The sequence below is a fragment of the Trachurus japonicus genome, chromosome 10 (assembly GCF_045865225.1).
Source record: "Trachurus japonicus isolate A0001 chromosome 10, Traja_1.0".
In the NCBI taxonomy this organism is placed as follows: Eukaryota; Metazoa; Chordata; class Actinopteri; order Carangiformes; family Carangidae; genus Trachurus; species Trachurus japonicus.
In genome coordinates this window covers 24,713,917-24,844,182 of record NC_140916.1, presented here as the reverse complement: position 1 = coordinate 24,844,182, position 130,266 = coordinate 24,713,917, and the positions used below count along the sequence as shown (strand labels likewise).

General features: G+C 41.3%; 1 protein-coding gene across 5 annotated transcripts; it reads right to left on the bottom strand.

Annotated features, from left to right (window-relative positions):
• Window positions 1-10,859: 10,859 nt before the first annotated feature.
• On the bottom strand, window positions 10,860-75,600 carry gria1a (glutamate receptor, ionotropic, AMPA 1a). 5 transcript variants are annotated; one of them, XM_085788348.1, is made up of 16 exons: window positions 75,313-75,600; window positions 75,023-75,157; window positions 59,111-59,350; window positions 55,303-55,487; window positions 51,652-51,705; window positions 48,869-49,027; window positions 48,184-48,351; window positions 47,151-47,255; window positions 46,152-46,262; window positions 41,765-41,971; window positions 40,777-41,222; window positions 24,625-24,823; window positions 23,515-23,762; window positions 20,144-20,258; window positions 14,514-14,803; window positions 10,860-12,729 (listed from the first exon to the last, which is right to left on the bottom strand). In XM_085788348.1, exons 1-15 carry the CDS (start codon window positions 75,398-75,400, stop codon window positions 14,534-14,536), a joined length of 2,730 nt encoding a protein of 909 aa, XP_085644474.1. In that variant the 5' UTR covers window positions 75,401-75,600; the 3' UTR covers window positions 10,860-12,729; window positions 14,514-14,533. The 5 variants fall into 5 exon arrangements, 4 of the variants coding, with proteins under 4 accessions (XP_085644474.1, XP_085644472.1, XP_085644473.1 ...); XM_085788346.1 differs by having other exon boundaries at window positions 10,918-12,729; window positions 14,669-14,803; XM_085788347.1 differs by lacking the exon at window positions 20,144-20,258 and adding an exon at window positions 19,275-19,389 and having other exon boundaries at window positions 10,918-12,729; window positions 14,669-14,803.
• Between the last annotated feature and the right edge of the window lie 54,666 nt (window positions 75,601-130,266).

Below are 130,266 nucleotides of genomic sequence, written 5' to 3'. Positions count from 1 at the left end.
TAACATCATTGTCCTCCGTTAGCTCAGCGTCAGTCATTAACATCTGAGCTGAAACCCTGAGGGTAATTTCAAGGTGTCAGTTATCAACAAGTTGTGATTTCACAGTCCAAAGGTGTTTAACATTGATAGAAGCCACACAAACATTCACGGTTGCACAGCCTGAAACGCAAAAAGATGCCACGGCGGCCGCTGTGCAACTTTCATTCCAATTATCAAACAGAGAGAACCTGTTTGTGATAAGGTCACAAAACCCTGCAGGGGACGGCGGATATGTGAACTCTGTTCAACTGGAACTCTCCTTTATTTACTGCTCTTTAAATGCTGTTTAAATCAGGCCAGCTAATCTGAAAGGCTTTACCACTGCTGATGTGTGTGTGTATACAGTCTGTGACAGTGCGAGAGGCGAGAGGAGGGAGAGGGATAGAAAGAGAGAGGGAGAGTTCGTTTGTGGCCTCTCTCTACAGGGAGAGGGGGATTATGTTTCTCTGCTGTCATGTGTTCTGACATTCAGAATGTTATTAAACTTCAACAGGCTGAGCTCAGGGTTCACTGATTACTCTTACTGGGGCTGAATCCATTATTCAGGGTTTACTTCACGCTGTGTGTTTGCCAAAGTCGCAATCACACCTGCATGCTTTACCCGCTGATGCATGTTCACCTGCACATGTACGTCTAAATACAGCACATGCATATAGGCATCCTCTTCCAAATGCTGACAGACGTATACACACACAGAATTGTACACACATTCACATCAGTGCATTAGACTAAATGTGCCATTACTAGAGTAATGCATTTTAGGTAATGTGACTGTCTTGAAAAATTTGATTTGTGTGCCTACTAAATATGCATTGGGCCCGCGGGAAGGATAAGGCTGAAATTTCAAGTTGAGGGTGTCTCTACAGTGATGTGAGTGTCTTTGACACTCATAAGGACAGAAAAACTACTGAAACTGGAGAGATTGCCCACTCAAAGCTTCCAGCAGCCAAACCACCGCACACGGACTGGAAGAATGAAAGTCGGCCAGTGTCAAAAACCTGTTCCGTTTCAACAAATGGCAGTGACAATGGAAATGTTGCTTTGCAGAGAAGAGCTTTAAGGTGGGAATTTTTGGCCCACACTGAGACAAATATTACATTTAAATAGAGGGTATTTCCTCTTCCTTGGTTTTTGACCCTGTACACCAGAGAGATTGGCCTCGAGTCCACCTAAGTTGTGCAGGGAGGCTCCCTAACTTTGATCGCTGTGGAAAGTAGCCCTGCTCCATAATCCCCTCATCTGTCATTCTGTCTGATGCGATGTGGACCGCCATACATCTCACTCCCTCTCCCTCTCCTGCTTTCCAGCTCTTTCTGTCTCCAGTGCACCGTTCCCTACCTCCATCCATCTTGTCCTCAAAGCCGCCGTCTGCCTGCGTCCACCGAGATGGACAGATGGGAAACAGAGGGAAGAGAAGCAGGGTTCAAGGCGCACGCTTTCCCTTAACTTCAGGAGGGCTGGCAGCAGAGCAACTTTTCTGTCCCCCCCCCAACAATGGGCAGGCACATATCTCAAACAGGGACAGTTAATCTTGAGCATCGAACTAACAGGCTCTGTCTCATGATTGACTGTCCCTTTCAGTCGGTCCCTGGGTGACCCTCAATGCCACAGAGACGTGGGAGGCCCAATAAAGCTGCAACTGGATAATAACTCACCATAACCTCATACGTTTTCATTTACAGAGCTATATAATCACATTACCAGTTATAAATCAACAGCTAATGGGATAAGTGAGGCCTCCAACTGTGAGCCGTGATGTGTGTACTGACCACTGAGGTGCTGGAGCAATATTTAAGTCTCTCCTGCCTCGGGCCAAGTCTGCCTCTGTACAGTGTGGTCAGAAGGTAACACTTTTCCTATTTGGTTTGTTTTTTCTGTGCTGCATCACTTTGAAAGGAAACAATGACTTATAGCTTTAATTTAAACTGTTTAAATCCACATGAGATTAGACTGTTATCACTGTGCCTCTCTTTTATCCACACCTGAAGATGGTAGAATTGATTTTTACAAATTAGCACAAATTGCCACTACATAAGAAGCATTTAACCAGTGCTGAAAATAACTACATTTCTCAAAAATATATATATTTTTAAATCAGATGTAAGAAAGGTTGTTACCATTGACAGTTGACAGTGTTTGGAAGTGAACAACATCAAAATAAACTAGTAGTTTAACTACTGTACATTTTGCAAACTGAATCAAGTCGTTAAAGCAGAAGTAAGCGATCCAGTCGTTTTGGCTAACTTCTTGTCAGCCGATGGAATTAGCAGTTCCCGCCCTCGTCATGGATCTATTGGTCCTCGTCCCTACGCACACACACACAGAGGACTGCCCCTTTATGCCGTTCTCTCTCCTCATTGGATAAAGGTTGTAGGATACAAGGAAAGTTTTCTCCTTGGTTTACAGCAGAGCAGAGTGACTGACAGACCCGTGTTTCAGACCAAACACTCTATGTAAGTGATTGCCGTCGGAAGATATAACTATTTAAAGCAGAAGTAAGTGATATATTTGTGTTAATATAAGTCTTAAATAGTTATATCTTCCGACAGCAATCACTTACATAGAGTGTTTGGACTGAAACACGGGTCTCTCATTCCCTCTGCTCTGCTCTGAGCCGAAGAGAAAACATTTATCGTATCCTACAGTTTTTATCCAATGAGGAGAGAGAACGGCATGCAGGGCTGTGTGTGCAGCCAAGGAACGCCGTGAATGTGGTGACGTAGCGACGAGGACTGTTATGGTGCGTTCAAGGAAACTCGTATTTTTCCGACCGTGAAGAGGTACCAGTTCGATCTGGTACGAGTTCACCGGTCGGAAGTTACGAGTGGCCGTTATAGTGACTTTCACCGGTAAAACAGGTCGGAAAAACACGAGTGGGTTGCCTGGAACGCTACAAAGTCGTAAGTTGTGACTTGAAGCTGTAATTTACGATTTCAAAAGCCTGCCTGGAACGCAGCATTAGCGTAAACGACCGGACCACTTACTTCTGCTTTAAGACTTATATTAACACAAATATCTTCTTCTGCTACTTCTGCTTTAATACGTCTTCAAACTTTGTTTTTTTGAATGAAGGGAATGAATTTGTCAGGCAGTCCACACCTGTGCAAAGGCCAAGAGCAGGTGTTGTTCAATGGTTACATAGCTAATATGTGGATAAAGCATACGAATTAAACCGAAGTTATGGAGAGGGAGGTAACACACGCCAATTGTTCTTTTGGGAGTTGCGAAACACTGAAAGTGTAAACTGAAAAGTAATATGTGACACTCTAGAGTGTGCTACACTTATTTATTTTACAAAAAACAAAGTTAACAATGGTTGCATTTTCCCACATATTCTGACAATATGTATGCACACTGGAAAAAGCTGAAATTAGTGTCTTTTTTTTCTCCTTTGCTGTCATGACACTTTTTTTGTATTTATGTACTACAGTCACTTTGGATCACATCTTTACTGACAATGTGATAATTTTCTCTATAGTTTAAACTCTGTTTTTTAAGCAGTGTTAGATAGATTTATCACAAGAGAAACCGGGAGTTCTTCAAGCCAGTATAAAGTAATTGGTATCTTGAAGAGCAATGTGCATTGAAATATAAGCAGTATGTGTTAGTCATGTTAGAACAAATGCTAACAGCTTACTTTGTTTGTATATAAATCCCCTGTGCATCTATATTTCACACCTATATCATGTTGATTTAATTAGAGCTCTTCTCTGACCTTGTTACCACTGTTTCTGGTACATAGTGTTTGCAGACATTGCATAATTGGCAGCACAGCTCCAACCAACTCACACCTGACTAAAGGTATCAGTCATGAAGAGAGGTAGTCTAACTTTATTGCAGCGTCTCTTTCCAAATTTCCAAATAGAGGAGGGTATCAGTAAAGGAAATAATAATAATAATAATAATAAATTATGTGTGTGTGTTTGCAGGGCTTTGTTACAGTTCACACTGTATTTGTGCCTAAAATATTTGTTTTCCTAACACTGAACATCAATGTGTAAATGAGGCAACAAAGTCTTGGCAGTCAGCAGTTGACCTGCACAGTGTGGGTCTGTGGATGGTAAAAGACATACATGTGAACTGTATATACTGGTCTATGTGTTTGGAAATCAAACAAGCAGTGTAAGACTGTCCTGCGGCGATGTCTGTGTATTGTCAGTGTGCTGTTAGATGCTGTCTTCAGATCTCATCCTGCAGCGAGTGCCAGTCACTCAAACAGAGCGAAACGGCCCGAGGGCTGGATGAATGAGAGGCGAGAGGTGCTACATGCTATTGAACAGGGCCTCTGTCTTGCAGCATCTCTGTGGGCGGAGAGTGTGTGTGCTTATATGCACCCATGTCCATGTGTGTATATGGCTTTGCTTGTGTATATGTGTGGAAAAAAACTCCCACTCAGTAATATGTACAGCCACTGCCTGCCTGCAGCTGCTGGTGGGTGTATGCAACACACAAGAAGGAGCAAAGAGAAGGCACAAGAGAGGACAACAGAGGGGGAGACAGGTGAATTGCAAGTGACTTAAAAAGATAAGAGTCAACATTCATGAAGCTGTGTGTGACTCTGCCCTTTTGCAACAGACTGAGGCGGTTTACTGAAACTATTGGAATGAAGAGCGAGCATTTCCTTCCTGTCGGCTGCGAGACTTTTACTCCATTCCTCCAACACAAGCTGGCAGCAGCGTGCTCACCACTATTGATTTCCCTTTCTCCTCTATTTGGAAATACATGGCTCACATGCTAGGAGGAGACACTGCAACAAAGTTAGACTACCTCACTTCATAACACAACATTATTGAAATGCAAAGAAAGAGAAAGAGAGAGTTTGGGAACACACCTGATTTAGAAAAACAAAAACGCCCATGGCGAAAATCAATAAGCACCGCCTTGACACGCACACACACACAAACAAGTGAAACCAACCACATTTATGACTTCAAGCAGATATTCTCACAGCTCATGCACACAGGACAACAGGTCACATCTAAAAGTTCAATGGTCATGGATCAATGATGTAAATGTTGACCCTTGGCCACAGAAACTGGAGCTTGCAGCAGCATCTGAGTCAGTGAAGTTTATTGGAGTATATCAAAACATCCTTTATGATTCACCTCAATAAATCCTGGTCCCAGGTGTCCACACGCGGCCTGACTGCCTCCCAAAAATGAATACAAATGTGTTTCAGCTGATATTTTATCATAAGGATAAATACCTATTGTACCTATTGTACAATCTCTGGTTTATGTAAGTTATTAAGTTAAGCATGTGCGGCTCACAACAGTAAGTCTAGTTTTACTTCTGAGGCCTAGGATTTCATACAACATAATCTTGTGGGATTTCAGGTTATCTTAAAAAAAAGCCCTTTACAATTATACCTCCACTATATAGTTGTATTTTTTTTTATCAGATGTGGGCAAAGTGGACCCACATGTACAAGTCAAGACGCAGAGCAGCAAGATGGAAAACATTTCTGCCTTTCAGTTCCGAATTTAAGAACACAGGTAATCAATCTAAAAATCAAAAACAACTGTTAGTAGCCTACACACACCAGAGGCTGCACAAGGTCACAAGAAAGGAAACTGCAGACAAGTTGGCTCAGGCCATATATAGCTAGCTATACAGTTGATAAAATGGGATAGTTATTTCAGAAGTTAGACAGGAGTTTGGGCTTTAATCTTCCACATTACCAATTTAAACTGCATATGTGGATTATTATGAGGATGGGAAGCCATAGCATAATTAAAAAAAAATACATATTTGGCTCTTGTTATTTTACGTGATGACTTCAACCACTATTCAGTCTCAATGACTCCATGTTAGAAAGAGGTACTCTTCCATGTATTCCTCTTTTCTTTCTCCCTGTCTCTTTTATTTTGCTGGCTTTCCATTTTTGTCATCAAAAGTTTTTTTCTTCACCCACACATCAGTGTCTGCTGCCTTCACCACCATCACTACACCTGTAGGAGTCGTAGAGAATCTTCATTACTACCCTGTCGAACATTTTTTTTTATTACTCCTACTCCTGAAGACATTATAGTTTCAAAGGACATCATAATTTTGGGATATGATTTACTGGTCCTCAAAGATCCAGGACAGGTGATGTATCCAGATTTAATTTTAGATAAAGACTAATTACCTGCACTTTTAAAACCTGGGGACATGATTTTATTCTCATAATATTTCATCAGAGGTGTGAGCTCAGAGTTAGAGTATGGTGTCTGCTAAAGGCCAGCAGGCAGCCCAGGACAGTCACCATGCAGACTTATAGCGTCAACAGGACATTTGTGCAGAGCTATGTCTGGTGAATAAATGACTGGAAACCACATTAAAGTTGTCTGACAAGTCTATTCTAACACCCTGTTTCAAACTCATAAATGAGAATCATGGGATTTGCACAGTGAGATGAAGCAGTAAACAAAAATGCAAAAATCCTGCAATTCTTTAAACACCTACTGTATCTTGGAAAGAGAGGAAGAGAAAGGAGCGATATTAATTATACAATAGGCCTGTAGCTGTCAGAGTTAGAGAGAAAGTGGGGCCTCTCTGGCTGTTGATGTCACTAATCATAGGGTGTGACACAGCATGACACCCTGCTATCTCAATGTAACACACAAGCAACCATGTACACAATGAGCACGGCAGCACACAATGACACATTCTATATTTGTAGCTTCATCATAGCGATAATTCCTTCCTCGAGGCCGAACAATAATATGAGAGACGGCTGCTGCGTAAAATGTTTGGGGGGGTAATGAAAGTTATTTTTTTCGCTTTCACCCCTTATGCACACAGATGGAATTGCAATGAATTTAAATGATGCCGGCAAGGGAATGGATAGATAACGCACAAACAAATAAATGGATCATCAGGCAGAGTGCGCACATAGGTACACTGAGGATTTGTCTACCATCAGCAGCTTCAATAACACGTCAGTCAGTTCATGTGTGGAGTAATAACATTCTTGTGATTGATCGATATAAAGAAAACGCTGTGCCACAGATGTTCCATAATGAAAAGGGCTGAAGAGGGGAGAGGAACTGCTTTGACGAGGTTCAAAATGGTTGTCAATATAACCGTCTCAAATTGAAAGCTGCAGTACTTTGGGTGGTCGTCATCTGTGCACTAAATGTGCACAAGGGGATTTCAGAAGTTGTAGTACAATTTTGAAAATTGCTGAGCCCAAAAAAAAAAGAAAAAAAAGCTAATTTCCTGTTGCAGCATCAGTGCAGAAAAAGCCTGCAGGCTGGTTCAGGGCGTCAGAATGGCAAACTCTTTTTCACTGTCACTTATTGGCACCCAGGAGGCCTCTCATCGTGAATATGCTGACAATTATCACACAACTCTCCACTTTCTATGGTCAGAGCCAGAGATGTTATGAAGGCTGATGGAATAAACTGCAGATTTAAAGCAACAGCTCACATTGTTACTGTGTGTCTAAGGCTGATGTGTATTGCAAAGGATCTGTGTGATCAGATTTTCAGTTTGGGAAGAGGTGACAGCTGATAAAGCAGCAGACTGAGGGAAAACATGTGGCATGGTTATGCTTACCATTGTTAAACTGGGCAAGATTTAACAGGTGTGGGGAGAGTTCCTGTGAGGCCCATCAATAATATTGATTGAATCCTGTATAGACAGTCTGCGTGGCTCTGCCTGCTGCAGTCTGCATGCTTCTTTAATATGAGTATTATGCATTAATGTAGCACATCAGGCATGCATCCAGTGTCCAGTATGTTGTCTGAGTAGATATTTTGATGCTAATGTAATGAAGATTATTTCTAAATAAAATTATATCCGTATGTAAGCTATGTGTGACATTGTGGAAGACATAAAACTTGTATTTATTCATTCAATACTGATGATACAATTCAATATGGCCTTTACAAAACATAGAATAATATGTTGAGCAGACTCTGCAGCTATTAATTGTAAGCCTTGGTTGGGCTTTAAACGTAAAATGTATTTAAAATAATCAGTTTTCATCATCTAAAGCTACACGATACTGTGTTCTAGTACCCTTGTGTTGTTTCCATATCCTCAAAACCTATTTGTGTTGTGCTCACAGCCCCTTACACTGCCCCCAAGTGGCCAGGAAATAAATCATTGCAGGTTTAACAGCAACTATATATTTTGGATGATGGTGACACTGGAGGTATTATGGGAGAAAAAGTAAAATCTGATGGTTGAATGAAACAGCAGGAATGGACCAGAATGCAGACACTGGACTCAAAGGTCATCGAGTGAAGAAGGAGAAGAACTGAAGTCAAAGAGAAAGACTAAGTATAGGAGGTAATCGGAACACCAGAGTGATAGCTCTATTGTCTCAAAATGGTGCCAAACGTGCCAATTTAAAACTGCCTGTCGGTGGTGTCACAAGCTGCACGTTCCCATATTGAGGATCTTGCATATTGCATGCAATAAACCCCCTCTCTCTCTCCTGTCCCTTCCTGTTTGTATCTCTTCATTATAAAGGCAAAATACCAAGGACATGTATTCTTCTCTCTGTTCTTCATTTCTGTCTCACTGTCTGTGCAGGTCCATCTACCTGTGTTCATACAAGCAAGAGTATACATGCAGACGCAAATTAGTTTGAGGGACATGCATGTGAACATACTGCATAATTATATATTGTTTGCACTCATTAATCTGAAGTCAGCAAAAATGGGTTCTTATTAATTGTTTTACAGCATGTGTAACAACGGCTTCTTCCTCTGTCAACATAGGACAGACTGGCTAAGATAATTTGTTGGATCACTGCTCCTCCTTTACTTTTATTCCTATCTCCTTGTCATATCTACAGTAAGGTCTGTAAGTCATATCCCATTTGCCCAAAGCACGGAGGGAGAGACACGACTCTCATGGAAATAAAACTGAACCAATAGACATAGTTGATTCCTTTATTCGGTTACAAAAGCATGATGACTTCCTTCCAGGACACTTTGGTTAGAAAAAAAAAGGTTTATTTCTCCAAAAGTTTGACTCCTAATAGCTGTATTCTTTTTTTTTCTTTTTTTAAAAACTTTTTTAAACTGAGAATCCATTTATTGACCATCGTTTTCATTTTAAAACTCAGCAACACCTTTTTCATAGTTAAAAAAACAAAACAAAACAAAAAAAAACAACAATAATGAAGTTTCTGGTGAACAAACTATGATTAGATTCCAATAGTAAAATACTGTGAAAAAGGAAAACAACAAAGAAATATTCCAATGGTGTTAAATTTCAAGCACTTAAAGAACACCAACAAATTAAAATGAAACTAACTCAAAACTGGCTTTAAACAACATTAGCGTCTACAGATTTATTCAACATCAGTGTGAGTGTGTTTTTTTGTTTTTGTTTTTTTTTACACCCCTCCAAGTGTATAACACTTTCCTGGCACCCCAGCTCTCCTTTATAATACAAACATTGAGCGTCTTATTTTTTTTAATTTTATTTTTTACAAATCTTGTTATGGCATATAAAACATCTGTCTGAAGGTAAAGCCTCCACTGAAGAGTGCTGTGCTGTGTCCTAATTAATACAACAACAGCAAAAGAAGACGCATAGATGAAGAAAGTAAAAGTACTCACGCAGTAGGTAACTAATCCATGTACACTGAGGCATGATCTGTAGGAGAACAAACATTTTCACTGGGGGAAGAGAAAAGCCTTTTATATACATAAGAGGTGGCGATATGTATGATTTCAGTAAACTCTGACTGCCCACTTTTGTTGCTCATATGAGGATGTAAGGAAAGAGAAACATCATACATTAGATTTGGTACTATTTCTTTCTTTTTTTTTCTTTTAAAGCAGAAACTCAGAGGAGAAGAAACAATAATAGATGGCCAGTTGTGGAAGCAGAGGATGAGCGGTGCTGCCTTTATACAGACACTCGGCCTCTGCTGTGAAATGAGAGGTCAGCTAGAGTGCGCGGTACATAATATAAAGTGACCTCTGGCATCTTACAGCAGTGAAAATCCCATTTGCAGCAACAACCTTATGGTCACCTTGAAGTAAAACCACACCTTTGAACACTGTTAAAACTCTAGATATCAACCATGTGTGATGATGATGATGATGATGATGATGATGATGTTCAGTGCATTTCAGGACACATTATTCTGAATTACTATAATTTGGCATTTTGATGTACCTGCTGTCTGCTCCACCTGTGCCATATACTGAGGGTTTCCCATATTTCAGTACAATCTTTGTGACAATCCAGGGACCTGAAATTACTGTTTTTAACTGTGGAATATTTGCGAGGGTGGAGAGAGCAAACGGTAGACGGGCAAGAAAGAAGGAGGGAGATTTTGCAGGTTTTTGAGAAGGCACATGATGTAACCTTTACATAGCTTCTGACAGTGATGTGATGCTATTGGTTTATGTCGCACTTTAACAATTTTCACTTGTTGAGTTTAACCAAACTTGTCCAGGGTGCACCCCGCACTCACCCTGTGCTGTCACCCTGGGAATGGCTCCTGCCAGTCATAAATCAGTACAGCTCATGTTTGGATGAAGTTTAAGGGAGAAGGTTACCAGTATTTTGTTTTTCTTATTGTCAATAAATACGTACTATGGGAAGACCAAAATAAATCTAAGATAAGTATTTCTTGTGTAGTTGAATGCTGATAAACTGTAATTTATTCCTCTGTTACTACTAACAAATTGTAAAAGTGAATCAGTGTGGGAAGTTTACAGTTACAGTTTGTTTTTTTTGGAATAAATCCCACACACCACCAGGCTGCTGTACACGGTGCAGAAAATGTGTGTTAAAATAGTTCCCAATAAACTTAATATTTACTCTCATATTAGTAAAGCTGGCTTTAGTGTTAAGGACAATTGGAAAAACATGACACCAGCCTTATTCGATATGAATGTAAACCACAACATTAGCTGAAGCTTTCTACTGACGGCCCGTAACTCGTGGTAATAATTCAACAGAACGGACCAAGAAATGCAAAGTACATCATCAAAGTCCTTTTGTTTACAGTGCAGAGACATTTGGGATTACATTTTCTTTGTCAATCCCAGGCTGTCTACCCACTGTCATCTCTGCCCTCTCCTGTCCAGGGCCTGCCACTCTGGTTTCTGTTTATGTGACATGATCTGAGAGGGAGAGCTCCACAGCAGGGCCGTGCAGTGACCTCCGTAACCTTGACTTCCAATAAATAACACATAATGGCGACTGTGAAACCTCCTTTTTATGCTAGCTAGCAACAGTGAGAGGAGGCCAACTTTCCTTTTATAGGCCATGCACAATCTGCAGAGGATATGCCACTCTCAATAAATTGAGAGTGAATAGCTGCACTGCCCATTTCATTAAAACTGAATATGGCTGAAAATACATCACAAGGGTGAGTGAATTATGCAGCAACCGCTCTAACAATAGTTTGAGGAATATTTTCTCCAGATTATGTCTGGATATGTCAATTTTTGTTTGTGAACGTGCTGCAAATAGACCCCGCCCCACCACCCGGTATATCAATGGATATGCTATGAATGTCACAACAGTAGAATACAGTGTAAGGTCACTCAGTACTGTACATAGCCACAGAGTAATGTGTTAGTGTGTTGTCTGACACGGGTCAAAGTGAGCCGGCCTGACTCTGCGCTCTGAGCTCTGTGGTTATTAAATACTAAAACTCTCTATCTATATATGCTGGCCGAAACAAATGACCCAGCAGCAACAAGTGTGTAATGTATTTGTGTTCATTTGTGATAATGGTCATATGGCACAAAGACAAGGCATGATGTGTTAAATGAGGTGTAGCAGCAATGCATGTTTTGTTGTAGCCTGGTTAAACTGCTGATTTACCCAGCACTGACCTTTTAGTTGAGGATAAGTCAAATCAAACTACTTCTGACAAAGCTCTTTATGCTATTACAACAGTGTAAACCATATACCATATCGTAAAAACTGGCTATGCTACACAGAGCACTTTATCCTTCCAAAATGGCGTGTAAATGTGAGAGTGAGGGAGAGCGGGAATGTCCCAAAACAATATCGACTCATCGTAGCAGTCACAAGTGTTCGTCCTCCTCCTCTGCCACATCTGTGCAAAGACACATTCCGTCAGCCATCACAAAGCATCTAGGTAGTACAAGGTCAGCAGTGGAGGTGAAGATATTGCACACGCAGACTAACGTCAACAGCTCCATCGCAATGGCACAGCGCAGGTGTCACACTGAAGAATAAAGTGTTTTTTTTCCCCCCACATAAATGAACACTGTAAAAAATTCAAAAACACGCCCCGTTTACGGCTTCTTTATTGCAGCACATTTCCCTTCTTCTTTCCCGTATCTCTTTTCCGAACATCCACTTATTTAAAAAAAATGTTGCGAGTCTCTGTTCGTAGTTTGTAAGGAGCGGTTTGAGAGTGCATTTTGGCAGTAAGTAAAGTCTTGAAGGATTTTGGGCGCGTTGACAGCCAGGAGAACAGATGGGTCAAACTGGACAGCCATGATTTTTGAGGTCCTTAGAGTCTTGTGCTCTTCTTTTGCCCCACCCTGCCTATTCCTCGCCGCCAGCACAGTCATGTGATGATCACATGCCGGAGGCACCCAGTCCCATGCTGGCGGTGTGGCTCATACAGGGTAGCGTCTGAACGGTCTTGGGGAAGTCGTGTGTGAGGATTCGTCCGTTCTCTCCGCCGCTCCCGTTGCCGCTCATCCTGGTCAGGGTGGAGCAGCGCATGGCGTCGTTGATGGATTGCTGCAGAAACAAAGACACCACAGTTAGTCTGCACACATGATATCTGTATATCTCGCTCTATGTATTGTATATCCTAATGACAACAGAGAAAGCTTATGCAACACTTAGAGCTAGCAGCGCACAGTTATGCTCTTTAAAAGGTCTTTCAGCTATAGAGGGATAATCTGCAGGATGCAATTTCTCTGGTCTTTATTATACAAATATATGCGCATAAGCATCTGTTGATGTCACTATCTGAATGTGGTGCTGGCACACCAAGAATTTCGGGAGCAGAATGGGCTGTTAGGAGTCATAGGGTGCTAGTTTTCGCCCTCTTTATCTGGGCCTGAGTGCTGTTCGCGGGTGGTAAACCGTGGCACTGGCCGATGTGCATCGACGTCCTAATTTGCAACAGGAGGAGCAAAGCAGAGTGTGGGCAGTAAGAGCAGAGCTGCGGCTTCACTCATTGGTTTAATAGCTCCATTCTCCAGCCTGGCACAATAAAAGCCACTGGGCTCGAAAGCCGACCTAATGATGTGTGATGCACTCGTGTGTGCGTGTGTGAGAGCGCACATGTGCCTCTTTGGTGTCTGCCTGCCTACCCTATTCTATAGCTGATTAAATTGGGCAAAGCGAGTGCAACCTGGAGCAACCGGTGAGTGCTGCATGGAGACTGGAGAATTACACCACCCTCTAATTGGAACGGCGTTGTTGTTTCTTTCAAGCCAAACAGCATAAAGGCACCGCTGGACTAATAGGCTCCTCGCCAGTCTCATCAGCATACTGATCAGGTGCCTCTTCGTGGGCTGATTAAAACATAAGAGATCTGTATTGAAGATCAGTCCTTGTCTTGGCCCTGCCTCGTTGTTTTTTGCTGTTTACACGAAGAGTATATCACTGGGCCACAAGGGGCTTTGATGTTGGAAGAATGAATCAAAGACTGCTTGTTGTAAATTGATCCATGAGGCAGATGACTAACAGCTTCCACATCACAGCTGTTGGAGGTCAGACCTCACATCTCCAAATAAAGTATCGAGCAACAAGTCCTGACGCTCAGACCTCTGAACATACAACAGTTTGAGTTAGACCTTTCGGGGGTTAAAGCAGTGATGAAAAAACATGTGAGCCGCACCGGGCCTGCCTTATGGTATACATATAAAGGATGTTCACCACAATGGGCCCTGCATTTGCGAGACAGTCAGCAAAAAGAGAGGAAGGAGCAGGGGAGAGATTTGCTCAGAGCGACAGAGGTAGATAGATGTACCACTGTGATTCAAATTGCCTTTACACCTGTGTTGCAAAGTGAAATTTCTCCTCTTGTGAAGCGATTATTGTAATGAGTGAAGAAATTTGATTTAAATAGAGGCCTGTGATTAACATTTCTTTAAACTGAAATAAAAAAGTTGAATGTGTATTAGAAATTTGTCCAACAGAAAAAGTGACTGTGTATTTAGATAAGGGGGTTATAATGCAGAGTGAGGGGTAGTGTCCTCTAACGTGATGAACACAGGAGAAATATTTATAAATTCAGGTGTATATACTGTACAATATATATAGAGAGAGGCATAAGGGCAATTTTAAATCAAGTGATTCGACAACACTGCAGATCAGTGACGTAAAGACTGAGCAAGGGAGCGGCAGAGGGAGAGAGAGGTACAGGAGAGCGGTTGCACTGCGGTGGAAGCCTTGAGAGGCCCTACTGTGATCACGGTTAGATGGGCGGAGAGGTGTGAGGAGGCGGATGTCATCATCATCATCATCATCATCATCATCATCATCATCATCTGGATCACAGCGTTTCCTACCCCGTGGCTGTGCTCTGCCCTTATATCTTAACAGTGTTGTTGGCGTACAAGCCGTAGCTCTGCAGCTCTGTGTAGGGGGCGCTAGCACCACTGTCTAAGGCTGAGCAGTGAAAGGCCTGAGCGGCTGAGGCGGCAGCGGCTCGCGCGGTGGACACCTTCATTCGGCGCGACTCGGTCCTGGACTTGTAGCAGAACTCCACCAGCGCCACCAGCATGGCCAGGCCCAGGCCGCCGATCAGGATGTAGAAGACTCCTGCAACGTTGCTGAGGCTCAGAGCGCTCGTCTTGTCCTGGAGGGAGGAGGGGGAAGAGAAGGGGGCAGAGCCAAGTGTTGAGTATGTACGGGTATACAGATATGCACACATATGACACACACACATAGAGACAAACATTAGTCTGACAAACAGGAAGCACAAGTGCAAGGACTTCAACTCATCAAGGACCTCAACAAACTGACAAATGTACTCACACAGACCCACGTATACTGAAAGTTTCCGCACACACACACATACACACACGCTGCAATCATACATGTAAAGACACAGTCATATAACCACACAAAACATGAATTGTAAAAAGACATTTCAGAGGCCTGTCTTGCAAAGTTGGATTAAACTGAATAACTCTGGATTTAACTCTGGCTGTTTGATCTTGATAAATTAGGTAGAATTGTCAACGGTCATGACAATGCAGGGAGACGTTTTTGTCGGCAGGCAACTTTGAGAGGAACAATAATAATGTAAAATAAGTTTGAATAAAGTTGCTTTATTAATCCTAAAATACATTTTATTTCAGGAATAGATTAAAGATTTGTGAAATTGTTAGGTTTGTCTTTATGTACAAAACAGGGATTAGAGCTAAACATTATTGCAGGAGGCAGCTGACCACTACGTTAGGGTTAGAGGATGTCGTCACCTGTCAGAGAGCTCAGTACATTTATGATACCCACTGAAAAGGATAATGACAGGTCAAACTACCATTTCACACAAATAATGCAAATTCTCACTCAATCTTTGGCACATTTTACAATATATATTGATAAAAAAATGACCATAAAAAAATTTGTAGTGCAGCTTCCTCTGTGGGAATAAACCCGAGCTTCACATAGAACAGCAAGAGCAGTAGCTGTGTCCTGAGGTTCTTGCAGTGACTGACCAAGTGTAGACAGTTGGACCCATATCTCATCACTGCAGAAACAGAACTTCATGATGACACTATCACATAAATAAGATGTATTGTGACTGCGCCCTAATGACGAGAAGTAATCAGACTTTTTAATTTAAAAAAAGAAGAATGTCTGCACAGTGAAAATTAGCTCCCAGTGATTTATTCAAGCCACATTTTGGTCACAGGCCTTCATCAAGTCATTTTTAATTTAACAAAGCATGCTCCTGCAGTGCTCCTCTCTACATCAACAGAGGCTTCATTAATGAAACATTTAAACTTTCTGTTTGTTTCTCATATTAAGTCTTGTGATTTTTCTTGTTTTTTATAAGAGAGGAGGACAAAGTTGTTTATGTTTCTTTGAAGTCCCTCCTGTTGCAAATACACAGCCTCATAGCTGTTTTGAAGACCAGATGTCCAGACTCACCGGTGGATTAGATTAGCAGGACCAGATAGTAATTGAAAGATATTCTCACTGTGTTGAATGTGCTTTGTGAGACAGGCCCCAGATATTAAGAACAGATACTGATCTAAAAATGTTTGACTACTTCATATACATTTCTTTACATGTAAACACACACAGCAGTTTTCTATAAATAACATCTCATGGGGGAATGGTGGGTACAGGTCAAGTGCATTAACCCCTAACAACACATGCATTCATGCAGCAACAGCACAAACAAGTCTTCTGACAAGTTTGACATTGCTTAAAATTATAGGTCATTATTCTCTACTGCAATGGCGATTCCTTACTTCCCAACTTACATTTACACCTATTAGTAGTTCCTAATTAAATGAAATCGTTAAAATTAAAACTTAAATCAGTCGATCCAATTTAATTCGTGGAACAATCAGGGCTAACTGAGGATGTTATTTCATGTAAATCCACTTGGGGAATACCTTTGAGATCAATGCCACATGGAAACCTATTCTGTTACATGTTGTGATGCTTTGATGTGAAATGATCTTAAAAATAGCAGAGGTTATTAGCCACCACAGATTTTCTGGCTTTTAATTGTCCGTTAATTTAGATAAATAGAATTTAACTCCAAGGATACATTTGCATTTTAACTTATTTAGTCCGTCTAAAGGCCAAGCATTATTTAGAATAAACCCTATCATATAAAGTTGTAATTACGTATGTGGTGTGAATAAAGTTTTAATACTCTGGCAAGGGTGTCAAAGTATGAGCTATGAAGGACTGAAAGTCTGTAGATTTCAGGTTGAAATTATGTTCATCACCTGGAGCTGTGTTGGTCCAAGCTGCCAAATCCTAGGATAGTGTGTATGTGAATGTGTGTGCATTCAAACTTTCTACTTAGAAATACAAAAGATACTAATTAAGTGTCTTATCACTTCACACTACTAATAAATGTTTAATGTATGAAGTTAGAGAGACCGTGGGAGTTCTTTAAACATAGGAGAAAGTTGTTGCAAAATAAAAAAAAAGCAGCTCATCATTGAAAGAAAGGCATCTTCGTCAGGCAAGAAGATTGAAACTTCTTATCCCTTTAAGGTGAACATTGAACTAAAGCAGCCAGTTAGCCAGTTCCAGATGTTTCTTGGCTACTTTTGTTTTTTTGTATGAAATAAATACCACAGACAAAACAAATAACATAAAAAAAAATGTTGTTGTTGCCAAATTAATTTTGTTACATTTGGATGGAGTCAAGCTAGCAGCTACCCTGTTTCTACTCTTTATGCTAAACTAATCAAACTAGCTGTAGCTGCATCGCTAGTGCACATGAGAGTGGTATCAATCTTATCATCAAACTCTCCTGAAGAAGAGGATCAAGCATATTTTCAAAAATTTCAAATTATTTCTTTCAAGTGATGTCATATCGCCAGACACTCATAAAGTTCCTGTAGAAAGTTAAGTACAGAGATATTTAAATTGGCATAATAAATTGCTCTGTTGTGACTTCTGTCAGCAAACATATTTATTGAGCTGTTAGCTATGAGTTATAATATTTTTCATATCATCTGTAGTAGTTTAGCAGAGACAGGGCCCATCATAGTACATAGTTTGACACCCTAGCATTAAACTATGAAAATATTGGAGGAGAAAAAGCTCTTGTGCTGACAGATCAGAAGGCCAGCTGACATCTCTACTGCATTCAGAGGTAGCTAAGCTCAAGAGCAAAGACTTTTCTGTCGGGGAGAGCCGCTTGGTGAGACAGTGGATAACATAAACCACAGATGCAGGCAAGCACAGTAGCAGACATGGCGCGACTTGGGGGTTCGATCTGGCGGACTGACAGGGTTTGCATCCATACGTGCACATTCTGCAGTGAGAGTTGAGGCAGAGTTAACATAAGGGCCAAAATGCAAAGGTTAAAGCTCATCTTATTTGAAAGGTTCAGTAAACTCCAATAGCTTAATGTCATCATCTGTCTCCATCATGTTCTGCTTCTTTTTCTTATTTCTTTTTTTCCTCCTTGGGAAGAAGATCTATTCCAGCAAATTGCTTTCAGAGTAATTTATATTTAATCTAGCACAAACTCAAGGTTATCAAAGGACTTGATCTGTGTGTATGTGTGTGTGTGTTTAGGAGAGGGGTTGGACAATCTATTTTAAGAGGATTTATCTCACCTATATGGTAACTGTAGTCCCTTTGTGTATAACAGTATAAATAACAATCATAACTAATCCACCACACAATATTTATTTACACGCTGGTAATGAACATTAAATCTCTGACAACACAAGCTCATCAGTGGGAAGGAACAGACACAAGAGCGCCACCAGAATACCGGCCTGAATATAAGACAATGCTTTGTTTAGGAAGAAGCATTTACAAAATTGGGGGTCGCCAAAGAACTGCTAATTTTAAAAAAAGAGCTCTGTTAAGCTTGTGTTAGTGTTGCTAAGCATACTACACACTAATACTTGCTAGCGCTGATCTATTTCCTCCATGGATTTCCATGTTAATGCTACAGCAGAAATGTGTAACAAGTATTTTTTGAAAATGGGTAGACCAGTGAGAGTTAAAAATGTCAGAGGAAAATTGTGCATTGTGCGTTTCATCATTTAAAGTTTTAAAAGCAGCAGCATTACACATTGTGGTATTGTAGTAGCTGTATAGCTATAAAATATAATATTACTGACAGAGCAGTGATATTGATAGTGATAGTAATAGTAACAGTAGAAGTGACAATAGCAAGTGGAGGTTTGTATTGATTCCATTATTGGAATTCAAAATGTTTCTTTATGAAGCCAAAGTGTTCAATCAATTTTTTTGTTCTCATATTATTCATTATTTTGTATCCTGGACTGCACTGTTTTTCGCCAATGCATCATTTACTTTGAAAATGTAACTGTTTAAGTTGATTACTTTGTTTTTAATAATGTACCGATCCTCTATTTAAATGTAATGTCACAATGTCTGCATTTAGTGTTTCTCATCTTAACAAAAGTCAGTATCCAAAATGCAGGTTTATCTTATGTTCAGGCCAATATGGTGACACTGCCAGAGCCACATGGGCAGGATTGCTCAGTGTAATAGAGGCTGAGGGCTGGACGTGGGGCTGGTCTAGGATCAGGGCAGGGTTGTGCTGGAAGGTGCTGTGAGGTGACAGGTTTGGGTTGGAGACTGACCTTTCTTCCGGAGTCCTTGCTGCCACACTCCCCTTTATCGTACCACCATTTGTTTTTCAGTTTGTCTAAGACGGCTTGCTCATTGAGTTTCAACACCGCTAGGTTTACTGGGATTCTTCCAACCATAAGGAAATAACATAAATAACATATTATACCATGTTATTTTATGTTATTAATTCAGAAACACACAGCAGCAAATACATACACACGTTAATGCTTGAGCTGGCTTATCGGTCAAAAAACAAAAAAAACAACTTATCACTTATCACACTCCACACACACGCGCACACACATACACATATATAAAGCATAAAAATCATTAGTGCCAAAGTGATATGCATTAATACTCCATCTAGCTTTGTTGGCTTGCTCCCTAAGGCAGTAGATGTGTATTACTATATCACTTTGGGTAACCGGCACACTGCTTACCCTCATTTATGCAACACAAATGTCTCAATTGTATCTTTAGTCAAAAGAAAAGATCTTAATGGCCACATTTGATAACTAAACATGAAAATAATCCACATCCACTAAAATGGATGCATGTGGCTTAAAAGTGCCATTGAGCATGAGGTACCCAGCTGGTTTAATTATTACACATTGATCGGTTTTCATTTTGTTTAAGCAACGGAGATGATACCAAATTGCCCCCCCCCCCTCTGTGGTTTACAGATTCAGTCCCTGTGAGCTACATAACATAACCCCTCCCTTTGGCACTGTCCCATCACTCGTCCCCACACCACAGAGAGATCAAATGTTGCCTGAGTGGAAATGCAGTGAGGGCCTGCCGGTTACCCACTTCCCCACAACTCCCCCTCCACTCCCAGTGGTGGTGGGTTACCCGTAGGGTTTTTCAAACTGGCTCTGACCTTGGAGTCCCCGCCCCCGCTGCCGCACTCTCCCTTGTCGTACCACCACTTGTTTTTCAATTTGTCCAAGAGGCCCTGCTCGTTCAGTTTTAACACTGCCAGGTTTACTGGGTTTCTTGAAAATAATATGAAACGATAGCCATTAGGAGACACTCTATGGGACAGATATAAGAAGATTGGTCGCATGGTGGTGGTGATTATGGCAACATTGACTTTCTATTTGAGACCCTCCTGCTGATGACTACTGATATGAAGCAGGAGTACTGGCTTTAGATGCACATGTTCAGTATATGTTAGTTGGGGCTACAGTGCTGAGCACCCATACTGTAGTAAAGTCAGGTTTTACCAAGCAGGGGCCTCAGAGCGAGGCAGAGCAGACACTATAAATGGAGATGACTTGGAAACAGAGGACTGTCTACAGATGGTAATTTCCTTTCAGTGGCTCCAGCATACAGATTGCTATGGTAACTAACCTATCAATATTCAGCCCATAACTGCATCCTGGTGGATAGAAGCTTGTGTTGATTCATTTATAACTATCAGCGGATACAGGCTGGGGCTTTGAATGTCTTAACTGTCAGGTTCACTTTGATAAAAAAACTTTTCTGTCTTTAACAGGCTGAAAGGAAACTGTTGGACCAACTATAGGTGGAGTCCTGAGACCACGTGATCTCATCCAAAGCATCTCCTCAAAGGTTGCTCGCTCTCTCTGGTGAGTGTGTGTGTGTATTTCCTAGAGCTGACTGGCCAAGAACAAAGACTCTCTCCATCCGCAAATCACAGAAAGGCAGAATCTGACAGTATAATTTGGATAAAAGAAGTAGAGATCACAGTCTCTGGCAGATTGTCTTCTCTCTCGAATCAGTGCCACTCTGTGCAGCGGCAACAGTTTAGCTCGGTTTTATTCTACCGTTCTCTTCAGCGGACGCAGAAGAGTCTTTATCCCCAACCTTGAGTTCACAGCACAGCTGTAGGGAACACAGAGCTGGTAAAACCTCTGAATTCTTTCTCAGCCCAGTGGACTCAGACAGAAAGAAAGAAGTCAAAGTGTGTGGACATGAATGATCTGGAGACCTGCAGGTCATTAGGTTAGTTTGGTCAGTTGGATCGAGGTGAGCAGATGTCAGGAAGGCGACTGTATGTTAGGTGGGATGGGGTCAACAGTCAGGCAGGAATGGGGGTGGGCTGGACACTGTATGAAAGAAATGGAGCAGGAAACACAGTATATTTACAAAACATTAACCAAACTTATCAGGAAGTATTCTTTGATGACAGCCCTGTAATTTGAAGAGTCATTTGAGTATCTTTGTTTTCAAAGAGCTATGCTCAATTAGACCTGCACTGCAACAACATACATACAGTACTGTATATTGATGAAATGTTTTTTTTTGCTGATGGAATCAACTGCTGCTATTGAATCTTTGTGATAAAATCGTATAAGAAAAGTAACTAGTCACTGCATGTGTCAGATAAGTTGAGTAAAAAGTGCAGATTAAAAAAAAAAAAGACTTAGAAGTATAAAGTAGCGTGGAAATACTATAATTAAGTACACATACCTCAAACTTCAGTACAGTAACTGAGTAAATGCACTTGTGAAGCACAATAAGGCAGTGAAACTGCAACTGTTGTTGTTACTGTTTGTAGCTAGTTAATGCAACCAAAAACTAATGTAATCTATTGAGTTTTTCCACATTCGTGAAGTAAAGTTTATCATTATCCCAATAAGTTCCAGGTATCTGATTGGTACGAACAGATACTCTGAGTTTAGGTGTGTGCCTCAGTATCTAGATCGAGAGAATGAGATATGTGCATCCTATTGAGGAAAGTTGGAAATTCAGAAATACAAATTACTGTATTAACAATGCATTGCAAGTGTAACTGAACTGAACTCTTTGAACTGACAGGACATTCACACATGTCTGATTCCAGGTGAGCAGTTTAGTCCCTCAACTTCTCCCCGAACAACATCTGAATCATTCCTGTTTTCCAACAGTTAGTACAAAACGTCTACGGTAATTCTGAACATTTCTAATCTGTTAATGAGACTCAGTATCAGACATCTGTGAATGGACAGGAGTGGCAACCTGAGAATAATGCACATTGCTTGGCTAATAATTAACACAAAGAGAGTGGAGATAAAGGGGGCCATCCTCGGCTGTTCAACACTGCATCCTATTGCTCCGCCCAAGGTTTAGACCTATCTGACGACAAGACTTGGAAGCAGATTCAATTCACCACTTGTCTTACTACTAATACAGCACTTACTGGCAGTATGAAATCCAATTTGTCTGAATTTTATAAGAAGCCACTGAGTAAGGCTTGTCAGCGTGTTCTGACCTTTGGCTGTCTACCAAGGTGGAAGCCGAATGAATCCTCAGAGAGTTTGAATGAAATCTCCCCCATATGGCTCCTTTCATTAAAATGAATGGGGCCTATTAGCAATAGATTAAAAGCTTCAGATGCCACCAGCTCCTGTACTCTCTCTCTGTATTTGCAGGAGAAATTTGAATGGGAAGTTGGTTAATATGTTAATGTAATGTGAAAAGACAGCTGCTGCTCTTGGACATCGATGGCAGAAGTGCATCAAGTATGAATTAACATTCATTACATCAATTATCACATCGAATATGGCAAATATAAATTCAACTCTGCTGACTTTACATTCAAGGTGTGAGCCCTGGCGTAAGTGGGAAAGTAGCCATATGGGATGTGCTGCTTGTAGCTGTGATCCAGCTTCAAGAGCCCTGCTGGTTTGTGAGAGAGAGAGAGGTGCATTTACATTTTCTGTGTGTGTGTTTGAGGGGATGCTTGAGCTCAAAGCGCACCGCGAGAAAACCAAACACTCATGAAAAAGAATGTAATTAGGGGGCTGCAGGAAAACAAGTGCGGGATATATTTCGTAATCCTACTTTCCACTTCGGCTAGAGCTCACAAGTCAGCTCGGAACAGCTGCATACATACATATGCAGACACAAATAAAAATGAAGACTGGCATGATGAAGTTGTAAATGTTGTGTATGTGAAAACTTTGAACAAGTTTGATGCAGTTTTGTAGAAGTAAAATATGTAAAAAGAGCATGCCTTCTACACGTGATCAGAATTAAGTAAGTAATGAAAGTATGAAGAACAAAATGTTAATACTGATGACTTATATTTCTATGACATAAAAAAAAATGTAAATCAAAAAATTAAATCAAAATGGATGAAACCAAGCAATCTAAGGTCATGTAGATGTGTGCATGCACGAGCACACGCTGCAAGAACTGAGCTCAATGGACAAATGAAAAGGTGACATATGACGCTCATGCATGAGCTCCAGTAAAAGCCCTTGAAAGCTTTTACCGGGCCACTCCGAAGTGGCAGGGGTTTACCTGAGGGGGGAGCCCTTGGGCGTGGCGATGCCATAACCTTTAGAGTCCAGGTTCCCTCCCACCTTCATGGTGTCGCAGGGTTTCCTCTGCTCTATGTACTCATTCATAGTGGACTCCAGCAGGTAGGCATACTTCCCCTTGGACTTCCTGACTCTCATCACACCCTCATCTGTGGTCTTGACAAACACGGACGGGTCAGCCGCCTTCATGTAGGACCACATCTTCTCAAACACAGCGATCTTAGACCTCTGTGGAAATGAGAAACAGAGGAAGAGACATCATGTATAACACCTCCTACAGTAATGCTCCTGCTGGATAAAGTAGACAGCTGTAGTGTACATCTTCTGCCTTAAATCTATTCGACAACAAGTCAAAGTTGTCCAGAATATTTTTTAATTGATTTAAAAGTGATTTAAAAATTATCTGTATTCAAAAGGACTTTTTTTTTTTATCTTGTCTTGTTCTAATGACTGGGAAACAACCTACTGAACAAACTGACTTTAGTAGAACCTGCTGAATAAAAAACTTGTAGAACAGGAGTCTGCAGACATAACCATAAAAACACAACTGAATTAACAGTCATTCTCATATTTCCTTTTTTTTTTTTTTAGGTTTGGTTGTGGTAAACACAGTAAACATTTAAATCAAAATAAATCTTTATATAGATATGGGCATGGTCTTGGGTGAAAAATCCTGACACTGACGGGTTCAGCCTGAGCTGTTCAAATATGGATGACAGTGTAGGAGTTTGGTGTGTGTGTGTGTGTGTGTGTGTGTTTTATACCACGCACAGTGTATGATCTATCGTATCTTCAAAGTAAAAGAAAATTCACTCACTGACTAAAATCTCTGCTCCAGAAATAATGAGTACTGCATAGCAATGTAGTGGGGTCAAAAATACAATATTTCTTTCAATATTTTTTTTCTTTTGTGTAGCAAAAGTCATACGTTCTCAAGTATAGTACATGTCCAAAAATAAAACTACTCAAATAAAAGTACTTTGCTTCTGATTTAATTGCCGAACTGGCAAAATACAGGATGGCTTTTAATGTGAAGCAGTCTCCAGAAATGTTGTGTATTTGTCCCACACTTGAACAATTGTTTCCTCACCCTGAAGAACTCTTTGGTAGAACCTGCATCCAACGTTCCATAGGCGATTTCCGTCTGCTTGGCCAAATCCTCAGCGCTCTCTATAGGAGACACCATCCTCTCCACCGTCAGGAAGGCAGCCAAGTTGGCAGTATAGGAGGAGATGATGATGAGGGTGAAGAACCACCACACGCCTCCAACGATACGGCCAGACAGCGAGCTAAAAACAGGAGGACAGGATGTGTGGTTGGTTCAAAAATAGACACATTAAAGACGCTGTATTACAAGATCATGTTCAAATATCCCAATGTTGTGTTTTTCATCATATCAAACGGAATAAATTACATATTAATGCGCTGACTTGGAAAATAAATAGTATTAGTCTTTTTCATCCAGGCCAAATTTTTCCCACAACAATCAAGGAAATCAATCAAAAACCTTGTGATATTCACTCCATCCAAATGACCTACATTGCATCACGCTCCCTCTGCACTCACACACTCTTCATTCCACCAGGCTTGGAGAGCTTAGTCCAATGTGCTAAGGAAAGATAACCAGTTCAACAAAGGCCCACTCAGCTTCCTGCCTGCCAAATTAATCTCACTTTAAGAAAGTTGCCAATATGTTTCATGCAACCACACGCATTAATTGTTGGGGATTAATAAACAGAGAAGAACACTTCTCACTGCTCTAATTGCACTTTCCAAAAAAAAGAAAAAAAGAAAAAAAAAGAAAAGAAACAGAAAAAGAAACAGGATGATTTTGGAGCAAAATCCCCTGAGTCAAATCCCTGTCTTTCTCCTGTGCATGTCTCCTCACCTCGAGAGAAGCCAGCTAGAACAGCAACAGCAGAAATCATGTTGCGTTACGTATCAGGTCTCCGACAAGCGCGGAGGCACAGAGTGGCGGGGGCTTACGCAATGAAAATGACACAAATCTGAAACAAAAAAGGCTTTCATGATTCACCTTTGTGGCGTCAAGCCAAATGGAGCATGAACATGAAGGCAAGATTAAGTATGGGGGGCGGAGGGGGTGGTAAAAAAAAAAAGGAGAGGGGGTAAAAAAAAAAAAAAGGAGAAGCTAAAACATAATCATTTAAGATGCTTTTCAGATGACGGGTGGATGATGAAAGAGCAGCCGGGGAGCGTGTGGAGAGAAAACACAGAATGGATGCAGAGCCTTTGAAAATCAGGCGGGAGAATGCAGAGCTGTCTGCAGGGTGTGTGTACGAGTGTGTGTGTGTGTGTGTGTGTGTGTTTGTTTTTTGACTCGTTCACTGATCACTGTTCAAACGGGTGTGGATAAGGTTAAGCTTTTGACTGTGAAGTAAGAGATGCAACATGTCTATTCAAACACCTCTGTGAATATTTATTACTGCAGCAAAACTCACCAACAATATGTTGAATTTCCTGCGTCAGGCATGAACATGTTTACCAGTAGCTGAACAAAATCACTTTATAAACACCTTTCGGTCCTTGGACTGAGAGGCAAACAGCACTGGTCTTACACATATTTATGGCATTGCCCAAAAAGCACACCTCCCAGCATAAATTCAGATTTATTATTCTTTTTTTGTTGGCTTCCCTTTACTTCCCCTATCGGCACTCCTCTGGTCTGGTTACTCCTTGTCTTTAATCCTTCCTTTAGTCCCTCTTACACAGTTTCCTCTGCTTCTATCTGAAACTACAGGCATCCACTCACATGCTAACTTCACACATCCACACAGTTGTTCTTGTGGACCCATATCAACGACCAAGTCACAGAAATGTTTGTGAAATACAGTATTTGAGGGGCAAAAAATGTAGAGCAACAAGTCACCTTCTAACACTGTCATCCTTCATGTTGTAATAAAAACACTTTTCTTATCTTGAAAAGGATGAACGCTTAGCCACAGCCTAACCGCCCCAATGTCACCCTTCTACAGTATAACGCTCAGTACAAGGTGCAGACAAAAAATGCTATTCATATGTCTGATATTTGCTCTGTGATGAAGCAGAATTGATATCATTTCCACTTAAGCGTGTGCAGCTTCTGTAGCTGCAGCACAGAACAAAATGTGGCGGAAATAGCCAAACAAAAAGGAGGGACGGCTGGATTAATGAACGTGACACAATATGAAAGACCTGCACACTTTGAGAACAGTAGAATCTCTCAGAAAGGGAAGTAAAACTAGTGCCTATTTTAAAGATGGTACCACCTCCACCACACAATTCAACTAAAAGGAAGGACACAAGTGGATTTCAGATGAGAGAAAATCTAACGTATTACTGATTTTCAAGAACATTTTATCACTCACACACAAAAGGAAATCAAAAGAAGCTAAAACATTAACCATTAGAGACAGGTTAAGGTCCTTCACGGTGACATACTCAAACAGATTTATTTTGCCCACCACAGCCAGTATATACTGTATATGTAGGACAAAGAGCAATAGCAAATTGTCAACATGTTTTAGCTGCTACATCCGGGACTGAAATCATTATTTGATTATCAAAACAGTGGCCAATTAACTTTCTGTCAAAACAAAGAATCAACTTCTCAGACAGACGAGGAGACGAGGGGCCGTCACCCACAACAACATAAGAAGAGACAATTATTCATCCTGGATGACAGATCAGATATCGGCCCATAATGCCTCTTGTCTGCAGGAGCAGATGAAATATGAATTTTACCTGGGGAGGTTTTGAGGACAGAAACGTTAATACAGGGGGAGTCCAAATCTACAGTCTGCAGGTTTCTTTGGTTCTTTCACAATAAAGATTACAAAATTCTGCGCACTACATTGTTGTTTGAGATGCGTCCAATTACTCGCCATTTGTGTGAAAAAGAGAAAACAGAGAGCCAACCTAAGAATGCGGGAAATGAGGGGAAGTGTGTTCTGTGAGGCTGAAACAGCGATACGACAGAGAGAGAGAGAGAGAGAAAGGGGGAAATGGCAGAGATGAAAAGTAAACTGGATAGTACCACCAGAGGCTGACAAACTTCTTAGCTTTGACTGCTGCTGGCCTCCAGAGATGGCAGTAAACAGCTGTCTAATCCTTCTCCTTCAGTCGCCCTTTTTTCTTTCTTTCTTTCTTTCTCTCTCTCTCTCTCCCTCCCCTTTCTTTTTACTTTCCCCTCCATCCACCCCGCATCTCCGCTGCGCTCTCAGCCTGTCTCTTCGTGTGCTTGAGGGCTGACAGGGGTTTGTTTTTCCAGCCAAGACAACAATGGCCTACACCTTGGCACTGACACCGATGCATTCAAGTATGCACGCACGCACGCACGCTAACACGCACACATATACAAACATGCCTACACTTCTTTCTTTAGGACAAAGAAAGTCTGTGTGTGTCTGTGTGTAACAACCGGGTCACCATTTGCTGTGTGACTGGGATGAGGAGGAATAAAGGGGACGTGTGTGTGTGTGTGTGTGTGTCTATGTGTGTGGGCGTGTGTGTGTTGGTTCTTCTGCAGCAGTCTTCCTCCCCAGTTGAGAAGAGCGACTGGCAAACACAGACCTGTTTGTCTCTGTTTGTTTCCTTTTGAACTCACTTCCTTTGAGCCTCCTTTCCGCTCCTCATACATTATTGCGCAGCAGCCAACCTTGGTGCTGTGGTAAAACATTAACTAAGCTGTCTTATTACAGTAAGGGAAATCGTCCAAGTAGCACTGTAATTTCATAGTCTTGTTAAGGCAATGATTAATCAATTATTCACTCTGCCTCTTTTATTGCATTACTATGAAATGGAACGTAAGGGAGGCAGAGCAAGCACCAGCTCGACAGCACCGATGTGTACAGGAATATAGTACAACTGCATGTGCATATCATTAGTGCTGAAATGATCGGGCTGCTGAAATCATCTAAGAAGCAGCTACATCGAAGAAAGACGTCTAAATCAGATTACAAATGATCCGTCAGCCGGGCTCTGGGTTGAAATAAAGGTTTTGATAATACTGTATAAATATAAAGTAATGTTTGAGTGTCTGCTGGGATTGATGAGATAAGAGATATAGCCAATGGATGGATGGAGGGTTTGAGTACTATCTTTAATTTCATCCAGGACAAAATCTGACGCCATTCAAATCAAGTTAAATTAAGTAAACTTAAGTTAGCAGTCAACAATATTTCACACAAATAAACTATTAAAAAAATATGCACACTGTCCAACAGTTTATTTGCAATTATTTGGTGCTATACGGTTTTTAACAATAAAAAGCCATTGTAATAGGAGTGGCTATAAGCCGACCAACTGCATCAGCCCATGAGCAACAGAAAGTGACTACATAACAGTTTCTGATATCTACGTCTCTGGTGCGAAAAGCTGCACACTCAGATCCACTCCTAACTGTTAGAGGTGCATTGCATATAACACACCTTATGAAAAACACCATCAATACATTTGCAAACATAATAAATAATCAAACCTTTTGAAATTGGGAAAATCAACTCAAATTCTGTCTAACCCTAAAGTAGGTGCTCATAAAAGGAACCTCCTGGTAAGATAGACACAACTAAATACTTATGTAGAATGAAAGAGTCCCAAATTATGTTTGAAAAGAGAAAGATGGTCAAAATATTCAGAAAACACCATAAGACTCTTAACACCTCAGAGGAGCTTGGCAGCAGGTCTCACAGTTTTGGAAATCCCCTCTCCCCACATCTTTCCAACACTGGATTAGTGGTGTTTCAGGCCAGTTTCTGTAATTTTTTTTTTTTAATCAATGATTTGGCGTTGATTTTGAACTCAAATGTTCACTACGTTACAACAACATCACATCATAGCCACTCCCTACACAGCTACTGTAGTTTTTTTTTAGTGCACAGCCCAGTGTGGCCATTTGGAACAACAACTACAAACACTTTGGATTTCCACAGTGGCTGAGCAGCACGTCATATGATACAGTTTTGATAGACGAGTATAATCCCACCCTAAAAGCTTGAACCTCTGCATCACCTAAAGCTGATAAGGCAAGAGTGTTAGCAAACAGTTGCTTAGTTACACATCCAGCGCACGAAGCCACAGAGCCAACTGTGTATGTGTCCACTGTTCACTCTCCTTTAAGGTCTGGTCTCCACTAATCCCTAAGGGAGATATCTGTCTCTCTGGCTGCTAAAAGCTCCACTACATTCAACAGCTAGTCTCTAAATCTTTGTTGGTCTCTGTTTCTCGCCGCTGGCCTGCATGCACCGAGGCCAGAGGCCACCCTGTGCAGCATGAGCAACATGTCTCACTGTGTGGGGTGTATCCTGTTGTGAGTCATCTCTATGAGAGCTATGAAAGCAAACAGCTGCTGTTGAATTTGGAAACAGAGGTGGGTGAGCGAGACTGACCCGAAAACAATGAGCTAAAAGACTCTGAAACACCACGGAGAGCTGAGTGAAATGTTGCAGTCAGGTGATAATTATCTGCATGATTGACAATGGTGAGGGAGTGCTTTCATAGGAGAGGTTCTGCATATATTAATTACAGCAGCTTTAAAGAATCCAGGTGTTTTTCAAACTTGCAAATCCTCCCCTGAGACAGAATGTGATTGTATTGATCTATAACCTATACAACATATCAGTGTCAGTAGTGCATACTTGTGTAGTCACACATAACAGGAGTCAGGGACCAACACTTTTCCAGGTGTGTGTTTTGTAATGATGGTGAACCAAATTAATTGCGCATCGTCTGTCTGTCAGATCCAGATCTTTATCCTTTGTTATATGATCTCCACCCACAGTTCCCCGAGATTCAGCTGTAGCACTAAACTCTCATTAGAATTCCCCTGGCTGGCCTCCTCTATTCGATATGGTAATTAGCAATGACTAATGACTTTAGCAAGTGTAAAAAATGAGCCAGTAATGGCCACATTACAATGGATTAGGAATTACAGAGGTTTAAATGAGAAAGAAAATGGTCTCTAATTATGGTGTGATTCTAAGACAAATCAGGGATGGAAAAGGAGTTTTCTGCTACACTGCTATTTTTTGCTTCTCGAAAATCAGCAGGATGGATGTGTTTTAATGACTTGGCGCAACCACTCCTGATAGATCTGCTTGGACAAGATTGATTCCGTGCCAATCTATCGAGAAGACAAAGTGAGAGTGACAGAGGCTGGAAAAGTGGAGCTGGCAAGGGGGAAAAAAACATGAAACACAAGAGGCAGGAAAAAACCCCAGAGACAGCAGAGGTATATACACAAATACACATATACGTCAGTCTCAAGTGTGAATGAGTATGTACTGAGTAATTGGCCACTGCTGCGGTGAATTGCAAGAAATGTCCTTAGCAACCACGGCTCGCTGGAGGTGAAAATTATGACAGAGTTATGAAAAAAAAAAAACACACTAGGAAATTATTTATATCAACACCACATCAGGCAGCATCTACTTGTCATCACAAGACCACAGAGGAGAGAAAGTGACATAAATACCTATATAGGTTTAGCCGTGCAAACACGAGGAGGAGTGAATGAAGACATCAAGTCCCATTGGGTATTTCTCCAAAATAAAAGCCTTCTTCTTAAATACGATGACAACCACGTACTGTAAAGCTCTACTCCATTAGTTACCTGTGGTTGTTTTTGTGTGTACAAAGTGTCTGTATTTGCTGACATACATATATCACAGGGCTTTTGTTACTTAGTGTTGCCTTAGCTGCTTGTAAATGTTATGAATTGATAAAAGTTTCATTAAGCCCCTCGATTCCCTATAGCCTCCTCAGTGAAAAACAGCCTGTTAAACACATGCATAATAATGCAGGCACATCAGGGTAATTAACCAGAATAAAGTATTTATAAATGTGATTAGTTTTTTATGTAACTCTTGCCTCCATATAGGTCACTGTGGTTCTTGAAAGCACACGCAAAAGGGCAATTTTGGTCCTCCTCTGTGGCTCCAAAACTGAGCTCAGCAGACACGCCAAATTGGTTGGATGTGCAACACACAATGCTTTTAGTGCACGCCAGGCCACAGAAAACAACAGACAGTTTGTCAAAACGCACTTATCTGACGCTGACAGTGTGTTTTGTAGCTTTCCACCACTTCATTGTCTCGACATTGCTAAATGAGGCTCTGAGGGATGAGAATATGTTGTGGCCAGTATTGTTCCAAAGTGGTGGCTTTACTTCTGGTTTGAAGTGCTTGTGCTTTTGTTTTGTTGCTCTCACGATTGTTAGATTGCATGTTTTTCACTTTCATCCTTCAAGGCCAAACTGCAATGTAAGCTTTAAGCAAAGAGCAGAAAATTATTTATTAAAGCACCACCGCCTCCCTCACCCCCCTCTCTCCATCTAAAGGTCAATATTACCATGCCATTGAGTTGAAAAGAGAATATTATGATAATGTTGTTACCAGCCTGCAGCGACCACACCAAAAGCTGGTAATTACACTCATTCAAGTACGCTATGGAAAATCAGACAAAAGCGTTACAATCCAAAATGCTATGTGATTGTTTATTGCATGTTGTTTCGTTTCGTTAAGAAGCAGCTGGGTTAAGTGGCTGTTTTGCAGAGAACGATGGAAAGGTTGGAGCATAAACAGAAAACAATGAAGCTCCCAGCTATTCAGAAATCAATATGTTTGAGATACGACAGCAATCGTCCGATCTGTGTGCACACGCTGGCCGAATGATATCATGGATGCCGTCTCTTACCCTCATGTAACCTGAGATAAGTCCGTGCTGGCGAGCTGTGAGAATGCTCGCTTCACGCCCACACACATACGCGCAGCCTCTTAGTCACTCAGGCAAGAAAACAGGAATCCAAACATCACAACTGTTCACACTGAAAATCAATAAGCACACACACATAGCTGCCGGAATTACGGCACATTTAATGTAGCTGCATAATAAGACTGACATGACATCCGTGTGCAGTCTCAAGTGCAGTCTCACAGAGACCGGGGTCACTTCATGAGAAGCTGCGCTGCTCTGAAAGAAAAATCTGTCTCTTTACGGTTGCCATGGCAGCACACTCTGCACTCCAAACAGTACAGCTGAGCTGAGAGAGACTTTAGTCATCTCTCTCCACCTCCTCTGCCTCTCTTTCTCTCTGTGTTTCTCTCTATAAGGGCAACCATCCCTATAGTAGGATAGGATTGCCATTACCGAGGGAAAGCTCTCATTTGGTCTCCTTTCAACTTAGAGGCTGGCAGACACAAAGAGGCTATCTCTCCAGTCAAACTAACGGCAGTGTTTCCTCTTGGTCCAGGTAGATTTCCCATGTGGCTCACGATCTGGTGTATAATTCATGGCGGCATGAAAGACATTCATATACTGTCACAGCTTGATTACAGCAAAAGCCCCTCGCCGCTGCTGGAATCATGTGTGCCTCTGTGTGACTGTGTTTTAGATGCAGATTTGACAGAATAAGCCTCTGAGGGGATGGTGTCTTTGTCTGTGTACAAAGTGTGATGCCCCAGTGAAATCCTGAGGGGAGAGTGTGTATGTGTGTGTTTATTTGTGCAAGTGCCTCTCTGTTTCTGTTAGTGAACGTGCATGCATGTATGATCAAAAGTCGCCTTCATGCAATTCCCGGATAAATAAAACATAAATGATGCCGTGAACTAGACTGAACTGTCTCTTATGAATAAATCATTCTTTCCTACCAAGTCTTCCCCAACTGCTTTGACAGAAACTTACTAACTACACAATTACGTAACCCAGTGGTGTGTAACACGATCTAATTTCTCGTTGTTTAGATAAAAACAAGAATAACGAAGTCTTATACCTAATTGAACCCTGTGCAAGGTTAATAATTCCTTGATCACAAGGATCCACTTAGTTCATCCCAGCGGGCTTTATTAGCAACCAAACAGCCACTTGCATCTACAGCATACTGTACCACCAGCATTACATTTATGACTTCATCAACATTGTGATGCAGCGTTGGGCTGCATGGAGAAGAGCAGTTTCCAGAGATATGTACTGTAGTATGTATACAGTATAGTGTTATGTAAAATATGGGTAGAAGGAATTAAGAATTAACTGTGCAACAAGGTGAGGACAACAATAACACACAAATATGTACAGTACACAGTGACAAGAAGGGGAAACCACAAAAAATAAATTAGGAATGACAAAATTATGAGTTGATTTTGATTAATTAATTATGGAAAGAGTGGAAAAACAAATTTTAAAGCTCTCTGATGCCTCGTGACACATGTTGATCAAATGAAATGATCAAGGCTGCAAAACGAATCAATATATTATCAAAGTGCTATATCCAAATCAAAGGAGCTGCATTTTTTTCTATAGGTAAGACATGCTGCTTAGATGTAAAGCAACATATCTTGTACAAAGCCCATCACATCATCATCACTTTTAATGTGTGATATCCAAAAGCAATCACCATTTTATGATTTATTTTCTTTCTTTCTTTCTTTCTTTCTTTCTTTCTTTCTTTCTTTCTTTCTTTCTTTCTTTCTTTCTTTCTTTCTTTCTTTCTTTCTTTCTTTCTTTCTTTCTTTCTTTCTTTCATATGGTACAGTCCTAGAAAAGATCATTCAGATCTGTCTGTGCCACTGTGGCCCAAAGTTTCCAATGAGGACGATTCAAGTGACAAATCTTGTGTTGGAAGGCTCCATCACTGAAAAAGCAGCAGCACAAAGCAAAAGAAAAAACTGCAGGGACAGATGCACTGATGGAACAGCACCATGTTTACATTTGTAAGTTCATTATTTGGTTACTTTTTAACTTGCTTCTCATGACAAACACTGATACATGCGACTAATTAATCACACAACGTGTAATTAATTATATATTTTGTTTTAATTGCATGAAAACCCCAATTAAAACAGTGGCAGCAATTGCAGTGCCAAGTTCAGTCTTTCAGGACAAGATGCAGGATTTTGCACATCAGCCCATTAACTACTACATGTCATTTTGTGCATTTAACTTTCATAAGTCCCTGTCTCAGACCTGACAGCAAGCAGCCAGTGGTTTCCATTCCCTCCGAGTAGCGAACATCAAATTGTAAATAGCTGAAAACTTCACTGAGATTAATTCTTTCCCACAGTGAACATTTTGTTGTCTTTATTTGTCCAAATTCCATTATCACCCAGCCATAATAGAGCTGCATGTGGGGACCATTTTGAAAGCTCTCTGTGCTGGGTTGTGTTCAAGGACACTCTGACATTAAAAATATTTCACAGTTTTTAAATGAGCCACTGTGCTGAATAATATTAACACAAGCCAATATTGTAACTTTGACCAAGATGATAAAGTATGCATCGTTGGGAAATATTCAGGAGTAATATAGTATGTAAAATTATATGAAATATAGTTAATTGCCAAGCACATGAAGATCCACTTTCACACTGTGTCTTTGTTTTTCACACTTATTACTGTTGCTGTGTCTGGGTCGAAGTCTTAGGAGAAAGGAACTGTTCATTTTCTTGAGTAGATCTATGTATATTGAGGCTGCTGTGTTTCTGCTCCCTTCCTGTTTAGTGTTTCAGAGAGGAAAACAAGCATTACTGCATGACAAAAAACTCAGTTTGAGAAATACTGAACCTATAATACACCACATACACAATCCATTATTGAATGATTCTGACCGCCAGACTGAGAAATTGCTGCTGTGGCAGGCCAGGTGTGAGTGACAGAGCTGATTTATTTCAGTCTACAATCATGTAACAGGAGCAACACAGGCACTGAGGAGAGGAGACAACTCCACGGGGCCCTGCAGTTCAGACACACACAGTCACACCTTGGTACACACACAGACATCAGACACAGACACAAACATCTCAAAACACACTCAATGGAGGAACATCATGAACTGATGGCCTTTTACTCAAGTTGTCTTCCATACCAAGAGCTCCCACTGGACGATGAGAGCCAAGTCAAGTCAAGTTCACGTTTGATATTCATTTTTTAAAATAAATTATTAATTCTACCCTCTTTAGCTTTCAACAGACTGCTGTCAGCTTCCTAAACTTAATCCCCTTTGCTCTATTTTGTTGGTGCTATAACAACAACAATATAAAGGCAGCTCGCCCACCATGATGTTTAGAAGCAAAGAGCTGAGACACATTCAAATCTACAACAAAACACCACATTTTGTCCTGCGGCTACCTCACAGTAATAATGCATCCATTTATGTATCCATTCAGATTCTAACAAAGGATATTGCTTTTAACATTATTGCGCTTAAGTCTCCTGTGTATGTGTTTGTGTGTTAGGCACATGTTGAGGAAGCATCACTGAAACCATGACATGAGAGGGAACTGTCACACGTGATCATTTCTTGAGCAAACACAACCACTGCAGTAGAAATCTGTAAAGGATGGATGGATGGATGGATGGATGGATGGATGGATGGATGATGGATGGATGGATGGATGGATGGATGGACGGATGGATGGATGGATGGATGGATGGATGGATGGATGGATGGATGGATGGACGGATGATGGATGGATGGATGGATGGACGGATGGTGGTCGTCACTCTCAGAGTCCACCTGTCTGCAGAGATAAACACAGGGAGGGTACAACAGCACGGACTGGGGCTTATGGGAGGGCCTGACTGACAGTGCTGACATTTAGAAAGAGCACAGTAAACAAGGTCTCACAGAGAATAAATAGCAGGGGGACAGGAGACGCACACACACACACGTACTGTACTTCGCATCAATGTATGAATGCATGCCTATATTGTGGAAAGTACTAATATCAGTACATTTCTACCACACCTACAAGCATGTAACACACACACACAGCGGCATGCATAGCATATAGCTTTAGACCACTATCAAACACTGTTATGCAGTAGATAGAGAAAATGGCAATAAGTGCTTGCTTTTAATAGAAACACACACACACACACACACACACACACACACACACATGCACTGATACACGCAGATGGGGATATTAAACACGCCCACTGATTAATCCAGGACAGAGTAGATCGTCAGTGTTGTTCCTTGGCCTTTTGTCTCTTATTAAATGGAGAAGCATAAAGCGTGAAGTGCTGCAGGCTGCCTACCTCGGAGATGACTGCACCTAGAACATTCTGTTTTCACATATTAGTGGTAAAGGCACAATGATGAGTGGTTTTTAAGAAGCTGCTCAGAAATCCCAGCAACTTCACACATTGAATGCCCTTGCATTTTTCATTTCTGCAACAATAAGACAATAAATTACCAATCACTGTGCGCACTGTAGCCACAAAGTGTTCAATATTACGATTAAATTAATGAATAAACCAATATTTTATTGGTTTATTCATTAATTATTAGTTTGTCCATAATAATAATTATGTTATTAGTATGTCCATAATAATTATTGGAGCTCATTTTTATTCTGCCATTGATTCTTTTATTTCATGTTGTTAGTTGTACTGTCACAATTAAGCTGCCAGTCTCTTGCCCCCCCTATGCTCCATGCCACAATTAGCAGACAAAAACACAAAGCTCAAGCTTAGACAGTTGCTACCAAATCAACACTAAGCTCCTGTTAGCAAAAAACTGTCATGTCTACTGACAAAGTAGCTACTGCTGTTAATAAACACAGTAATTAACCACAGCTATTGCTTAGCGTAACACGACTACACATGCTACCTAGCTGGGTGGCTACTACTAGTAAGGTGTCGTGCTTATAAAAAGTCATTCATGCTGAATGCAATTACAGTACATTAATGAATTCATGAACACATTCCAGACCGTTTGAGAACCATGCGCATCACTTTTTATTGTTATGTGTATAGAATTATGTATTATTTATTTACTGTGTGTTTTTGTGAAGCCAAAGACAAATTTCCAAACTGTGGACAATAAAGATTATTATTATAATAATAAATCATCAAAGTGAAGACTAAGGCAATTTATCCAGCATCTTAGAAGGGAATTTACTTGACTCCACTACATTTACTGTATCTAACAGCTGTTACCTTTTAACATCAGCTAACAATACATCTTAATTGATCAATATTTCTAATACTATACCAATCCAACCCTTTTACTTTATATACGTAGTATTCTGCTCATATGTCTTTTACATCTGACTCACACTTTCAACTGAATAATTCTTCCAGCACTGTAACCTGTAGGATGTTTTGCTGAATTTCTTGTAGTGTGTTGTTACACAAGAAGAAAACAGAAAAGACCTGATGTTGCTTCTTGTAGGACCCTGCGTTACACATCTAAATGGGAAGGCATCTTAATTTAATCACGTCCTCCTAACTACCTATAATTGTATGATAGATCTTGTACGATTCATCTGTAAAACCAAATTCTTCAAGTCTAATTACAAACCAGGAATTAGATTTAACAAAAACAAAGTACGTACAGTAAATACAGGTTGTATGAGCTAAAACCAAACAAATCTAAAGAACGGAGCCAACACAGCAACCTTGCTTCCACACAAACAAAAAGACTGTCTGGATTAAAAAAAAACAACAACAAAAAAACCCTCAATAGCCCAATAAGCAGGCACACTGTGTCCATGTGACCATGACAACAAAGTATGTTAGGTTACAAGTGCCACTGCTTTTCATCTGACAAAACACGTAATATCACGTGTCTTTTTAAATCTAGCAGAGACACTGATGGTGCTTTAGGAGATCAACACGCACCTCGACGTGTGAATACGCGCTGTGCTAACTAGAGCAACTAGGTCACCCAAATTTTCAAGGGGAGGATGTTTGCTTCAGGGCAGAACTCAGTGGGGTGAAACATTCACTGTGTTGGTTTTCAAGACACCAAAGAGGCGCCACCATGCTGATCGCTACACCCTGGACTGTTGCACACACTAACTGAGCACTAGTGCTTGTTATAATTCTTCTTTTTTTATTGTTTTCTTTGGTTTCTTTCAATCTGCAAGACTGACGGCCAAACAGCGCTTTGTTAACAACATAAAAAGGGACAATACAAGTCACCTTGAAAGGACACTGTACGTAAAGGAAGATATCTCACTCACATCCTTGGAGGATATGAGCCCTCGAAGCTGCCACCCTCACTGATGACACTAAGGAAATCTTCTGTTCTACCTGAAACCTATTTAAATGAGAACAAAGACCAGTACATGTCTGGCTGTGGGTTAAGTATCCCAGAATACTTCTAGTGAGAACTGTTGCTGTTACCAGGCAGAAAAGAACTTGACATACTTTCATTGCTACGACTGCATGTCACGTCTCTCTTTGTAAATGGGTAAATGGAACTTCAGGCCGACAGTCTTGTTGCTACGATTATTTTACAAACGATGATGAAATATGCCTTGGGGCTGGTTAATTTTGCAGTCAGTGGCGGCATCAACAGAATTGCTGCAAGTACAGCAGTGATCTGTTTTGTCCTTTTAGACAGACAGTGAAAGGTCTTGCATCAGGAGAGATTTCCACACACCCCCGGGGCAAAACGAATGCCGTTACCATACAAATAAATGTGAATCTGTGTGTGGTCAAGCACAGATATAGTAACCGACACACAGAAAAAGTTAAGTGTGAGGATACAAAGAGGGAAAGAACAATTTGCTGAAACATGGACTATTCTGTCTCTCTCTCTGTAAGGCGCACAAGGAGATCAATAGCTATTGGAGATGCATTTTCTGCCCGTAAGAAAAGAACGCTTGGACAATGGGCTTCACAATGCATGAGGCGCAGTGGAGTCTCCAGGCAGAAAATGATAAATATCAGGTGGGAGTAGGGATCCTGTAGCTACATCATGTACTGCTGAGCACCTATGTGTCGCGTGCAGACCTGTAGGTGCAGAGATTTTCTCCCTCCTGATATTTGTGTAATGTAAGAGCAAAGTGGAAATACATTCTGTAAATGTCACAAGATGGGAGCTGAGATAAACAAAATTGAGTGCTGCACATTGCTATGATTTCTTTAACCTTCAGATACTCAATCAGGGAAGCTTGACTGAACACCACTGCTATTTCTCCGCATTACCCTTCTGACCACATAGTGATAATCGAATCTATTAGCCTTACACCACAGCATGTTGCACAGCACTGATGAGTTTAGGTGATGCAGTGACGCTGCACTTTCTTCACGAGGAGTATTTCGGTTATAGATCCTATAAGCAGCAGTCGTCACTGTGTGTGTCTGACCATCCAGAGAAGGCCATACATTGTTTCTGTTAACAACCGTGACAACTGGATTCCTCCTCTCTCATCCTTCCACCATACATCTTAAAGCATTTGAAGGATGAATATCGGGAAAAAAAAGAAAGAAAAGGTTTCGTATTGTTTTTGTATGCTGGCGGAAGCAATTTTAAAGCCATAATCCAACACTGATGAGAGTTAGATGTGAAAATCAATACCACTCTCAAATCTATCCATCCCATATGGAGTTACTGCCAGGACGTGTTTTGTCTAGCTAACATTTAGCGATTTTGTTTAATCTGTATAAAAAACGGACGACTGGCAGTATCCTCACGGTATGGTAAATACAGTGTAGATGCATTATGCATACAGTACATGCACCACCACATTGCACGCAAATACATAATATATGTGTAGTTCAATGTTTAAAGAGACCCAAAGCTCTGTTTCTCCCCATGACCTAACCTGTCTCTGCTGGTTCTTACAGTGATAATACTGACATTATCCTCTCATCTCCTCCTCCAAGTCCCCCTGGAAAGCTCAGAAAGTCGACCTCAGTGTCTCTAATTTCAGACACTTAATGAGATTTTTAATTGGTGACCTTTTGAGAATGGTTTCATGCCACAGCTCATGAGAGCACTCGAGGGGAGCCAACACATACCACTCGATACTCACACCAGGATCCTTCATAATAGCCTTTCAAGGGTCTGGTATTTACCTTTACCAACAGATAGACAGATCAATGGATGGTTGGATGAATGTAAGGACGGACAGATAGACAGACAGGACTAATCTACTGACAGTAGCAACAGTAGCAGTCCCAGAAGGTCATGGCAACTTGTCTCCAGACTGGAGGCAGGATAATGAAAACACAACTCTCTACATAATGACTACATCCTAAACTCCCTCTGCTGTGCTTCATCAAACTTTCACAGTTGCTCTGTTTGACAAGTGACTGGCAAGGAACTAAAATCTCAACAAACAATACTCGACTGAGTTGAACAAAAAAGCAACACAGCATGTTGGAGCGTTGGTGTGACAGACAGAAATACATTGTACGTAGGTGGCGCTAAGGGCCTCTTTGTGTACCAGCAAACAAATGAGGGGATTCATAGGACTGTGGATTCAATGCATGGAAATTTGTGGCCTTAGTTTCTTACCGTGGTGAGATATCACATCCCTGCTGCATGAAGGCGCCCAGTGAAAACCAAAGGGAGTTGAAGATGCCGAACTCATTGGTCTGCTCAGGACTCTGTGGGTTGGTGTTCTGCTGTGTTGGCGTCTGGCCCTGCTGCACTCCGTTAGACGCTGCAGCTTGGGTGGGAGACTGTGGCTCGCCTCCCTCCTCGTAGTCCTCGGCGTGCCACTCGTACGGGCTGAACCGACTGACAAGGAAGAGGACGACGCTGACGCCAATGTAGGCAAACACTATGCACATCCAGATCTCGTAAGCCAGGGGGTCCAGGAACGAAAACACACCAGGTTTGGATTTGGTGGGTTTCTTAATCATGATGGAGATACCAAGGGACATGAAGGGCTTGGAGAAGTCGATGACTTCTTCACGGACCAGGGTGATGGTCAGAGGAGCCACAGCAACATCTGCTTTCTGGTGGAAGAAACCAAAAACACACAGGACTATAAACGGATGCAACATCTATCTGTTCATGTTTTATGTTTAAGTTTGTTAATGGTAAAAGCACAGGACAAATCAGAGTTGGTTAATAAACCTTTTGCAAAGTTTTGTTTTAGCCATGTTAGCTGCATTACTCTGTGAATGCTAACAGTTGTTTAGAACCAATTAGCAAATGTACACATGCTGACACAAATGATACCTGCTAAATGTTCGCAGATATGATACTATTGTTGTAATGGTCATGTTGGCATGTTAATAACACTCATACCTCAGCGCTGCTAGTATAGCTGGATACTCTCACTGTTTAGTGATATAGTAACATTTATTATTATTCCCATGCTGTGAAGTCTTTGGTTGAAGAAAACAAAAGACACTCCTGGTGAAAAGTGTTGCAGTTAGTCATTTTCAGTGTCCCAGCCTTTCTGTTACTGTATTGACACTGGAGTATATTAAAACCTCTACCTGTTATGTCTATTTTCCAGCTTTAAATGTCCAACACAATAATGTCCACTCACCCCGTACACCAGTTCGCCCACCATGCCATTCCACATCTTGGTTTCAGGATCCCTGGCTCCATACTTGCCATCTGAGACAACCTTCAGTTTGTACTGGTAGCCCACGTGTTTGGCTATCTCTGCAGCCAACTCCACGATGTAGCCCTCATACTTATCATTTCCCACAAGCTGCTCGTGGTTCTTCTTCAGCATCACATACGGAGACTCCTGTCAGATATAGGGTAACCATGAGTAACAGCAGGATCTTTTCCCCCTCTTCATTAAATAAAGTGTTCATATCACATACGGGAAATGAGTGAAGTTTTTTTTAAGCGATTATGCTGACACGGATTTCTTGACACAAGCTGTTGTGACTGTAAATAACACAACGTTTACAGCATGACAATTTGTTAAGCTATTTGAGTCATAGACACTGTTATTGCAAATAATAAAGCTTTATACGTAGTTAAGTTAAATAATGTGTACATTTTGGGAAGCCATATGGATACATTTAGTACATTACAGTGCAATTCAAAAAACACACATTATTACACATACCCTTATTCAGAGCTGAGGCTCTGAAAAAAATAAAAGTCTTACTTGGCCCAAAATATAATTGCTGCTGTGAAAGGTTTGGAGGAAAGATAATTCTATGAAATTACAAGGTATTATTTTAGCTTTGTTCCTTGAAGGTATGGTGTGTAATTCAAATACAAAAGGTGCCTAAGTATGATCATTACAACGGTGTTGTCACGTTGAAAGGAGTGTTGATAACATGCAGCAGCCTGTGAGGAAGCGAAGGAATTGGACAGGGTTATTAAAGCTGTGAAGACATCGGATCTGAGAGGGAAAAGGATGTGCAAGTGTGAGTGCGTGTGTGCGTGTGCATGTGTGTATGTCCGAACTATGTACACAGTGCAGCAGATACTGCTGACCTCTGCTCGGGGGGCAGGCTGTTCTTCTTGTTACATCGTATCACATTGGCATTTGTACATCTCACTCTGATTGGGTGTCCTGAGAAATTACAACTGACATGACACCTGGGGCCCCACTGTGTTTTCAGAAAAATGTGTTTCATATAGAATTCCAGTCAGTCTGCATTGTCCACCACAGCATCAGCAGGGCCTCAATTCCCACAAGTTGTTATGTGTGCCCGCTTTTAGCTAAGGCTGTGCTGAGCTGAGCAAATCCTGCCACCATATTTCATCAGGGTCTGGAGACGGCGTGGAGTGGGGGGGTTTCCTCTGTGTTACAGTTATCTGGGTTCTCCTGCTCTTTATGGTTGAGGTGAAGGTAATCATTGTTACACATGGAAACCCGAGGCACATTGGTGGAAAAACGGCACCCCAGGGAGACAGCGGGGAGAAAGGTCTGGCATGCAACGCTTCTACAGGCTGTGCGCATGCCGACAGACAAAAACAGAGAAACACACACACACAGACACATGTGGGCATGCACGTGTACCCTCACACACACACAGATGCACTGAGTCTCGAACACAGACACACATGCCTGCACACAGAGATATGACACAGAATACAGACATTCCTCCCGGACTCAGACTCATCGACCTCGACCTGTTCCACTGAGATCCGCTGTCACTCAACCGTGTTAGACACAATACAGACACACACACACTAAAACGTGTATTTTAGTGACATATTATGTTTACGAATGTAAAACACACACACCGATAAAAATATAATAACTTAAGCAAAATGCATGGCCATTACTTTACTTGATTAGTTTTATCTGTAAAATAGTAACAATCACTTTTTTTGTCAACAGAATGACAGAATTTGCTCTTGAATTCTGCCACTTCATACTGAAAGCCTATTAGAGCAACTGCACTCATTTTAGAAAGCTATTTTTAACAAACTACTGAAACTAACCCCTAAAATCCCAGTCATGGCCTGGTGTTAGTGTAAAGCCACGATCGTAGAGGCACCAGGCTAAAGTGCTCCACTGAACATGTCCAGTTTCATGTCTCCAAATCTCCTGTTAACCCAGACTTAGTCTTTGCGTCCAGGCAGGGAAAGCAGGGATTGTGGCAAGAGCATAAAGTGATACCTTCACTTTGGCAAAACACCTTACAACAAAAGTTATAAGGTGCAGAAACTCTACTGCTGCCGTGCAGCCCAATAAGTGTTGACACCTTATCTCTTCTCGTTGGTTCCAAGACAGAAAACCAATTTATCTTCTTAGAAAAGGGGACACTGATAGGAGATTATGTCAGAGAGAGTTATTTTAGGTCCATACTCTTGGGAGACTGCAACCTTGGGGTTTAAATAAGGATTTTCATATATTTTTTAATTAGATGCCAATAGACTACATGTAGTAAAGCTATTGCTCTACATCAGTGGCTGCCAACCTTTTTGTCAAACGTACCTTCACAAACCAATTACAGTACTCAGATTCTATTCTACTGACACCTCCTGTCATTTATTGACACATTATCCCACACCATTTATATATAAAAGTGGTTACAATTTAACTGTTAGTGTTTGATCACAGTGATGAATCAGTGATTGATTCGATTGAGTCTACAACTTGGGAGTGGCAGGCACTCTATTCTCTTCACTCTATACTAAATCTATATAAACCTTTCATCCCTTGAGTCTAACTCGGTGTTCATTTTACAGCAGATTCAATTGATAACACACATTTAGCTCAAAGAATAATTCCTACTTTCCCAAAGTAATTGAGTCACTCTCGAGTGGATGGATGGATAAAACAGCTGCCCAAACTGTTTCCTTTTTCTCCTTTTCCTGACCTAGTTCTGTCTATTTGCTATGAGTTTAAAACAGGTACACTGGTATACGAACTCTGATAATGTAGCTCCTTCTTTAATTATGTGAATTGACTGTATTAGTTTTAACGCTGGACTATTATTTAGAGCCATTTCGGCACACATTTGTTGACACTTCACTAAATCTTTTCCCGCTTTCGGGAGATACAGCTGCAGTCAGAAATTCCCCTTATCTTAATTACGACTTGGAGGCCGATCAGGCTGAGCAGATACTCCCGATCGGCTGCTCGTATATAGAGTATGATATGGCTGGAATTAGCATTATCAGATGAATCTCTGGTAATGTCACTATATATTCTTCTCTTCCTCTGTTTCCTGCTACACCTACAAGGTGCCAGACTGACAATTTCTCTCTTAATTATTAAAACAGCAAAGACTGGAGCATACCGATGCTTTTCCCTGTTATTCTACATTGTCTCTCAGCTCCATCAGCTTGACTAGGTCTTTATTTTCTGAGCGGTGAATCTCTCTAAAGGAAAGCACATAGTTGAAACCCTTTATCCTGTTAACCTCTCTCAGTGGAGATCAGCTGCAAACACACTGCCCCGCGAGACCTGAGGTCTCCAGTAGAATATCTTAAATCGGCTAGTGTGTGTGTGTGTGTTTTAAGATATTTCATCCATTCATTGAGAAGCTACGCCTGTTCTCACTCAACCAAAATTTCATGGCGGCAGTAATGCCCAGAGATAAAAGACATTCTCACTTGAAAAATGCACCATGAGTACAAAAAGAAGCAGTGCTTGGCTCCAGGCATCCACACATATGGAGTATTCTCTGATATTAAATTTTCAACAAGATGCAGACGCCGAGAACATCCTGTACCTGCAGAGATATGCAACTGTCTTTATTATCCTCTACTGTATATAAGCCAGGCATTGCCAACTGGGTACTTTTCTTTTGTGACACTGTCAGGGGACACTAGGCGCTGTGAAAAATGGTCAGATTCAATCTTTTCTTCTCTATCCTCAAACCCAACCTCCATCACAGACCCTGCCAGCTCCATCTCAGTTATATAGGCCAGGACACTTAACACAGCCTGGCCAAGTCATGTAGAACTGCCTGATGGTGACATTGGAGCCAAATAAAGAATATGGGAGGAGAGAGAAATGAAGGACGCATTGACACTTCTTAGAAATAAGTGTTCTCCAGTGCTATTTAAACTACTTAAATGACGAGGGATGAATGACTGGATCCTTCTGCTCTACTTGTTTTTTCTGAAATGTGGAGATGTGTGCTGTCCTTGTGTTGTCTTTAATGTGTAAAATGAATCTGCACAGTAGTGAGCCTGCAAGTCATCATCATGCCAGTATAGGACGATTAACCCGAGACTAGTTTCTGCACTTTACTCTATTTGCAGAAATAAAGAGAATCTGATTCAGATGCTGAGTGGGCACCAGGTTAAGAGTTAGCAGAACGGAGCAGGGAAAGGACACAATCATGGATGTCTGCTGAAATATTTCAGGGGTCTGAACTTTTAGGAACTCTATCATAAAAGAAAATGAAAAATGTTACTCTGACTTTCTCCATGTCTGTGTCTCTCTTCCTGCCTCTACTCCTCCAAACTCCCTCCCCAAACCACTCTGTTTCACACAGACTTACCAAGATCGTGGTGACTATGTAGGTTCTGTTCTGCAGGCCGTAAGTCTCGTTGCTGCCTCTCATGAAGCTGGCGGTGGTCACGTATTTCTCATCTTCGTTCCAGTAGCCGACCTAAGAACGGAAGAAAATTACAATCCAAGACCTCTATTTACTTAAGTGCTAAAAGTGAAGATTTGGATTGAAATCCTTTGCTATTTCTTCTATTCACATGTCTGTGAATACAATCTTTTCTTTTCTCCTCTTTTTTAGTAAAATATTAAAGACTTTGGAAGGTCTCTTAACATAGATGAGATCAGATGCTTGAAGACTTAAGTACAGGAACTGAGAGAGATGTACATCACTTGTATACAATATCAATGGCTATATTAAATTATATTTAAAATTACATTTGTGGGAATCGTTTAGAATAAGATAATTGTCAGTCATACTCAGGTTTCTCTCTCACGCACCTTCTCTTTAACTTCTATCTTGCTCTGGTGCTTTGCATTTCAACAACATTTCCCTTATTTCATACATTTATATGGCATATCATACAAATATTAAATTAATGCACATTTTCACTGCCACTAGAAATATTACGGATTTTTTTATTATTTGAAAGAAAACCATACAAGTGAATTAATTATAAGGATTTTTAAAAGAATGAACATAGTGCAAATGTAACAAGACCTTGTCTGTGCCATTTACATGAATAATCATGAGATCACTGGAGAGCTGCTGTAAAAGGTTACTCTTATACTTCACAGTAAGAAGCAGTAAATCGCTTGTTAAACGTGTCTTAATCTTCCCTCTTTCCTTTTCTGCAGTCTTTGCCGCTGTAAGACATTCTTAAGAGGGATTCTTGGATATTTGATAGAGACAGGCCCAGACCTTTCCAGGACATATTGAATACTGCATGAAGAGCAAACAATAATAATAAGCTTGCAGGCAGAGTTTTTTAAGCAGGGTCCTGGAGCAGGGATAAATATCTGAGTCTGGAGCCTCAGGCAACAGTCTTACCTTCTTGGGTCCAGATGGAGCCAGTTCCATGACACTCACGGTGTAGTTAGTTCTGCGGCCCTTCTCATTGAACTGAATGTGACCAGTTAATCCATCTATACGGACCTGTAATGGAGTCATAGATAGCGTATAAGCAACTCAGAGGCTCAGACTTGCCTGGCAGATGGGTAAATAATGGCTGCCGTGAAGCATTTTCAAGTTATCTTCTTCACGTCTGCTCTGGCAGCGAGCGTTTGCATGCCACACTTACACGCAATGCATGTCGAGCGTAGTTTGCGCACGTTTGTGTAGTATTCATTCGTGAAAACCCACGGTGCCTGGGTCCCCACGGAGGTGAGTGACAGACTGTGTGCGTGTATGTGTACTGTACAGTGCAGTGTGTTTGTCTTGGCTGTGTGATGGAGTTAATTGAGCGAACACGGCTTCAATCTCCAGTCTATCCGCAGGCAGATGGCTAGATTGACTCTGAGCAGGCCTCTGCACAGCCACTCTGCAGACGGAGCCTAAGGCTGCACACACACACAGACACACACACACACTCACATGCAATTACGTGTATGCATAGTGCATTTATTATATACTATTCATTGTCTGTGTAAATGGGTTTTCAGAGTAAATAAACAACATATTTGGCTTTTAATTTCATACATTCAATTTTGTTGTTTTTCTGCAAAGACCTAGACTTTACTTGGTTTAGATCTGTCAAGAAGTCTCACAGCCAGTGCAGTATTTCCATTTCCACTGCCAAATATTACATCTCTAAACTCAATTGCTGATGTCATATTCCATGATGATCACAGCCCAGTGTTATTGCCCGCAGGTTTTGTTTACTACCCATGATGTCACATTTGATACCGGAGAGCTCTCCCACGACTTAATGTGAACTTTACACGACAGAATGAGACCTAATTTGTTCAGCCAGCCCCGGCTCAGGAGCCGTTAGCCAATGTGCCACTCAAGAATTTATGCGCACCAGTCCATGCATGAGCATGTGTGTACGTGTAGTGGCGGGTTTCTATGCATGTGTGCTGACCTGCTGCAGGGCTCTCTGGATATCTATGCCCTGTCCCCAGGGAGCTGGTGGGTTGGCAAGGCACTCTCCAGCGTTGCCCCTGCGCGAAATGTCTATCCTCTGTCGCCTTAGATTCTGGAAGGCCGTGGACATGACTTTCACCCCGTCATATGTTAGAGCGCCCGTGTACTGCAACGACAGAGCAAACGATTCAAACAAAAGCAACACTAATAAAAAAAGATGAAGGTCCAGAAGAGGAAGAGAGGTAAAGCATTTTGAGTTAATTTTTTGGCTCTGTAAACACACAAATGTTTGGATTTGGAATCAATGCTCTATCTCAGCTGGTTGCACAGTTGTTACTGTATGGCTAAAAATCAATAATCATTTAATAGCAGAAATCCCCCATCTGATTCACCAAACTCAAGGGTAGATAGGATCAGGGGCTATCTGCCCACCAAATTTAATGAAAACCCTTTCATAACTTTCCCCAATATGCTGCTGACAGTCAAACAAACATCTGACAGGGGAAATAACAGCCTTCTAGGTTGAGGTAACCCTAAACTCACACAGAAAATCAGTGGTTACAACTCCAAAGAACATGGCTGAATTTACTCCGACAACATGGCAGTACTTATTTCCAAGTCCTTCTTATTTAAAGACAGACTAGGGAAGATGAAAGAAGAAAAGAAGAGAGAGATGTAAATACTTTGAGTCCAGCTTTGGGCATTTTGGAGTCTTTATTGTCAAACTCCATCCACTGCTGGACAATGCGGCTGACGCTGGGCTCCGAGTTGTTGACAAGCTGGAAGCCAGTGATGTTCGCTCCACCTTTCCTCAGGTCTGTCAGGTCGATGTCCAGGAAACCCTGAGACAGAGAGAAAAAGACAGGCAGGAAAAGTCTGTAAGATTTACAATGTGGGTCGTTGGTTAGTTCGTCAGTCTACGATTCCTGAGAGAATGAATCCAAAAGGGAACAGGGGACAATTAGCCATATGCACCATGAAGAGTGGCCATGATTTCTGTCTTGATGTCAGCTGCAGTGACAATCCCACTTACTGGATTGTGACCCCATGAACAAAATCAATAGCTACTTGCAACCTCTGGTCACAGGTTGTGCTTCAAAGTGGACTTCAGCAGTGAGCACTTCAAAGAGAAAGTCTAAGTAAAAAAAACATCTTTTGAGTTTTTTTCTTCAGGATTTTCAGAAGGAAGTTGTCATGGTATCCAGCATTTTACCAAAAAAAACAAACCAACAGCCAAATTAGAAAGATGCCAGAAAAACACATTTCATTTGAGCCCCTCTGATTTTTCACTGGAGCCTTTAGGGGGTCCCAATCCTCAAGCTGGGAACCACTGTGCTACATGTAAATGATTAAATGGATGATAAAAAAGAAAAGAACACATTCCTGCTAGACTGACTAATATTAGTTTATTGCACCTTTCCATTAATTGTTGCTTTCGTTGTTTGTTGAAAAAACACTCAACAAATGACAGTGATGGTAAGGGGACACAAACAGACAATCCTATGAGGGTCATACTTCTGGAGAGTGCATTGTAGTAATAGTTTAAACCCACTCATCAAAAATGTGAGGGTTAATTGCATAATGATTTTTTTTTTCACTTAGAGAGGTTATCCCATGAAGCACACTCCATCCTTGCGTTTCCTGAGGGACATGAGTAGTGAGAAAGAAAATAGAAAACCTCATTTCATGGCGAGTGCAGCCTAATCTCTGATAGACTCTGTCCTCATAGGCTACTGTTAACAGTGGCAGGATCAAACCCTTATGGGCTACTGTGAACAATGCATGGGATGCCTCAGGCAGAGCAGCATGGCGAGAGGAAGTGATTTACTGTAATGGTATCTCCTACTTGTATTTTTCCCCTGACTATTATGTGCAGGAGACTGTTTTTCAGAGAGGCAGCAGAGGAAGAGAGGCAGCTTCAGTCTCTCCGTAGGCCGACTGCTAGCGTGGGGGGAAGAAGAGGCAGACAAGTGGGAATGGGGTGGGAGGAGAGACAGAGTGGGAGAGGGGATGAGAGGATTTGGCTGTGATTTAAGAGCAAAGTTTTGACTGATGAGAAGGAAAGGTGCCTCACTGGATTGTCTCCTGCTCACCAGGCATCCGTCTGACAAAGCATACCTCTCTATCCTTTCTCATTTCTTCCCTGCTTCCCTGCTCTGATGTTATCTGATGTTCAGCTCTCTCTTGGCCACATGTCTGTCTCAAACTCTCCCTTGTTTACTTTCTCTGATCTTCATATCCATACAGTAAGCACCAATGAAGCCAAAAAGAAGTGACAGGCTGTTAAGTAGCACAATATTTGAATTGTTTGATGCCCTTTATCTTTCTCCAAAGGTTGGACTGGTACAAAACGAAGGCTAGCTCAAGCTTCAGGAGACAAATGGAGGCAAGGAAGAGGGGCGGCGTTCAAACCCCACTGTACTGTACCTGTGTGTGTTGCCAGGTGTCCATATTTCTCAGCTGAGCAGACAGAGTTGTCTTTTTTTTCTGCTCCATGTGTGCGCTAATGCAGTGCAGTGAGCTGAAGAGGTTACTATAGAAACTAGCCTTTCTAACACTGGACATGGGGGGGTTCAGACAGATATTTTAACTACATGTAAGAATTTATTCAAATTCTTTCTTCTTCTCTCTACTGCACTGGGGTCTGTTTCTTTTCAGACGTGCAGGAACTCAGACCGACCTACACACAAGTAAGTAAAGTAGTTAAAATATGAAAAGGTGCAGGGATGTAGAAAAAAATATATATATTTTCTTGCACACACTTTATAATGGGTCCATTATAAATGATGGTGGCCACTTTGCGTATCAGCTGTTATTACCGTCCAAATCTTATCATTTAAAATTAAATCTAAACTGGCCAGACAAGAGAGACTGAGCCAATCTAAAAACCCCAGCAGTGAGAAATTGTTCAAGCCAGCAGCTGCATATTAATACTGTTATTACTAAAGCTTCTGTTTATGTCAATTTTCTCTTCATTTGACTGCATTTAGTGAGTCTGCTCATTGCTGTAGGGGTCTACATACAATTTGCACTGAGAAAATGGCAGCAGACAAAGAGAGTTAATGGATATAAGCTTGCATACATTGGCTCTGTGACCTTTTTCTGTCGCTGTGAGCATTGATTTCTGTCTCCGGCTGTCACAGGTTTCCCAGCTGTGCCTCACTGTAAGTCTGCTACTGTGCTGTTGTTATGTCTGCAGGTTTGAGAGTGCAGGGAAAGCATATGATATAGCTGGAGAGGAAAATGGGATGGAAAAACATAAGAGACACAACACCTGATTGTTTAAGAGCTTCTTAGGCCCTTACAAATCTATTAAACTGGTAATAAAGTGCTGGATGGAAGAAATCATGTGTACAGCGCCATATTCAACATGCAAATAAGGTAAGGGTTTGAAAGTATGCCGACGAGCATGTGAAGAGACAACACAGAAATCTAAATATACAAAAATACAGTGCTGTGCCCTTACCAGATTAGCCAGGATGTAGTGGTAGCTCTTTGCATTCTTGCCTTGGTCAACAATCTGGAAGACAAGAGTAGAGGGGAGAATCAAATGCTTGTGATACAAAAACAGAAAGTCGGTTTGTGTGTGTGCACAGCTAAGAGGGTTGGGGGGGTTGACAGCATCTCAGCAGCGAGCCTGGTGCGCTGTACAGTACTTGACCTTGTACAACGCAGACATAGTAAGTTCATAGGAAATCAGTGCAACGAGACACTGAACATTGAAAGAACCACTTTATAAAAGGGTGGCTAACTTCATAAATGTCAGCTTTAATCTTCGTGTAAAAAGGAAACATATTAACAGATTATCAACGTCACAACAGTTATGAAAGTATCTGAAAGAAAATTACAGTTCTGAAGTCAGTTAGAAACAGCTATAACGAAAATGGCCTCTCCTCTCCTCTGATTTTGTTGACTTTGGCTAGACACCCACTACAGGTGGACACAATGATTAAAAACCACATTTATAATGCAAAACCACAAATAAAAGCAGCCACACCCTTAAACAACCAATTCTGCACATAAAGAATTAATAGCAATTTTTACCACAAAGTAAACAATTAAATGAAATGGGAGACTGGGTTAATTGATTGCACAGTTTCTGTCTGATTTCAGTCTCCTGCTGTCACAGGTTTCAAAAACAGCAGAAAATGAAGGAATAAACAAATTAATTTTTAATGCAAGTAAATTGCCAATTCAACCTGTCGTAAAAATTGCAATTAGTCATCAGTTTGTAAATACCGTGAACACTACTACATTTGCTTCCCTCCCTCTCCGACTCTTTTCTCTACTTCCAGTGTGGTTCCCCCGAGAGCTCCAATTTGATCTTTGATCTAATATTAAATAACTTATGATACTCTACTTCCCAGGATCTCCTTTGCTGGCTAACAATATCATCAAATAATGCAGTCTGTCAGACTGAACTGTGCACAAGCCCCTCTCCCACGACTACTACACACTCCATCTCTCTTCTGCCTACACTGCTGTCACTCTCTAACGGCGGGTGTCGCAGGTTGGTCGAGCACCTAGGGTCAAGGCAGTTTGAATATCACAGTGAGAGGTGTGTAGTGTAGTGCCAGAACCATTTTTTTAATAAATGAAGTGGACGTTTCAAGCTGGTGGCACTCTAGATGAATGTCTAAAATCACCTCCTGCACCTAAATAAAGAGGCTGTTGTGCTGTGCAACAACTGCACGTCAGAGCGTATGTGTCATCACAACACACTGGGCAATCACATAACATAAGGCTGAGTGGGCGGCACTTATTTAAAATCACGCATCATCCAGTTAATAGTCTTCACATGGAGGATAAAGCGAGAAGTTTTCATCTAGGCACTATGCATGACCTCACTCCTCTTCCTCTCTGTGAGCACTTTCCCTATACATTCTTGAACAAGTGTATTCTTTGTGTGTTACGTGTGGGTGTCTAATGATGCTGTAGGTCATGACAGAAGGTGGCATTTGTTATTAATGGTGACCCCAGCACAAGGCGGGCCCCACAGCCGAGCCCCGGGCAAGGAAAATCTAGAGGGAGGGAGGAGAGACACACACACTGACATCAATACATCCTACACCCGGGAAAAACACACACATTACTGCCACAGTGGACTGTCAAATGGAAATGTTTTGGAAGAGAGTGGATTTTTAATTATACATGCAGATTTGAAGAGTCATTCAGAGTTTAGGCCCAAGAGAATGGGTCATATTTTGTCTCAGTGTAGGAAAACCAGATTCTGAGATCCATGTTCTGTCACAGCAAATGTTCTCAGAGGAGACTTCATCAACATTCAGCCTACATGAGAAGTCGCCCTAAGGATACTGTCACTGACATTGTCATAGTAGAATCTGTGTAATGTACGAGTAGAGTGAGATGAATACAGGAGTGAGCTTAAAGGGCGTAAGAGGCAGAAGTGTTGTGTGTGTGTGTTTGTGTGTGTGTGTGCACCACTGTTTGGGTGCACGGGCAGGGCAGCGTGGCGGCAGGGAGCAGATGTGGGTGATTGATGGAAGCCGTCGGAATGGAGAACTTCTCAGGCTCGGCTCCTGTAAAGTGGTGAGAACCCATGCAATAACCTTAACTGTGGACACCGGGCCATCAATAACGTTCACACAGAGCGTAGAGTACACATACAGTCGACTATCCCTCTCTCTCGCTCTCTCTGTGTAATGTGTGTGTGTGTGTGTGTGCTTGTGCAAAAAAAAAAAGATTACATCCTGACTGAAAATCACAAATCATACAAGTAGCATCATCAACAAGCAAAAATACAACAATTGTCTAATATTTACAATATGTTTTTGTGTTAAATCTTTTAGTCAGAAAACAGCATGTGTGCAATTTATAACACTTTTCTCCCAACAGACATTTTTATCATGCCACAGTCATCCAAGCAGCTGCCAAACAACTGCCCGGTGAACCAGCATGGAAAATACCAGAGCCCTCGGGCTAGCTTCAGAGGTGGCAAAAACACATGCTACTAAAATTACATTTGTGCTTGTTAGTTTGTAGTCATTTTTGTTAATAAGCAAGAGGCTCTTGATTTTAGATTTAAAAAGAAGGTTTTATATTTATAGCCCACAGAAAATAACCAAAAGAGCTGCACTTAGCCAGCTAGCATTAGCTACACAAGGTGGTTGAAAAAACTATGTAGCAGACTTCTCAATGTTTCCAGCACATCTTAAAACAGGAACGCTGTAAGAACAGTCCTTGAAAATGAGATCTCGATCTCAACGGGTCTTTTACCTGGTTAAATAAAGGCTAAATAAAAAAATAAAAAAATTAGAAATGCACTTTATACAATCATGCAGAAGACTGAAGCTAAAGGTAAAATTCACCGTGTGGTGAATATGTCACTTTAATATTTGACAAAGTACTCATCAACCTAAATGCTTTCATATTCATGACTCTGTGTTTTCTGATACTTCTCTCAGGTGTCTTGAAAATTGGACAATGATTGTGATTACTCAATAAACTAATGATCCTTGACAGCCAGACACGCTGATCAAATGTGTAGCCTACAGGCTGTTAGTTTCCATCTCTTCCGCTTTTGGTTTTGGGAAGGCTACAAAAAAATGTCCAAGTTGTTTAGATACTGATTTATTCTACCACAGCCCCATGGAAACCTCTTTAACATGCGGTGAAATCCCAAGCTCCATCGTCCAACGACCCCTAGTTACTGTTGCTAAGCTGCGATTGGACAGTGTCTGCTCAGGGGAGGACGCTTTTCTTTCAGGACAGTTGAGTAAGTGATGATACTGTCACAGAAGACCCGTCGGCTCCAAATGCCAATGCTGTGTTATTTATTGCTCCTGTCCTTGATGCTCCAGAGACCAAACACCACGGCAGACCCCCAGCCGACCCCCACTGACTCTCTCCTTTGCTCATGTGATTAAAACAAGCAAAGCCTTGATCTTCACTGTGTGTCCAATGTACTTTCCCTGAAGAGGGCGTTTAAACTTAATGTAGGCTACCGGCTTTATGACTGGGATATATAATAAGATTGCATGTGTTTACAAGAAAATTCACTGATTACATGTAACCACTCTGGAGAGCACTGTGTAAAGGCTGCTTTAAATTCCAATATAATCCCCTATCACTCTGAAAACAGAGAAAAGCTCTTTACCTTTTTAAGGATGCCAGTCAGCCTCTCAGTCTCACAGTCAATGATGATCTGGCCCTCCTTTCTCTTGTCCAAATCCTGGAACACTTTCAAGAAAGAAGCCTCTGTCATGGTCTCCACATTAACCGAGGTCACCAGCCAGTTCCTCTCTGCCGCTGTATCCAGAACCTTCTGCAGCACTGACAGGCCTGGTGAGAGGAAAAGAAAGGAGGTGAAACTCTCTGGGAAATGTAGGCTACAGCTTTGACCGAAGAATAGATGCAATAAATGTGTCTAGATGTATGGGCCTTTACACCAAGACTTCTGCAAAGAAGATGAATGAATTGATGAATGATAGCTGGTGTTCATTTGCTGTATTTTATTAAGGCTGTATGAGACATAAATTATGCGTGGGCTACTCTCATACTGCAGGTAGTTATGTTATCAGCTGAGAGATAAATTAAAACAACTTGAGAACAAAACAGAAGTCATGCGGAAAACCAAACGGCTCATGATAAGCTTATCCATCAGAATCTCCCCTGTAGCCTCAGTGATAAAGTGTAATGAGTGGGACAGTCCATTAAACACACTGACATGTACAGGTGTGCTTTTCCAGCTCGTACAGCGCCGGCCTAAATAATCACCACTTTTGCACTAACAAATAATCAGCCCGTGCATCATCACAGACGACACGCTCACAGCCTGCTTTACACCGACCAAGCACCAATTACAGGTGGTGCTACTCAATTACATTGTCACCGATACGCTGCCGGGACTCTTGAGCATCACGGAGAAGGAGGCAGAGCAGCCAGTGAGTTAGTGGCTCATGCTAAGACAGGAAATAAAAGGCGATTAGAGAACACATTGATCTTGAGCTCTGATTTACAATGTGACTCACTGTTGTACTCTTTTGCTGCTGGCAGTAGACCAATCAGATTCCTCTAGAGCTGGCAGCCACTGTAGTTCCAGAGAGTAAATAAAGTAATTTCACCCGCAGCAGACTGGCAGCCATTACCCAAATGAATTATAGCAATTACAAAATTTAGAAATGTAAACTAATACATGATGTAGCTGCAATTGTTTTCTTTCCACCCTCTAAGCTGGCAAACAGTACTAAAGCCACCGTGGGCCTGTACTTGCTGTGTTTTGCATATCCTCCATGCTTGTTTGTTCATGTTCATACAGGCATTTTATGCACAATGAAAAAATGTAAAAAGGGCTTATTCAGTACAACAACAACAAAGCTTGTCAACAGAAGAATGAAAAATGCAGTCACAGCCGCTGAAAGGTGATTGCCCGGCCTTATTAGAATGCACACCAGCTGCTCTCCAGGCAATTCATGCTGCCTATTTGACACCAGGTCATTAAGAATAAAAAGATGGATGGTGTCTCACCTGTACATATGACCGCAATACAGTGCATGTAAATAAATTAGACAACCAGAAAAATGCAGGGATGTTGAAATGGAAATGAAACACAGCCTTACAGCAAATCTAGATGAGACGTATGGCACTTTCTAAGGTTTTGCTGTCTTTCACTGTTGTTGATGAGAGAAAAAAATTATTCCTTGTTGTTGACAGGTTTAATAGTAGCTTTGAAGCTGATGATAGGCATGAGAATGCAGGCCATGCATATAGTCAGTGTGTCCTGATGAGAATGGACAACTGCAGCTGAGTCCTGCACCTTTCAGCACCATGGACAGCACCACAAAGCCGGGCTGTGTAAAGCACTTCTCTCTGTCTTTTCATGCTTCTGTTCCTCCCTCTTTAATCATTGCTCATCTTTCTCTTTATGTGTTTATGTGTTTTATGAATCTGGTTCTACATTATGTACACAATGTTCCAGCACTTGAGCATACAGCTGGGCAGCAGTCAAGATGCGCTAAAACTAGTGCTTGAATCTCATTAGCGCTGTTGACAATGTTCTGTGCTGTAATGCATTACAAAGAGACCTGCAGTCAGCTTTCCCTTAGTGTTATCTTTGCGACTGAACCATTTCCATAATTTTTCTCTGGTCCTCATTCCTCCCCTGCTTCACTCCCTTTCTTTTTTTGGCTCATTGTGTTTGCATTGAATATCTTCTTGCCTTTTTAAATGTAGCTATGTGCTCTAATACTCCCTTATAAATCAGAGCCAGCCTGACAGGGAGGCTCATAGACTAGCCAAGGTAAAATGGTCCTCCAAAGGCATCCGGAAGAGAATAATATCATAATAGAATCTGGTTGTCGTAAGCACCCTTTTGCCCACAGGCACTACATGGAGACATGGCAACCAGGCAATTGAGAGAAGAGAAAATAACACTTTGGGAAACCATTTCCTGAATATTGTTTATGATAGGTTTAATGGGCTATAAAATTTGTTTTCAGGTTCTTGGCTTTTGAAAATAAAAATGAGAGGCACTTTATTAGCAGATGCTGAGGTAAAAGACAGCAAGACAGATGTTACTAGAAAAGGGAATAAGAAACTGGAACTAGAAATATGAAGCCAATATCACCATGGGGAGATACTGATGTAAAAACACAAACATGAACACATGAACACACACACACACACACACACACACACACACACACACACACACACACACACACACACACACACACACACACACACACACACACACACACAAGACAAATTCCTCACAACTAAATGTGATTTTTCTTAAAGGCTTAAAATAACCCCTTAGGAAGGGTGACTGCAGCATAGTATCCAGGCAACAGAGGACTACTGATATGGCTCCATCCCACGACTCAATCACACAGGGGTGACCCCGCACACACACATACACTGCTCAACAGTTTGTGAGTGGCTAATGAATGGATCTCAGAGGATGAAAAAAATAAAAATCTGTGAGACATTTGTGGCGCTACGGCCGTCATACATCAATGAGACTGAAGTCCGCCGTGAAATTTTCCCTGTCAACGCTTGATTGTGCGCTGCGCAGAGCGACATGATGGCATCTGTCCTTTAAAGCTGACTTAAGCCTGTTTATTTCTCCCACACAAGTCAAAAACATCAGCAGATAAAAGTTGCAGTAAGCCCTCATGTTGTCATATGCTAATTTGCATCTGAAAAAAACACATACAAATACAAAATCTGTAAGCTTTTGGGACACAAGCACACAAAAATACACTCATCATGGTCATGCTCCAAAAACCCACAACACCTGGGACAGATGGCGTGGCATTATGGGAAGGGTACAGCTGATTGGCTTGAGAGGAGGAAACAGGAGGCTGACAGGTGCGCTACTTTATTTCAGTCTGCCTCAGCGGTGGTGCTTTTAAGATGTTTAAATTGAATGCTACAGCACTTTTTTGTTTCATTCTTTCATTTTTTTCCTTTCTTTCTCAATGTTCCACTGTAAGAGTGACTGTTGTGACATGGATTATTGTGGCAGACTCGATGCTCGATGCTCGATGAAAAGCTTAATCTTTTGTTCCATTGTGACGTTTATCTGCTAGTCAGTGCAGGTCAATGATTCTTTTCAGTGTTTGCTGTCTGTATAGACGTCGGACTACAATGAATGGTCTGATGGCTGCTCATTTCTGCACATTAGCTTCAGCTGACCCCACTGCTGTCGCCATGACAACCTGAAGACGACTAATGGGGGTTGGTTTAACAACTGGTTCTGGTTCTGACTTTCTTCATGTCCATTTAGCAGAGCTATACATTTAACTTATATTTAAGACAGCTACGGTAAAACTCTTACTACTGTACCATATCATTTTGTTGCTAAAAGATGAATAAAACTTCCACTACCCTAGAGAGCCACAATTGTACGGTAAAGATCTATGAAAACAAATAAAAGGTGATTTAAAGTATACGTTTCCTACCTGAATCAGAACTGTACATGTAGACAAACTTGGTCCATCCATAGTGGTCGATCACTCCCACCAGAGCGTCCTGCAGCTCAGGCCTCAGCTGAATGACAAACTGGTTGGCCGTCTCAATGGGGAAGGACGGTGTGACGAAGCAAACGTGCAGCGCTCCGCAGAAGGACATGAGCATGTTGACTGTCTTCCTGTCATAGAGACCAATAATGGCATACACACCTTTGGAGAACTGGGAGCAAACTGTGAATGAGAGAGAAGAAAAGAGAGAGAAGGGGAGGAAAGAGGATAGTTAGTCTCTGGACTTTCTTTATTAGAGGATTTGGGAATATTTGTATTAAACAGAGAAACTGAAAGCAAAGGCCAAGGCAATTATAGTAAGTAAAAATGAAGGAAAAACTTTTAATCAAGTGGGAACTTGCTAGTGTGGTGCATGCCAATGCCAGCAAGCGAATCAAATATGTATTGACTAAGAGTTATTTGGTTTTAAGTACTTGAAGACATCAGCTTTGGCTCATGATTTATGGACTAAACAATGAACTTATTCATAGAAAAAACAATCATCTAATTAAAGTTGCCTCAGCAGTGGTCAGGGCCAGGCAATTTTAGACAAATTTAGGCAATTCTGAGCAACAAGAGACAAAGAGAACATCAGCATTACAACATCCATTTTGCCCTAGCTGAGGCTTGAACACACAACCTGCAACACTGACAACCATCTCATTGAGCTAATTGGCTAGCCTAAGACCTGGTGTGTGGCTATACAAATGGACTAAACCAGTCACCAGGGTGACAGCAGCTGCTAAGGCAGAATTTAAAAATTGTCAAAATGTCAAAAATTCTGTTATCAAGACAAAAATCTGAAAATATATAATCCATCTTGACAGTATGAAAATGTTGGTCACCTGTTTTTAACAATATGTTTTGCTCCATATGTGAAAAAATGCCACTCTTACATTGACTGAAATTGTTCCCATCAGAGTAGAATTCAAAATGTTTTGAATGTTTGAATGTTTTCAAAAATTCAGATTTTGAGATAAAATTATGATATTTGCCAAACTTCATCTACCATGAATCCAAAATATTGTCAATTTTTTTCAGGAAGATTGAAAATGTATTTAGCGAGAATTGGCTGGTACTGTTTACAATTGAACATTTTAATTTGCACTAGATTTAATCGTCCAAAAGTTGCTAAGGTATTGGGGCAACATTTTAATCAAAGTTGCAAAACTGTAGCATGTACAGTTGATTTGTTAGGAAATCAATGATGAATATTGGCATGTGTTTGCATCTGAGCAAATCTGGCAAGGGACTGGACCTTTGTGCAAAGTTTGGTGATTTTTCATGAATGGGAACTGAAAACAGCTTTAATAGCCTGGTCCATTGAAGTACTCTGTGGCATGTTTATGCAAAGCTGGCTTGCAGGTTCATCTGTGTGCCACCACCAGTCTGTGTGTTTGCCTTCAGTGCGAGGTGGTGGGGGCGAAGGCAGATTAGGAGTAGAGAGGTTAATCAATGCATCCCCGGGGTTCCATTGACATTTTGCTGGCAGCGGGAGGCGGCTCCCATCTCTCATTTGCTTTTCTCCCTCTGTCTGTCCATTTCCCTTTCTCTCATTGTCTGTCTGCCACTCTGACTTCCCTCACACCCTCTAATTTCTTAAAATAGCTAATTCACGCCGATGACATTCTTCTCTCCGGAAGGTACATCCTCTCCGTGCCTTCAGCATAGCATGCTATCTTTGTACTCGCAGGTCTGGCCTGGGCTATTTTCTGCCGTGGTGATGGGTGGGCCTTCCTTATCCCAGTATTTACCAAACAGATTGAAGTCGCTCTCTGTCCCTCGTGCGAGAGCCAGCTCACTGCTTGGAGCTGTGGGGAAGACAGGGAGAGGATGGCCCATTCCCAAAACGCCTAACCTGTCACAGACCTGCACCCTCCAGGCAGGCACGTGTGTGTGTGTCTTTGCGTATGTGTGACGGAGATAGAGGGAGAGTGAGAAAGGCAGGGTGGTTTCAAATGAAAATACATGCACACACAGACACACACACACACACACATATGCAGCCTTTAGTGCTCCAAAAGCCTGGTGACTCACCCTACTTAAAACAAGCCCTGAAATAGACATTTTGCGCCTCGCCACACTGACTCAGTAAGAGAACTATCTTCCCTTCATGCTCTGCACACGCTCTTGCTAGTAAATGGACACTCTCTCAGCTATTGCTTTCCAGCACACATTATATTTCCCCTTACCATTTTGTAGGACCAATTTCAGCGGTGGTCCCTATGTTCTGCTTGGATAAAAGGTAATGAGAGCTTGTTTGACTTTTTGTGCAGTGTCCTATTACTTTGCCCTACAGCAGGTTACACTGACTATGAGTCATTTCTCATACCTACAGTATGTCTGTTGAACAAAAGCAAAAAAAAAGAACCAACAAAAAAGCATGTGCAGCCATGTGGCATGGACCCCCCGCTCCGAGCTGGCAAGAGAACTGTGTGCTTGTCTAATTCGACATGAGCATGACAGAGAACATTAGTGTAACTCAGCAGTCTCAGTTCACATAGTAGAATACAGGAGCGGCATATTGAGTTTGTGTGTGTGTGTGTGTGTGTGAACGGCTTGTTAGCACTGTTCCACATGTGTAACGACATTGGAGGCAGGGCTGAAACACCTAAAGTGATCTCCAAGACCCCAGCAACACCTGTCCACTCTGGCACTCAGTGTCTTCTCACCACAGTTACAGCTGCCATGGCGGCAGGACTGAGGTTGCCTGGGCAACAGTCTGTTTCACTGGCAGGGATTACAGTAGCTCAGAGCTGCTAAAGGACTTTTGAAAGATGGAGTGGGAATTGTGAGTGTTTGGACATTTTGTCATAATTAGGTTTCCCCTCAAGGAATTGGCAAATTTGCAAAACCGACTTGGCTCTGCAAAATCCTTAGATAATATCTGAAATAATGGAAAATTTGCAGCACACTTCCAGTGCACCATATTTTTTTATTTATACTCGTAACAAGCCATAACAATTTCTCGAAGTCGATAGCATCCTTCATCACATGCATAACAATGTAGCAAAGTTCACTGGAAGTGTGTCCTTAGCTGTAATCTTTACCCTTTCTTAACTTTTTCTATGAATTAAAAACAGGTTAGTTTGCAATTAGTGTGGCCAAAGAGTTGAGGGCAGCAGGAAAAGAGAAAAACAACTCAAATCCTAAAGGGGCCAATATAGAACAACAGGAGGAGCTGTCAGAAACAACTTATACAGCTACAGTCTTCCCTGCTCTCTGTTTCCTGTGCCCTGCAGCTGTTCCTCTGCTTAGCATGAGCCAAATATCAAATGACAGACTTGTCTGTGCCGGCTGCACAAAGAGGGCGTGTTTGTGACAGTTGCTCCTGCATCTGAAGTTGCAGATGATGGGAAGGCTGCGAGGTAGTGCTTGGCAACGCTGCATCCTCCATACTAGTCATGGATGTTTACAGCGTGGGACAAAATCATAATGCTTTTGAAGCATCGCTTGGTTTGCTCTTTAAAATGTACTGAGCTAATCAGTGAACGTTGAATGATTCAATGCATCGGTTGATGTTCAGAATTAAAAGAATCTAAATCCATTAAAAAGAGACTGATTGATTTTTCTTCTTGTGGCTATGTGAAGGGTCAATATTTAATTAAATGTCAATATTTGCCAAATATATCAACAAATGGATATTTAAGGGGAAGGCGTCAAGGTGCCCTTGCGCTTGGTGCCTGCCTCCCGCCTCCCAGCTGCTCCACTGGAGCTGCTCACAAACCTGTGTATAGGACAGAGGCATTACAGGGCAGCTCCTTCATGTGTGTGTGTGATTCTTTTGTCAATTGCCTGATATGTCAAAAAAAGAAATCGATATGACTAGATTGAATTGTACCGAGAGCAGTCGCAAAACATTTTTTCAAATGTATTTTTGGGGGACACACAACCTACAAGAATCAATATAAGTAAGGTATTGTCTCTTGAGTGTCTTGGCTCAGTATACATACTCAGGGGTTTACCGTGATCACATGCAAACCACAGATTCTAATAAGGACATTATATACAATATGTACTACCTCCACAAACACAAACACAGAAGGGGACAGAGGGTTTATACTATTTTTCTCCCCTGGGACTTGCATGCTATTATCCTGCAACATTAAGGTCAGCAGTACAGAGGGAATTTCACAGCAGCAGGAAGCCTGGTTCAGCTGGAGGCAGCGTACTGATTGGTGGGTTCTTGCTCACCCATCCATAAAGGTCTTTTTTAAATAGAGCCCCACTATGTACTGACATGTTAAGTGACTCCACAAACTAGGACATCTGATTAACTTGCTCATTTTATTCAATGATCAACTGCTATTCTCTATTCCGTGCATTTTGTTGTTTTTTGCCACCAAATTCCAGAGAAATCTGTTTTCTGTCAGTATGAAATCATGTTTTCCTTTGGGCATCAGTGAACAAAGACTGTGTAATGGAAGAGAGAGCAGCTAAATCCAGCCTAGCTTTCCTCCACCTCAGCATAACCCTGCCAAATAAATTCCCAGACTCGCTCACCACCTTCATACACTGAGCCTCAATCCTACAACTGCACAAGGGGTTTATGGTGTCCATCCAAAGTCACCTCTACGGGCCACAGACCACAGCTTTCAGACTGACACCCGAAGGAGGTCAAATCTTTTTTCCCTCTTCGTCGAAACTATTTGTTTTTGGACCAGTCATTTGTTTTTGACGACTCATTATTTAGCCAATAAAATGTCAAAATGTATTGGAAATGCCTCTCACAATCTCCTACAGCCCAAGGCAAGAAAAACAGCATTTTTCTTCTACCAACAACCCAAAACCCACAGACATTTAAACTGTTATGACATAAAATAGAGAAGAGATCTGAAAAGCTGGGACGTCACGAGAGAAGGTTTAATGTTTTTAGCCATGCTAGCGGTATGGCTGCATGGAAAATACTGTAGGCTATATGCTGGTCAGTCAGTTAGTCCATCACTTTTGGTTCAGTTTGAAATATCTCAACAACTATTGAACTCTTTGCCATGAAATTTGATCCTGACCAAAAACCTGCACAGTTCATAACATTCTTGTTAAACTCAGCCGTACAACGTTTTTAAAGCTAATTACCAAATGCTAACGTGTTAACGTGCTCAAGTCCAATGGTGAGTTTGGTAAATATTACACTGGCTTAGCATTAACATGTTAGCACTGTCCTTATAAATGTTAGCATACTGATGTTAGCTTGTGTGGCGGTCATAACTTCATGGTTTTGTAATGACCAACTTAATAATAATAATGAATCAATTATCAAAATAATTTCATATTGTTTCTATTTAATAATCAATTCCACCTTGAAAAGTTTAATCAATTGTTTCAGGTAAATGTATGCTTTTCTCTCATTATAGTCATCAGCTTTATAATGCCGGGATGTAGAAATGAATGCATAATTTGTTGATTTATTTTATTTATTGCACTTTAATGCAAAGTGTTTCCTCATCTTTTGTCAGAAATCTTACAACACAAGGATTTGAGCTTTAAACCCACATCATGTGCTGCCAAACAATCCTGTACGGGTGATTATATGAACTACTGCATGTTGGAGCCTGGGGGTTCTGTTGCTGATCACGAACCAGAACATCCCTGGGATGCATCTTGTCAGGAACCTTTGTTGCATCCCATCCCATTCGCAATCTCTCTTCCCCCTCATTTCCTTTCAAAAACAAAATCTAGTGCAGGTATGAAAAGATATTCATTTTGGCTTGCTCACAGTTCCTCAGTTAAGACTCCAACTCGCAATGTTCCCCTATCTGCCGTTTCCATATTTAGTTGAAGGTATCCCTTTGAAAGATGAGAGGGTTGACAGGAGCAGGGAGGTTGCTGTCACATCAGGCAGTAATGTACACCACCTTCACAAGGGTGAAGGGTCACTCAATCAACCACAGAGCACTTTGAGGGGAGATAAACACATCTGACACCAGACACTGGAAGACGCACACAATCATCCTCCACTCAGCCACCCATGGCTAATAACTGTCAGATGATGTGTGTAATAAAAACAGAGTGCATGTTGTGGTCCCTCTGGTCCCATCCATCTTACAGAAGGCTAATCAGCTCATGTTAATGAGAGGACCAGCAAACACTCAACTCACACCTACACGTGTACGTATGCATTTACGACCTGCTAAGGTTGTGCAGTCTTGATACCTCATCCACCCGCGCTCAGCACACCTCTCAATAAAAATAAAAAAATGTTTTGCTGGTTTTGACAAGAGCGAGTCTCACGCACAGCTTGTGCTTGTGAAGAATCCCTCAGGTGATGGGTGGGGGAGGCCTGCTCCGTGAGCCCTCCAACACAGCATGACTCACATAGTGCAATCAATCTCCTTCTGTGCAGAGGACAGGGGCCCAGGGGACTGAAACGCAGCCCCAACGTGGATCTGCATGAATGTCTCCAGATGTGACTGGGTAGGAGGTTTTTAGTGTGAGAGCGGTTTTCATGGGATCTCCCACAAAATGACTCTAAATCTGGAGAGAATGATTCACCCAACATATGGGTGTAGTGCAAAGAGGATCTTTTGTCCTTTCATATTCTGTAGAAAAACACACACACACAAAACAGGTTTTAGAGGTATTTAGAGGCAGGCTGTGCTTTGCCTCAATGCCTTTCCATCTCTCTAGGGTACCCATATGCCCCATGGAGGGTTGCACTCAAGAGAGGTGTGCTCTCTGTTCCCTGGTATAAACAGCGAGCTCAGGGAAGATTTAGAGCCTGAGCAAGAGCAATAAAACTGTGTTTATGTCACTGCTGCCACCGCCATGTGTGGCAAAATGAGAGACAATAGGGGAGGAAAAGACCGAAGAAAAGAAGTAATAGGTGAGAAAAATAAGGGAGAGAGGTAGCAGACAGAAAGACACTAGACTCTTAAGCCTCCATCACTGGTACCAACAGTGATCAGCATACATGACCAGCCAAACAGTTATTAGATTAATGTCGGGGAGCATTGGATACCCGTGAGAGATTACATTAGCTGAAACTGGGGTAATGGAAGGTTAATAAGGATGAGCCAAAAAGCAAGCGTGTCTTGAAAATATAGGAGAGGGCAGACAGGCGACGCTGGTTGCTGGAGAGGAGAAGAAACAAAAGCATTAGTGTCTGTGAGAGGGGATGATAGGAGGACTGCTGCGAACAAAGAGAACAGATGCCAGCCCAGCAGTGGGAAACGCAGGGACCACACGGTGGAATCTAGATTTCTCCTATTTCCTCTAAGTAATAAAACAATGGCACAGCATCGCCTCATTAAATGGGTAATCGAGGGTGTGAGAGCACTCCCCTCAGCTCCAAACATATCTCTCTCCTTGTGTCTCACTCTCTAACCCCTCTCATGCTAGGCCATTGTCTCTCCTCCTCGCTGCTTCTCACCACGTTTCCAATCTGCTTTGCCACGAAAGCCCAATCGCCTGCTGAATAAATGCTTACCTGGGCAACGGGTCAGAAACCCAGCCCAGAGCAACTCCTGTCAGGGGGTATAGAAGCTCCAATTATCTCCTTAACAATCATCCCTTCGCAATTATCTCCCCATCTGCGTATCAGTGTCGACAGGTGCAGAGGGACGATCCCACTCACACACTTTCATTTCTCTGACAGAGGAAGTGATGGAGGTGGATAGGCGGCGCAAGAAGCGGCAAATGCACAACCCGCATGCTAATTCAACAGGACTTGCTGTAGAAATTAACAATTGTCTTCAACATATTTCACCCGAGCCACTGGGAAATAAAGTGTTCATACTAGACTTGAGCAGAATTTATGAGAGCAGCCATGAATGTTGCATTCATTTTCCAACAATAACTACATCTCCGAATAACAGCCATTGCTATTGCTAATTATTTTTTCATAATTTGCCTGAGGGAAAGACTTCAGCAAAATGACCACCATGTTCTGTTAACCAAGAGTCACTAAAAAGTCACTCAAAGTTACTCAATTTTAAACAACAATGGAAGCAGACATATAGCCTATTCAACAACAGTTGTACGGTTAGTTGACTTCTATGGATGAAGTCCTCTGGCACAGTATAGTAGCTATATACAGTATATTGCAATAATTGGGGCCATTTAGGAGACTATTTAGTTAATCCAGTGAACGGGACATGACCAATCAACTTACTTCATTTCACTACAGACAGGTTTCTGTGCAACGTCATCGCATTTCTCATTGTTTACAAGCGGAGTCAGGCAGCAAACGAAAAGGACAAGGAGTTGTTGTGCTGGTAATTAATAATTGTATAATATCCCGAGGGGATCTCATCCATTTGCCAAAAAAAGAAGAAGATTATGGCTCCAGGCCATTGAAAGGGCGGATTGGGGTCCTGAAGGTCCTAAAGGCGGCGAGAGTCTGTGCAGCACCGGTGTCATGAAACTAAAAATAATATAAATTAAACATTTTTTTTTAAGTTTTGCACGTACAGACTTATATGCACGCATAATTTCATTTCTGTACTTCTCCATGAGATAACTGCAAATGTCTCTCTCTTGCGCTGGCGCACACACAGGCACTTACACACACGGGCAGATGGGCAGGTCTGCGGCCTGGTTGCGCGTGCACCTAGTATTGTTTGTACACAAGAAACCCATCTGTATACCTGAAGGTCTACTGTCCAACAGCTTAACAACTGTACCTATTTATACAGTAGCTGTGGATCTCTCACATTCTCTCATTCCTTTACAAGGGTTTGGACTGTGGTTTCCAAAACCCAAAATGAAGGAACTTAAGTGTGAGGAACCTAGTAACACTAAAGTAGCAAAGTTCTTTTTCCAAAAGACTTGTTTATGACACAATTTTTAAACTGTGAGTATAGGTTGTGGTAAACCCATGTCACACTCTGAGTTAGAGAGATATCTGGAATGCAATTAAGGGGCCGGCCACTTTGGTGGGAAGAACTGCAAATACAGTACATTATCGAAGTGTTGGCTGAATGGCTGCAAATGGACCATCACTGGCTGTGATTTGTGGTAACTACCTGCCACAAATGCTTAACACAGAAAAGACCACATTAGCACTTGAGCTAGCCACCCTGTAATAACAAGTGAACATGAATTCACGTCGGGTTTTTGAGTTGTTTTCTTTTGTTCCCTTATGTGTGTTTGCTTCTCCAACTGTTGCAGGCTTAACATCATGACAAGGCAGTCGTTTAGCACGGCAAGCGTCTGAAGCTCTGTGGATGACAACAAGCAGTCTTGTGCTGTCACTGTAAGAGCAGTTGCTCTTTGTCACACTGCTTAATATGCTTGTAGGATTTGTTCCTCATTAGAGTACACACAAGCTCCTGAGATGTAACTGTGTGACAAAAGAGGAGCTCCAAGTCTGTCTTTGCTGCAAAAACATGACAGCTGCCATCATCCAGCGCTGGTCCCTCCACCCCCCAGCGCAAATCCTGGTCCTCATCCCCACACACATTGTTTTCTAATTGCCAGCCCCACACGTCTCGGCTTGGGCCTCCACGTCCCAGCTGCCATTACCTCCAGAAAGGACAGATTTGTTTTTAAATACTCGGTGAGCTCATATGAATACAGAGAGGGATTCAGACCAGGCATAGGAAGGCAATGACAGGAACAAACAGAAACAGAGTGGACACAGCTATCAGGGATGTGTCTGTGTTTATGTGCTGAACTAGAAGTGTGTGTGATAAGGACTGGTTTCTTGTCTTCGCAGCTGATTTCTCAAACGTCAAGGTGCTGGATGACTATCGGGGTTACTCCTCTGTGGCAAGTGGCTCTTGGAAAATGGCCATATCAGAGGGAGAGGAGATTAAATGACAGGTTGCTTTTTTTTTTTTCCTTCTTAACCATGACTCTCTGTTCGCACGCTTCCTCTGCCTCTCATTTGCAAAACAACACGAGCGCATGCAACACACAGAAACAATTTCTATCCCCCCTCTGCTCCACACTCTATCACTCTGCTGCTGGGGGAGCAGTTTTGGCTGATCTACATTGATTGCTATGGGCCATTCTCTATCCCTGGCGCTCCGTAGCAAAAAAAAAAAATCAGAGCCATCTCATTCATCAAACCAGCACCTGCCAGACTGTAGCCCAAGAGAACTACCATCAGTTTCTTTTCCTTTTTTTTCTCTTCTACCCCATTCTCTTTGTTTTCTCCTCGACAAATAACTGTCATGTCCCAAGCAGTCAGGGGGGAGCGGTGATCTGCGATTCGTCCGCCTTTTTCAATAACACTATGAACACGCAGTAATCCCGCTGAACATGCATCCACTGTGGAAGTCAGTCACCACAGCTGTACCAATGACTGACACAGCGGATACACAACAAAATACAACACCCCAGAGCATCAGTGACACCAGCCACCGGGTCTAATGTTGCAGCTTAACCTCAACCCCTCCTCTCCCTCCTCCTCTTAACACTTGCGCTGAGACACTCATTTCTGGGGTGTTGTTTGCCCCTTAAGGGGTGAAAGAGTGGAGCAAACGGGGTGTATAGAAAGAGAGAGAGAGAAAGAAAGAAAAAACACTTAAATAAAGGTTTCCCGGAGAAAGACATTTCTATTTTAGTTTCTCATGGCAGGTCCTGTGGAGAGATGAAGACTTTAAAGCATTACAGTGCTTAACAGAGCCAGTTCAATCCTCTTTTTTTCTGCGGGGTTATTATTACATATTTATGCTTATAACTCCATGGAGTGATAGTTTTGGATGTGCTGCACTGAATAATACATTAAATGCATCTGCTCAAGCTCTGTCTCTTGTTAGCTATTGTGTGTGTGCAAGTGTGTGACCAGAGAATTTCATGGAGCAGTCTCACAAGCTCGCACACATTTCTCTTTAATAGTAAGATGATGATACGACTGATGAGGAAACATTTTGGCCATGTTAATGTTGCAGTAGATGGACACAGAAAATAAAGCTGTTTTATTCATGCATGTCAAATTAGGGTTTCAGTTCATTATACTGTTCGTGACTTGTTATTATGGTTTTGGACATAAAAATGCTTTTGATAACGTTCTGCTCATTAAAGTAATTGCTATATTCTGGGAACATTGCAACGCAGGGTTAGGGTACAAGTCGAACAAGACTACAGCTCAGCCAGGTTATGTAAGACCACAAGCTTTATCACATGTGAGCTTTATCTGAATAAAAAAGGGGTTTGAATTCTGAATCAAAATAAAAAAAGGAGGGAAATAATTGTCATCTTCGGCAGACTTGTGCTACCCCATGACACAGTAGATGGTTTGTTTTTGAGAGGTCAAAAGCCAAAAAAAAAGTGTGGGAACCACTGATCTAAAAAGTAAGATAAAGAAGGTCGAAGTCAGCATTTTCCCTGGTGTTGTGTTAAAACCACTCTGTCCATGTTTGTTGTTCTGTCAGACCCATGACACAGCATTCCTAAATCTAGAGTTATACCGGTCTGCTTCTCACTCACTACCACGGAGGAAAGAAACATCTGCATCCCTGCGCTCAATATTTCAAAATGATCTACCTATTACATCACATTCTGCTGCAAAGAGCGGATCTGTTTTGTGCTCCCCAGGAAAATCTGATTGCTGCCTTACCTCCAGTAACTTATTATGTCTATGTGTCAGTAACTTTATAACACAAATATTCAATACTCAAAAGTGTGGTAATAAATGTAATGTTGTTTTTTTTTATTTATTTTTTTACACATTATCAATATCCCTTTGGCATCTCTGCTATTACAGCTTGTATCCAACAATGCAGGAATGTGATTTAGCACCAACGTTCGACCACCCCTGGACTTGACCTCTACCTATACACTCTCACCGCAACACAGACCTACATACATCGCATCACCGGACAGTAATTCATATCTGTCCTACAGGCTTGCCCGGACGGGAGCTACGACCACCCCCCACCCTCCGCTCATCTGTGCCATATTGATTGGCTGGGCAGGCCTCCGCACGGTGCTCAGTTCATTGATCATGGCTGCCTCAAAGATCCTCTTCCAGTCCTCCTCCAGCGACCCTCAGAGACCCAGGGAAATACTGCTGCCTACATCACACTGACAACACAAATCGTCTTTTCCATGAACACTAATTGGTCTTAATGAAAGGTTTATTATCACGATAGCTGAACCGGACACAAAATCAAATGTGAGTTAGTGATGCGTGAAGCTAAATGTAAATCTGTTCCTAGATTTCCTGGTTTGAAACGTTACATTTTGTTGCTAGGTGCACTATTTTTCACAGATATTTTTTTCACCAAAAATAGCCAAAGCTTAGCCTAAATCTCATCACACACATGTAGGATATCAAAGAGAAGAGTGGATAATATAGGCGTGAGCCTGCAGGGGATTTGACATGAAGCTAGCGATTCAGTGACGTCCTTATTATAAACCAAGTCAATAGCAGATTATGGTAATGTGATATCTAACTGAGGAGAAGAGTGACTAATATTCTCCATGTACACACAGCATCCCCGGTGGTTATTTTTAACCACTGGAAACATGTAAAATGAGCCAGTCCGGTAAGTACTTTCACTGAAGATGTGAAAACAAATGCGGATGCAGTGGGTCCAAAAGTCTGAGTATACAGTATATATATATATAGTATATATAGTATATACAGTACGTATGAGAAAGTGGTTCTCATCTTGTCGGACTCCACTGTATAGAAAAAGGAGCATGAATCATAATAAAAAAATGCCAAAAAGGAAAACAGAGGCATGCTTCTACGTTGTGAGTTGGTTTGTTTATATTCAATCTAAGGAAGACGACAGAAAAATGCAAAATAGCTCCAGTGCCCTGTTTCACATTATGCCCACAGTGTTGGCATGGTTATTACCACCCAGACGATTCCGCAGACAGGAAATAAAATGCATTGCTTCACCATTACCTATTGAATGTTTCTGACCATTATGGTTTCCTCCTCTTTGCTTTTTGCTCTCTCTTTCACCTTTGCCCTAGTCCCTCCCCCCACCCTTATTCTCCCGCTCTCTCGGCAGGTGCCAGCGAGTGTGTGTGTGTGTGTGTCTGTGCATGAACATGACTACGTGTGTGTTTTTTGTGTGTGGGGTGGGAGGGCTTGCTTCTAGGAAGTGGCTATAGTCATAAGAGCCAGCTGATGAGAGTCGCCCTCATCCGGAGCTCCATTCATCCCCCTGTGCACAAGGGCCCATTCACCCACTGCTTTTCACACTAGTGGACCCCGAGAGCAGCGGGCACGTTCCCACACTCACGCGCACTTTCAGAGGTGAACTGTCACTCACTCAAGACGTCTTACAAATGCACCCAGATGCAGATACACACACACAGCACACAGCACACAGCTTACTAAATAAAAAAAAGCCAGGAATAGGCTGCTTTTTCTCATTTGACTCATTATAAACAAGCCCTGGAGCCCTTCTTTTTTTCTTCGCTAACACATCTCTAGCCTCCACATCCAAATACTCTTTTAGAACGAGTGACACACAGCAGGAAGATGTGTCATTTTTCACTTTTGCAATCTCCCTCCACTGTGAATCTTCCTGACACGCTTGTACCACAGCCCACCATCGCACCTGTGGACTGCACTGATATAAGTGACAGGATGAAGAAAAGATGTCCAGTTTGATGGCATCACTCAGAGGACTGAGGGGGAGCGATTTCCTGTGGTGATGACAAGGACTGGATTTGGTAAATCCTACATACTGGCAGCGATACTCAACCAAATGCTCAGTTTTTGGGTGGTTACCTGAGCACATCTTTGTGGATATTTAAAATAACTAAGTATCTGTTTTTACTTTTTGTCATTATATTCTGATGGAGTTTGGAGCTGATAATACCGATCAAATCAATAAAGAAGAAATCAGAGGAATTCAATCACCAGAAGGTGTGCCATGCTGCATGTTAGACATTAGAGTCCAAATCGCCATATTGTTCTTTAACACCCTACTGTATATGCTGCTGTCTCTCCACTGGGTGCACGCTGTGACTAAGACATTAATGTACCCTCTCCCCCCACTTCCAACAACCCCCCCCTCCTCCGCTGCTATAGGTTCATGTTTGGTCCACTAGCGACATCCCTGGAGACGTTCAGCAGCAGCCTGACCCTCATATTCACATCACATTCCCTTCTGAGCAGAGGACCATCTCATTAATGAGGGCATCTTGGGTGTGTTTACATTTCATTACAGAGCTGAGCTCTGAGTCCCCGGCCTAAATAGCTAAAGGAGGAGGGAGGATGGGGGGGGGCTGTGGACTGTCCAGGTTTCTAAATATTGTCCACACCTCTGATCATATTCTTAAAGTCATCTCTGAAAAACAACACATGCACATTGTGAGTGGTATGCATGTGGAGTCTGATTTTATGGACAGGTGTAGGAAGCTGATGCTAAATAATACAAAACATGCAGCATTATCTGGGCTTTACTCTGACGGAAGAGTGTAAATTTCCTTTTAGTGTGGTGTTCACCGTTCGACGGCAACCAACGATGAATGTCTATAAATCTGCATGAGTGCTGTTGCACATTATGCTTTATTTCCAATCCAATTCTAAGCTCCAAACTGAATCTCATAAGGACTGCTACAACCACATTACATTAAACCTCTGAGTCACATGCTTATATTTTTTGTCCTTATAAACCAGCATCGTCCTTTTTCCACTTCTTTGTTTGTTCTGTGAGCTACGACTGAAATCTATGACTGCATGCAAACAAGCAGGGACGGATCAGAGACCAGGGTGGAGGTCCAGACAGGTTTCAGAGTCAAAACGCAACAATTGATGACTGATGGTGACAATCGAATGTCTATCGCTGAGGCCATGTAATACACCTGCCAGAGAGGCAGGAAGGTACGATTGTCAGAGGGCATCTGCAGGAGGTCTCCGACTTCACTAACAAATGTGAGCGAGCCACAGGCAAACTCAAGAGGAGTCGAGGATGGAAAGTCGAAGAAAAAAAAACACGGCCGGGGAGCCTCAAGGGCGACAAAATCTTGTCAGAATACAAAGGAGGGATAAGTGCAGGGTTAACAAAGGAGAAACAATTTAGACTGGCATTTCCTTTGTAAAGCCCAGACACTGAGTTATTGTTGGGCTGGCATAATGGCACACATTATCACCCACAGGAGAATGGTGTCCCCGCTGCTCTGACCAGGGACTCAGAATAATGATTTTTCAAACTTCCTCACTGACCATTATAAATCCTTCATCCCACCTCATCCATACCATCTTCTTCTATTACAATTATTCATCACATAGGCTAAATTAAAATCTGAAAGATCAAAGATCCACATTGACATAGATAGGGCAGGTAATCATGAAGTCCTGAAAGTTGAAATGCATATTGTACATGCGTGTGTATGGGTGTCTTTGAAGAGATTTTATGGTGGGAGGGTTTAATAGTGTGTGTTCTGACAGAATAAGATAATCCGATTGTGATCCGTGGTTAATTAGAAATGCATTTAGAGTCGCTTTCCCTCTTTGTTCACATCGCCTGAGAGCACTGATTTGCGCTTTAGTTTTTTTGTTTACTACCTCGGTTTTAAAGCAGCAAAGACGCACTGGGATCAGTGACAGACGTTTTACTATTCATATAGCTATAAAAAGCTGATGTTATATGACTATAGGATCTGCTGCTGTTATTGCTGCTGCTGCTGCAGAGGATGTTTTTTAAATCCCCGTGCCTTCCCTGGAGCGCAAAATCACGCTGCAATCATGCAGAGGAAGGCTGAGAAAAGAAGTCCCTCGCGATCCCACGCAACAGTTAATAAGATACAAACACATGCGAATCTTTGCAGTAGGTCTGTGATATATGCGATTAAAGCCTGTGCAGGTTCTGTGCTACTCAGGGAGTTCAAGGCGCTTTGGAACAAGTCGAGCAACAGACTGAGAGGAAGCAAGAAGAGGACAGACAAAAAAGGAGGCAGATAGCAGCAGCTGTAATGTGTTTCCAGTGTTATAACACTTACAGGCATATGTCATGGAGAAGCTGTTCCCCATCTTGACCATATCCACCTGCGGCACCAGTTTGGGGATGTCCTGGTGGTGCGACAGGGCGAACCGAAAAACCTCATATTCGTGCGATTCGGTTGGGAACAATCCTCCTGTTGAGCAGCAAAGAAACAGGAGTTAACAGTGGACAAGAGCGAAGCTGAGGGGCAAATCATGAAAACACACACCCATTACAATAAATGAGAAAAAAACATACAATCTTAACGTGAAATAGGAGGTTTTAATGCTGCGTGTGCGTCACCCTCACCTATATTGATGTTACTTGGAAAACTTGAGCTTGAACCCAAGCACATCCCCAGTAAACTGGTGTAGAGGATGGTGAAGCTTCGCTGCATATTTCCTTTTGCATTGGCGAAGGGAAAAGAACCGAAATCCAAGCATAGGTTTGTCCGTGTGTGTGAAGTTAAAATCCCACGCTTCTCCTCCCGTCGCCTCCCGTTAAGAGCGACGTTCACACCGACATCGATTCAGCAGCGAGACAATTATGGCAATGGCGAGAGGAGGCACCTCTCTCTCTCTCTCTCTCTCTCTCTCTCTCTCTCTCTCTCTCTCTCTCTCTCTCTCGTCTTTTCCCTCTCTCTGTTGATGCTGTCTTGTCCTTGGCTGCTGTTGTAAGAGACGGAGAATGACTTCAGCAGTAGATTCTATGCAAAAAAAAAAAAAAGCCCGCGTTAAAAAAAAAAAAAAAAAAGCTGTTGAGTCTCGGTATCAGTTTGAAAAATCAATTTCCTCACAACGGCGACCTGATGATTTCACTTGATTGTTGCTTGAAGGGAAAAAAGAAATCGACTATCTAAAGAAAGGTCAAGAAACAGGTGTCTCTGCAATGAGCCTGTGATAAAGCAAATGACAGATGGGCAAATGACAAATAGCCTATTACTGAAAAAAGTACAGATCTATGACACCACGTCTGAAGGAAAAGCACAGTATTTTTTGCAGTGTGTAAACTCAGTGCGCACCCACAGGTCCTTCAGGAGTGGCACGGGTTGGTCATTCATATTACAGTTTTCTTTTGTATCAAATCATTCTTTGTAATTGTATGCTTTCCTGCAAAAATGACTGTAAAGTAGCTTAGTAGTTACTGAATGAACTCCAAAGACAACACTAGCCGGATGTGAATTTAAGTATGTGCACTTCTGAACATAAATAGGTAGATAGATTTAAATAGATATGTTCTATAAATAATAATAATAATAAATAATAATTAAAAAAAAATAATTTTAAGGTTTCTTTACATTTTCTTTTGTTTACAGGGTCATGAATGAATGTTGAACCTTGAACTGTAAGCCCATAGACTATGGACTAGAAGTCTCTGGAGTGAGCAGCATTGAACTGAAAAATCACATCTGCAGACCATGTGATATGACCAAAAACTCCACAGAAGCTACTAAATGGACCTTCAACTGCTATTACCTCCCACTGCAAAGACAGAGGACAACCTCTAAAGTCATCTTTCCTGACTGTTGCCTACTGCAATAAACTTTGCATGGTTAAAATTAAACACATTTAGACCTCATCCTCATTGTTGGATAGGTTACTGTACACTAGCATTATGTCTATTTATTATATTCAAGAAAAACTGACAAAACAGATGATGCCACCAACAAACCAATAATTTGACAATACCATGTAATTTTCTTGTTTTTAAAATCTACTCTCAGTCCCCACTCATTGTTAAGAGAACGATTAGACTCTTGCCTGTAATACAGGATTATGAAATACACACAACAAACGGATGGCTGGCTGAATGGAAACATCTCCACCAGGGATTACTGTTCACTACCTGAGAAATCTGTGCTCAATCACTGGGAGCTGAAAGCAAAAGGCCATTAAAAATGCAAGTGAATTTTTCAGTTTAGGAAGGTTGAGGGTGGAAAAGGCACAGTCTGGAAAATGGACTTAATAATGCCAAGATTCAGTCCTTAAACTGGCTTGGTTTAATATGAAAATGGAAAATTCTGAATGCGAGAAAGGACTCTCACTTTGCGTGCTCCCCATCCCTTTCACACAACACAGGACTGGCGAGCAGCTGATAAGGGGGGTTATGATTTAAACCATGTATTTACTGACAGCTACAGCCAATTATTTCCTGAAGAAAAAGGTGCATGCCCCCATGCGTTTGTACACACTGCAAAATTAACCAACAGTGGTGATATTCACATGAGATTGATTGCAAACCACACCACGGTGTGATGCCCCGGTGCTTGTTTAGAAAATGAAGTGGTAAATCCTGCCTTTGACACAATTAGGATTAGGGATGAGCTCATTTATCAGACCAACACAGAGTATTTCCTTTAGTTAAAATCAGTTTCCGCACTCATTGTTTCCACAACAGGGTGGCAAGCACTGAAACATTGCTTCAAGGAAATGAAATGTAGAAGATTAGAAGCTTAAGATGAATTTGATTTTCAGTGTTTCCAATTGAGCAGAAACATTTCTAGTTAAAAAAGACAGTGTGGCCATGGCGCTTTACACACTTGAGCAATACAAATTAAGGAAGTAAAAGGTTATCTAATGTATGAATGATGGCTGTCCTATAAGTACTGGCAGAATGGTCAATTTCCCCTGCCTTTGTTCAAAATGATGAGGGGTTAGCTCAGACATAAAGGCTGGGCAGGCTTTCATTACAATACTCCGTGTGCAGGAACAGATTTGACTCATGCATATTTTCCCAGCCCATTCCATGGTGTATATTTCAGTGTTTGGGTGTGCTTTGTGTTATGCCCCATGTGTAATGTGCATCATGCAATCTTTTTTAATATCCTGATTAATGCAAATAAATCTCAGAATAGCATTAACAATGGGAAAAAAAATTCTACGGTGCTAAGTAGAGGAATAACAATCAGAGATGCAACTGCTTGTTGTTCTAGGTTAAAAATATCGTCACCATCAGACACACTCTATGTAACAGAAAGAAAGGAAATACACCATCTTTTTGTTCCTAAATATGTCTCCATCATAGATTATAATGTGAGTGCCTGTCTTGAGGTTTTTAATAGAAGTCTATGTGAAGAGTATAATGAGGCTAATCCGTCAAAATCTGCTCGCTCCACTCCAGTTTGAGTGAACAGAGTGTATGTGTGTGTGTGTGTGTGTGTGTGTGTGTGTGTGTGGGGCGGGGGGCACCCCAGCATGTTATTCCTATAATTGAGCCACCGCACTTCTGCTGTCAAGTACTTGTGTACGTCATCCTGCTGGAGGCAGAACTATAAAAAATTTTTGTTACTGCAGAGGTGACAAAGAAACAAAATGTGTCAAACAGGCTGAGGAGAAGGTGTGGATTAGAACAGTTATATCATTGGTAGTTCTTCAAGACAACAGAGACTAAAACATTTAGAACAAAATCCTAGGAATGGTCTTATAGCAGTTTGCTGGAGCAGTGCAGCAGCTTGGTCTGTTATTTGATGGTTTCCGAATTCATCAATATTCTTTGAGAAGCATTAAGCTTTAAACTAACACTAAAATATTATTTGGAAGAAATATTCTTAAAGAATCAATGGAGACCAAAAATTAGTTTAAAGGTTATTAAATAATGAACTTCCACGTGTCAGGTGACTAGACCCCAATGAATGCCATTTTTTTCTAGATGGGAAAATTGCTGAAGTCCGGTCCTTTTCATATTGGTCGCTTTTTTTCTTTTTTTTTTTAATCTACGGAGCTCCCCCTACAATTTCGAACTGCATAGCTATTTTCACTGTTGTAAAAACTCACTGCTAACCCTCCTCTGTCCATGGAGCGATGTCTACTGAGGTAACAAAAAACGGTGTGTTTGTGTCATTCAAATCACTAAATAGCCTGCAAGCTAACCTTGCTAAAGCCCTGTCATTAAGTCGTGCTTTGCTGACAGTGTGTGAAAAGTGACAGAAATAATAGTTAACACACTAGGGTTACATTTGTTTATTCAACTCCTGTGTATTGATCTTGATTGTTCAAAAAGCATCAATCCTGAGATTTTTCAGTCCATTTGCCTCTGAGAACTTCAGACTGTATTACAACAGGCAGTCTAGACCAATTAAGTGTGTTTCTGTTTGCCAAAAAGAAGCACAACAATCACAACAATTTCATAAAGTAACGGTGTGTAACTTGTCCCCATCCCTCTCAATGTGATCTCTAGCAGTCGTGTTGAACTGATCAATTTTCATGTAACACAGAGAAATCAGCAATGGATTCTGACGGTTTTGGCTTGTTACTCACTTTATCTGTGGACTTGATTACAGCGCTAGTTGACGGACTGAAAGATACCATGGAAGTACACCAGCAGCGTTGGACAAATGCCTGGCATTAGAACTGAATCGATGGGCAGCAGAGCAGCCTGGACTCAGTGCATGCCTGATTTCTACTCTGTACCTTAATTGGGATGAGTTATTGACATGTGGCTTAATTAGTCACCCCCTTAATTGATTTAGCAGGTCTGCCCAGAGAGGAAGCATTCCTTTTAGAAGTCGGAAAAGATTGCTTCTAAAAACTGTGAGAAAGTTGTGGGAGAGTTGTTTGCCATGAAGAACAGAGGTATTCATAGCTCTCCAAAGATACACTCCACGCTCATTAATTGTTTGAACATTTTTACTAAAGGGTAAGGCTGATAACTATTCTATGTTTTATTGTTAACAAGTTCTGTGAAAGGCCAAAACCAACACTGTGTTAATCAATTTCTTAATGCTGCTTTAATACTGACTTCTCTACATGTGGCTCTCCATAATTCCTATGGAGAAAAATAAATCATTCATTTAAGCAAAAGGGATGTGTTTATGAAACATATGGGCACTGTAATTTTTTAGAAAAAACTTATTTAATGGGAGCAAATTAAATTCTTAGGAGTTCTTCTCAGCAGTATGTCAGCGAGACAGTGGGATTAAGTCATAATAAATGACTATGAAGGAGAATGTTATCCAGTTCGACAGTGTCTCTGTACTTTTTTTCTTTTTTGGACAATGGAAACCCTTTGTCACAGAGGGGCAAGTTATCAAGATATGACTAGAATCAGTACATAACTTTGGTACTACAGCATTTTGGTAATTAGATTCATAAGAGTATTCATCACACTGCATTATGTCTGCTAACATTAACCAATGCTGCATTATTGTTAAATGTCTATCCAGTTCATACTTTTTCCAAGTCAACCAACTTTGAACTGTGACAGCATTTTGATATTCTAAAAATGTGTTCATTGGGATTTTTAAGAACCCCTGCATGTAAGAGGAGGAAAACACTCTTGTCAGTGTGTGTGGTCAATGAACATGGTTGAAAAACACAGATGTAGTCTTTCAAACCACACTTTGCCTTAGGGTAATTGTCAGTTACCAAATTATGGAAAGGCCTTGCAGATGGTCACGCTTAATATTTGTATCACTCATCCTCAGATACCGATAGAGGCTGTTATGCACAAAGCACAGTCAGTCAGATAATGCCAATTATCAAAAGAGGCATTCATTAGAAAGAGAAACACATTAAGTGGTATGGGAAATGAAATGAACACGCTCTCCTCCTGTCTATCCTTTTAATGTTATTCAGGTGTTCTCTCCCGTTCTCTCTCTGGATCTGTCTCCAGTTCCCTCTCCCTCATATGCTACCTGCATAATTGCCTTTCCCCTCCACTGGACGCGGAGGAAGTCAAGCTCTCACAACGTTACTGTGGTAATACTGATTGATGGAGTCGATACTTGTGCGGTTCCAGAGCATCGAGCATCGCCGCACACAAACATGACAAATTTCAGGGAACAAATTATAATGGCCTGCATCATGATTAATCCCCTCGGGGGAAATGGAAATATTGTGAATACCTATGAACTCATGGAGGACGCAGAGTTGTACAATAGGACCAGACACTGGGGGCCTTTGTTTCCATTGTCTAGCTGTGCAGACACAAGGGCAGGTTGATGAAGAGGAGAGTCATAGCTACAGCTGCTTAACGATGCATGAAAGGGAAGTAAATGATAAATCAGCCACATTTCAAAGGTAGATTTTCTGCGACATGATTTGTTATTAGTGAGTCTGTCTTGAAAATCCTTAGAAATTATCCTCTCAGTTTTCTTCCTGATTAACAAGAACTCTGTGAGCACTGAGGAAATGGAGTGGTCACATGGCCCACAGTGATGACAGTTATTCAGTCTAAACCCACACATGGTGGCAAACTGTTCATTTACTATTAGTTCCTGATTTTTTACTTGTATGGAAAATTAAACTCAGAAATGGAGTGACTAAGAGGACACCTTTTGTCAAATGCAAAAACACTTACTTAGACAATGAGGTTAAATTAGTGGACAGAGACAATGGTATACCCAGGTAAGCATCTTGTTAAACTTAAGCAGTGGTGGAAGAAATATTCTTGTAAAACTAATAATAATCCTGTAAAGGTTGCTTCAACATAAAAGGTGACCTATCCTTGTAGTGAAAAGCTGCAATTTTCAAAGTGCTATCTTGTGAATTCATTAGTATATCATAACATGGTCTCTGCCTCTTAAAAGGACTGCTACAAGTTTGATAGAGAATCTTGTCACTGATAGTCCCATATGTCAGGTTATATAGCAGCATCAAAATGAACTTCTTTGAGAACAGTAAACAGCTGTTTTAAGGAAGAGAAACAGCGAGAAAAGCACAGTGTTACTGGAGACATAACAATGGTTCTGTTATATTCAAGTGCACTAAGAGGTGAGGACAGTGTGACAGTGAGTCAGTGAGTCCGAATGAAAAATAGCAGGACCCCGAAACTGAATGGAATTCAGTCATCATTAATTTTATTGTTTACACTTCATCCTGTGACATGTCAAAATGTCTTTTATGAAAAAGACTAACAGCATTCAGCCAAGATCACACACTGTCACAGTCTGAGGTTACAGGCCAGTGAACTGACACCTATTGTTTATGGAACTACCTAAGATAACTACTTCAAGTCCCGTGTATAGCAATTCAAACCATTCACTCAACATACAACATGATGGTCAATTAAGTGTGACACGTTGGTTTAATTACAACAAACAAATGAGATTGGCTTTTTTTCTTAATTGCTTTAGCGAAGAGGATAAACATGCCCTGTTATTCACGTAAGTGTCTGTTTTTTTCTTCTTCTTTTCTTAGATCTGTTTACACATCCTGCTGTGATCGCAGGAATACACTTCAGGTGAATGCGCCATAGCAACGGTAAATCTGTGGGGTGTAAATTGATATGTTACCTAACTGTCTTCCTATCTCATAATTTTGAATATCAAGCCTGCCGTCTCTCTGTATGAATGTTCTGCCTCCGCTAACAAGCATTTAGGATCAATCAAAACAAATTAACGTTCTGTGCAGCTAACAGGGTCAGCCCAAATGAGATCAGACACGCTTACAGGGACAGTCAAAGGAAAATAAATGATTAACGGGACCTCGAGCTGTCAATCTCACTGGCCAGTGTTTACTCATGAACTGCTTTCAGAAGAACCATCTCAGACTAAAAGTAGAAGTGGCTGCATATGATAGTAGTAGTCTAAGCTATTTAGCCAGAAGCAGGAAGAATAAAATATACTGATGAAATTGTTGAGACAGTGGAGAAGCCTCCACCCAGGCCTTGAAAGTCTTCATTAAAAATGTAATGTAATGTTAAAAAAAAAAAAAAATTCTAAATGTAATGTAATTAATTTTCTTATCATGAAATCCCTCTGAAACCTTTGAGGCTGGTATGACTGTATGCCTCTTTGTTCCTCTTTCTCTATTTCTTACACACACACACACAGATGCAGGGCTCAATATCATGGCTGATGTGTTGCAGTATACATTGCAGGCGATCGGGCTGACAGCTCCTTCCAATGAAAGCAACCACGCATCACATATTTGCCCAGGGAAATCAGTGCTGGTCCAATCAATTTGGAAGTTTGAGTGTGTGCATATGTGTGTGTGTGTGTGTGTGTGTGTGTGTGTGTGTGTGTGTGTGTGTGTTTATGTCTGCAGTACACACCTTTACTGCCACAGCTGTGAGGGGTGCTATGAGCTCGTTAAATCAGCAGCTCTAATGATCTCAATCGCTGCCTGATGCAGTCTGACTGACTTGATGCTTGCGGTGGAAAGTGGTGAAAAAAGAACAGAGGTGGAAAAGTCAGCTGAGAGGTAATGGAAGAGAAACAAAAGGAAAGTGAGTGCAGTCAATACAAAACGCTGAACTACAGATATTTTAGCAAGTAGGACATCTGATATCTTTCACACACTCTCAACACTCCAGTCCATTCACATTTCATCATTTCCCCAGAACATGACTCCAAGTCAAATCATATACGGAAAAAAATCACAGTTGTTGGTTGCCTGCGGCACATATGTCTCTGCTTTGATCACAGGGCAGACAGCTACGCTCAATCCAGTACAGGAATGGCCGACTCTGCCACTAAAATGAAAACTACCACATAGAGAGACAAAATGAAACTGCAATCCTCAGGTTGTGGGTGTGACTTTGTGACTTCAAGTCTTTAAATTACTACTGCTGAAGTAATGGATAACCAATTATTGTAATATATTCATATAACTTTAATGTAACTTTAGCACGTAAGAAAGTGGTGTTGATCCTCTCACTGACTTGAAATAGCATTTTATCTATTTAAACATCTAAAATACAGTATTTTATTAGATAAATGAGTTTACTTCTAATTCAGTTGCTCCTCTTGGGAAAAGGTTTGAATGGTGTAAACTACAGTGAAATCGATTGAGAGCCTCCATGAGGTGAGGAGTCTTATTATTGACTAATGTACAGTGAAGCGCTTAGGGGCTGTGGCATCAGCTGTGGGACTTGTTTGGAACAAACACGCAACAAAAGGTAACTCAATTCTCATAAAGTCACGAGAAGAGCGCCTGCCAAGGTTTGTGAAGGTCACAGCACATTCTTGCCGCTGAGAATCAATTTCCTTTTGAGCTAACACGTCCCTTGTGTTTTATTGACCCACATCTTTCAAGTCACCAACCCCATTCTCCAGTCACCCCAAATGGAGAGCAGCATTAGGCCCTGAGTGAGCTGGACCAGTGCGTTGTCAATACATCCATGATTGTTCACGTGTGATGGAGCTGGGTTACACTCTGTTGCCATTAGTGGCAGCGTATGGACTGCATGCTTGAGTTTTTTACCATGTGGATTTTTTTTTTCTTTTTTGGATTCCCATGTGTGTGTGTGTGTGTTTGTGTGTCTCAGAGTGCTGAATTTGTGCTTTCCTTTGAAGGACAGGGAAGGAGGGATGGGGAGCCAATCTGTTCCTGTGCAGATTAACTCTCATTCCAGACCCCTCTTTTCTCCAAAACACCCACTATCTCCAGTGTCTGTCTCCCCTCCCCCCTCCGCCTCCTCCACTTTCTCCTTCTTCATCACTCCCTCCAGTTGCTTCCTTATTGCTTCTGTATACACTCTGTCTCTCTCTCTTGCTCTCTGTCAATCAGGCTACCTGCATGGGCTCCTTGTGTATTTGTGTGGGAGAGCAATTAATCTGTAGCCGTAGAGGCGGTGTAGAGATCCAACCCCGCTTTGAGGGCGTAGCCTGCCCATCAAAGGCTTCCCTCTGTTCAGGAAGGGGCAATGTGAGAGAGACACTTAGGGGACAGACCGAAACTGAGGCCACAGGCTGAGAAAAGAGGAAGACGTGCGTTGCATTTGGCCCAGGTCGCTGTGAGAAAAGGAGTTCACTTTTCACACCATTCACTGAGTGGAAGTGAACGGGAGAGGGGAATTGTTTCCTGTCCAATTAGCTGAGCATTCAGCCGCTTCCAGTCTATGTGTGTGTGTGTGTGTGTGTGTGTGTGTTTGTGTGTAGCAAGAGGCTAAGAGAGAGCGATTACAGCGAGAGACAGAGACAGAGAATGAGGGCAAGAGAAGGAATGAACAACACACCTTCAAGACCACTGGGAACTCCTCCTCCTTCCCAGTTGAGCTACAACAAGAAGAGAGGGAGAAAAGAGAGGAGGATGAAACATGAATAGAACAACACTTGGTGGAAGTGATGCTGGTGGTAGCGGATGAAGAGAGAAAGTAAAACCCTGTGGGGTTCTGCTACCTCTCCCACACACCTTTCTGCTTTAACTTATTAGTCTGTCCTTCTGTAATTGAACAGGTTGGGGGGAGAGGGGTGCTGTAGATAGTGCACGGTGGCATGGGGTTGGATGAGGGGAGTGGAGAGGAGGTGTAGGGAAACAGTGAGGGTGCTAGCACTCTGTGTGCTTTCATTAGCACTCTAAATGCTAATGAATAAGTTCATAGCTTTGAAGATGCAGCCATGTTAAATATGCATGGGTTATCCAACACAGTACATAGAGTGGGGAAAAGGGGGTGAAAGAGGGAGAGAGAGGAGAGATGCAGTAAGGATGGCAGAGTGGTAAAGAAGGTGAAGAAAAAATGGGAGAGGCAAAGAAGCTGTGAACGCTCTGTATCCTTTTCTTTCCTGTTACGTCACGTCTTTCTTCTCCTTCCTATCCTTCCTTTTCTCTCCTCTCAACTTCTTGCCTCTCCTCTCCTATTTTCTTCTTGCTACCAGTCATATTAAAACCCAAAACACCCTTGCGGAAATACTTTAAGAAAAACTGATGAAATGAAAATCACCGCCTTAATTGTTGCAAATAAGAGTTAGCCTGACTTTTCATAGCCGTCTCGTCCGCACTCCTCCCCACAGGGACAGATGCAGAGTCAGTCATTAGTGTTAAGTCAAAAGACATTAAGCCAAGCCGCTTGTGGTGCAGTAATGACCCGGCAGTTTGAAGCGATGACAACAGCAACTAGGGACAAATCTCAGTGGAGAGAGGGGCATCAATTTCTTTGTATCTGCAGGAAAGAAATGTGTAGTGTTTGGATTAGGGGGCAAAAGGAAAATACTCATCATACTCACTTGTGTACAAAAACTATATACTGTGATAAAGAAGTATATTATGTTTACCATTGACTTCATCTGCATCTTTTGCATGTTTGAGACCTCTCATTATATGTTTTAATTTGATGTCTGAACTATGCAGCATAAATTGAATAAATGCATGGGTAATGCTGGTTAATTGACCATTACAGCATGCTAGTCATTAACAGGTTAATGACTTTCCATGAATACCTCTGCTAAAGTGAAGGGGGGGGGGGGCTTCTTCAATTTGATTTCCAATTAATATGTATGAGTAGACCTGTGTGAGAGAGATGATATGAAGACACATTATCGGAGCTGAGTGGAGGTGACAAAGCTATCTGATGGCTTGGCTTAAAGAGGAAGTGACCATATTATTAATGCTCTCATCACTGACACAGTACAGCGAGGGCAAGAAGGTGAAGCAAGTTTATATGTATTACAACACAGAAAAATAAGGAATTTAAGGGAACACTGACAAAAAAAATGTGCAAAACTATCCCCAAAAAAATCAACAAAAACCTGATGATTATTTAATCATAATTTGAATCACAACTTTTATAACAGAAATAAAATCAAATCAAATGAAAGAGGGCAATAAAAATTACAGCTCTGTTACAGAGCCGACATGAATAAATTGCCCCACAATTAATTTAATGAAAGGCAGTGGAAAACACAGAGTCTTAAGCCCTGATTTAAATTAAATGAAAGTTGGAGTTTTCTGGGAGTTACTTGTGATGTGGTGCACAAAAATGAATGCAGCTTTCTTGCTCTGAGGTCTGAGGTGAAGAAAGGAGACCAGAAATGTATGTTTAACCCACTCAATGCTTTATTAACAATTCAAAAATCTCTGTCAAACAGTCAGAGATGTGACAGTCACTTCCTCGCTTTTAGTTCTAGCTCAGTATGAGGTATTTGATCTTAGAAAGTAAGCACTAACTTCAGTTTTATTTCTGTGTAACTGGAGAAAAATAGTATATACCCAATCAAGTATTTGTTCAATGTTGCCTGATAGTACTGTTACTTAAATCTGTGTGTTGTCTACCAAATGCTGTTGTTGAGCTAGTAGGAAACATGTAGAAGATACAGTAAGAGGACCGAGAATGGAGCCCTGAGGTACTTCACTGCATCATTCCGTGTGCTCAAATGTCCCAGTCAACATACAGCAGTGTCTGTGCCAGTCTCACCCACTTTTCTACTATTTTTTTAGCATGTTGGAATGCAAAAAGAGATGGCGGAGAAGAAACGAAGGACGAGAAGGAGAGGCTTAGTCTAAAACAGGTATGCAGATTTCGGGGTATATGGTAACGCAAAGCTGGTTAGGTGACTGCTGAAATGTGCTGATGGCAAGCATGAGTGCCAGAGAATCCAGGGAAGTTGGATAACAGGTTTAAAAGTTGAGCAGAATTTGCATACGTAGGCAGTGTGTCGCAAAATAAGACCCCACATTTCAGCATAATTCCCATGGAATGTGGCGTTTTGCTGGGGGAATACTTTCATGTCAAAAATGCAACACTTACTGTAACATATTCTATGCAAATGATAACAACAGTGGAGCATCTACTTTTTTTTTTTCCACACGCATTGATATGGATGTTAATGACCAGCTATTTGTCTACTCACAGTTGACAGCATTAAAGCACATTACTCCTCCATATGTACTGCTGCTCTCTGTGTTATGAATTATGCTGTTTAAATGGGTTCCTCCTTTAGAAGAGCTCTGGGCAGGGTCTGTGGAGAGGCATCTAATGGCAGCTAAATGAATTCATGCCCAGATAAGGCGTAGGCTGCAAACACAGAGAGGCAACAACAGCTGTCAGAGACAGAGAGGGAGGCAGAAAGGGAGAGAGAAACAGAGAGGAGAACAGAAGAGGAGAGAGCGAAAAGGGACGAGAACTGGAGAGAAGTAAAAAGATGTAAAAACAAATGGAGTGTGTGAGCGGAAAATGAGAACCAATCTGTGCGGTGCTATCTCTCAACAAGTGAGGGGGTGTGTGGGAGAGAGCAGAACAGAGAGTGACATTAGTTGTGAGGGAAATCTATTGATTGCCACAGTAGGCATTATTCTCCAAGTCAAGGGACTAGCACAAATAAAGGAGGGGGGCATGATGGATACGATTTGATGTGATTTTGAATTTTTCCTCCTGGGAGCCATTGATTCGTATTGGTTGGTGCCCACATTTTCTGGGAAATTTTCAGCTTTACATGGAAAAAAAACCCATGTATCTTTCCACATTTACCATTGGCCTTGTACACTGGTGCCAGAACTGCTGTCAATCTCCATACACAAAGAGGGAGGGAAACGAGACAAAAATAGAGATGAAATCCATTCATTTCTTTCTGGAAAGATGTATACTTAGCTAAACCGCTGCAGACGTGCATTCACGCTTCAGCCCAGAACAAGCAGAGATATGCCAGAAGGGAAAGAAATGGAGGCAGTGCATGTACCAAGAAATGAGTAGGGGGGCGGCAGCTTGGAGGGTTAGGGTTAGGGGAGGGGAGGGAAACATTTATGTATGATGGATGAGAGGAGGAGAGGGTTGCAGACTGTCAGATGTTCCCTTTATCTCCTTTATGCGTTTTTGATACGCAGAGTGAGGGAAGGTCAGACAGGAGGAGGGTGGGAGGAGTGAAGAGCAAAGACAGGAAGGCAGTGATGGAAATAAGGGGAGGGGGAAATGAGGGGGAGAGGGAGGACATGCTATCACATGTGTTACCTGGCAGAATGTTTTCAGCATCTCTGCTCATCTTTAATGAGGCCACGAACATTATGCAGATGAGCCTTAATGGTGCATGGACGAGAGCCCCAAAGCAGGGTCACCAATCTCTACATCTCCCTCTCCCCCCTCTTCATCTCTCTGTCTTCCTGCTCTCTGTCCTCATCGTTGTCCAATGTGTCTGTATCCTTACCTTTACCTCCTTCTTTTTAACTTTCCCCTACCTCCTGGTCTTCCCTTAAAACTCCTCTGGCTTGTCCTCATCATCAGTAACGCCATGTCATGCTTGATGAGAAGATGAATAGGACCCTCATGATGTGGAGATGAGATTCATAGCAGAAAGCATGCTTTAAACTAGCATCTGCTGACGAGAGGAAAGGAGATACAGAGGAAACACAAGTGGTGAAGAGGGGGAAATGAAAGAAAGGGAGCCGTGTGGAGGAGTCGGCGCATCACAGATGGAATTTTCGAGGGCCATTCCTGAATGATGGCTCATCAAGCTTCATTCTGCGCCTCATATCTAATTGCCTTTAGACTTGTTCCTATGGAAACTGCAGTTCTCTTTTGAGCTGCTGAGTGGGGATGTTTCATCACCTTTTCTCTTGGGGGTTGGTGCCACCACTCCATGTATGGTTTTGGATGAACACACTACACTAGAGATGGATAAGCTCACTGGGCCCCAGAGGACAAGCATCACACATCACCAGGAAAAGATATGAGAGCAGGGAGTTGGATAGAGGTGGCATATCTCAGACACATGGAAATATCGAATGCATAACTCGCTGTCACATGAGACAATAGAAAACAGAAAAGAGAATGAATATGCATTGGTTTTGTGTGTGCATGAACTGCATGTGTGTGGGTATGATATAACACACACATGCACAACAGCACAACTGTGACGCCAAGTCCCCTTGGCTGATTGAAAGATGACTTCTCTATTCAGCTGCTGGCATACAATAACAGACTTTCAGCTGCGCATGTATCTGGGAATCTTTCACTGGTCGTATCTTGAAAAAGTAACGACACAACTGCTGCAATAAAGCTCTCTGCCTGATTGTATGTTACGTGATGATAGTTGGGAGGTGTTATTGTGGGGGGTTTGTAAGAGCAGGTGTTATAGATTCTTGTGTTATTGCCTCTCTGCAAACTCATACTTTTATGCGTTTCTTTCATTCTTCTACCAGAATCATTTTGTTGTTGTGCAGCCACCCCTTAAAGTGACAGATGAATGTTTCCTGGTAATTTGGGCATGATTGTTAAAAAAAAACATGGTTCCTTTCAGGGGGTAGGGAATAGAGAAAGAGGCAACATTTATTCTCCACCAGGGTCTTATTTCACAGTGCCTTGGAGTTTTGTCTCTTGCTTTGCCTCAAGAATGTAAAATACTCCCCATATTTGTTCGAGCTGCGTACAGTACACTCTTACCCTTGTTCATCTTCAGAAGTGACAAATTCATATTGAGTAATGCTGGTTTAATTACAATATTCTCCCCAAAGCCCTGAAGCAATTTTTTTTCTTCAAATTAATATGCATAGTAAGACGTCAGGGTGGTAGGCAAATTGCAGTAATGTACAGTATCGGAGACTCATTACCAAATGTATTTGGTTTGTTTTATACAAATTGCATACAGTATGGCATTTTTGCTAATGGTAATGTAATGGTCATAGGTTTTCTGTTTGTCTTATTCCATAATGTGTTTGCCCCCAAGTGTTTATAGTCTTGCAGTTGAATGTGGTCTCAGCAGAGGTGAAAAGGATCCTGGATGATATTCTGGTAAACAGTGATTGTATCTTTATCCTGTCTTTGCAGTTCTCCTGGCTGAAGATTCTCTGCCCATGAATTATGCATAGCTCACTAAATCATTTGTTGGTTAACAGAAAGTAATGAGGCTGACACTTAGCAGGATTATGAGTTTCTTTATGGGAATTTTGTCACTATTTTTTGCTGCCTTAGGATTTCTCCTTTAATTGTGTCGACCACCATCGAGTTTCAGTCCAATGCAGGAATTTTTCAAACAACTGTCGGGAGATTGTTAAACACTCAGTGATTGTGCAGTAACTAGATCCCAAAGAATGAATGTTGTGAACTGAAAAAGGAAAGCCATAGGGGCATCCTTGCTTCCTTAGAGCTCAGCTCCTCTGTTGATGGCCTTTCATCTATGCCCTCATGGGCGGCATCACAGTGGTAATCCCTCTTTCATGCAGCCTTGCCCCTCTTGGACACTCTGGCTGAGAGGGTCATTGGTTGCTGTACAGGAGCGCTTTAATTAATTCCTATCCCTTTGCACTTATCTAAGCCACTGGGACTGATGAAGGAGGATTTCGAGCCTCAGCACTGCACTGGACTCCTTGCCCGCTTCCTTGTTTTATGTTTTCAGTGACTGCAAAAGTTGTCTCCCTTGGTCCCTTGTGTCCTTTCATGAGGATGATGGCGCTGTCTCTAGAAATGTAGGAGCTACAAATAGATGCCGGTTACTGTCCTTTTACAAGAAATACTGTCACTATTTTGCTCATGTTCTGGTACCCAAGAAAATGGGACACATGGGGCATACCTGCATTTGACCCTCAGATCGCTTCCCTTGCACATTCCACCTATGGCTGACTGGCTCACCAAGATACACTTGAAAACCACTTTTATCATGTATCAGTGGTTCTCAGGCAGAGTCGGTTTCCCCCTCTTTACCTTTCTGGGAGTAAAGCAATTTACCGTTTGGCTACTCTCCAGTACCTTGCACTCAAAATATATGGACATGCTCAAGCCACTGTTGCACCAGGCAGGTAACGACTGTTTGCTTTCACCTGAATACCCTCAATATTGTGTTGAAAGGATGAGTCAACTTCTGTAGATTTTGGACTGACACTGTTGGGGTTTGAGTGCTACTAAGGGACACTAAGAGCTCACAGTCACCTATTATCAGAACAAAACACTTTACTCTCAAAATACAGGTCTACCTGTGGTTCCTAGAGTATCTGAGACTAGAGTCTTGAGCTACTGGACTGCTTTCCTGGGGAACCAGCTCCCAGCATGGGTTCAGGAGGCCGAAATCCTTTCTACATTTAAACTCAGGCTTAAAACAGTCCTCTCATCTCTCTGTCCTCATTCTTCAGGTATTATTTTGGAGCTGCAGGATCCAGATATGTCATTCCAATGATGGATCTTATCGCTATTACTGTATTTAGTATTATTGTTCACATAAGCACCTGTAGATATCAGTATAGTTATTTCCACTATAAAAACTAACATTGCACGTGATAACACTACTACCTATGAGTATAACTGTTATTATTTTCATGGTTCCAATTAACAATCATTAGTATACTGCTGTTTATGTTCTCTTTCTCTTCTGTCAACCCTTCTTTCTCCTCTCAAACCCAATTATTAATGTAGACTCCCACCCACCCTGAGCCCAGTTCTGTTGGAGGTTTCCTCCTGTTTTTCCTTGTCCTCTCTGATGGGCATGAACCTCTTTGATTGCATACTGTGGCTGCACATAAGAAGCATGAAGCGATGGTTATGATAGGCTGTGACAGGGCCTGTTAAGTCCTGCTGTGGCATTTAAAGCCAGTGATAAAAGATGAAAATGTGACTGCACCACTGAAACCAATGTCAACAAGCAGGGCCGAATTTAACCAGGCTTGGCCATACTGTACTCAAATGAATGCAGCGAGTTTCATAGGGAAAACTAAATCATGCTGGTAATCAATGGTAGCCTTGTGTGCCATTGCTCAGGGTTTTTCCAGGGCTGGAAATTTAAATTTAAATCATGATTTCTATTTTAGATCCAAATGACCTCATAACTTATATAATCGAGGTAAAACGACTATTTTGTCATTTTCCACATTTTGCACTCACTCACTCAGTCAATACTGTGAACAAGGCCGACAGTAGTTGGGTTTCCATCCACCTTTTCTTATGCGCATTTTGTGGAAATGCGCATAAATACCTGAATGGAAACGCCAGAAATTCGAATAAAGGCAGTAAATGCGCATAAAAGTTTATACGCTTGGAGGGGGTGGATTTGTCAGCGTATCGAATAAAGGAAATGCGAGTTTTTGTGATGGAAACAGATTATGCGAATTGAGGCAGAGTTTGTGGGTGAAGCTGCTGGACTTCACCCAGCGACGCCCCGGTGTCCCAGCTCTCCTCTCTGCACTGCAACACAAACGCGCTCCGTAACCCATAATCTTTTGTTTATGACGGTTAAGACTACACAAACACACGCCGTAACATCGTTATGTAACTTATTGATTTTTCACCGGCTTCGTATGTAAACAGATGCACATGGAGGAGAGGAGCATAACCAAAACAGCGGAAAAGCGAGCAGACTGTCACAGTTCCTACTGTCTTTCTGTGTAAATATCTCATGTTACAACATGAAAACCTGCAGCTTATATTCAAGTGCGGCCTATATATGTATTTTCTTTTAAAATGAAGCTGGTGCGGCTTATACAGGTGCGTCTATAGTCCGGAAAGTACGTAAATTGTCCATGATGTTGAGTGTCAGCTGAGTGTCAACTGTCAGCTGAGTGTCAACTGTTGGATACATTCACGCTCTCTTATGACGTAATCTCACGGTGCACTCCTCCTAATCGCAAAACACTAATGAATGGAAACGGGCATAAATTCGCTTTGCTTTTTGCGCATTTTCACAAAATCCGCTTTTAAATTCGATACGACTTGGATGGAAACCCAGCTAATGAAGGTAGAACAAGTCCTCTAGTGTGGGAACACGAGGAGCAAAAACTTATACAGGGTTTTCTTTAAGATTATAAGACTTTGGCGCATTGCGCTTTTCTGCCCATCACTCAAGCCGAATGAACGGGCAATTTAAAAAAGAAAGAAAACAACAATAACAACAACAACAACTTTTTACAAATTAATGATCATTTGTCTTTCTACCCACATGTGTCAGTTAATTCACAAAAGCAAATGTAATAAATCATTGTTGGCTGGTGAGTTAGTTAGTTAGCTCCTCTGACCTGTTGCTGGTTCAAAAAACATGCAGATCGTTGGCACAATGAAAATTATGATTTTTGCCATAATCGTCCAGCCCTATGGAAACGGGTTGGACTTACAGTAATGGTGGAGGAGATATTGTGGTAAGCTACTCTGTATTCTGCGGGAAAACCCATCTGTAGATCCTTTTTATTCTCACAGTGATCAGTGTCTGTTGTGTGATTGTTTTCAAAGGACTGATAACGGCACTTAAATTTTTTCCACTCGGGTAAATAAAAATTCTTTCATTCCTCAGAGCCAGTTATTTGTTGTGCTCTCTCATCCCGCAAACACAAATACAGTATTTTCTGAGAAGCGGAGAATGTCTTTCAGAGATATATGTTTAATTACTGAGTTTTCCTTTCAACACAGACACAAGCTTGCTCCCTTTTTTCTTCCTTTTTTCACTCCGCTATATTTCTTTCTTATTATTTTCTATTTTGTGGCCCAATTGTTTGTCTTTCTCTCTTTCCTTGTTTCCTCCCTTTGCTCTGTGTGAACTGTCAGCAGTCAGCTGTTTAGATAAGCTCATGTATAAATTCCCCCAAGCCCCTCATCATGGCTGGCTGCCTTATCAAGGTCAAAAGAGTGCTTTGCAACACTTACAGTACTTTACTGCCATATTATCCGAGTGCAGAGGAAGACGAGGAAAGAAGCCTGAGGGCTAGAACTCACTATTAAACCCTGCACTGTTTTTGATGACAGGCTGTGAGTGTTTAATGTTGCTTGTGCTGAAGCTCTTACCACACAGACCTGAGGATCATTAGAGTCTAATCTTTAACTCCTAATCCCCACCACCATTCTAGAGCGGACTAGCCTCGCTGGCTAACCTTGTAACTATGCCTGCTCCCAAGCAAATCCTCAACCTTGACTCGGCTTCTTCTGTTTTTACAAGAGCCTATCCAAAGGCTTATCCTTGCCCTGGACTTAAAACATCAAAAGCAACAGTCCTTTTCACTCCATCTTGAAGCGATAAATCAATTCAAATATATACTACATGTTTGGTGAGACACTAAAATTTTTGATTTCACTCGCTAGCTTTTGTGACTTACTCACTTCCTGAGGTGGAGCTGAGCATGAAAGAGTTAATTCTGTTTGAATCCGTGGCCGTAATTGCTGGTGTTAGAGAGCCAATCAACAGGGTGCTTGATGTAATGTAAATTAAAAACAAAACTGTTTCTTTGATGTCAGTCTTCTGAGCCCGACAACAGGGAGTGAAGGTTAAAACCCAATGAGCGCTGTCTTTAAACAAGAGGCTCTTTAAAAATCAAGTGCAACATCACTCGAGGAAATAAAACACAGATCAGGTCCAAACATTATACATTTTAAAGAGCAGCCCAGGCTTTGATGAAACAGGAGCTCAAGGTATTTGTTCAGCTGTAGTCTGAAGCAGTCTTGACTGATTTTGAAGAGAAGGTTGTGTTGTCAATAGCATTTATCCTGTCTTAACCACCTATTTTTGTACATCATTCAGGCTTGTTACACTCGCCTCTATACAGTACTTCTCAGTCTAACTAAGCCAGTAGATCACAAACTGAAGAGCAACTGCAGTGCACAGCTAAAGCAGGAATTGTATCCTCAGCCGTAAGGCAGTCGACTTTGTCCATTTCAATAGCCAGTCGAGTCTGTTTCTGTGCACATTATAAATTAATCATCGATTACCTTCAAGGAGTTTAATGATAATAAAATTACAGGAATGCCTGCGTGTTATGAATCAACGGTACAGGTGGTAGAAACAGTGTGATGTATGCCCACCGAAACTTATCTCTGAAGTTATGTGAAAAATTCAATTTCATCAACAGAGGAATGACTCAAGCATTAGCACCTTGGAAAGTGCCTCGCCCACATCAGTATTCTTTAGGGGAGTACGCAGTGTCTCATCATATGCATCCCACCCCAACAGTACAATAATTCAGTTTGACTTTAAAATCAAATTCTGCCAATCCACTCTGCTCCTACAGTATTTTTGTTGCGGTAATATGAGGCAACAGGGCTAAAGGTGCATAGATCAATTAACGTAGTGAGGACAGGTTCCAAGAGATGCTGGTGAGTTCACAGGTTCAGGAAAACAGTGCTTATCTCAAGCTGGCAGCTGGACTTGGCAGAAATAACTCAATTTAATACCCATGGCTGTTGCGTGATAATGGCCGTACTCCTGTCACGATGGGGAACTTCTCACCCCTTCAACCCTGCGGCTTCACTTCTCGTCTGCAAGCTGCTGGTGTTTAGCTGGAAGACGTAAAATTCATATTGTCCACCTTTACCCGTCCTACATCCTTCCTCACATCAATCATATCTGACATTATATTTCCAGTATATTTCCTCTCTATTCTTCCCCTGGTTTGCCTATAGACAATAAGGCTGAATTATCTAAAGTTGAAGCCTGATGTTATTAGTCTTCTGTACAGTTAGCTATTGCACACCTCGCTGAAGTGTCACACACCTGTGACTCTAAGTCATGCTGGTACTCAAACCACTGGAGTTCTGGAGCAGCTTTCATTAAACTAGCACAATACAACCTCTGAGGAAGAAAGACAGCTTGGATGACTCATAGCCAATCTTAGTCCGTCATATAATATTTGACCAGTCGAAAGGATTTCAGTCCAGTCACTCCCAGACTTGAGGGCTCACCCACAGTACAGCAGAGAACTGCGAGAAAGAAATTGTAAGAAAGTTACAATTGCCAAGTCTGCCAACCCTTTGTGACCACGCTTCTCAAAAAGTTTTCTGTGACAGGGCCGTGATCTACCCTGCTATCCAACACCTGGTGCAGAGCCAAATATACAGACAGAAAGTGGCCACACTGCAATAAAGTCTGGCATTGACAGTGATGGTTCCAAGAGGATCTTTTTACAGAACCTTTTCCAAGTCAGCCAGTCTCCTTTTCTTGTGCATGAATCCTTTGATCTAAGATTACTACAGTCTCTAAAGCTTAAAAGTGGAAAAAAAAAAACAGGCATGAGTGAAATTTAAAAATCAAGTGTCTCCCATTATCGTTTCTGGTGAAAAAAACAGAACAATTTTTGAATGAGTTCTTTGGTTAATCGACAAGCAAAAGTTTCACAGTAACAAACCTCAAGAGTTATATAATGGGCTCTATGCACAGCTCCACCACTTCCTGAATTTAAGGCAGGTCCTTCATTTCCTGTCTTACATTATTGGACAAACTGATTAATCCAGGTGTGTCTGACCATTGTGACTACTCAGACACACCTGGATTAATCAGTTTGTCCAATAATGTAAGACAGGAAATGAAGGACCTGCCTTAAATTCAGGAAGTGGTGGAGCTGTGCATAGAGCCCATTCTCTCCTTCATTCTGCCACTGATTTTAGACCTTTTATTTCTGAATGCATAGGGCTGGTAACATGTCAGTGAGATAATGCAATTGACTTGCAACCATCCCTCAAGCTGAGTGTGAATCAATGATCTAATGTACCAGTCCAAGTCACCAGTGATGCATCCTCCTCTTTTTTTATCTTGAGGGTAGCTACAGTATGTTTCATGCTCGTTTATCAACCACTAGGCAACAGCACGATCTCCCTGGGATTTCTATAGTCAGCTGTCATTCCAATGAGTCTATCCGTAACATGGATGAATACATATATCAGGAAGACTAGCGGTGCTCTAGAGCGCAGCTAATGGGGATCCGAACAAATAAAACAATAGGAATTTAGATTACAATTCTTTATGTAACCTCTATGTTGTTCTGTTGAGTGACTCAATGTGATATTTATGGAATACTGTATTCAGACAACTTCCTCTGTGCTCCCTCCCTGAATACTTCATTGACCTCTACACACACACACACAAATGGCCGATAATGACTGTGGCTTGTGAACTGAATTGAATGACAATTTGGCAGCATAATGTGTTGCTGCCTCATACTGTGCTTCTGCTAACCATAAACAATTGTGCTTGCTAATACCTAGCAGTGGGAAGACTGAGTTTTTTGAAGCCATTCTGTGGAAGTACAGTACACTGTTCACTTTCCTCATTTGACAGCCAGGCCTTAGTCACATTAGCTCATCAGAGGAGCAATAATGTCACAAATGTAGCGAATCTTTGGACCAAAAGCTTGCAGTTTTAATGCAAAGACGGCAACAGTGAGTTTTTGAATCACATGAACCAACTGAATCCCTTCAAAAAATGTCTGTGTCCTTGATTTCTGTCAAGCAATGTTCATATTCTTACACAAAAACACAGTTTGTGGATTGAGATGGAGCTCAGAACTGAGTGCTTGTACAGTGTTGCTGTAGCGCTGACAACAGTAGTTAGATAGAGACACAAACAGCATTTTTACCTGTAGTGGGCCATGATACAGGATGGTGTTTAATGGAGAGACAACAACGAATATGTGTAAGCTGATTTGAGAATCTATGATTTTACCAGTTTTGGAGAGTGGCCAGCAACACTTGTGTCAATGTAAGCAAGTAACAATTATCTTTCTACTTAATCCAAGTGATTAGATACAAGCAGCTAATTTGGCTTAGAAGTGTATGGGCAGTAAAGGACATCAAACTGAAGTAGAGTTACTTAAAGCAGAAGCTAGCGGAATGTTTGTGTTAATATAAGTCTTAAATAGTTCTATCTTCCGACAGCAATCAAGTGTTTGGTCCGAAACACAGGTCTGTCGGTCACTCTGCTCTGCTGTAAGCCGAGGAGAAAACTTTCCTTGTATCCTACAACCTTTATCCAATGAGGAGAGAGAACGGCATAAAGGGGCGGTCCTCTCTGTGTGTGCAGCCAAGGGATGCGCGTGAATGTGGTGACGTAGGGACGAGGGCGGGGACTGCTAACTCCATCCGCTGACAAGAAGTTAGCCAAAACGACCGGATCGCTTACTTCTGCTTTAATTCATCTCTGTTAAAGTATGTCTATTCTTCTGTGCATTGGACTATTTGTTTTCTATATTGAATCTATATGAACTGTATGATCCATATGCTTCAACCTGGTGCTTCTGTTCAGCCTGGTTAAGCCCACATGCATACAACTCAGCCTGAGTAAATTTAATACTAATGGAAGCTGGTTGGTGGCATGTGCTAAAAGGGGCTTTAACCAACAGCCAGTTCCACAGACCCTATGACCTGAACCGGCCACCTGAAAGTTACCCTGCCTAAAAGCCTCCATTAGACGTTTCTGAAGCGTGGCTCCAGCCAGGAAGCCAAAGCTATGACTAATGCAATTTCATGCATGACAGTGGTCTGTGCAGCTGAATTTACACTGAGTCCCTCATGTAAAAAAAAAAGGACAGACAGGAGCAGCAACAGAGCAGCGACGGACTGAGAGCAGCGAAGGCTGAGTAGACAAAGATGTTTTACCACGGTAGATCAAATTATTGAACTCCATTTGCAGTATTATCATTGTAGATTAACATTTTTATGAGTGTGTGAAATTACCCATGAACGTCTATTGCCATGCAATACAATGAGGCACACACGGCCCATTCCCTGAGAAGAGAGGCTGAGAATAAAGAAGCAGCTTTTCAACATTATGCAGTTTGAAGGAGAGAGGCTGAAGAATCAGTAGCAGGTTGAGACAGTAAAAACTTTTGTAGCCCTTTAAAAGACGCTGGTCACAATACTGAGATACCATTCGCACTCGAAGGTCACCTCTAGAATTTCGTAACAAGCTTGAGAAGTTGCTGGTCACACCACAAAAACCGACTGCAGTTTTTACACCTTTGCCAATAAATCTTCTGTAACTTAATGCTCATCTATCCTGTTTTTTTTTTTTGGGGGGGGGGGGTTGAACTGAAGTCCAACACACTTGAAATAGCTTAAAGCAGCACTCCGAATGAATAACTTTTTTTTTTTCAGACGACTCTTCATTCACTGAAGTCTTATGCTCTCATTCCTTGAAGAGCATTGGCTGGACAACATGTAAAAAGGTATTTTCCCTGTAGCTCTACTGGAGTGTTGCTGTGTAAAATTGCCTGACTTATCTTGATCATTGTTCCAGAGACCAGCTTTACAGGGGATGAGAGGTTCGTGAGCCAGAATGGAGGGTTTTTTATCTTAAAACACATGTGAGAAGGGATAGACTGCATTGGCAGGCTGAGCCTTGAGTACGCTACAGTGCTCCTTGATAATCGTGTTTCTACATTAAGAACAAGGATAAAAGTGTATCCTTCTCCCACACAAGAGACCCTACACACACAAACACACACACAGTATACACAATATATCTCCCAAGCATCTGTGGCTTGCAGACATAAGCGACAAGGACAAATATATACTTAAATTGCCAACCACTTTGCCAAAGAGCCAAGCAAAGTGTGGGGATGCTTATAGCACTTTGTATCACGGAGCATGGCTGACAAACAGATTCATTGGAGAGCCATGAAATAAAGTCTGGCATGCTCTTTATAGTTTCACCTCCATAATGGTCACTTTTTAAATTAGTAGCCTAATTAATTTTCGTTGGACAATTTGAAGAACATTATAGTCAAGAGATGGTTGAACGTGTACAGTTCTTATGTGCAACAATATACTCCACGAGACTGAGTGAAGCCTGTATAAGCCTTTATGAACAACCACAAGGGAGTCTTGGTGTCAGTCGTTAAGTAGTAGTAACTATAATGCAATGCCATGTCCGGTCAATGTCCCCATAGAATTGTGTTCCCTTTATCTAAATCCAAAGTTAACATCCCATCTGTCCTACAATGCTCATCTCCAAGCCAAACGTACCCTAATCCCAACCAAAGGGTGCTCCTAAAGCACTTTGAAAAGGAAGCCTGTGTGATGTTACTGACACAAGAAGGAGACTTTGGAATAAAAATGCTGCTTTGGAAGGATTCCCAATCTGTTTGGCAAAAACAGGTTGTTACTACCATGTTCTAGGTCAGCTGAACTCTGTCTACACAAAAATAAAATGTGAAAAAAATACTTTAAAGATATACAAAACTACAAAATGATCCTTTAACCCAATTCTTCAACCAGTTCATGAAGCAGAACCATGGCATATACAGTAAGGCCAGCTGTTAGGTGACATGAAGTTTCAACAGGGTTACAGAATCAATTTTAGAGAGAGAGAGAGAGAGAGAGAGAGAGAGAGAGAGAGAGAGAGAGAGAGAGAGAGAGAGAGAGAGAGAGAGAGAGAGAGAGAGTTAGCCAACAACAAAATCTCAGGTTGTAAGATGCCTTCATGCGTGTGTGTTTTCTAGCCACGCTCCACAACTGCTGTCATATGTGATTTATGATCCTTTTTGCCTCAACACATCACTATCAATCACTGTCAACAAAATTACTGGCCATCGGTTTGCATGGAATGTGGCTTTTCCCCCCTTCAGGTCAAATCTGTTTGCTTATCCCGTAAAATGACTGGTATACAATTCATGGCAAATCAACATGAACAACTCCCACTATGCATTTCAAAAGCAGCAGCATCCATCCACAAAAAATTGATATATTTAAATTGCCTAAAGTGAGCCAGCGGTGTGTTCAGAAAGACTAGATACTATCCTGTTGTTTCTCCTGCTGTCAGGAGGAGGCAAGGCTCCTTTGTTAAATGCCTCAGTGTTGACAACTATTATGACCGTGAGCAGAACTGAAAAGCCAAGTAGACAGATTTCATTCAGCACACACTGATGACTCACAGCCTCAGTGATGTGAATTCTGATGCTACACATCCCAAAGAGTTCAAAGCTGCTTCAAATATAACTACAGCACTGCCTCCACGTATTCAGTATCTTCAAAGGACCTTGGCATGGTACTAGACAAAACAGCAAAGGGTTTTAGATACTGTAATGGTAAACAACAGTGAGGGATACATCTATAAGAGCTGGAATTACCACCTCGCTGTTGCATGCTGTTCTCTGTCCAGACGCATACATGGTGAAGACTTAATAAAGGGTCCCCATTAGCTTTAATAAAAGGTATGGAGTGTAGGCTACTTTAAAAAAAAATGTGATAGGGATATACTGTAGAAAGGAATTGATTTGACCTGACTTTAATCTTTACTGTTCTTGTTCTGCTTTATGTCCATAATTCACGGACAAAAACAGAAAGAGCCATATCCCTTGTTATTTGTTTGCGGTAGACAGTCCTTCAAATATGAATGCTACTGCAAAAAAGCTACGAATTCATCTTCACCCTGGCAGGATGATTCTCTACAATTTCAAGGTGAGCATCCAAGATTAGTGTCGCCAGCTTCAGTGTTGAAGAATGTTTTGGTTTGTTTTTTTTCTGCAGAAAATTAGGATGTAACAGAGAAGTTTGGATACAAAAATGTAATATTTTTTTCCCAATGGATGATTGTCTTAAAATGTGTACTCAGCATATGAATGCTAAAGTAATGATAGAAAAAAAATGTGACAGTGACCTTTGACCTTTGATTACCAAAGGTTAATCAGTACATTGTTGAGTCCAAGTGATAGTTTGTGTGAACACAATCCCTGGAGGCATTACTGAGAAATGGCATTCAGGAGAAAAAGACAGACAGACAGACAATAATGCCCCTGGCTACGGCTGTAACCAGCACAGAGGGATAGGAAAAAAAAATCATAGTAAATCTGGACATAGAATTAAAACTTGCAGGCTTGAGCAGAATATTAATTACATTGAATAAAAACAATAATATATACAATCATTTTACAAGTTGACATGAATAAATGAATGAATTGGAGCTCTTACTCTACGACCATCTGTTTTGATTTGTAGATCAATATTTGATTTAAAGAAACCTAGCCAGTTTGGTCAACACACACAAACACACACACCCACCCCTGTGTATGGATGTGCTGAGCAAACAATGGATGAACCAGGAATAGAGAATAAGATGGCATAGCAGGACTACTCTTAAGGTCAAGACTAGTTCATGTTTTTTCATTATCTGGCTTTTTTGAATTCCCCTCCCTCTAAATTTCACCTGACTAATATTGCCTTTGTGCTTTGAGTATTTCCTGCACAATCTAGCACCTGCCTTACACACATTTAACATATTGAATCAGCTAATGTATGGGTATAATTACTGTGATATATTACATCTACCAGCTATGCTAATAAGGTCATTAATGGAGCCGATACATTAATTAACAAATATTTTAATGACTTTATGCAACATGTTGGTTCTATTACTGTAATTTGAACTCTGTAAAATAATTACACTTGGTAGTGCGGTTTCTTTACTCACAAGTATAAGGTAAGCTTGGATTTGCTTTCACAAAAATGGGGCAGCAAGTACAGAAACACAACTGGGTTAGCAGCATCATGCCTGAAGTACATGTTAGTAAGTGACAGAACAAGACAAGAGTCTATTGAGCGACAGCATCACTTTGAGCTAATGCTAACATGCTAAAATGCATGTGATGAAAACTTTAACAGGTTAATACTGAGTGTTTACAGTTGTAATGTATCTCTATAGACGTGTGGTCCACAAAAGCTGCATATTATCCACACAAACACACACACAAAAGCAGTGACACCACGTCTAAGTGATTCTCCACAAGATGCCACCCTGAGCTGAGTCCTCCGTGCTAATGCATCACATGCTCTCCTCGACACCACATACCACAGCTGACTGGATGGGTTGGCTCACTGCTCTAACCCAGTACCCCATGTTGAAATTGAACACACAGGCTTGGTATCAAATCATGGCCATGCATCAGTTTGGCCTCCAATTGTGCAGCATCCCTCACTTCTTCCTCCCAAGTTCAAAAAGAGATGGAGCGGAGGGGGAGGAGGTCGGAGTTTGAGAGAAACAGTGTGGGCTGACGTAGTGAGGATAAAGGTAGGATGGATAGATGCTGCTGCCAAGACCTGTCAGCGGTGACAAATGGATGTTGCAAAGATGAAGCAAGTAAGACATTAGAGAACAGTGATGTGGTGAATCACCGCTATGAGTGCGCGCGTGTGTGTGTGTTTGTGTGTGCACTTGTGTGTGTGCGCGATTGTTATGTGCCGGTCTGTGTGTTTTAGCGACAATGTGGGTGAATGAAAGAGAAAGTGCGTGTGTGTGTGTTTGTGCATCAGTGTGTCCCAAGTTGCAAGGTGCCAACCCTGACAGCGGCCCTCCAAGATGGGAGAGTGGTGGGAAATTGATTCAGGTGGTGTCTGAAAGCGACAGAGATGAATCTGTGTGTCTGATTACAGGAGAAAAATAGCAAACACCATGAGATAGAAATGGCACATCAACAAATACCGGGAGGGAAGGGCCGCAAAAAGCAAAGACACAGAGGTCGAGAGAAAAACATAAAGTACAATCTTCCAGATGTAGATTGATGAACCAATCAGGAAAAAGTAAAAAAGAAAAAATCAACATTGTACAGGAACACATTACTGTCTGGCATGTACAGTTGAATGACTACTTTTTTATTGTGTGTACAGCCTGACACTTAGGGCCGGATTTACTAAAGGTTTGCGTGTATTAAAACGTGTGCAAACGTGATTGCACGCAAACACACGTGGAACCTGATCTACTAACCGGGCGCACCGAGGATTGCGTCTCTCAAATGGGCAAAATAGCACGTGCGATCCATTTAGCGTGTTTGCCTTGATGAATATGTAAATATGGGCGTTTCTGCCAGAACGCGCAAAAATACTGGGAGGAGTAGATGCAAATCGATTTATTTAGCGTGCTCAATGTGATTTACCAAACCAGGAAGAGATTGCGGTGGCTGTTTTTGTGTCTTTATTTACCACGTCTGAAAACCATGTACTAACTGATACAACTTTGCCAAAACTTATGCGTTTATTGGTTTGATACCTGTCAGAGCCCCATGATCTTACATCTCTGCATTTCCTCACATCTGGGTAATTCTGTAACAGTTTTTCAGCCGTGTTAAAAGTCTTTCACGCGCCGTTACGCACGGCACACGTCTGTCCTGCAGTGCGCTCCTCTCCTCTCCTCTCCTCTCCTCTCCTCTCCAGTACCTGGCTGCTCAGCTCCGTCTCTCAGTCCCGGTCCCGGACTGAGACACGTCACCGCTGCCTTCACCCGTCTTTGATCCCTCTGGTCAGTGGTCAGAGTGTTTAGATCCGTGTGTCCCACCTGAGCTCTCTATTAATCCACTGGATCATGGGCGGCACACACATATTAGGTGTGTGATTGTCGCTGCAGCTGCTGCCTGTTCGTCACTATATGACGAGTTGGGCCCTGTAGCGATTTGTGTTTATTTATCTAAACAGAGCGCGAGAGAGATGAACACACATGCTGTCATTGTATGCATCGGATCAAATGTCATTCTGTCCCTTCGTCCGTCCAGCTCTCTGTCCACTCTCTCCATGGCGGAAATGACCCCCACGCGCAAAACCCTCATTTACATATTGTGGTTTGCACGTGTTTTCATTTAGCGGGTTACTCTTAGTAGATCACCTGTTTTGCGTGCACTAACCAAACACGCAATATTTTAGCGGGTGCAAACAATATAGCGCCCGCTATCTGGGACCTTAGTAAATCTGGCCCTTAAAGGGTTAACGTGGTCCTCTGGTGGAAAGGTACAGCGTAGGTTTTGATTTATAGTTCAGCATCAGATTTCACCCACTGATTGCACTCCCACAACAATGGAGGGATGCATCTTTTCAACTTCCTTAATGATGTCTTCATTAGCAACAGTCTCTAATGGCATCCGTAGAGCCATCATGCCTCATAGTATCTCCATGGCCACACTACATTAGCCAGTTCATGGAAGTAAATGCCATGGGTACAGCAAATGCCACAGTCTGAGTATAAATGAGGCTTAAAGTGAGACTGTGTAACCTTGTAAAGAACAAAAAGCTAATATTTCATCATAAAAAAACAAAGTTAGATTTTGAAGCAAGTAAAGTAATGGTTACTTGGGTTTTGGCTGCAAATCCTGCTTTTTCTAAAACAGTCAGGTGAGACAACTTTTTCAGATGTGCCACATGCAATCAAAGCTTTTAACTTAAAAGCAAGGACACTAGTGACACATGGGTGTCCTTGAGGACAGGTACAGTAAGTGGTGTGGCGGCAGCTAATATTAGTCTTTTGCTTCCTGTTTGTGGTACCAACAAAGTGTTTTCTATTTTTTAAACTTGTTAAAACCAACATATGTGATGTGGTAATGAGAGTAATGTCATGTACATTTATAGTTTTGGCACAAATTGATTCAGTTCTGATTCAAAAGTTTGCAATTGAACTCACCTCAATTGAAATCATGTCTACATGAAATATTGATACCTTTATCTTGCATATGGCATTGCTTTGTTCAGCTCTTATCTGTCTTTATGGTTTTTAGGTTCACAATAAAACCACACATCTGCCTTGAGACTTGCTGATGCCTTCAGTGGAGTCACGTCTGCCATGTCTCATGTGGCCAGATGTCACTGCACAAGAAGGCTGGTCAGGCGGGACTAACAGGGTTACAGTTTCACACATCCACGGTTAAAGGCTATAAACCGAAAAGGCACGCAGAATAATAAAACATCAATCTCAAGATTTTCTGTAGAAGTCAGTATGGGATTATTGGGATAAGGACTGAAAATGAATGACTGCAATGATTAGAACAGCACAGCTTTAGTACTGTAATGTAATCACTATAGTAGTGTATGTTATTCATCACATTTTTCTCATGTAATTTTCCCCCACATTGAAACAGTCTAATGTCACGTATGCTCCACTGTTTCATTGTTCTGTCCTCCCCAACTTTTTCTCAGTTTGAAACTTCACAGATTATTTAACAAGAGCTCGTTTTCCGTCTAGCATCTTATCTGGTGAGCCAGAGTGTCAGCAGATGCTCCGTGCTTCTCCAACCACACATACAAACAAATGGCTCTTTCCAGAGAAGTGCACTTGTATGAATATTAATACAATTCCACCCATGGAATAAGCCTCCTCACAAGAGGTCTGTTTGTGTGAATACTGATGGCATGCATTAAAATGATTTATCCCATAACTTTGGCTGCAATGAAAGATGCCCCCTTCTTAATGTTATCACACCGTTGCCTCTGACAGGCAATTCCAGCCATCTGAACATGCTTTTATTGTGATGTCCTGTTGGTTAGTCAATATTCTCTCCATCCTCTTTCATCCTATACCCTCATCATCACTTACACACTTCTCCCTTTTAGTCAGTCTTTCCCTCCATAGCCTCTTCCCTTTTAAAGTGGCTCTGACTAATTAACTCTTATTTAATTCACAACTTGCAGTAAACTACATCTGGATTTGGATTGATTTCTAACACAGCTTTTATAATACAGTTTCTCCTTCATCTGCTTTGTAACTGTTTCCTCGAACATTTGCAATTTTATTTTTTAAAGGCACTTATCTGTTTTTTTTATACCACAAGTAAGACATTTACTGAAATAAAAAGTTGCATTAAAGACCAATGCGGCTTCCATCCCCTGCCCCTGTCTTTCTTTCTTTCTTCTTTTAGAAACGGGTGTCACTTTGCCATGCTCATCATGTTGATCACATACGCTTGATGTATCTCCTAGCCAAGGTTACATTTCTTTCCTTCCCCAGCCTCAGGCAACCCATCTGGGGACACTTCTGTTGGCCCTGGGGTCTGTGCAGATCGGCCAGGCCCCCCCAGCATACGGGTACAAACAGAGTTGGCCAGGGTGAATGCATCACACGTCCTCAAACCATCTGCACCACATGTTCACACACCAAGTTTGAAATATGATCCCAGATTTAGTTTTGACATATTTAAGATAATTTCGAGTAATGGGTCGCATATATTTTAACATAAATTAATGTCCATTTCAGGACTTTATGGAGCTTGATACAGTGCATTGTCAGTTTAAGCTCTACTGGTATTAGTCAGGTTGCAGTTTTGACAGTTATTATAAGATGTAGGGGCATCTAGTAAATGGGGAGAAGGCTCAAGAGCGTGACATAATTTGTTTTCAGCACAGAAAAGCTCCTCATGGCCATGACCTTTACCGACCTTTAAATCTATTTGCTGTAAGGGATCAAAGGTGTTGGCTGATCTGAGCAAAGCCAGCTGTTTAATGCCAGTATCACATCAACACACAGACTAGGTCACATTCACCTCCCGAGACGTGCAAAGTAAGTGGACGACACAAGTTATCATGTAAGCTACATTACACCAATCATCAGAGGGCTTCGTAATTATATGGATGCTTGTCACCATTACACTAATAATACAGTTTTGACAGCCATGAAAAATATATGAAAAGTCTCATTTAGCACAGAATACTAAACCCATTCATGTGGCCATCAGGCATTAGATCATATCAGGAGCCCTGTGTGTCAGCAGCTTGTGTAAAGGCCTACACAGCCTAGCAAAGGTCATAGCTTCCCTGAATGCACATATAATACAATGACCCGAAAAATGAAGCAAGAAATTGTTAATCCCAGTTGAGGACAAGAGAAATGATATAAGGATCATGGCTGCTCGAGGGCTACGATTTTGTGCTAATATAAAAACGAAGGCCGAGCAGCGCATTTATGCTTGTTCAACTCAACAAATTAGAGTCCTCTGAGAGGGCAGATTTGATTCTTTTCGAAAAACCACAGTTAGAAAATAAGATTGGAGAATGAGGAGGAAACAAAATAGATAGACGTACTTTGAGTGAGGCCACAGGTCCTGCTTTTTTTAAAATTCGCATTTGCATTAAGTCAAACCCCAAATCAGTAATTGTTTTCAGACAGCTACAAAGGACATGTGATTGTGTTCACTGTGATGCTCACATGAAGCATAGGAAAAAGAAAAGCAAGAGCCCAGTACAGGTGAGAAAACTGAGCTATGAATACAGTGTTCCAAAGGCCATATTGACATTTAGAAAATGATTTATCTGAGTGTTCGGCTCGGGTCTATGAGGTCTTCGCCACTATTCACAGGCAGATGTGATGTTATCGAACCTTTCCTCTAGCACTGTGAGAAAGTGCTTTCTAATGGGAACAAATTATTTCCTTTTTAGCTACCACAATGAACCACACAGGGAGGGGTTGATGTGATAATAGTCTGTGCAATAATTCCAACAATCATGATGATAGCAGTCCTGATTGCTATAAACTCGCAAACGGTGCCCCCATAGTTACATTCATTCTTCAGCATAGACAATATGAAATAGGTGACTAACAGTTGGAATGGATGGACACAAATAGCTCCTGGATGAATCATCAGAACAAAAGATGAGCAACCGCAAGAGAAAATATCTGGTTCTTTGATAAAAGTCAAAGGTACAAGCTTCTGTACTGGAAAAAAAACAACAACAACGAAAAAGTTGCAGAAAACGGAAGAGTTTAACCATGACGCCCAAGGTGCATTTAAGAAAAACACATCAAAACAACAAGATTACAGTTCTGTTACAAAGACTACCAACAAGTAAAAGCTTGAGTGTGCTTTTCAGACAACACATTTCCAAATATGGCAATTAAGATGCAGCGTTATAGGCCTAACTGCAACAGTTACTGTAGCACTGTGAATTCACTCCTGCTCTGATTCATGTCTCTACTTGATGTCCATATCAGGGCCAAGATTTGATGAGTTTCACAGCACTTGCATCCACAGTGACAAACGGAGGAACGCAATATCTCAGAAACAAAACTGAAATCACTCAATTTACTGTCATAATCCCACAGTGTTGTTATATTATGTGCAAGAATCTTTTCTCATTTCTATGATGAAAAACACTGCGGATATCATTATGAAAAAATTGATATGCATCGGCTGTTACAAGTCTCAGAGGGTTTTACTAGACATCTTGATGAATAAACATCATAGTTATTTCTATTCTTTTACCTGCATTATGGAACAGATGAGCTGATCAGTAAAGGTGAGCTATAGCTGTAACAGACTAACTCTTGGCAATAACAGTGAGGTTTACCAAGTGATGTTTAATATTTACTGATTAGTACTAAACAAAAAATACAGCTGAGGCTGATGGAAACATCACTGGTTTCAAAAGTATTTGGTCAAATCCACATTGCTGGATGAATTGAGATTTTGGTCTGATCACTCAATGAAAAATGAAGGGGGTCACCAAAGTTATTACAATTCATTTTGAATAAATCATGAACGTCCGTACCAAATTTCATTTGAATCCATCCCAACAGCTATGTAACCAGCATGGCAAGAAAGACATGAGCACATGTAAGTTCATCCTCATCTATATTCCCTGTATCGGTTCAGTATTACTTCAGGCAGCTTTGCTTTTCCAGGTCACCGTAGCTGAAGGAAACCCTTATCACACAAAAATGATAAAACTCTGTTATGCGTTTTTGAAGCACCTTTATTCAGCTATTGTGACCAAATTTTCACAACTGCCATATTTGCATTGTAGTTTTGACATCTTGACTTCTTTACTCACATATATGTGTGGTTGGAGGCAGTGCCTCTAGCCACAACTGCTGTGGCTCACAGTCTCTGTCTTGCCTCTCTCTCTGGCTTGTCTTCATTGTGCTGCCAAGAAGCATATGGCTATGTGCTGACATAGTAATTATATAAATTTCCACCCCCATCTTTTATTTTCACTCTCAGCTTTTTCCTCTGCGATGTCTTGTTTGTAATACACCATGAAGAGCATTCATGTTGCAAAAAAACATCAGAAACATTTATACAATTTGCTATTTTTTTAGACACATGGCTTTGTTACAGTCATTCATGTCAACTGTACACTGACTTCAACAAGCTTTACATTCATCCTTAATATGCCCAGTAAAAGGAAGCAGGACAAACTGATTATTTCTGAAATGTCAGTGTTGATCATTGTTTTGATTTCTTCTAACCAATATGGACAATGTGAGACAATTCTAATTATTGGGTTTAACAGTGATGCACAGTGAAATTAGGATGACCTGGTTAAATAATGGGAACTCTTGTTGTCTTGATGTTTGACACCCTCTCACACAGTCATCTGAGGAGACTTTTTCCTTGTGTGAAGGAATAAAAATATATGGACGTCTTGTGCTTTACAGTATGTTGACATCAGTACATTGAGTAAGCAGAGACTTTGTTAGAGCTGATCCATCCAGAAGGTCGTGAATTATTCACTGTTTTGTTGGCAGCAGGCCTGGGTAGGGATGAAAGGCCTGGCTTCCGCCCCAGGAGGGCTGAGGGATGGGCGGTGAAAACAGCTTGCGGTGCCTGCCCTCCACCACTTCCAAGTACCGGGCTAGCTTAGCATAGTTAGTGGTCTAACAGCAGTTTGTTCATTAACGGTCCCTTGCTGGGTGACAACATCCAGTCAGTGTCAATTAGACAGTAGCGGTTGAACAGGTGGGACTGTGACTGCTGGGAGGAGAAGAGTCATTAGAATGAAAGATGATTGCCAGAAAGTACTGTAATGCAGCAACATGTGAGCTTAGCGGCCATGGTGAGCTTCAGTTTAAATGATTTCAACCTTGTTTTTTGCAAAATCTTGGTATTTTTTTTCCAGTTTGATGGTGAGGGGCTCTAAATGCTATGAGCCTCAGCTGCATGTAGTCTACTATGTGGAAAAAGCAAAGTGACCCAGAATTTAGTAGGCCTAAAGAAAAATAATTTAAAGCAGAAGTAAGCGGAATATTTGTGTTAATATAAGTCTTAAATAGTTATATCTTCCAATGGCAATCACTATTTATATAGAGTGTTTGGTCTGAAATACGGGTCTGTCAGTCACTCTGCTCTGCTGTAAGCCGAGGAGAAAACTTTCCTTGTACCCTACAACCTTTATCCAATGAGGAGAGAGGACGGCATAAAGGGGCGGTCCTCTCTGTGTGTGCAGCCAAGGGATGCACGTGAATGTGGTGACGTAGGGACGAGGGCGGGGACTGCTAACTCCATCGGCTGACAGGAAGTTAGCCAAAACGACCGGATCGCTTACTTCTGCTTTAATGTTTTCAGATTGTGTTTTGAGATTTAAGTATTTAGCTCCCTGTGTCATCAACAGAATTTAAAGCTCATTGACTGGATAGTTCTTTTAAAAATGCACCTTGGGTGTCAAGTGAATTCATACTGGTATAATTTATACACACAAGGGTCCAACTGCCACTGGCATGAATGGGACTTCCTGTTGTCACTAACCCCAACAACAACAACACTTATATTGCACCTGCTAGTATAGAAATATATAGATATTGACTGTTCAATGAGTTTGTTTCAAACCCACATTTCTATGAACATCCATCTAATTGTGACTAACAGGTGTGGACACACCAATAGCTTTATTATGACCTGCACTGTGTAAGTAGGCTACCATTGACATTCACTGAGTTGCTGAAGTCAGACGTCACATAAATCAAACAGAAGCTGCACTGTTATATTTGATATTTTTTGCAACAGTTCAAGTGTTACCTAACTTTGCATCTCTCTACATGGTAGCATTAAGTTAAGACAGACAGTCAGTGGGTGGAAACTTGAGAAGAAAGAAAAAAGGCAAGAACAACTGAGATAAGTACCCATTGTTACAGATGGAACCTGTGCACTTCATATTCATTTAACGTGAATATTATCTGGTACTGTCAATACATGCATAGAAAGAGCACATATAGAAACATAATGTAATGCTTTGGTATTTGCAGGGGAACAGCAACAGCTGGATTAACGAAGTATCTGACAGTGCTGACAGCTGTTTCCTGCTTATGACAAAAAGTGGAAAGTGCATCCAACAACAGTTTACCTGTTTATTTATACTTCACAAACCCCTCCACATCTGTGGGATTTCATGTGAAGTGGTGCTCCAGTGAAGTGTGAGCAGACAAAGCTCTTCTCTGACCATGAGGAGCTTCTTTAATTTATCTTTTGGGTGGAATATCATTTTAAGAATAATAAAAAGAAGAAGAAGAAAAGATATCTTTTGAGAAAAGCTTGCAGCTTGCACGTTTATTATTTGTTGAGAGAGAATGTGGTTTGTTTGTATTTAATCATTTGTAGCTGTTATAGTTATGACCATAATTACAGTAGGAGCATAATCTTAGTCCCACTGTTTAGTGTATTGCAATCATGAAATTTCTGAAATATGGCACTACTTGTGTGATATTGTGATCATAGAAGCTGTTATAACTTCGTGAACATGTGACTCTTTGGAACATATAGATGGGAAGCAGTAAAGTGGATTATGCTGCTAGTTCTCTGAATGTCTTTTTTGAGACATTTATCCAATGTAAAGCCTGTCAACTCTGATACAATAAGTGACTAATTTTAGAAGCAGCATTTTTTTTTTCACAGGGTGTCTGGTGCATAATCAGCAGCTCATTTACGATTTAGTCTCATTTAATCTCACCCGCTTCTTGTTAAACTGCGGTGAGTATGGCATCAGTGAAAATCTGTAAAGCCTTGAGTGAAGGTTGCAAGTTTGAATAACCTTTTATATACACAAAAGTAAACATGTGTATCTGACAACACCCCAGTCACACACACAAGCTCTCACACTCACATACATCTCCACACACTCAAGGCTTTAGCCCCCACAGAGAATCAAATCATCACCAGTCGAAACATGTAGTTCACCTCCTTTGGGTAAGAGACAACCTCCCTAAATAAGAATGTCTCTATAATGAGATTTTACTGATGGGTCTTCAACGTTGAGGCTGACCTTGTTCAGCACCTTACCCTCATTTAAACCACAAATTCATCTGCACGATCAGAATGGAAGACTTTTAATTAAATGTGTGATCACAAAATTGGAATACTTATCTTCACTTTTTTTTCTTTCCCCCTTTGAGCTGAAATTCCATTATCTTTGTCTCAAGAACCGTCAACGCATCAAGATTTCACCTCATGCGACAGCACTTTAATACTCTCTTTAGAGAGGCTGACTGCTGCTACAATGAGGAAATTAAATGCTCAAAGCATCTTGCTGTAATCCTAAAAGTGTAGCTAGAGTCAAATAAACTGCACCTTTTTGCCCTTACAGAGGCATTGTTTTTTGTTTTTTTATCATAAACGGAAACAAGAACGAGTATGACATTTTCTACATTGTTAACAAGCTCGGTTACATGTCATTGCCTTTGGCAAGAAATGTCCTTTGTGTCTACAGAAGGCAGTCCAAGGCTCATAATATGACCCTTATTTCTGAGCTAGAGGGGGATAATGTTACTGATGTTTGCATGATGATCAACATTTCAGTCAGATAGAGGAGGACTTGTTACGTAGTGGAAATGGAAATAACATTTAAATTAGGTAGCACTTTCCAAGTTAAATATGTCAAATTTAATCACATCATGTAACAGCTATGTTTGTTTCTTTCCACTTCCCTCAATATCTCACCACTACCCATGTACAGTATAAATGTTTATAAATGGAGACGTATTTACACCAGTCAGCCACACAACATTAAAAGCAGTGACTGCTTTAAAGGTAATAACTGGCAAAACCTGAATATACTACCCATGAATATATTTGTGTGTAACTGCTATAAAATAAAATCAGTTTGGTTTTCGTAGCCTTATAATTATTCTTTTATATACTATACATGTAGCAAGAGTTCTTGCTGAGAGTGTCGCAATCTTGCACCGCCATGTTTGTACGGCAGCCCGAGCGGAAAATCCAGCCAGCCAGATAGTACGTTTCGTGAGTTTTGCATTCATAAATAAATCAACAAAGAAGAAGGTGAAAGGAAATAAGAAGGAGTAAGAAACAGCTGACATATCGTAAAATGGTTTAGATCTTCACCTCATCGCTCCATGCTCCATTGTCCTGGGAGGCCACGGTCACTTTGCCGACAGGAGGGGTGAGTGCTAGGGAGTGAGTGAGCGCTGCAAACTAGAAACTGAACGCTAGATATCACGGCTTTCCCCCCATTTTACACACTGGACCTTTAATGGTGTGGTTGATCAGCCTATTTCTATGTTAGCTATTGCCACTATTCAACAGTGTATATGAGATGATGAACAGCAGAAGGCCTCTCCCTGAACTATTCTCTTTTCCATTCCTGTTTTTGCCTCTTCACCACTTCTCCTAATGCCTGCTGCCCTCCGGAGCATGTAAATCTCACCAGTAAATATTTCATCAGGATCGTACAGAGTTCCCCCCCTTGATGGCAAGGTTAATAGAATTCGGAGCATGTCCATCAGGATCCATCTAATTAAAAGAGGGGAGGGACGCTTGCGGTGCACGCTCGTGTTTGCCCGTTTACCTACTGCCACACTTTCAAAAGATGTTGGGGGAAAAGATAAAGAGGAGCTGCCGTGATAATTGACAGGGGAGAGGCTCCAAAACTGCTCTCAAAAATAGATTTAAGGCTGTTTTGTCCGGAAGCTGATCATTAAATTAAAACAGTTTGACTAATGGCCTAAAAGTAGTCATTTGGACAAAAGTGTCCGTTCTTCTGTCAATGTGTCTGAACACATTAAACAGCTGTACTGAGGTCTGTCTGGGCACAATTGATGATGCAAAAGCCACTCATCACTGTCACTGAGGCATTAAGAGAAATCACTGAATTGCCTGTGACACTGATTTACACAGTGCGAGAAAAAGGTTTTAGATTTTGACTTTGTATTATGCATACTTCAAACTATTACATTGCTCTAAACCACAAGTAAGAATAGAAGAGAGGACTGTCACCCAAACTGATCAAAGGGTTGGTCATCCATTCTCAAGACTACTAGAGGTCAGGGAAATGAGTAAAGTGAAAAAAGAAATCTTAGGGGAATAATCAAGCTGCTTCATTTTAGAAGGCATAATCCAAGAGAGACAGTTTTAATTTCCAAACTCCCCACAGCAGTGACCCAAAATTAATTGTTCCTTTTGCTACAGAGGGAGACCCCTTGAGACAGAGAGTGGAACATATAACAAAAAAAGTCCAGGGTAATTAAACAAGTGTAGAGCACCTTTTCATGGAGTGGGAATCACGGTGGCCATACGTGATTTTACTGGAAGAGAGAGCTGACCGCAGGCTGAGCAAGTGGGAGATATGGTTGACATACAAGACTGCTGAGGTTGAGAGGGCTCTGACAAAAGACGAGTGGCAGCAGTCCTGTGGATGGACAATACTGTAAAATGTGTTGGGAAGGTGTTGCGATGTTTTCAGCTTTACTCTTGTTTTAAATGTTGGCACATATTTAATTAAATGCTGAACATTAGGTTAGGAAAAAAATCAAGTGGGCTCAATATCTAAGTGAAAATAACAACATATAATATTGGTCCTGTTTTACATATTTCCTTAAGCTATAGGGTCAGAAACACAACAACAGTGCTCAGTGCCTCAGATGCAGAACTATCTTTAGAGCTCCACCACAGTGAAACTATGTAAAACTGAATTTTTTATGCAGGTGCCTGGCAGCAAAATCTACCAAAACAACACAATTAACTATAACTGCAGGAACTTTTCCAGCAGCCAAGGAACCATTTTAGGATCTCGGGATCCTTACCCGAGTTTGAAGCCGAAGATGTGGCGTTTAAATTTAGATCCTCGAACTGCAGTTCCCGGTGCCAGAATAGTACAGACATACTGTAAACAGGAGGAGAAACAACCGGAAAACACTCAGGGGATCATCGCTGCTTTAGAGCCATGTGCTCTGGAGTTTTCAGCCTCCCTCTCCTCCTCCTCATGTCTCCTTTGCATCTGCACATTACAAGCATTCAAACATCAGAGTTCTGCCGCAAGTAAACAACAAAGAACAACTCACATGAGTCTGTTGTTTAACTGTTTGTTAAAATTGCATCTCAAACAGTGCTGTTGTTTTTTTTTAAATCTGGTGTGGCTTATCTTCACAGCTCCTCAGATGTGGTGGAAATAAAAACATCAATTTGAAGGGACTTTAATCCTCTGAGTTCACTTCCTTAGATGCTGGAACTATTTGGTCAAAAAGAGGAATGTGTTTCATTTCAAGGTCAAACAGAACTCTAACAAATAAGGATTTATTCCTACTACTTTGGGACCCTTATCATAATATTTCAGTCATACAGTTAACAGGTATTCCATAGGCCTGCGCCATGTTATTCTGTATACATCAAAGCACAGTGTTGCAGTGTGCAGAATGTTTTAAACATACATATAATTAATCCCAGGATTCCTCAAACATCAATGTTCGTGTCCTCTCTGGGCTGGAGGAGACAGGCATCAGAACATCACAGACAACAAGTCAATCACCTAAGATACACAGACGTTTATCCTCATGCAGGTGAGGACAAACAGTGCATTAGCACAGCATAGCTCATTAGTCAAGTCAGTAAGGCTAATAAACTGTTTATTCTTGCCTGTGTGGGGATCATTGTTGGATCATTTGCCCTTTTTCATCAAGTGGGGATCCTTCTATTGATGTTCTGCTGGAGTAGCTTAAAGCATCAACGGCATATGCACGGAGCCTGATCCCAGCAAACACGGAGTGAACAAGAGTGAAAAAGTGTGTGCTGAATCCAATGTAAATGCATAAATGTAAGTAGTGACATTTTGATGAAATAGTGCAAACAGCATTACTTATTTGTTTAGAGATTAAAGGTAAAGGTAAAGGTACTTTATTTGTCACATATACAGCTAGTACAGTGAAATTCTTTCTCTGCATTTAACCCATCCCTGAGGAGCAGTGGGCAGCCACGGTGCAGCGCCCGGGGACCAACTCCAGATTATGAGCCAGTGCCTTTGGTCAGGGGCACTGACTGGAGGATCAGGCTAGCTGGCATGTTTTTAGTGGTGGGGGAAACCGGAGCACCCGGAGGAAACCCACGCAGACACGGGGAGAACATGCAAACTCCACACAGAAAGGACCTGGGCGGCCGGGGATTCGAACCCAGGACCTTCTTGCTGTGAGGCAACAGTGCTAACCATTTATTCCTAAATGATAAATAACCGATGGACATCTCCAAGGCACTGCTAAAAACCCACCTGTTCCGGCCAGCATTTGAACAGCGAGATATTTTATTGTTATTTTTACCATTGCTTTCTCACTCACTGACGCTCAGAAGTGATCATACAGTGTGTATGGTGTTTTGTTTTGCTTGCTGTTGCCTTGTTATCCTGTGTCTGATGATTCTCTGTGAAGCATGTTGTGACTCCATGCTGTGAAAAGTACTATAGAAATAAATAATAATAATAATAATTTTATAATTAAAGATGCAATAATGAATTGATAAATCCATGCAGGAAAATAAAGAAGATAAAAAGCAGCTAGATGTGATAGTTGTGAGAAATAATATTAACTCTAGACCATCATTTATGTCTGATTAGCAATCACAGTATCTGTTGCTGCTTCTCCTCACTGTATTGCAAAGACCTCATGAGGAGACTGAACTAGTACATACTAGTCATCTTCTCTTCCTCTTATTGCCTTGGTAATAAAATTTCCTATCACCGGAATAACAGATCACTTCCATTTCACATACACACACCCTACTTCATCTGATTTACTGTGCCAGTAGCCTCCACAGTCAGCTACTGTGGGACCATCAAGGAATGATTTTCTGTGTGTGTGTGTGTGTGTGCTTGTGCATGCATGAATATTTGTGTGAGCCGTTTAGAGTCAGCTGGGGACTCTATGCTTACTGCCTCTGAGTATTACTCTTTTTTAGGATGCCTCCTGGAGGCTCTAATGCACCATTGATTTGTTTAGCTAATATATTTCTTCTCTTTTCTCATCTTTCACATTTCATGATGTGGCCATGTGCCAGCCTGTCTCCACATGAAGCCACACCTGGGAGCAAACGAAGCCACTCCGACACAGAAATGACACAGTGGTGAAAATTAAAAACTTGAGGTGGAAACCGATGAGCAGTTTTGCACTCCCAGTGAATTTTGGCAGCACGGCAGAAAAAAGAAAACTGACATCTTCTGACTCTGTAAAATCAGCTCTCAAGAAATAACATGTCATATTCCCTGAGTCTCCAGTGAGATACAGTTGTTGAGTTGAAGAGGATATGGTTCTACAAGCTCACCTATCACGCCTTAGCTTGAGGCTTTTGGAGACTTTCTGTTGTCTTTTATAAAAACCTTACAGAGAACATGAATTTGGAGCTGTCACCAGCACTAAATCAAATACACCCCATTCAACCCTTCTCCCAGAGGTGTATGTGATGTAAGAAAGAGGTCGAGCCTGTGTTAATAGCTTACGAATCTGTCTCCTAAGCTTAAAGTGAAATAAAGTCATTTGGTAGGTGTAAGAAGGACGAGCGGAGTTTCTCAGGATTTCCTCTCTGTGCTCTCTCTTTTTTTTATGAGGTCAGCATAAAACAGGGTTGGAGATAACACAGTGGACATCCCCTGCTTTAACAATAATCCTCAAATAATAAGTTAGTAGTAGTGACACACCATTAATCCAATGAGAACTCATTACTACCCATATCTCCCTTTATATCTGCATTATACCAATTAGGGGAACAAAGCGATTCTGCCACATCCAAACCAATGCAAATGAATTAAGATCATCTGATTACACTGAAGCGTGTGGAAATGTATCCTGTCAGGGTTCCAATGAAATGAATACCAAGCATTAGCAAAGCTGGAGCAGCAAAGGCTCCATAATCCTGCAGTCACCATTAGAGAGATGGTACTCCACCACCACACAATATGATACACAGCATGAGAAAAGACTGTGTAGGCAGCCACCATCCACCAATGGGAATGGGTGAATTATCATAAGAACAATGTTTTACTATTTCTATTATTTTATTTCATTTATTTATTTATTTATTTGCAGTTTACTTTGCTATATTTTCTACCATTTTATCAATGTAACCATTTACTTTAGCATTTTAATTGTTTTGATCAAATCAACTGAGACTTGGCACATTCATATATTGTTAAGTATTTTGTTCCAAGATGTCCTAATTGTACATCATACTTCAGCATACACTGTTCATCACTTTTTTTTGTCTCTGAACTGTATTAATCTAAGCAACAATATGTTTTGTTTTGCTATGTTAGATCCAGCAACAGCTCCTCATTTCAGAAATACATTTGCAATGTCAGCGGTGGAAATAAAGGTTATGCTAAGTCAAGTGGGTAGACTGCACCAATGCAATGTCACAGAGGACACATTCTGTGACTTTACTTCACTTGAAATGCCGAAAGCACATTTAGTTGAATTAAGGCAGTAAATTACTGACTTTCATAGCTGAACCTGCTGGGACTACATTTTAGATTCATTGCATATAACTACACTTATTTATCAATTGGAGTTATATTGTCAAACCTACAAATCTATTTTTCTGAACTCTGTAATGTGATGCTGTGTTGAATTGAAATGATACTGCAGTAATAAAGAACAGCGTTAAATGCTAATGTCAATATCAAGGTATTTTCTACATGATCAAACCGGATGAATACCAATACCAAGCTCTGCTCTCAGCATATTAATAGGATTGGACAGAGGCAGGTTACATGACTTACTTTCTGTACTTTAACTCAAGTTGAAATTTAACAGAACAACTTTGTAATGAAGTTGGGCACCTCTTGTCATATTACCACACTTTTGGACAAGTGGTCATTTTATCGTATGCATGGTTCTTTCATTGTTCTTTGTTAGCTTTTACTCTGATTACATTTCTAAGTGAGTTGCTTTTTACTTTAAAATTTTCATGCAAATGTTTCCATCTCGAAAAGTCCAATACATTAACATTTCTGCTTTGAGTAATTTTGAACTTTCCCTCTCTTTTTCCTGTCATTGTGTGTTACATACAGATGAGTGCATCTCCCAATTTCTGATGTCTCTCCATTTTTAATTTTCAATTAATCCTCAAAAATCCCTCTAAAGGGCTACTTTTTTTTGAAACAGTCAAACTTGGGGCCACACTATAGAACATCTCTGATCTCGACATTTCCACTCAGAGAAATGAAAAGTGAAAGCTCAAATAAAAAGTTCTCATTCATTTCATAGTGTCGTAGCTGGTTAGTATCAAGTTGAGTATTTCCATGGTGGCTGCGGCTCAAATTAACCTGATAGTACAAAGAGAGGCAGGGAGTCGTCACAGAGCCTTCAAGGAGGCCTGTCTGGGGGGTTGAGGGGGGGTGGAGAGGGTATCAGGTGGGAGAGAGCATGGAAGGAGCCATGAGTCTATAGTGGCATGCTGACCTTCATTAACGTCTCTGCGAGCAATGCCAGGCAGTGCGCTGTGTGATAGTGCCTGTTTTCCCACATAGGGTGGAGGGGGGGTGATAAATTGCATTGAAGAAAAGGAGATAAGGCAGTTATTAAAGCTGTTAGGATCAAACGTGGGAAAAGAGAAAAAGAATAAGAGAGGAGAAAAGAAGATTAAACAAGGAAAACAATTCAAAGAAAGAAAAAGTGACAGTGACACATCTGTCCTCATTAACAGGTGATGTAGATGGGATAGTGAAGTAAAACGGCTTTTCATGCTAAATCTTCATGACATCTTGATATAAGACAAATGAGAAAAAAGCCTCATTCTTTGTACTGTCAAACATGGCAGTGATAAAAAGGAAAGGTGCATGAGCGACTCCATGTGTGTGTGTGTGTGTGTGTGTGTGTGTGTCTGTGTGTGTGTCTAAGCCTGAGTACCTCGACCCTGGAGACTACCCTGAAGCAATGAGGTGTGGGTAGAAATCAAACTTCATTAGATCCACAGGCAGTGAGCCCCATGGCATGGCAAACAGGTAGCAGAATATAATACAACAGAATAGAATAGAAGCCACAGAAAGACTTTCCCCAAATCATCTACTTTTATGTAAAACTAACTTACAGCTTTTGCATTTTTGATAAACACATCCTCAGCTGTTCCATCTCCTAGAATGCAACTTGTCATTATCCCTCTTTATTTCACTCATTAGTGTATTCATGTGCTTCATTGCTCGTGATCTTCCATTTAAATTCTGTCGATTGTTGTTCCGTGCTGCATACTGCTCCTGTGAGCTACATGCAGGATGGAACCATTAGCAGCTGCTACAGCAACAGCAACAGTATCCGTGATGTCTCTCATGTGACACTTGTATTGCTTGAAATCCTTTCCATCCTCACATTAAATGAAGCTATAAAATTCAATCATACTCAAAAATGATTGTATCTGATCAATGTCCTGTCTTTCATGAAAGAAGTGCTTCCATATAAGTGATTTCTATAAGCAGCTGACTCCATAACATTAAAACACAAAAATGATTTCACTTCACATTTGAAGAGAGAAGCTCTCTCAGCACTCAGAGTCACAATTTTCTTGGAGCCACAGCCTTTCAAGCTCACTCGAGAAACTACAACTTAATCATGATGTCTGAGATGACGAACGAATGCAAGACCAATGCATTTACACTCGGAACTAACGTCTCTGGGATGCTTAATCACACACAATGAAGACACTTGTTCATACTGTACAAACTGCATGCACTATTTTGTTGCACCCTCTTTTCATAGTACTGTGATTAGACTTTCACACATTTAATAAATTGATTTGTTTCACTACAGAAGAGCTTCTTCCACTTTTTCTGTCACTATACAGTATGGGCAGATTTCTCTGAGATGGGAATGATGGATCTTGGCTACATGCATCTGACACTGCTTCCAAACTCTTTCATAATTGTCTGTCATAATAACACCAAATAACAAACAAAAAACTCAGTATATCCTCAAGATGCAAAGTGCTAACCAAAGGCTTAGATTGTGACATGCAAAAAGTGTCACATGTGTCATGACTGTGTGACACTGTACAAATGTCTGTGAGTTTGTTCATGCTGTGTACTGTTTGTTTGCATACAGAGCATTGGAAAACCTCTTCTCGCTGCAAGAGTCAAAGAGACACGTGTTGGGCCGGTGCCAGTACTCCGGCAAACACTAGCTTTCTGATGGAGCCCTGCCCACAGCCTTGGCTTGCCCTCAGCCTTTCTGCCAGCACCCTGGATTCTGCCAGAACTCTGATCAGAGCCTGTGAGCACAGTAACAAAGAGATGTCTTCCACCGATTACGGGTGTAACAGTTTTTCTTTTCATACTCAATTCTCATCTGACTAAGCTAGAGTCCTTTGGGCATTAACTCTGACAAGGCAATCTCTTTTTATTATTCACAGGAAGCTTACACTCTTGACTTTGAACAAGTCTCATGTGAAGTCTTTACCTTTTAATAAGCACTGTGCAAGTGGTGTGGCATTCTGACAAAAAGCCCCATTTGGAAAACAATGCACATAGAGTAATACACTGAGTTTCACCTCCTCAGCATCATTGATCTGTCAGAGGAGTCAGCATCCCATGTTAAGTATCTTTCCCCATTAAGAAATCATGAACCATCTGCCTGCTCAGCTGAAACTGTACACGATGTGAGGGATGCCTATCATGTTATGCTTAATTAATGAGGCATTGTATGCTTGCCAAGGAATCACACCACCACAAATAGATAATATTATGCAAATGTTCCCCATTTCTGTGAAATGGGAACTTCGGGGCTGTTGAGAGCACCCCGCCTGCGTTGCAGTGGCTCATATTTAAGATAAAATTTTGAAATGGAAGAGCAGAAATGATGTTCCAAAAAGCTAGGGATGGTGTGAAAAATATCAGTTTGAGTGGTGATACAGATAAAAGATCACAGCAAATGACACACCAATTCAGCACCAAAAAATGTCGCCAAAACCTGCAGGTCTGTGGCCTGAATGGAACCTGTGAGAAAAATCAACTAATCAAAAGTTGCACAAAAAGCTTGTAGGTTTTTATTATTAAAGGAAAACTATCAAAGAAGTTGGCAAGGGTTTTATTTTTGTCACTCCAGTCATTGGACTCACTGGGTTGTACTCACCGGGGCAAGTGATATCTGGGACATCATAGGCTTGTTTAAAAGTTGCATGACTTACTGACCAATTGACCCTTTGCTAAGCCCCTCCCACAAAATGCGGAAGTAGCGGAGAATTAAAAGTGGGCGGGGTGAAATAAGGTGAATAACAGTCATACAGGTTGTAAACAAGCAGAGAATTTTGCCAGAATAGCTACCACTTTATGAAGAGTAAAAAGGAGAAAAACACAAATAACTCTCATCACTAAAACCCACTAGCTGCACAGGAAAACAACATCCAAGGTTAAATTGGAGAGTTTGATGAAAAGATATTTTGTTTGAAAATTTCAATCTTTGCCCTTATTTTCTCTTGTAGAAACATCTGCCTACATTGGGTCTTTGTTTACACCCTGTTTGATTGTCTGACTGCCTGTGTTTGTTGCCCCATTTGAGCCTATTTTGAGCGATGTCGCAGATCTCAACAATTACTAGTAAAGAACACAGACTGAAGCATGATTGCCTGCCTTAAATTTGTGTCTAATGCCCCTGGCTGTGCTGTAGGATAACAGAATAACATTGGCTAATTAGTCAGGATCTATAAAAAGATGATAATAGAACAAACAGACCAAATATAGATTTGCTCTACGCTCAAAGTAGACGTATGATGAAACAAAAGAGTCTACTCAGCTAGCAGCACTATCATGAGGCTGACATAGCATGCTAGCATGGCTAAAATTCAAATGCTACGCCTGTTCCCAGATGTTTTGAATTTGTTGCAACAAATGGGTCAGGCTAACTGCACAAATACAAATCCACCATCCTACCACCAAACTCATAGAAATAACATTTTATTGGTACAGAATAATCTCTATAGCAAATGGCAGAAAACTCAGAAGAATGGGGTGGCTGTCTTGTGTAGATATTATCAAAGAAAGAGGCAGGAACATTTTACTTCTCTCTCAAAAGAAAGTGGGATAACAAAGTTTTGAGGGCAACTGTAATAAACAAGTTCAAGGAAACAACTTCTTTTCCCTTGTGCCCTCAGTACATGCAGAGAATACACTGACAAACAATCAGATTTCCTCCCACACAAGACACAAACACACACACACACACACACACACACAGACACACCCACATACACGTCAAGTTAATGTAGACCGCAATGAGCCTCTCAGGAAAGAAATAGTCAGCTCAGTGAGAAGCGATTATAGCTCCCTTTGGTCGCCATGGTGTTACCGATGATTGATGTGATTAATAAAGCTGTTGTCATGGCGCCCTCTATGCTACTGAATGCAGGCCAAAAGACATAGACAGGCAGAGCGGAAGAGAAATAGGTAGAGATACAGACTCTTAAGGCACTCATGTATCTAACCACTGTGATTTATCTTTTCTCAGCTCTGGGACAAACTGCACTCATCAGATTATTATTTTACACACCACATCACCCCATCTAACAACCAGCTGTCCTCACAGTGAGGCTGAGCTACCACACTATCACTGATGACTCTGTGCAATCAAGTCAAGCTATTTGGTTAATCAATTTATTCATTGGATATTTACTCAAGTAATTAATTTAGAGTGTTTTAGCCTTCGGGAACAAGATTTTCCCAGGACACCAAATCAACGTTCTTTACTTTTTCCTACATAATGTCTAAGAAGCCAGGCAGTTCAGAATAACCTCACTTTGAAATTAAGTAACGTTTCACTTTGATTTCCACTAATACATGTCTGAGTGCAAGAAATAGGGTAATGGGTTTGGTCAGGATTGCTGTTAAGGCGAGCATTCATTTTCACTGCTTTCCTTTCTTGGCCAGTGCTGGTCCACTAAATATTTCTCTTTCTTGCACTTAGGTTAGAGCATTACAAAAAACGTCACAATAAAGAGCCAAAGTTGTGTTGTCACCTTAGGGCTGGGAGCTTTTATTAGCTGCTGTAAATCAATGCAAGCACTTACAGTACTGGGCGCTTCGGTGAACTTTGTGAAGATATGAAGATACAGAGAAAGATAAATGAGATATGAGCATCTACCTTATTAAGGTTAGCAGTTTTAGACCAAAATGAACTCAAATGTATGGCAGTTCAGGGGCAGCACAAGTTCTGAACTCAAAATTGACACATTAGACCTCAGCTTAAGTTTGATAAACCCATAAGAAAAGTTCGGTAGAACTGTGAGGGCAGATCCTCAAACATTTAGTTAAATCAGCCTCTGCTTACTATTTCATACCACTATATCATTTATGCATGCAATGACTTTTTTTGCCTTTTTTTTTAATCATTGCTCACTCCAAAACTTCATAACACCATTTAAAGGGACAACGAGGAGTTTTGTAAAAGCGAAGCGTTTTCACACTACATTTATGAGCCTCCGCGCGCACCGTAGAATTCTTCGACCGGCACAAGACGGACTCATGTTTTCATTCATCAATAATTAAAGTCAGAGGTTCAAAGAGGTTCAGTTACCGTCGTAGTCCCGACCATAAACGGCAATACGGCTGCGTTATTCTCATGAGCGTCCGCAAAACCGAAAGTAAGGAAACGCTGGTCGGCTCGCCCAGCATTTCCACCATTAATTAAAATAACAAAATAACGATAGAGACAAAATGATATATTTATCGAAAATGGAGCCATTAACAAGTGTGGGTAGCATAGATTCATCCAAATTAATGTGAGACTTTTTTATAACCAAATAGAAACTCCTCGTTGTCCCTTTAATACCCAAACTATAAAAGTTTTAGCCAAAAAACAAAAACAAAATCACCAACACTTTCAAAACGATGCTTCACTATACTATCATGTGCACCCAAAATACATAGAATTTTCTTCATTCATTTATTTATTTATTAGCCTGTTGCTTTAATTTGTTGCTTGTATGTTGTATGTGTAAGTGCCTTACTCCTCAGTGTCTATCAAGGGAGACAGTTCACTGGACACTGCTTCTGCGATCATTAATGTTTTTCTGTAGTTGTCTCTTACAAACATACCAAACTATCTAAGCAAAAAAAGTTAGGCAGAGAGAAATAGCAGAAAGTCTGATTATGCAGTGATCTGATCCATTGCTGATGTAAAAATATGGATTAGAGCAGCTTCAATGATAAATATTTAAGCATACAAAAAAAACTACAGCTTCCATAATGTATGAAGGAATAGCAAGAAAAAGAGATTGCTGTTGTTCTGTCAGTGTGTGGGAGAGTCAGTGGAAATGTGCTGAATGCTTTATTGCAGAGGAAGGCTTAATGCAAACAAAACTGACAGGTATAGATATATAATTAACACAGAGCATATGTGTGTATGAACCTGCCTGACAACAATACATGCATAATTAACCTTATGACCGCAATATGTTGTTTTTACAGTGTGGTTATTGTGTGGATTAAACAAATGATATACAGCCTGCCAACAGGAGAGTTGGAGAGGTGCTGATAGATGTTTCTAGCTGATTTCATCTGTTTCCAGTCTTTATACAAACAATATGCTGACCGTAAAAATCATGACAGTTAAAGGGATAGTTCAACATTTTGGCAAATTGGCCCATTGCCATAATTGCTATAGTCATAGCAGTAGGTTCGTTACCTTTAATTGTAGGTGTAAGCTATTTTTAGTACAGCGGAGCGCAGCAGCTGGCTGCTCAGAGCTACGCTATGGAGGCTAAGGGAATTTCTTGGTTTCCCTCATTAAACTCATAAAATACAAAATCCCAAAACTCCACAGCGCTTTTGTAGACAAGTTGTGACCTGCACAACCACCACGCTATGAGATAATGACGGAACGATATGAAACGGAGCCGTTTTCGAGGTAAATTCATACAAAACCGCTGATGCGCGTTGCGTTCAGGGACAGTTTTTCAGCAAGCAGTCTCCGCATTTACCCTGTATTTACCTCGAAAACGGCTCCGTTTCGTATCGTTCCGTCATTATCTCATAGCGTGGTGGTTGTGCAGGTCACAACTTGTCTACAAAAGCGCTGTGGAGTTTTGGGATGTTGAATTTTATGAGTTTAATGAGGGAAACCAAGAAATTCCCGTAGCCTCCATAGCGTAGCTCTGAGCAGCCAGCTGCTGCGCTCCGCCTTACTGAAAATAGCTTACACCTACAATTAAAGGTAATGAACCTACTGCTATGACTATAGCGATTATGGCAATGGGCCAATTTGCCAAAATGTTGAACTATCCCTTTAAAGTGATCTTCTCATTTAACTCTTTAAGTCAAGTATTCATTTAACCTGCAATGGTCTAGGGCTTATGGGAAATGATATCGATTAAAAGTCACTGAAAGTCCTCTATCACTTTTTGTCTGTTGTTGCTTAAATGACAATGTGGTTTTAAATGAAGGTTTCCTATAATGATGGACTCTAACCTGGAAGTCTTAATTCCAGTTCAGCTGTCTGCAGAGCAAGCAGCATCATTTTTCCTCATATCCCTGCAATAGTTCACATGATATATTGATTGGGGTACTGTTACCACACTCCAATACCTCAGAGGGGCTTTGTTGCTGCTGCTCTTGTTTAATGGAGTAAGTGATACAATCCTTTAATCAAGAAAAAAAAAGTCTGAGAGCAAATGGAAAGTCTTACTTGACTGAGCAGGGTGAAATTGAAAGGTTTTTCAATTTAGTCTGTATGTTCTCTGACATTTTCAAAACCGGGCACCCTTTTTTTTTAAAAATTATTATTATTATCAGGTGAAATTTAAACAGTTGAGAAGACCTCATCCGGATAATTTTTTTTCAAAGATCTCTCTGTTGAATAGTATAACACTTTGGTTTGATTGATGTAAGTTTGCCTTCTCAACAGCACAGAGCAGAGGGAGATAGCGTCATTATGCTTCATAAATGGCTGCATGCAGTGTAATTAAGTGGGAAATTACCCAGAGGTCAGCTCACACCTGGTGGAGCTGAATGGCTGAGATAACGACAGGATTGTTTTAGCTTTGATCTCAGCTGCCTGTTCAATGTGCTCCCTCTGTGTGATTTTGGTTGAACACAGAGAGGAGCCAACAACATCTCACACTGGCTCTGGCCCATACTGCTAAGTTGCTTTTTGGATTCACTGAGCCGAGATAATTTCCCCCCGTAGTTTATCTGTGACCTGTCAGTTTTTTCAAGGTTCATTAGTGATCGCTCTATAGACAATGGTTTATGTTACACACAGCTGAGAGATTTCACTCCGCCTTTATCCATCATAGCTTTCCTATTGTACACGTGCGTTCTCCAATTCGTTGGGGGTGCCTCTCTTGTGTTTTGTAACATAGATAAAGAGACAGACTTGTCTAATGCATGGGCAAATTCATTTGAAACCACACTGGGGATGATGACTTGTTGGGCTGGGAAATGAACAAAGCTGTAGACAGTGGGTGGATATGATGTGGCTTTCTTTCTCGCCTACCAACAGAGCAGCGAATGAAATGAAAAATATCCTCTACAACGTGCAGCAACATGGAAAGTCTCAAAAAGGTGCGGAAATATTAGCTCTGCACAGTTTGTTAAGTCAGAAAAGCACTGTGTCCTTTTCTGTGTTATAAGCTCAAATCACATTTACAGTGATATCTGATGTTCTTTAGTTTTTTATATTGCATTACCATGGCAATGATAACTCGCTGTGGGACTGGAGGAAGACAGAAATAATGTAGCTAGTGTGTCTTTGACACAAACCAAATCAGACAGAGCCCTGGAGGGAGAGACTGGGAGGCCCGAGGTCCACCTGGCTGTGAATTTAGGCCACTGGGTGAGAAGGAGGGATATTCTCAGAGTTCCCCTCCTCCTCCCCGTGCGAGGAAGTAATCCTAACCGTTGGTGATTATTACAGGCGGCATGATGGGTTCTGCTCCTCTGCTCTGACATGGTAATATTACATGAAACTGTTAGGGATGACAATGAGCCCGGGGCGAGAGGGAAGCATTGAGTTTTTTTTTTTTCCCACTGCAAGATTCGCCTATTTCTTTTTGCCCCTCGATCCATCCCAGCGACTTTAAATAACTCATGGCCTCATTATCCAAATATGGGAAAGCGCAGCGTAGCATATAATTAATTTGATTTTGGTGTATTTCATATCCTGTTGTGTTGCAAGACACAGGTCAACATCAGCAAAGGAACTGTTCAGTGCAGTTTTGTACACAGTGTTCCTCAAGAAATGTGTAGTGTGTACTGAAACAACATTTAAGCCGGATTGAGTAGCTCCATCCTTGGCAGAAAAGGCTAAGGAATGACATCATCTGTCTTTTTTTTCTTCCCCAAGAGGAAATAAGTGATCATTTTTCACTAAAAGAGGTTTCCCAAGACTGTTTTATTGTTGGTCAGAAGCTGAGGTTTTCAAACTATGAGTTGAGTTAGGAGGTAGGTGTGAAGGCTGTAGAAGCAGAGACCTGAGGCAAATACACGGGGTGAGATGAAATGGGAGAGGTGTACTTGTGTTATAGAAAAACGTTACTGATCTGGGCGCCTAACAAATCTAGTGCTGTACTGTAGCTGTTAAGTTACTTAAAGCAGAAGTAAGCGGAATATTTGTGTTAACATAAGTCTTAAATAGTTATATCTTCCGACAGCAATCACTTACATAGAGTGTTTGGTCTGAAACACGGGTCTGTCAGTCACTCTGCTCTGCTGTAAGCCGAGGAGAAAACTTTTATTTTATTTCCTTGTATCCTACAAGCTTTATCCAATGAGGAGAGAGAACGGCATGAAGGGCTGTGTGTGCAGCCAAGGGATGCGCGTGAATGTGGTGATGTAGGGACGAGGACCAATAGATCCATGACGAGGGCGGGGGCTGCTAACTCCATCGGCTGACAAGAAGTTAGCCAAAACGACCGGATTGCTTACTTCTGCTTTAAAAATATCCCCTGAAACTTGCATAAAGCCAGTTGATGTTGCAATCAGGTCTCGGTCAAATCTGAACACGGACATGAAATATGTCTATAGATTCACTGTGACTTTCACTTCCCACATGTTATTATCTCAAAAACCAAATTCCTGTATAAACCACTGGAAAAAAAACACAACATTTAACAACTTCTGAATTATCATGTTTCAATATTATGTTTAAACATTTTTCTTCAGTATCAACACGATTGGCAGCTGTCTTTAAATGTTGCAAACAAAAACTTAAAGCAGAAGTAAGCGATCCAGTCGTTTTGGCTAACTTCTTGTCAGCCGATGGAGTTAGCAGTCCCCGCCCTCGTCCCTACGTCA

Coding starts and splice junctions, on each gene's coding strand:
- gria1a (XM_085788346.1), bottom strand. CDS start 75,400: ATGCAGCGAAGCTTCACCATCCTCTACACCAGTTTACTGGGGATGTGC. Junction 75,158..75,312: donor TCCAAGTAACATCAATATAG/GTGAGGGTGACG, acceptor GCTGCTCAACAG/GAGGATTGTTCCCAACCGAA. Junction 23,763..24,624: donor CTACCAAAGAGTTCTTCAGG/GTGAGGAAACAA, acceptor TCATTTCCACAG/AGGTCTAAGATCGCTGTGTT.